The 138403-nt window shown below is 36.3% G+C and overlaps 2 protein-coding genes across 6 annotated transcripts; one reads left to right on the forward strand and one right to left on the reverse strand.

The window, feature by feature from the left end:
- Positions 1-21601: 21601 nt before the first annotated feature.
- TMEM68 (transmembrane protein 68) lies at positions 21602-69967 on the reverse strand. Of its 4 annotated transcripts, XM_045861317.1 has the most exons (8): positions 69806-69962; positions 63001-63050; positions 61966-62359; positions 48248-48412; positions 45676-45869; positions 38038-38098; positions 35804-35943; positions 21602-22985 (listed from the first exon to the last, which is right to left on the reverse strand). In XM_045861317.1, exons 3-8 carry the CDS (start codon positions 62288-62290, stop codon positions 22893-22895), a joined length of 978 nt encoding a protein of 325 aa, XP_045717273.1. In that variant the 5' UTR covers positions 62291-62359; positions 63001-63050; positions 69806-69962; the 3' UTR covers positions 21602-22892. The 4 variants fall into 4 exon arrangements, with proteins under 4 accessions (XP_045717273.1, XP_045717276.1, XP_045717274.1 ...); XM_045861320.1 differs by lacking the exons at positions 63001-63050; positions 69806-69962 and adding an exon at positions 60743-60872 and having other exon boundaries at positions 61966-62098; XM_045861318.1 differs by lacking the exons at positions 35804-35943; positions 38038-38098 and having other exon boundaries at positions 69806-69967.
- A 55-nt stretch (positions 69968-70022) lies between these two features.
- TGS1 (trimethylguanosine synthase 1) lies at positions 70023-117245 on the forward strand. 2 transcript variants are annotated; one of them, XM_045861316.1, is made up of 13 exons: positions 70023-70295; positions 78805-78869; positions 81221-81393; positions 81745-82558; positions 84638-84755; positions 86210-86296; positions 88805-88979; positions 90689-90995; positions 95256-95402; positions 104393-104536; positions 106276-106547; positions 107388-107451; positions 116827-116961. In XM_045861316.1, the coding sequence occupies exons 1-12, from the start codon at positions 70192-70194 to the stop codon at positions 107406-107408; spliced, it is 2427 nt and encodes an 808-aa protein (XP_045717272.1). In that variant the 5' UTR covers positions 70023-70191; the 3' UTR covers positions 107409-107451; positions 116827-116961. The 2 variants fall into 2 exon arrangements, with proteins under 2 accessions (XP_045717272.1, XP_045717271.1); XM_045861315.1 differs by having other exon boundaries at positions 70024-70295; positions 106276-106492; positions 107373-107451; positions 116827-117245.
- The last annotated feature ends 21158 nt before the right edge of the window (positions 117246-138403 follow it).

Raw genomic sequence — 138403 nt, forward strand, 5'->3', positions numbered from 1 at the left:
AAACGATGTTCAATATCGCTAGCTATCAGAGAGATGCAAATTAAAACCAAAATGAGATACCACTTCACACCGGACAGAATGGCCATCATAAACAAAGCAACAAACAACAAGTGTTGGAGAGGTTGTGGAGAAAAGAGGACCCTAGTGCACTGCTGGTGGGACTGCAGACTGGTACAACCACTATGGAAAGCAGTATGGAACTTCCTCAGAAAACTAAAAATGGATCTGCCTTTTGACCCTGCAATTCCACTGCTGGGACTCTATCCTAAGAATACTAAAACACCAATTCAAAAGAACCTATGCATCCCAAGGTTCATAGCAGCACAATTTACAATAGTTAGATGCTGGAAGCAACCAAGATGCCCATCAGTAAATGAATGGATCAAAAAACTATAGTACATTTACACAGTGGAATTCTATGCAGCAGAAAGAAAGAAGGAGCTCCTACCCTTTGCAACAGCGTGGATGGAGCTGGAAAACATTATGCTTAGCGAAACAAACAAGGCAGTGAAAGACAAATACCATATGATCTCACCTTTAACAGGAACCTAAATAACAAAACAAAGAAACAAGCAAAATATAACCAAAGACACTGAAATAGAGGATAAGCTGACAGTGACCGGAGGAGAGAGAAGAGGGAATTTAAGGGGACAGTGGGAAGGGTTCACAGGAACAAACTTAAAGGACACATGGTCATAAACTAAGGGGAGGGTGGTAATGGGAGGGAAGTGGGGAGGGTGGGAGGGGGGACTGGATTGGGAGTAAAAAGGAGAAAACTGTATTTGAACAATGATTAAAATAAAAAAAAAGGAGGGTTTTGTTTTTGTTTGGATAAAATGGGCAGATAATGGCCAGAAGTGGCAGCAGGCATGTCATTGTGAGGTGCATAATTTTGTAACCAATCTTTTTCATAAAAACTAACATCTTCAATTTTAGTGAGTAGGAGAGGGAGATGAGAGATTGCATGCTCAAATAATGTGACTCTGATGAATGAAGTCAAATAAAGTTTTTCCAGGAGAAAATGGATGAAATATGTCTTTTATGTGATATTAACTTTTTTTTTTTAGCACTCTCTGAGGTTCACAGCATCCCTGCTGAGCCATTTACCGTGCTTTGTCACCATGAGGCTCAAGAAACTTAATCGATACCATGCTTGCCTAAATTTAAGGCCAATTATTCTTTTTCAGTCTTAAACATACATGAAATACAATTGTTCATTTCCAAATGTTATTCTGCATAGATTTCAAAAAATCTATTTAATTGTATCCTGGAACACTTAAAAGATACCTTTTTATAGCATTTCATAATGGCAGTGCTAATCAATAGAAATAAGCAATTCCTAGATTCAACTTGCAGAAAACTCAATAAATTTGATAGAGAAAATCTCTTTTGTTATGTCTACATTCAAGGCTCAGTGTAGTCCTGAGCATTAATCTTTAGGGGAATCAGGTTCTTTTGATTTATATATAAAGAAAAACATTTTGGAACTGATGCTAATTTTCTAGCTAGTAGAATGTGTTGCTTGTTATTTAACTATTTTAGCACATTTTTAAGCAGAAGTCTTCTTGGGCTCCTTAGTTGTTGGTGTCCACATTGGACTGTCTGTCCCTATTCTAGCCAATTAACAGTCATTTATATTATTCTTGGTCTAGTTAACATTACTAAATCCTCTCTTTCTCCTTCATCTGGCCTCTGTACCAGAAGTAGGCTGTATCAGAAGTATGGCTTTATATACCATTGCTGCCCAGATTTATAAATTTATAGCATTAAAACTACATGCTGTGGAAGATAAGATTTGTTTTGAATGTCTGTTAGAATAGAGACAAACTCCCCCACCTCTTCCTTGGATTTGTAGGATGGGATGGATACTGAAATAGCCCCTACACGAATCACATTTAGTAGTTGTGGAGAGAGTAAGTGCACAAGACTTGTTGGCTTAAAATCTATGCCTTTCTTTTAGCCTAGATCCTCTAGAAAGTAGAACCTGAGGGAAGGATTAAGATGCTAGTACTTTATTTGGGAAAAGCAAGCCCTGGGCAGTGAAGGTGAAGTACAAAGAGAAGTGAAACAAGCAGAGTTGTGATGCAATGTAAAGATATGTGTTTGCATTACTGCTTGAGCTACTGTTTTTCACTCAGTGACAACATAAAACAGCAGGTGGCTCAGCAGTATGTTTACTCATCACACATATTTCTCCAGTAGGGTTGTGAAGAACTGCATCTCAGAGGAGCCCAGATCAGAGCAAGAGGAGGGGAATGCAGGTGCCCAGCTTCCACTTAACTCTCAGTTCCCCGTTGTCAGGATTCACTTCAAGGGGGGCTAACTCTCTCACTTACCCAGGTAGCATCATCCAGCCCAAAGGCAAGTAGCACATTTTTCCATGTATACTTTTAACAACGTCCAAAAATAGGAGACCAACATGATGCAGACAGCATGCCAACCATGGGAGAAAGAAGGAGAAGGCTTTGAGGGAGTCTCAGGAAGAGGACAATGTTTCTATCCTATTATAGAGTCACATGCTAACTTATATGGTAAACTATCTGTACCATTGGTATATTTTTAATTGCTTTTAAAAATTATGAAGTAATTTTTCTTTTTTAATATATTTTATTGCTATTTAAATAAAATAAATAAAATATTTTATTTTATGCTATTACAGTTGTCCCTTTCCCCTCCTTCACTCCCCTCCACCCTGCACACCCTCTCCCACCCACATTCCCCTCTTTAGTTCATGTCCATGTGTCATACGTTCTTTAGCTTCTACATTTCCCATACTATTCTCAGCCTCCCCCCATCTATTTTCTACCTACCATCCATGCTACTTATTCTCTGTACCTTTTCTCCCTCTCTCCTCCTCCCACTCCCCTGTTGTTAACCCTTCATGTGATTTCCATCTCCGTGGTTCTGTTCCTGTTCTAGTTGTTTGCTTAGTTTCTTTTTGTTTTAGGTGTGGTTATTAATGATTGTGAGTTTGCTGTCATTTTACTGTTCATATTTTTTATCTTCTTTTTCTTAGATAAGTCCCTTGAACATTTCATAAAATAAGGGCTTGGTGATGATGAATTCCTTTAACTTGATCTTATCTGAGAAGCACTTTCTCTGCCCTTCCATTCTAAATGAAAGCTTTACTGGGTAGAGCAATCTGGGATGTAGATCCTTGCCTTTCATGACTTGGAATACTTCTTGCCAGCCCCTTCTTGCCTGTAAGGTCTCTTTTGAGAAATCAGCTGACAGTCTGATGGGAACTCCTTTGTAGATACAGTAACTCTTTCCTTTCCTTTTGCTGCTTCTAGGATTCTCTCCTTCATTTTTACCTTGGCTAATGTAATTATGATGTGCCTTGGTGTGTTCCTCCTTGGGTCCAACTTCTTTGGGACTCTCTGAGCTTCCTGGACTTCCTGGAAGTCTATTTCCTTTGCCAGATTGGGAAGTTCTCCTTTATTATTTGTTCAAATAACTTTTCCACTTGTTGCTCTTCCTCTTCTCCTTCTGATATCCCTATAATTTGGATGTTGGAACATTTAAAGATGTCCTGGAAGTTCCTAAGCCTCTACTCATTTTTTTGAATTCTTGTTTCTTCGTTCTTTTCTGATTGGATGTTCTTTCTTCCTTCTGGTCCACTCCATTGATTTGAATCCCAGTTTCCTTCCCATCACTATAAGTTCCCTGTACATTTTCCTTTATTTCACTTAGTGTAGCCTTCACTTTTTTATCTAATTTGCAACCAAATTCAACCAATTCTGTGAGCATCCTGATTACCAGTGTTTTGAACTGTGCATCTGATAAGTTAGGTATCTCTTCATAGTTTAGTTGTATTATTTCTGGAGCTTTGATCTATTCTTTCATTGGGGCCATTTTTTTTTTGTCTTGTCACGCCTGTTACGTGTGAGAGGTGCAGCCTTAGGTGTTCACCAGGAAGGGCAACCCAGTCACTGGGTTGTGACGCTGTATGTGGGGGTGTGGTCCAAGAGGGAACTTGCTCTGCTCTCTCCTAGATTTCAGTCACTTCCCCCTTTCCCCCTAATAAATTGGGCCCTTCTGGTGCTGATTCCCATGTGGGTGGGTTTGTGTGTGTCCTGGGACCCGGTGGGTCTCTCCAATGAATTTCCCTGTGAGGCTGGGAGTTTCTCTTGGCACCTCAACCCTCACAAGTGCTTTCAATCAGTGTTTTGAGGCTTATTTCTGCATGCTGGGACCCTGGGTTGGATGATCTGTCTTGCTCCCCAGTTTCACCTGGTTTACCTGCACGCAAATGTGGGACCAGACACGCTGCACCCCTCTACAATCCTCCGCCTTGCTGGGTCTGCCTGCTGCTGCTTTGCACATCAGGGGTCCGCCAGTTGCCCTGCTGCAAGCCCTCTCCCTCTTGGCTCCCAACTCTGTCCCTCCTACCGGTCTGGATGAATGTGTCTACTTTAACTCCTTAGTTGTCGGACTTTCATACAGTTCAATTTTCTGTCTGTACTGGTTGTTTTTTTGTTTTTAAATTGTTGTTGTCCTTTTGTTTGTGCGAGGAGACATAGTGTGTCTACCTATGCCTCCATCTTGGAGGTCCTGAAGTCCTGAAGTAATTTTTCTGATGACATTTTTGATAGAGTAAATGGGGTTTTCCAAGTGACAGACATTAGCTAACAAATCTGCACAGTGCAAGAAGTTCTATTCAAGGACATGTTATAAGAAAAACATCAGCTTTTGGTCAAGATGGGGGCATTGGTAAATGTGGTGCTCCCATCTTCCCACAAACACATCAAAATTACAGCTACACTACAGAACAACCATCATTCAGAACTGTCTGACGTCTAGCTGAACAGAAGTCTATAATTAAGGATATACAGAAGAAGCCACATTGAAACTGGCAGGAGGTGTAGAGACACTGGTCCCATACCCATGTGTGGTGGTTAAGAATCAGAAGGTATATTCCAGCTGCAGAGGTTACCCCTAAGGATCCAGGAGTCCCAGCCCCACACCAGAACCTCTAGCCTAAAATTCCAGGGCCTGGAGGAGAAACCACTATATTTTCTGGCTGTGAAAACCAGCGGATATTGTGGCTGAGTGAGATGGAGGGCTTCTAGAGTCCCAGGCATTTCCCTTAAAGGGCCCACGCATGGACATACTCATGAGGATCTCAATCACTCTGAGCTCCAGGGATGGAGAAGCAGATTATAAGGTCTCAGGAACATACAAGGAGTAATAGTTGTCTGGCTCAGGGTAAGAGCTGAAGGAGAAGCTTTCTTCAGGCTGAAGTGCTGACAGAAGCCATTGTTTCTTTGTTGTGCCCTCCCCCACCCAGCCTACAGACTCAGACAGGCGTCATCTTTGAGTTTCCATCAACCTGCCTAACAGTGTTAGCTCTACCCTGGTGATTCCTCGAGATCTTGCCCCACCCAACATGTTGGCCCACTAAAGCCACTTCCAGTTGCTTTTTTATTCGAACTGCCTATCTCAGTTTGTGCTGCAGACTTTCCTAAATTTTTTTCAAAGGTTCACAAACCCCAGACAAGCAGCACCTGGCCTCAGTGTGCCCCATATCTCCTACAAAGCAGCCTCATGCCCAACACTAATGGCAGCTGACCCCATCTTGCAACTTGGAGGTGCTTGTCCCAGGCACCTCCAAACCCAGCACGAGGAGCAATCAACTGCAGATCATTTTGTAGTTAATATGAAGTGGCCCCAGGTTAGACACAGACAGCAACTGATCTTGGCCTGCACAAAAGCCCTTCCCAAAAGCTAACACACTCAGTGGGTAGCTTCAGACCACACCAGAGCACCACCCAACCACCTCCACAAAGGACACACACAAAGGGCAGACTCAGCAAGCACCAGAACCCTGCAAAAGCAAATTCTGCTCTATGAGGTCAGTGCCTGAACAATAGCCCCTCTATTGTAGTCACAGCTAATCCTCATAACCAATCAGCCTGAGGGTCAATCCCTACCACTGACATGCCAACAGCAACCAAATCTCAACTACAAGAGGAAGGTACATACAATGCAAAAAGTGACAAACCTGAAGCACTCAGCTCAGGTGACCACTGAGCCCCACAGGGCACCTACTGCATAAGGCCACACTACAAAAACCAGGAGACACTGCAGCTCAACCTAGTACACAGAAACAAATACACAGAAGCAAACAATGCAGAGACAAAAAAAGGATGTCCTAAATGAAAGAACAGGACAAAACTCTAGGAAAAGAACTAACCAAAATGGAGATAAGCAATCTACTGGATTGCTTACTGGAATTCAACTAGAATTAAAACCACTGGTTATAAGGATTCTCAATGATCTCAGTGAGAACTTCACTGAGAGACAGGAAAGAGATAGAAAACATAAAAAAGAACCAGTCAGAAATGAAGAACACAATAACTGAAATGAAGAACACATTAAGGGGAATCAACAGTAGATTAGATGAAGCAGAGGACTGAATCAATGGTTTGGAAACCAAGGTAGCTGAAAACATCCAAACAGAAAAGCAAAATGAAAAAAAAAATCTAAAAAATAAGGATAGTTTAAGAGACCTTTATTTTGAGACAACATTAAGTATAACATTTGCATCATAGTGGTGCTAGAAGGGGAAAAGGGAGAGGAAGACATTGAAAAGCTCTTTGAAGAACTAATGAGGGAAAACTCCCCTAACCTGGTGAAGGAAATAGACATCCAAGCCCAGGAAGAGCAGAGGGTCCAAAAACAAGATGAATCCAAAGAGGCCCACACCAAGACAAATCATTATTAAAATACCAAAGGTTAAAGAGAGAATCTTAAAAGCAGTGAGAGAAAAGGGGACAGTTACCTACAAAGGAGTTGCCATCAGACTATCAGCCAATTTCTCAAAAGAAATCTTACAGGAAAGAAGGGACTGGAAAGAAGTATTCCAACTCATGAAAGGTGAGCACCTGCATCCAAGATTACTCTATCCAGCAAAGCTATCATTTAGAATGGAAGGGCAGATAAAGTGTTTCCCAGATAAGGCAAAGTTAAAGGAGTTCATCATCACCAAGCCCTTATTATATGAAGTGTTAAAAGGACTTATCTAAGAAAAAGAAGATCAAAACTATGAACAATAAAATGACAACAAACTCACAACTATCAACAACTGAACCTAAAAAAAAAGAAAGCAAACTAAGCAAACAGCTAGAACAGAAACAGAATCACAGAAATGGAGATCACATGGAGCATTATTAGTGGGGAAGAGGGGGAGGGTAGTGGGGGAAAAGGTGTAGGGAATAAGTAGCATAAATGGTAGGTAGAAAATAGACAGGAGAGGTTAAGAATGATATAGGAAATGGAGAAGCCAAAGAACTTATATGTACGACCCATGGACATGAACTAAGGTAGGGGAATGCTGGTGGGAGGGGATGTGCTGGACAGAGGGGAGTGAAGGGGGGAAATTGGACTACTGTAATAGCATAATCAATCAAATATACTTTTTAAAAATGTAGGGTGGCTAAATGGATAAGAAAACAAGACCCTTACATTTGCTGCCTATGAGGGACTCACTTCAGATCATAAGACACATGCAGACTTAAAGTGAATGGATGAAAATAGTTATTTTGTGAAAATTAAAACAAAAAAAATGCTGGGGTAGCAATACTTATATCAGACAAAATAGACTTTAAAACAGAGGCTATAACAAGAGACAAAGAAGGATCCAGCAATTCCACTTCTGGGTATTTATCAAAAAAGACCCTAAAACTAATACAAAAAGTCATGCATCCATATGTTCATTGCAGCACTGTTTACAACAGCCAAGAGAGGTTAGCAACCTAAGTGTTCATTAATAGATGAACGAGTAAAGAAAAAGCAGTCTGTATATACAATGGAATTAATATTGGCATAAAAAAGGATAAAATCTTGACATCTGCAACAACATAGACCTAGAGGGAATTATGCTAAGTGAAATAAGTCAGACAGAGTAAGGCAAATACCATATGATTTTACTTACATGTGGAATCTAAAAAACAAAAATAAATGAAAAAACATAACAGAAACAAACTCATAGATACAGAGGACATTTTGATGATTTCCAGATGGGCGGGCATTTGGATGGAAAAGAGGAAGTGGTTAAAAAGTACAAATTGGTCATTTTAAAATAGCCATGGGGGTGTAAAATATAGCATAGGAAATATAGTCAATAATATTCTAATAACTATGCATGTTCTCAGGCAGATACTAGATCTATTTGGGTGATAACTTCATAAGTTATATAAATGTCTAATAACTATGTTGTATACCTGAAACTAATATAATATTGTAGCTCACTGTAACTGAAAAATTAAAAAATATATTTTTAAAAAGATAATGCTGTGAAATCAAGTTTTATGTTTCCTCCTCAGCTGCAAACCAAGCAGTGATAGAGGTTACAATATTAAGATGAATTCATCCTCTATAAGACTAGACATAAAAGAGTAACACTTAATCATACCTATTGAAAATAACCAAGGAAACTATGCAGTGTATGTAGCAAACATTTGTGGTTTGGGTGTTGTTTTGGCTGCCTGGAAGCTAAGAACACTTTCTATTTTGGAGAAAACCAAAGTCCTAGAAATAAGACACTCCCAGTAGAGCTGCTAATATGAAGTAACAGTTATTATTTCTTTCCAACTCCCTCAAAAATAAAGCATGACCACAGGTCCTGACTATCCAAAAAGACGTTTCCACCTAGGACTTTAGAACTTGAGAGATAACATAAAAGAGATGAGGCAGAGATTATTACTGATAAGGATGGTAGAGCCAAGAATCCTGAAACACACAGAAGAAGCCCAGGGACAATAGTGTCATAAGTAGGTTTTCTTGGTTATTGTGCATTTTTGAAGCCCAGGAATGTGGACTTTCCATTCACCATACAAGCTACCCAATATCCTTACAAAAAAGTCTTCTGTTTAAATTAAAAGGATTAGTGTCTGTTGGCAACCAAGAACACTGACTTGAGAAAAAGAAAATGAACTCAGTGAAGGAAGTAACAGGATTCAAGAAACAGTCATAAAGAAAATAACATTTCCTGGAGTGACACCTGGCTTCACACACATGCTCAGCTCTATCAATAAGCATCGAAGGGAGCTGTGTGCAAACTAAATGTGTTTCTTTGCCACCTGGAGTCCAAAGTGGAGCCCCCAGGCTAGCATATGATCAAGCAGAGGAGACAGAAGAGAAAAAATGCACATAGGTAGAGACTGAAAGGATGTGGCCACGAGCCAAGGAAGCTGGCAACCACCAGGTAGAAGGGGCAAGGAACAGATTCTTCCCTTGTGTGGCCTTGCTGACACTTCAATTTTGGACTTCCCATTCTATATAACTGTAAGATAATAAGTATCTACTACTTTAAGCTGCCAGGTTTGTGGTAATTTGTTATAGCACCCTCAGGAAACTAGCAGATCCAGAAATCCCTAGGTATTTACCCAAGAAAAATGAAAACCTATGTTCACCTAAAACTTTGACAAAAATATTTCCAGTAGCCTTATTCATAATAGCCAGAAACTGGAAAAATCCCAGATGTCCCTCTACTGAGGAGTGCTTAAACACACTGTAGGACAGCCAAACAATGGAAAAATACTCAGCAAGTAAAAGGAATGAACTATCAACAAGGTAATGAATATGGATGAATCTCAAATGCATGTAAGTGAAAGAAGCCAGACCCAAAATGCTATATAGGGTAGGATGTCATTGAGAGGACATTCTGGAAAAGGCACACCTTTAGGAATGGAAAGCAGAATAACAGTTACTAGGGGGTGAAGTTGGAGAATGGCTGACTACAAAAGGGGCACATGAAGAATTTGGGGGGTAGATGACACAATAGTCCTGTACCTGACTCTGATGGTGAACACATAGTGATGCATTCAAATGTTATAAAAATGTACATTCAAGGAATGAATTGTATTGTATGTCAATTTAAAATAAAATAAAATTAATTTAAAAGTACTCTGAGAAACCATCGTCCTGGAACTGAGTACTGGGCACCAGGAATATCACTCAAACATTCAGCCAGGTGGACCTCATTTCGCCTCAGAAAGCTCACAGAGGATGAGGGAATATTATTTTCATTTTCACTTAATGTAATCACCAAAAATATTTATTGAAGAATAAAGTCTGTATGAGATATGCTAGCAGTGGACAACCAAAGTGAAAAGCAATGGTATCTTTAAACCTAAGCAAGGGAATTTTGAGCATAGGCACTCGAGTTTAAATAAAAATAGGCACAGTTCTGTATCTGGAGATTGTAACAAAGGAAGATGTCTTGAGAGGAATAAGGGATCCAAAATGTAAGTCCTCACAATGTCAACACAAAGTATAAAGATGCCCAGCTCTGGGCCTTTGGCAGCTGGGGAAAAAACACCTCTTTCTGGAAGGGGGGTGGGTGGTGTACACAGTACCAACTACACCTGGCCTGTTGCTGGGTCTCTACAACACCAAGGAAGATCACCCACACCCAGCCTGGAGCACAAACACAACTGAAATAGGAAACAGCAGTGGTAGATGTGGAAAAGTTAAGAACTTTTGCAGGCAGATCAGCTCTTCACTAGCACATTATAACTTCTTTGAGCCTCCAATGTCCTCTGTAGTTACAGAACACAGGGTGAAGATTAAAAGGCATAAAATATAAAGCACCTAGCACTAAGCCCTGGAAATAGTAAGTGCTTAATAAGTGTTAGTTTGCTTCTCTCTTGGACTTCAGGAAGGGTAGAATCTGCTAGGGAGAATCAGGTGATGTGGACAATAGAGAGAACTAGGATATGGGGGCTTGAAATGAGGTTGGGTCAGAATAACTTAGAGAAAAGTCCTAGTGGCAGGGGAAGGCTTAGTAACAACTTGGATTAAGTTCAAGAGGAAACTGGCATTTCAAATCTCAGGGTGAATCAAAGCTGTTAAATAAATTAATAAATATTTAAAAGAGAGAACTATCATTATATTGGGTGACAGAATCCAAGAGATCACTACAACGTGGAATGATGGGGTGACATAAAGAATATAAAATTTAACTGGGATACATGTGACATTTCCACTACAGGTCCAATAGTGAAATTGCACATACACCCCAGGAAAATCAAGAATAATATCAGACGTTACTGAATACCAAGTGCCTAATCATGAGGCAGGCCCTACACTTGGTGCCTTATATATTATCCACCTAGATGCCATAAAGTGCTAAATGGTTTAGAGGAATGACTTCCATTGATCCTCTCAACAAACCTGTGAGAAGGGAGTTTTTATTAGCCTTGCTTTTTTGTAGAAGTGAACTTTGGTTTAGGGGGTAAGTAATTCTGTCCAAGGTCACATAACTGGGAGTCAGTAGACCCAGGAAAGTATCTGAGACCCTTGAAATCCAAAGCTCTTATACATGAGCATCATACCACGCTACCCTCCAACATTTACATAGAAAGGAAACTAGCAAAAACAAAGTATAGGGTGTATCATTTGATCCCCACCTTAGTCCAAATATGTAAGTTGAAAGTTATAAAAAATTCAACTTAAATAGGTTTGAACCAGAGAGAAAGTATTCACTATGAGCCAAATGTATAAGATGGTTAATGTAATCTTGAGCTCATTAAAAAGAGTGCCCAGGTCAAAAGAAGGAATAGTTTTGTTGTATCCAGTACTAGTTTGGTCATACTGGAATTATTGCATCACTTTCAGGTGTTACATTCAACAGAGACCATAGAGGAAGTGTGAGTACAACACAGGCATAAGAGTGCGGACTCAGCAGGCTCAATCCCAATTCCTCTAGTTTCCTCCTGTCTGAACTTCAGCAATTTCTGTAAACTCTGAGCTTCAGTTTCTCATCCACAAAATGGGGCTATTGATAATACCTTATGTTGCAGAATTGCTGGAAAAATTAAGTAAAACCAAATTCTTCAAATTCCCAGAAGCATAATGTTTACTTGGTTATTATGCTCTCTCAATATAAACCCTGGATGTAAATCCTGGTCCCTTTCCCTGATTTCCATAGAAAAATAAACAACCCCTTCATCCTCAACCCCCAAATTCTCACTCACACCAGGCCCTTTACTAAAGTTTTAGAGATATAAACAGGATTTACTTCTTCTACAGAACCTTAAAATTAATGACTGAACATTCTTGCTTTCCTTTATTATTAAAAAATACATTACCAGTACAGAAGGACACAAAACGTAAAAGTTTCCCTCTCGCTATTCCCATTCCCCAAACATAACCATTGTTAGTAGGCTTTGTGTGTATATTTTTCCTGTAAATGTTGCATAACAAACAAGATTTCTTCCAGACTTAGGCTGAACATTTCAGCTCTTTTCACCCTCATTGACCAAATTCCATTTCAGTTCAGGACTCTCTCTGCAAATCCAAGATCTCCACTTAGAAATGGCAGCAAAGTCCACAGACACACTTCTCTGCCAAACACAATCCCTTCCCCAGATTTTGCTGGAGTGTGGGTGGGGCAGCAGTGTGCGGGACGTGGAGGAACTCAAGTTCTCACTTAGCGATGTGGGCCCGCTGGACAGTGGACAACAGGACTCCCACTAGGACTCAAGGAGCAGCCTCACGGTGCCAGTTCCTGGCAGGCAGTGGCAGGAAAGCCACCTGAAAAACTAGTGCTAGAAGCCTTGAGCCAGTTTGAAAGGACCTGTCTACACTCATCCGGAGTTGGCCCAAGCACTCATTGTGACCAGAGGTTAGTGGAAGGTAAACTATACTTATAACTTCTTCTGGAACCAAGACCCAGCTTGGCTCCATTCTTATGCCAGTGGGCAGGCAGGTGTGTGAGCCAGGCTGGTGTGAGACAGAAGTGAGCCATGGGACTTTTACAAGTCAGGCTCACCTAAAGCAACCAAAATTGATATTTGGAAATTAAAAAAAATTGAAAAACACACCCACAGGTTGATTTGTCCTGAAGCAGCAGCATGCACCCATAGCTCAGACTAACAAAGTCACCGTAGCCCAGCAGCAAGTGCTTAATAAGTATTTATTGAATGAGTGCCAGAAATGTCATCCAGATAGAATGGATTGTCTTCTTCACTCATCCTTAACCTCTCAGCTGCCCTCTAGGGACTGTTACCACTGGGCTGGCTTGAAAAGGATACCTAAAAGTGATGGTCCTGTCTTAAAGGAGTCAGGACTAAGAAGAGTCAGCAGTTTTGTTCCACTTTCTGCTAGCAAATTCTGTCCTGCGCTGTTGACTCCACTGCCTTCTGAATCCCACCCTATGCCTCCTGTGTTCATTTCTAACCTTTCTCTGCCCTGACCTGCACCCTTGAAGCACCCTCTCTGCCGCATTTGGAGCATGTGCAAGAGGCAACCGGTGGATGTTCTCCCACACATCAATGTTTCTCTCCCTCTTTTTCTCCCTCCCTTCTCCTCTAAAAATAAAATAAAATCTTTTTAAAAATACAAGGATTTATGTCTAAAGGCTAATAAATTCTTTTATTTATGCTTATATCAAAGTTTTCCATATTAGAAACCTTTATTTTTCGTTTCCATAATTAAACAAGTAATTTATTTTAAAATGTCTTACAGAATGAAACATAATGCCTTTGCCCCTTTATTTGACAAATGCTATTATGTATTTTGTCAAAATTTTTGTCTGGAATAAGTCCCATAAATTTTACATAGTTTATTTCCTTTTTTCCTACTTTGTACCTCCTAGTTGTTTTAGATCACACCACACTCTCCCATTAACCTTTAAATATTCCTTTTTAATTATTGATTTGAGAGAGAGAGAGAAAGAAATTTGTTGTTCCACTTATTTATGCACTCATTGGTTGACTGTTTTAAGTGCCCTGACCATGGATCAAATCCACAACCTTGGGATATGAGGACGATGCTCTAACCAACTGAGTTACCCAGAAGGGCCTCTCCCATTAACCTTTTGAAAAACAAAACAAAACAAAACAAAATCCCTACCCAGAAAGGAATTTGGATTGGGAAATGTGAAGGCCCTCATCAGAATTCAAAATTTGGTGATTTTAATTCTGTAACTCCAGCAACTGTTTAAGATTTATGTGTGATGATAAGTGACAATATATTTATCTAAAAGTCTCACATATTAATTCTGCTTTTGCTCCCTCAAAGCACAGGGATCTAGAAAGCATTCTCTTTCTGTTCCCACCATGGTATCTCTTCCATTCTAGAACAGAATGTTTTTCTTCACCTTGAGTTCCTCTGAATCTGCTCCCTTACTTTTTCCTATTTGTCCATGTGTCATTCTCTTCAACAGTTGCCTTGACTTTTTATCCACTTGTACCTTCCCTTTACCAAGTTTACTTTCAGTCCTCTGGAAAAATCAAAACATTTTTTTTTGTTACATTCTAAAACATCTTTTCTGGTCAAGCCATTTGTAAAAGTAGAAGGGCAGGAAAATAGTGTGGTAGTTGCCCCAAAAATTAAACACAGAACTACCATGTGACCCAGCAATCCCACTTCTGAGCATATGCTCCAAAGAATTGGAGGCAGGGTCTTGAAGAAATATTTGTATATCCATGATCATAATGGCATTATTCACAATCACCAACATGAGAGAGCAACCCCACAACCATCAACAGATGAATGATATACAACCTGTGGTATATACATGCAATGGAATATTAGCCTTAAAAAGGAAGAAAATTCTAACACATGCTAAAATGTGGATGAATGCTGAAGACATTATGCTAGGTAAAATAAGCAGTCACTAAAGAACAAATACCATATGATTCCACTTATGTGAAGTATTTATAGTAGTCAAATTCAGAGACAGAAAGTAGAATGGTGGTTGACAAGGGTTGGGGAGGGGAGGGAAGAATGGCTACAGAGCTGCAGTTTGGAACGAATTCTGGAGATGGGTTGTACAAGAATGTGACCATCCTTAACAATACGGAACCATACACTTAAAAATGATTAAATGGTAATTTTTATGTTAAGTCTATTTTACCACAATCTTTTTAATGAAAAAATGTCCTGACTAGTGTGGCTCAGTTGGTTGGGCATCATCCTGCAAAGCGAAAGGTCACCAGTTTGGTTCCCAGTCAAGGCACATGACTGGATTGCGTGTTCTGTCCTTGATTAGGCATGTACCCTAGAGGCAATTGATCAGTGTTTCTCTCCCTCTTTTTCTCCTTTCCTTCCATTCTCTCTAGAAATAAGCACATAAAATCTTCAAAAAGGAAAAAAGTAGAAGAGTGGAGAGGGTTCCAGTGAATGCAGGGACCAGGTAAAAGTGTGAGGATTAATTACTAAAAGGTTACACTTAAGTAGGCTTTGAGCCATGGCAGAAATATCCTAGTTACGCTCCTAATTTCCTTTCCCTCTGCCACTTCCTCATGAAAGAAGACAGGATCTCATGTGTGCCTGCATCATGGTGTGGGGTCACCTTCAGTGATCTGCCACACACTCTCATGTGGCTTCTCTCCTGCTCTGTCTCCTTTGTGGGACTGCTTTTCAATTTTGCTCCTAAACTATTGGTACTTGCGCTTTTCCTCTCCTACATTCTCATAAAAACCCCTGGTTGTCACTACTTGTAATATGCTGTCCCCAAACTTAAATCTCCAGCTGAAAAAGAGGATTTAACCACCTGTAAACATCTCCTCTTAGAAACTCACATGTATCTAAAACTAAACACATGTATGTGGATTCATATCCCCCCACTCCCACCTCCATTTTAGACATAACTTTTTATTTGCTGTGCTCTGATGCTTAGGCATCTTACAACCCTGCTGACTCTGAAGGATTGGCCCTGCAAGAGCTAGCCAGCTTTTAGAAATAACAATTAGCCTGGAGCTCACATTTTAAATGCATCCTTGTTAGAGCCTGCACCCTCAACTACCTCCTCTATTTACCTCACACGCAGGGCCACCATCCAGCTGCCTTAATTACCAGACCCAGGTCCTAGACATTGTGGATATTTCCTATTACCCAAAGACCACTGAAGCTATTCAAATCTGCTTACCTGCCTTTTCTATTCCTTCCTGCAAACAGTGGCGGGGTGGGGGTGGGGGGTGGAATCCTCTCACCCAAAGATTCCAACCCTCTACTCTTGACTGATCCTGGTGCTTCTTCCTCTTGTGTCCCTGTATAGTGTGGTGTCCCCTTCCATTTGAAATCCGAAGTCACAGCCTATCTTTTCAATGGCAATTGTCTTCTGATCTTTAATGGCTGGCCTCATCATACTTGAATAACAATAAAATTACAAACTAACAGAGTTGATCTAATTGACATATATATAACACTTCATCAAGATTGAGTTAAAATTCTTTGTGAGTGCCCATGGAACATTTAGCCAATATCCACCATATGCTGGACCATAAATAATTGAGACTACACTGACTACAGTATGTTCACTGACTACAGTAAAATTAAGCTAGAAATCAACTAAAAACAGTGAAAAAGAAGTCCTTAAATGTTTGCAAATTAAGCAATATATTTTTAAGTTTCTGAGCAATATACTTCTAAGTTACTTCTAGGATCCTTTTTCTAGTATATTTCTAGTATTAAAGAAGGAAATTTAAAAAACAAAGAAGAAAGCATATAAAATTAGATGTCTTTAATTGAATGATGAAAGAATGACATCAAAATATGTGAGATGCAAGTAAAGTAGTGCTTAGAAAGAAATTTATAACTTTTAAAAAAATTGAGGCATAATTGGCAAGTGACATTATATTGTTCCAGGTGTACAACATAATGATTTATTATTTGCATACAATACAAAATAATCACCACAAAAAGTCTTGTTACTTTTATTTATAATTATATCAATATAAGTAAGAATAGGATAAGTAAATAGCTACAGTTGGGTAAATTAAATGAGATGACCCAGATAGAAAAATGTTCCACAGATATTGATTTATGATATAAAATACTACCATAAAGCCATCCAGAATGCCAAATAACTCTAACACCACAAACCATCCTGATATGTAGAAATGAACATGTACAACATGGAAGAGATGAAAATTCACATCTATTCTTTTGGGTACATCTCTGAACAATGCACACTTTCCACATCTATTCAATATAGTGTCAGAAGATCTACCCAGAGCAATTAGGCAAGAAATAGAAGATATTCAAATTGGAATGGAGGGAGTAAAAACTATCTCTCTTTGCAAATGCAAATGACATGATGTTATATACAGAAAACTCTTAAGATTTCACCAGAAAACTTATTAGAGCTAATATATGAATTCAGCAAAGACAACCCATTGAACAGTAGAAAATACCTATAAATCATATATCTGGCAAGGAATTAATACCCATAACTCAAAAAAAAATCCTCAACGACAATAAAAACCTAAGTCAAAAATGGGCAAAGGACTTGAATAAAAATTTCTCCAAGGAATATATGCAAAGGACAAGCACAAATAAAAGACTTTATCATCAGTCATTAGGAAAATGCAAATCAAAATTAACACAGAAAATCAATTGTTTCTATGTAACAATGAACAATTGAAAATATAATTAAAGAAACAATTCCACTTAAAAAAGAATAAAATACTTAAGATTGAATTTAACCAAAGATGCAAAAAACTTATACTCAAAAACAGAAAACATTGCTCAGAGAAATCTAAGACAACATTAATAAATGAATGAGATACTTAATCTTGTTAATGGATTGGAGACTTAATATTAAGATGATGATACTTCACAAGCACTCTACAGATTCAGTGCAATCTCTATCAAAATTCCTGCGGGTTTTTTTTTTCAGAAATATGAAAACCCATCCTAAGATTCATATAGAATCTCAAAGGACACCAAATAGCTAATAAAATAAAATCTTTAAAATGAAGACCTAAGCTGGAGAACTCAAATTCCAATATTTCAAAACATACAACAAAGTTACAGTAATCAAAACAATGTGGTACTGGCATACTGACAGACATGTAGACCAATGGAACAAAGGAGGCCAGAAGTAAACTTTTACAATTTACCGTCAGTTGATTTTTGACAAAAGTGCCAAAACCACAAAATGGAAGGGCAGCCTTGTCAGCAAATGCTTCTTGGAAAACTGGACATTCACATACAAAAGAATGAAGTTGAACCCTTACTTTAAACCATACATATACACAAAATAACTCAATCTGGATCAAAGACTTAAACTTAAAAACTAAAGTTTCAAAACTTTTAAAAGAGAACATAGAGGAAAATCTTCATGATATTGGATTTAGCAATGATTTTTTTTTTGCTACCAAAAGTACAAGCAACAAAAGATAAATTGCAACAAACTGATAAATTATATCAAAATTAAAAACTTTTGTGCATCAAAGGACACTATGAAGAGAGTAAAAAGACAACTCATTGAGCAGGAGGAAATATTTGCACATTATGTATCTAGTGAGGAATTAATATCCAGAATATGTAAGGAACTAAAAAAAAATACCCCACAAAACCCTCAACAACAATAAAAACCTAATTCAAAAATAGGTGAGGGACTTGAATAAACATTTCTCCAAGGAAGATATGCAAATGACTAATAAGCACATGGAAGGATTATCATCAGTCATTAGGGAAATACAAATCAAAATCACAATGAAATGCCACTTCACATCCATTATGATTTTTATTGTCAAAAATATTGAAAATAACGTGTTGCTAAAGATACTGAGAAATTGGAACCCTGGCGAATTTCAAGTGGGAATGTAAAATGGTGCCTTCTTTGTGGAAAACAGTTTGGTAATTCCACTGCTGGGTATACCCAAAACAATTAAAAGCAGGGACTCAAACAAATACTTGTACACCAGTGTTCACATTACTCACAATAGCCATGATGGGTAGAAACAACCCAGATGTTCATAATACATGAGTACACGAAAGGAAATGTAACATATACATACAATGGAATATTTTTCAGCCTTCAAAAGGAATGAAATTCATTGATGAACCTTGAAGATATTATTATGGTAGATTATATATACAGGAGTGGGCAAAACTAGGTTTACAGTAGTTCATATAGAAAAAGACATGCAGGTTATGATTATTACAATAGTTTTATTAGCTCAGAAGAATGTTACAACTGTAAACCTACATTTGCCCACCCCCATATGTATTTAGTCTTTGTTCCCAGTTCCTGGTACTGAGTTCGCAAAACGTTAGATTTTCCTGAGTGCCTCCTGTATGCTAATGAGATGACTCATTGGGGTATAGAGTGATAGAGGTTGAGCTCGATTCATCCACAGCCACAAGTAGGTTTGGAGGAGCTTCTCAGGTGAACACATCGGTGTGCAGGAAAGGTAGTGCATCCACAGAGGACATGGAAGCTCTGTGCAACCCACCTCCATACCTCACCTTCTTCCATTTCTCTATCCCTGAGTTGTATTCTTTATAATGAAACTGTAAGTATTGTACTTTGCTGAGTTTTATAAGTTGTTCTACTCAATTTTCCCAGTGGGAGTAGGGTGAGAATGTCATGGGAACCTTCAAATTTGTACCAGGCCAGAGAGAACTGGCATCTGAATGGGACAATCTTGTGGGAATTGATTCATTCCCCTTACCCTGTAGCATCTGTGCTACTTCCAGTAGTTAGTGTCAGGGCCAAATGGAATTGTAGGACACCCACTTGGTGTCAGAGAATCGGAGAAATGGCATTGGAGCTATGTCATTTGGTGTCAGAAAGGCATTAAATAATCATGCTAACTAAAATAAGGTAGACACAAAAGGACAAATATTGTATGATACTCTTTATAACAGGTGAATTCATAAAGACAGAAAGTAGAATGGTGGTTGCCAGGAGCCAGTGGGTGGGAAATGGATACAAAGTTGAATAAACAGAGTTTCTGTTTGGAATGAAAAAGTTCTGGACATGGATAGTGGTGATGTTTCCACAATATTATGGATGTAGTTAATGCCAGTACACTGTATACTTAAAAAGAACTAATATGGTCAATTTTGTTATGTACATTTTATCACAATAAAAGTTACAAAAATATATTTTTTAAATAGTAATCATATACACAAATACAGAAACTCATCCCACTTACCCCTGTAAACATCTATTATTTCAATGGTTCATAAATGAAGTTATTAACTTCAGAGGGTTTTTATCTATAAATTACTTAAGAGTATATTCATAATCCTTTGAACAAAATGTGAATTTTAGAGTCCATACTAATAGTAAATAAGTGAGGGAGGATTGGAAAGTTGTTATGGTAGAATGCCAACTAACAAATGTAGAAAAGTTAGAAAGTCACACGTTTGAAAACCTCATAGTAATAATTTATTCAGGCAATAGTCAATTCTAAAGCACAGGGTTTGTTTAGAAACAAATATTTACATGGTCTCAAAGTATCTCTCCATATATTCATCCATTACAAACAACAAAAAATAACAGGGCAGAAACCAGGCGGGCGTCATTTTAACCAAGTGATTAAAGTTACTACCATTACTAACAACACAAACCAATGTTATCGGCTGCCTGATGCAACACACTAGGAAGAACATAGCATCATTTGTGTAGTACTTCTGAAATAATGCATAATGTGAATTAAACCATGGTGGAATATCAAGGAAAACTGAAGGATTATTTATAAAACAAATAATCTGTCTACTCCAAAAATCTCATTATCATTAAAGAAAAGAAAGTCTCAGAAATCGTTCCAGATTAAAGGTGACTAAAGAGATAGAAAAACTAAATGCAATGGATGTTCCTGCTATGAACCATGGATCAAAAAGAGAAATCAATATACAGGCTATTATTGAAACACACGAAATTTGAATCATCTTTAGATCAGATGATACTATAAATGGATTATAAATTTCTTAATTTTGATCATTGTTCTGTTAATGGATGGTCTTATAGTTTAGGATAAAGGTAAGAGGCATGTCATCTGCAATTTTCTAATACAAGGTTCAGGAGAAAAAGATTACAGATATGTATGTGCAGAGAGATAGGACAACAAGTGTGTGAAGAGAATAAACCAAATGTGCCATAACAATTGGTGAAACTCAGTGCAGAGTATATGGGAGTACTATGCAGTTATTGCAAATTTTCTGTAAATCTGAAACAGTTTCAAAATGCAAGATTTTTAAAAAAGAATCTGAAAGATTTCCCACACAAGTGTGCCACGTTCATGTTTATGGAGAGAGTCCTAGTTTCATCAGATTCTAACTTGTGAACACTCACTTCAAAAGGTCAAGAACATCTTTTTTCCATTATTACTTATGTTTCAATATTCAGTCATATTCCCTCATTCTTCTAACTAGGGTTTAAATTCAAATAGCCAATGACAAAGATCTTATATTAAGCAGGACAGGAAACCTTTCTATTACTTTCAGTATCAGGGAAAAAAAAGTTTTAAATAAAGCTGTAAAATCTAAATACTGTTTTTTAAAAAACTTGCTGCAATGAATGCTATTCAATGAATGCTATTCTTTCTGCAGTTTTTAAAACCAAATAGTTACCCCAAAACATCACCTCATTCATTCTATGTTCATTTATTCATTCATTCTGGGAATATGTATCAATTTTAAACAAATACTGTGTATTACTAGAAGGAAAAAAAAGCTTCAAAAATCATTAATTGACTCTTTTCATTGAAATTAAAGTATATTTATTAGATTAAAAAGTAAGTTTTCATTCTGGTTGAGATAAATGAATATGACTGTGGGTGAGAAATAAATTCATTTAAAATAAGAAAATGTCACATATTCAATTTCATAAGAAAATGAATTACAATTCAGCTTTTTATTTTTATGTAGCTTGTTTATTTATATTGCACATATCATATATACACACATATATACATACTTGTTATACAAAAATATATTTTAAAAAATCCAACTGGAGAGGAAGATACTGCATTTGATTACTGGTACTATTCTGTTCAATACTTTTAAAATTCAGATTTGAAGGAAACAACAAATCAAAAGCCATTAATTTTTCAGAAAGCTTTACATTCACAAAAATTCATCACTCAATTATATTTTTATTGAAACAATAAGCCATTTGACTTGTTGCAAAGTCAAAATGAATAAGCCATGATATGAAGCAAAGGCAGAGTTTTCTTTAACTCTGCTTTCATCAGCCTAGAATCAACTTCTGACATGAAAGGAAGAGCATGACAGTGACTTTTAACCTTACAGTGATTTTTAACTTCATGCTATTAATGCCATATTATAGGACTGACAATTCACAACACACATTATATTGTTTGTTTACAGTCTCATTAAAAATCATAATTGTAAAATTTAGTTTTCTTAATTTCTTTTTTATTCAATTTGAATAATAGTATATCTTTGTCATTGGGCTTGGCAACTTCACATCATACCTGAAGGAATAATTCAAATTATTCCTTATGTACATATTTTGTCCATAGGATGGACATAAACTTTCATAAACTTTCATAAACATAATCTTTCATAAACTTATGAAAGATCTTGGTATTGTTTAATTAATTCAATCATAATTTCAAATCTACTATAACAATCACAGCAAATACAAAGAATTTAAGATAATATTCCTCACCACAGTCTTAACATGTTTTTCAAAAGTGAATTTTCGAGGCACAAAAACATTATGTGATTTTCCCAAGGTCATGAAAGGAATGAAAGGCAAACAAAAAAGCATTTTTTTACTAACTTAAGCATCTGTTCTAACCCTAGGTTATGGCATCTTTCAAAATTAGCTCAGCACAATAACTACAGAAACTAGACATATTATTTAGGAGTGCTTGTTTAACTGAAATTGCTATTATTAATAAACTTAATTCTAGTAATCTATACATTTATCATACATTATTGGGAATTTATAAAAGGAAACATGATAATTTTCAGAATTAATAGGCATGTAATGAATTAAATTTGACATAACTAAATAAAACAAAATTTACAATTTAAACGAGTTCAGCAAAGGATGCTTATTAACACAAGTTTTACAATAATACATGATTATAAAACTTACAAAATTTAGAAGACAATACTATAGACACAAACATATTAATATAAATGTATTGAATCACCTTCTAGTGGATCTTTTAACTTTTATGAAAACGTTCTAACAAAGCACTCATAATGTTTCCCGGTATTCTTTGATGCTTATCAATCAAAGCTTGAACAGCATTCTTTGTCTATTAAGAAAATAAAAGTAAAGCCATTATTCTTTTAGTTCTCAATAGAGATCATTTATTTTATAAAGATTTTAATGTACTATTACTTTTAAGAAATCCTCCCTAATTTAGCACCCATCTCTCTTCAGAATTACTGGTTTCCTTCTCAGAACACCCATAGTATATTTCTTATACTTATTTTATTATGCTTGAATTACAGTATTGTCCACTTGGATATTTTCTACACCAGAGATATATCCTAACATCTCTACAGCACTGAGTACAGCAATGCCTCACATACAGTAAATTGTTGTATATTAAGAACTGTTGTATACTTTTCTTTCATCACCTTAGACACCAAAAAACTGTATCAGGCAATGAAAAAGGAAAAAGTGAGGAAAACTATAAATGAATGAGCCTATATACTTTAGTTCATTACCTAAATTTCTAGACAGTTTAACAAGACTTTAAATTAAATCCTAACAATAGAAAAGTCAATTAGGATATTTCAAGAAATCGAAACTATTTGTTTCCCATTCAATTCATGACAAATGTTAACACTTTTTACTTTGAAATCAGTTGTGGCTGTCCAAAAAAAAAAGTTTACACATGTATATCATGCATGCATGTACATGCTTCCTTTCAGATGCTAACCTTTCAATGAGCCTTCTTTTAAAATCTTGGGAATCCCTCTATTTAAATATAAGTAATAAACCCTAGCCCAAAGATGAATTTTAAAAATATGCCTCTCTAAACTACAAATTTTCATATCTGTGAAATGGAACTATTTCATACAGTTATTATAAGGATTAAAAGAAACTGAAACTATGTCTTCAGGTGAGTAACATATAGATTGTATTCTATGAAGTATATATTCTGAATTTTATCCACTTACTCAAAAAATATTAGGTGCTTTAGAAGCTATAACATCAGCGAAAAAAAAGCTCAAATCTCAAGGTGCTCATAATAAGCATAATCAAGTACAAAGTATTTAAAACGTAAGATCATTTGTGACATGTATCATCTGAGATGTGAAAAGAAAGTATTTGGAAGTTCAGACTTGTGAGCCCATCTGGTGGGCAACAACCAGGGAAGAACACATCAACGAGGTTTAGTTTGGGTCTCCAAAGACCAATAACATTTCAGTAACAGTGAATGAAAAAAGCATGAGAAAAGAGACCACAGGAAAACAACTGTAAGAAGGAATGGCAAGGTAGTGAGTTTGGCTAGAGTTTCAGGTATGTGCTCATAAGCTGGGTGGCATAGGCTTTAAAATTAGTATTCTATTAAATCATAAAGGGAGTTAAACACCAAGTGGAAAAGTATAAATTTTGTTTAGTATGAACTAAGGGATCAAGAAAGGATTTGGGGATGAAGAAATATAAGGACTATGTATTAAGAAAATACAACTGTTGCAAAGATCACCAATGATCCCCTCGTGTCACTAAATCCAATAAACATTCTTTTAATCTTATTTGACCTGTCAATCACCCTTGATCTTACTTCTGTAACTACTGATATATGTATGGGAGGAAAAGTTAGTTTCATCTGGCTTTTAGGTTATATCCTAAAGGAGAATGCATTTGTTAGAGGACAGCAAAGAAATGTGCTATATTAACAATAAAGAACAATCTCATTTTGTAGATTTATATCCCCCAAATCAGGCACAGATTTATTCTTCAAAGGTTCAGTAATCTTACTCATTTCCACAGCTTTAATTACCATCCATTTGCTGATGACTCCAAATCTGTATCTCCAGGCCACTCAATTTCAAATAGAAATGTTCAATATAATTTCCCTTGACTGTTTTAAAGGCATCTCAAACTCAACCTGCTTAAGACTAAATTAACATTCTTTCCCCCTCACACTTTGTCCTTTCCTGAGTTCACTCCCTATTATAGCCAATGACACTCACATAAATATAGCCAGGTAAGCTGAAGCCCCAGAGTCATCCTCAAAACTGCCTCTCACTCACAACAGCCATTCCATCAGTAGCAACCATTAGTATCACCTCCCCAATCCTACTCAGATCGGTTCACTTCTCTCCATCTTCTTTCTACCTTACTAATACATGTACATATAACATACATACATGTAAGTGAATCTGTACTTAGATGCATATGTGGATATGAGTATGAGAATGTAGAGTGAGAGGCATAGAGACAGAAACAAACATTGTAAACACGGAAACAAAACAATGGAGAAATTAAGACTGAGAGAACTTTAAGGAAATATCCCAAATGTCTTCTTCAGTATTAGTGCAATAGATTTTAATTTAGATGTAGTGTTTAAAAAATGGTTCTCAACAATCAAATGCCTGAATAGTCTATTACCCATTTTTAAAATGAGGTTCATTTCCACATTAGTTTGGATGCTAGTCATTTTGAATTTGTAATAATCCAGGGATCATTATGTTCTAGTTTGTAATTATATTAACAACAATGAAGATTAGAAAATCATAACAATGCATTTACAAAAGGAAAATTTCAAGTATTCTTTATTTTAGGTACACTTTAGTTCAATAATGACAACTTAACAGTAAAAAATATGGATGGAGCAACAAGATATTTAAGTAAATTCCCTCAAGAAATTCTACTAAACTATGCTTTAGTCAACTACTTCTGCTAACTTAAGTACTGATAATAAAGTACATGAAGTAACTGGAGACAATAACTAAGGTATTTCAATGGTCCAGAAAGACATTTCCTTTCTTGCTAAGTTTGAATTGGTGAAGCCTACACACACACACACACACACACACACACACACACACGGTGAAGCTTATATATGTGTGTGTGAAACTTATGTATATATATGTATATATGTAACACACACACATATATATATATGGAGAGAGAGAGAATTTTTTTTCATATGAAAAAATCAAGTCACTGGAATTCAACTATCAGTAATACATCTTCCTTAACTGAGAAAAGAAAAGGAATAGAATTCATTTAATTTCAAACCTGAAACAAGCCTTTGAAATAAGGTCAGGCTTTTCTTTCCCTCTCTCTCCATCAGCTTCTATTTTCACCATAAAAAAAAAAAAAAAGACAACATCTATAAAGTGTTCCTAACTAGCTCTGACCCACTTAAATCCTAATAGATAGGCAGGAAAAAAACTGAAAAAGAACAAAACAGAATTCGGTTATATCCTAAAGGAGAATGCATTTGTTAGAGGACAGCAAAGAAATGTGCTATGTTAACAATAAAGAAGCGATGTCACAGGGTGAGGTCTCAGCCTGGTGTAGGACTCCTGCAGCTATCTCAGGAAGGCATCGCTTCAGGATGAGAGAGGAGCCATGCTTTGCAGAGAGCATGTCCTAATCCTAAAACTCAGTGTCATAAAGTTTTACTTTCAAAATAAAAAAGAGCAATAAACTGTAAGTGTACTTAATGAACCATTAGAATAATTGGAGGTAAGTCTTCTAAGAATAGACAAGTTCATAGACAAGGCCCATTATCGTTACCTTCGTGATACTTCCTATATATCAGCTATTTGATTTGAATAGTATCATCTAATATAATATAGTTGGTTCGGCTACTCATCCTTTACTAAGTGTCTAACTTTGCTGAGTCAGACTATAACACATTCATTCATTCCTACCTACCACCTATTCTGGGCCTTATCTGTAGAAGGAGCCCAGGTCCTATTCCACTAGAATCCAGTGTGGCCGTGTGACTGCTTTGGCCAGTAACATGTCAGTGAGAGTGAGTGAGTCACTTCCAAACAGAAGCTTTGAGTGCCATCTCATGGTTCCATTCCTGACGTTTTCCATTTGCCATGAAATGGCAACCCCCAACACAGGGTTCTTTCAGCCTGAACGCTGGATAAAGAAGACATGGACCTCAGGGGAAACATAACATGAATAAAAAGTAAGCTTTACTGTCCTAACCCTCTCAGATTCTATGGCTGTTTGTTATTGCAGCATAACCCAGCAAAGCTGACTAAATCATACAGTGTTCCCATGTGTAAAACAGTGATAACAAGGAAAACCCTAGAAAATTAAAGTGAGGATTAAATCAGACTATACATGGAAAAGAAGAAGACAGAAACACAGATTATCTTTGTTCACAGATGATATGATTTTATGAGTAGAAAATCCAAAAGATTTCACAAAGAACTGTTAGAACTAATAAATGAATTCAGCAAAGTTGCAGGATATAAAATCAACACACAAAAATCAGTTGTGTTTCTATACCTTAGTTATGAACAATCTGAAAAAGAAAATGAAAAAACAATCCCATCAAAAATAATAAAATACTTAGGAGTAAACTAAGGAAGAGAAAATCTTATACATTGCAAACTATAAAGAAAAATTGCTGAAAGAAATTAATTAAGACATAAATAAATGGAAAGATATCCTGTATTCATGGATTTGGAAGGCTTAATATTGTTAAGATGACCATACTATCCAAAGAAATCTACACATTCAACACAATCCCTATCAAAATTCCAACAGCATTTTTGTCCAAATAGACATCTTAAAATTTGTAAGAAATGTCCAAAGACACTGAATAGCCAAAATGATCTTGAACTGAAAAAATAAAAACAATGTTGCAGGCCTCACACTTCCTGATTTCAAAACATATTACAAAACTACACTAATCAAAACTGGCATGAAGACAGACACACAGACCGATGGAACAAAATAGCCCAGAAATAAACCTTTGCATGTATGATAAATGTTCTTTTGACACGAGTGACAAGACCACATAATGAGAAAACGACAGTCTCTTCATCAGGTAGTAGGAAAACTGGGTATCCACATGTAAAAAAAAGAAGTTGGACCTTATATTACATACAAAAGTTAAGCCCAAATGTATTAAAAAGCTAAACATAAGACCTAAAGCCAAAAGACCTGTACTGGGAAAACTACAGAAAACTGAGGAAGATACAAATAAATGGAAGCATACACTGAGTTCATGGACTGGAAGAATTAACATCATTAAAATGTCCATATTACCCAAACCAATTTATAGATTCAATGAAATTCCTATTAAAATACCAATGGATATTTCACAGATCTGGAACAAATATTCCAAAAAGGTATATGGAACCAAAAAAGACCCCGGATAGCCTCAGCAATACTGAGAAAGAAGAACAAAGTTGGAGAGATCACAACACCTGATATCAAACTATACTACAAGCCCACTATAATCAGGACAGTCTGGCAGTGGCATAAGAACAGACACATAGATCAATGGAACAGAACAGAGGGCCCAGAAATAAACCCATGTCTCAATGGTCAATTAATATTTGACAGAGGGGGCATCAGCATACAATGGAGTAAAAACAGTCCCTTCAGTAAATGGTGTTGGGAGAACTGGACTGGTATGTGCAAAAAAATGAAACTAGACCACCAACTTACACCATACACCAGAATAAATGACTTAAATATAAGTTGTGATGCCATAAAAGTCCTAGCAGAAAACATAGGCAGTAATTTTCATATATCCCACATGGCAATATTATTGCCAATACATCTCCTAGGGCAAGGCAAATGAAGGAAAAAAATAAACAAATGGGACTACCTCAAATTAAAAAGTTTCTGCACGGCTAAAGAGACCATAATTAAAAAGGAAAAGGGAACAGACTGTTTGGGAGAACATATTTGCCAGTGATACATTGGACAAGGGCTTAATCTCCAAAATAGATAAAGAACTCATAAAACTCAACACTATGAAGACAACCCAATTAAAAAACTGGCAAAGGACCTTAACAGACACTTCTCCAAGTAGGACATACACATGGCCCACAGACATATGTAAAAATGCTCAACATCACTAGCCATCAGAGAGATGAAAATTAAAACCACAATGAGATATCACCTTACATCTGTCAAAATGATTATCATCAATAAATCAACAAGCAACAAGTGCTGGCAAGGATATAGAGAAAAGGGAACCCTAGTGCACTGTTGGTGGGATTACAGCCTGATGCAGCCACTGTGGAAAACAGTATGGAATTTCCTCAAAAAATTTAAAATGGAACTGCCTTTTGACCCGGCAATTCCACTGCTGGGAATAGACCATAAGAATCCTGAAACACCAATTCAAAAGAACTTATGCACCCCTATGTTCATAGCAGTGCTATTTACAATAGCCAAGTGCTGTAAACATCCCAAGTGCCCATCAGTAGATGAGTAGATTAAAAAACTGTGGTACATTTACACAATGGAATACTATGCAGCAAAAAGGAAGAAGGAAGTTCTACCTTTTGCATCAGCATGGGTGGAATTGACAACTATTATGCTAAGTGAAATAAGCCAAATACTTTATGGTGAAAGACAAATACCATATGATCTCTCTTAAAACTGAATCTAATGAACAAAATAAACTAATGAGAAACACAGAACCAGAGACATGGGAACATGGAACAGACTGTATCTGTAGGAAGACAGAAGGGAAAAGGAAAATGGTGGAAGGAAGGGAAAAGGATTAGTTAAAGAACATGTATGAATGACCAACGGACATGGACAAAAGCGAAGATTGACTGTGGGAGAGAAGGGTGAGCTGGGTGGAGGTGGGGGAAGGGAAAGAAATTGGGGCAACTGTAGTACAATCAACAATAAAAAATAGCCCTGGGTGGCGTAGCTCAGTGGATTGAGCGTGGGCTGAGAACCAAAGTGTCGCAGGTTCGATTCCCGACTGGGAATCCATGGCCTGGGTTCCATGGCCAGGGTTGCAGGCCATGACCCCCAGCAACCACACACTGATGTTTCTCTCTTTCTATCTCCCTCCCTTCCTTCTCTAAAAAATAAATAAATAAAATCATTAAAAAAAAACAATAAAAAAATAAAGTAGAAAAAAAAGGACCTGAAACTATACAACTCATAGAAGAAAATAGGAGAAAAGCATCATGGCATTAAATTTAGCAATGATTTCTTGACTATGACACTGAAAGCACAGATGTAAAAAGGAAAAATAGACAAATGGGACTACATCAAAGTAGAAAACTTCTGCACATCAAAAGAAACAACCAACAGGGTTATAAGGAACCTATGGAATGAGAGAAGATATCTGCAAATCATATATCTAATAAGGCACAGGTGGCAAACACAAGGTCCGAGACCCAAACCTTGTTTTATCTGCCCCGGCACCTTGTTTCTCTCCTGAGGCAGTGCATAGCTCTCAGTTAACCTTTAAGGATTAGTTACATTTATACAGTTCTAAAATTACATTGAGTCCTTTGAAGGCAACTGCAAGGCTGATGTGAAAATGAGTTTGACACCCCGGAAATTAATATCCAGAATATAAAGAGTTTCTGTAGTGTACTGGTTATCACATTTGCCTCACAGAATATACAAGGAAGTCCACAATTCAACAACAAAAAGACCCCAAATTATACAATTAGAAAATGGGTGAATGATTTGAACAGACATTTCCCCAAAGAAGATATACAAGTGGCTAAGCATATGAAAAAATGTTTAACACCACTAATCACTAGAGAAATCCAAATTATAATTACAACAAGATACCATCTCAAATTCATTAAAATGGCTACTATAAAAAAAAATAACAAGTTTTGGCAAGGATGTGAGAAAATTGGAACCCTTATGCACTATAGATGGGAATGTAAAATGGCATAGCCACTATGGAAAACAGTATGGAGGAGGTTCCTCAAAAAATTAAAAATAAAGCCCTGGCTCATGTGGCTTAGTGGACTGTGGACTGAGTACCAGACTGAGAACCAAAGAGTTGCAGGTTCAATTCCCAATCGGGGCACATGCCTGGGTTGCAGGCTAGGTCCCCAGTTGGGGGCATGCATGAAACAACCACACATCAATGTTTCTCTCCCTCTCTTCCTCTCTTCCTTCCCCTCTCTCTAAAAAGAAATAAAATCTTTTTAAAAGTTTTATTAAATTAAAAATAGAATTATCATATTGTGAGATATAGAAAATATATCCTGATCTCTGTCTGTGGTTTCTGGCACAGAGCTCCTAAAACCCTTGTAATTTTCTGGGTGATAGAAGTGTCTTTTGTTTTATTGAGGCAACTGTGGGTGGGCTCCTGGAAGAGGGCTGGTCACCACAAAGACCAAGTCATGGTTAGAAGGTTGGAATTTTCAGCTCCATTCCTCATTTTCCAGAGAAGGGAGAGGGGATGGAAATGGAGGTTATAATCGATCATGCCTATGTAAGGAAGCCTCCAAAAAATCCCAATAATACAGAGTTCAGGAAGCTTACAGGTGTGTGAACACATCTACACCAGAAGGGTGATGCACCCACCTCCATGGGACCAGAAGCTCCTGTAGTTGTGACAATCCCAGACTTAGCCCTGTGTATCTCTTCATCTGGCTGTTTACCTGTATCCTTTATTACAACCTTTAGTAAACTGGTAAATGTAAGTGTCTCCCTGAGTTCTGGGAGCCACTCCAGCAAATTAATTAAACCTGAGAAGGGAGTCATGGGAACTTCCAATTTGTAGCCAAACGGAACAGAAGTTGTAGGTGACCTAGGGACCTACTACTTTCCATTGGCATCTCCAGGTAAATTGTGTCAGAATTGAGTTAAATTATAAGACATCCAGCTGGCGTCAGAGAATTGCTTCATGTCGGGGAGAACCTCCAAACATTTAGTGACGAGTGTCAGAAGTGTTCTGTGCAAGAGTACACACAGGTGAAAGAAAGACAGGAAAGAGAAATGTTTTTCATGCCTGTGCTTTTGGTGTCATAGTCTTTCCCTACACAGGAGGGAAAACTAGAGTTTCTCCTTTACACATATGATGCAGCAATCTCATTTTGGGTAGAGGGGATATCCAAAGGAATTCAAAGCAGGATCTTGAAAACGTATTTGCACACCCATGTTCACTGTAGCATTATTCACAAGAACCAACCCAAATTGTCCATCAGTGAATGAATGGATAAACAGATAAACAAAATGTGGCATATACATACAATGGAACATTAACCAGCTTTTTAAAAAACAGAAATCCTGTCACATGCTACAATATGAATCAACTTTGAGGAGTGAAATAAACTAGTCATGAAAAGGCAAATAATGTATGATTCCACTTACATGAAGTTTCAAAGTAGTCAAAATAGTAACAGAAGGTATTTAGAATGGTGGTTGCCAGGGACTTGGGGGAGGATAAATGGGGAGCTGGTATATGATCTCACTTATATGTGGAATCTATAAATGCTGAACTTATGGAAACAAAGGATAGAATGGTGGTTGCCAGAGGCTGGGTTGTGGGGAAATGGGAGGTGTTAGTCAAGGATACAAACTTCAGCTATAAGATAAATTAAGTTCTGAGGACCTAATGTATAGCATGGTGACTATAATTGACAATACTGTATTACATATTTGAGAGATGCTAAGAGAATAGATCATAAATACTCCCACTACACACAAAGAAAAGGTAATTATGGAGGCGATGGATGTGTTAACCTTTGTATGATAATCATTTAGCAATATATACATGTATCAAATCTTCACAATGTACACTGTAAACTTACACAATGTTATGTTTTGATTACATCTCAATATAGCTTGGGGGAAAAATATTGTGTAGTCCATTACCATGAACCAGAATAAAGTGTTGATGGATATATATGATAAGAAAGAAGAGAAAAGAAAGGGAAAGGGAAAGGGAAGGGAAGGGAAGGGAAGGGAAGGGAAGGAGGAAAGAAAAAAAGATGGTGTTCAGTGGGTATAGAAATTCAATTTTGCAGGATAAAAAGGTTCTAGAGATCATTTGCACTATGTTGAGTATATTTAACTCTATTAAACCATACACTTAAATTAAAAACGGTTAAGCTGATAAATTTACATCATATGTTTTTACCACAATTTAAAAAAAAAATTTAAAGAAATCAAGCTATCTATATAAAAAAGCATAACATGTAACATATGTTAAGCAGAAGCATAACATACTCATCTTATTTTCTAGGAGCTTCAATAATATAACATTTATTTTTTTTATGTAGCTTCATACTCTCAGAAAAGTATAATTACAAGCTGAGGGTCTTATCTCATGTTTCTTTATCTCTTTGCAGGAACAAATAGTACTGACAATTCCCACGTTTGAAAAAACCTCACTTGCTGACTTCTCTCACATAATTTTACTTGTTCTCCTACCTCTCTGCTACTTCCCTTTTAGCCAGATTGGGTTGTTTTCCATCACCTGTTCCTTAAATGTTGTATCTTCTACAATCTGTCCTTAGTCCTCTTCCCTCTCCAACCCACCCTGGATAGCTCATGGCTTCAGTTATTATGTCAGGGCAAATGACTTACAAATCATCACTAGTTCCGACTTCTTTCCCAAATTTGAATAAAATATTTCCAAAAACCTACGTATATATGAGGTCTGTCCAGAAAAAGTCAAAGCATTGTTAATATAACAAGAATGATTTGCACAACACTGCTGTAACCTGGTAGCCAAGAAGAGTGGACTGGAACGCACATGTGTGAACAATGGTGACTTTACTGTACTAGTCAGTGTGGACAATAGATGTTGTTGAGTGAGCATGTGCACTGTGAGGCTATCCCATTCAAAATGACTGAGCAAGTAGAGCAACAAATCTGCATCGAATTTTGCATTAAATTTGAACATTGTTCCACAGAAACTATTCCCATGATTCAGAAAGCCGCAGCTGTGGACAACTGGTAATTGCCAGCTTTATCATGACAACACACCCACTCATGCATCACATCTCATGCAGAGTTTTGTGGCAAAACATCAAATCACCCAGGTGATTCAGACCCTCTATCACTCAGATTTGGCACCCTGCAACTTCTGCCTTTTCCCAATATTAAAACTACCTTTGAAAGGGAAGTTTTCAGACCATGATGAAATTCAGTAAAATATGACAGGGCAGCTGATGATGCTTGGGAGAACTGTGTGAGGTCCCAAGGTGCCTACTTTGAAGGGGACAGAGGTATTATTGTCCTATGTGCAATGTTTCTTGTATCTTGTATCCTCTCCAATAAATGTTTTTATTTTTCTTATTACATGGCTGGAAACTTTCTGGACAGACCTTGTAAATGTATACATAGCTATTATACAGGTAACTATATAGAATTAGTTTTCAAGTCTGGTGCATTCTATCTCTGTACAATCTCTCAAATCTGTACCTTGCTCTGCCTTTCAAGTAGATAAGATCATTATCTAGTTCATTCATTCATCCAACACTTATTCAGATCTAATTACCTAATACTGTACTAGCAACCAGAAATATAAAATTTCATAGCATAACCTCTGCTCTGAAAAAGGGCATTTTAATTTACATGTCCTAAGTTATCACAGTTGCTAGCATCATCACAAACCACTGCAGAGGAAGAGATTATACATCTGCTTGCTCTGGCCAAAAAAATCTGAGTGCACCTGATATGAGCCATTTCCAAATAGAGGTTTATCCTAATTTAAATATATTTAATAGACAAATTCCCTGGTATGATTACTTAAGGGCCTAAAAATGTAGCTCCTACTTACTTTTTCAATTTCATCAACCAAACATACCCACTAAGCTAGTGAACCCAAATTTATTCCACAGCTGTTGTTAAGTGCTATTCAAGGAAAAACAGGTTTTGGTCAAATGAGATTGGAAAATGCTCTTTGAAACAAAGTTAAACAGACCACTTTACTGCAGGGTTTCTTAAAATCTTTAATATGTTAATGTGCTTTGCAAAATTTCTAGAGGAGAATTTATTACACAGTCTTTCCCAACCTCCCTGTTCTAATCACATCCCCTCAAAACTGTTGGTATATGTAGTCAGTTTAGTTCCTACCACTGCTTCTTTGTTCATACTCCACCTTCCACCTCAAGTCCACACATCTAAGACATGCCCACCTTTCAAATGCCCTCATTCTAAAAAGTTTTCTAGTTTTTCAACTTATAAAGCAGTCACTATCCTTTTGAGTTTTACTAGTCTCACTCAAATTCAGCCTTCATATTGCTTCTAGTAATCTTTCTAAATGCAAACCTAATATGGGTTGGCCAAAAAGTTCATTTGTTTTTTTTCCATGAGATGGCTCTAGTACCACTTAGTTCTCTTTAACTTCATTTGAAACAATTTTGTTAGATTGCATTATGACATCTGCCACAACAGCTTGCATTTTTAAAAAAGGCAGAAAACAATTAAATTAAAATTAAAAAACATTGAAATTAACGAATTTTTGTGAAGCCATTTTAATATTGAAGATAGAGGAAGATAAGCAACATTTTTGGTATATTATACTTTATTATTTCAAGAGAAGTAAAAACACAACTAAAACGCATCTTGCTGGACGATGATCCACAGGGTCAGGCAGACCAATTTAAGTTGATAGTGATCAAATTGAGACACTAATTAAGAATGCTCCATGTTATTCCATGAAGGAGATAGCCAACATACTAAAAATATCCAAATCAATAAAGTTGTTAGTGAAAATGAAAAATGTGTCATTTACAGAATAAAGTAAATGAACTTTTTGGCCAACCCAATAATTTACATACCTTTCCTTTGTGCTTCCATAATACTCTAGCATAGCAGTTCTCAACCAGGGTTGATTTTGTGCCCCAGGTGACATATGACAATGTCTACAGACTTGTTTTTAATTGTCACATTTTAGAATAGACCGTTCTTTGTTGTGGGGAGCTGTCCGGTACATTGTAGGATGTTTATGACCATCTGCGGCCTCTACTCACTAGATGCCAGTAGCACCACCACCACTTCCCAAGTCCTGCCCACTGTGACAATAAAAAATGTCTCCAGATTGGCAAATGTTCCCTAGGAAGGAAATCACCACTGATCTAGAGCATGCTTGTAAAATAAATTAATAAATTAATGAATTTTTATTATAATATTAAAACTAAAAAAGTCTATCAAAGGACTAAGAAAGAAAGAATAATTTACCTTTTCAGCTAATTCTTCTGCTGTTATCTTTGGGTCATATGGAATAGGATCACCTAAATAGGTGCGTAACTTCACTGGAAAACCTCCATACATTGGAGCAAATGGATAGCGGAATTTTTCATAAAGCCACCTAAATAACCCTGTTTTAAGGTAAACAAAATCATTTAATTGGTTACATATTCTGAGCATGTAACTACAAACTCTCAAATTAATTATGTAAGGTTTAGAGGAAGGTGACAAACAATATCACCTCTTGGTAATTTTTTTTTTAATTGAGCTTTTCCTCAGTTGTAATAAATGTGCAAGAAATTAACAGAAGAAACTGGAGAGTAATAAGGGAGCTTATGGGTACTCTGTACTTTCTGTTCAATTTTTCTGTAAACCTAAAAATTTTTTTAAAAAAGGCCTATTGATTTTCTTAAATTAGCTTTTAAAAGTATGAGAATTTTAAAGGCAAAGTACTAAATTGCAAAACAAAGTATAAAAGCCTGAAACCAAAAACTAGAAGCTAAAAAGTCTAGAGACTCAAAAATACATAATTTAGCGCTGGCTAGGTGGCTCAGTTAATTAGAAGTTGGTTGGAACGTCGCCCCATACACCAAAAGGTTGCAGGTTCAATTCCTCATCAGGGCACACTGGTTGTAGGTTCAGTTCCCAGGTGGGGTATAAACAGGAGGCAATCAATCTATCTTTCTCTCACATAAACATTTTTTTTCTCTCTCTCTCCCTCCCCTTTCCGCTCTCTCTAAAATTAATAAACATATCCTCAGGTGAGGATTTAAAAAAATCTATTTTTAGAAAAAACTAAGCATGATTTTAAAAAATATATATGATTTACATGAATAAAAGAAGAAAAAATGAAGCATAAAATAAATTCACAAACATGAGACCAAAATGCATCAATAAACTACATAAAAACTAAAATATTACTGTCAATTAGGGCAAACATGACAAAGCAAAAAATTACTAATGCGAATGATAATGTATATACAATTTAGCAACATTAAAAGTAGTAATAATACAAAATAAACCGATAGACTTTAAGACTAAGTTAAAAAAATAAATCTAAAAAAGGCAAGCAACATGGAATACATAATCATTAAGTGTACTGGAAATTTAAATCACTGTTTACACATGGAAACACCGTAAGACCCAAAGTGAAACTAAAAAAAAAGTCACTAGGCACTACTTTTTGATATTCAACTACCAAAGCAAAAAAAAAAAAATTAAAGCAGTATAAAAGGATTTTGAGATCACTTTGCAATTAAAGAAGCAAAATTAGGAATAATTTCTGGTATGCAACTTAAATTCTGAAGAATGATCTGTGAGAAATTAAAATTAATAATAAATAACTTTTGTTAAACAACAAAAGTTAAATGTTTCATCAACCTGCCTTTCCAATTTAAATTTGAAAAGAAAAAAGAAAAAAAATAAGACCTATAAAACATAACAGAATATCAACAATAAAGCAATGTTGGACATAAAAGAAATAACAGAAGTTTAAAGTTCTTCAGGAAGGGATTTGTATAAGGATATAAACACTAATAATATAATGTTAGGGATATAAAATACAGTCAACCAAATGTCATGTATAAAGCTTACAGTAGAAAAATAATAGTATGAAAATTTCAAAAGAGAAACAAAACAGACATATTGCAAAGGAAAAGCACTCCTATAACTAGATTCAGAGCTTATTTTGTTACCACTCAATTAAAGGTAGGCAAAAAGAAGCAAGTGTATCATGGTTCAAAATATTTTAAAACAAACAAATAAAAAAGTAACAAATCAAGAAGTAAAACCAAGGCAAATTATATTTCCTTAGGTTATTCACCTTAATTCAGTATCATATTATCATCCATTGTTAAAGCTGCAACTTCTTCAGGGGTGAGTTAGGAAGACGGTCTATTATATGTAAATCTGTCCTAACCTTCAACAACATGTTTTAATACAAGTAAATTATATAATGCTCTGTAATTTTAAAAAGTCCATGAAAAACAAGCTTCAGTATGTTTAAGAGACAAAAACCCAACATCTAAGGACTGATATTTCTTACAACCAGTTATTTAGCCTTTAAATAGGAAAACATCTACAATTTGAACACTTCATGGGTTCAAAAGCCCAAATATTTAAAATATTACATATGAAAACTTAAAAAAGAAACCAAAAGATAAAATAAAATATTATATTATAAATATTACATTATCATTAAAAAAACCATATGAACTAGAACTTACTTGTTCCTCCAAGTGATCTAAATCCTTCTCGTATATTTTGTGTAAACATAGGAATAATGGGCTAAAGAGAAAATTTGAATTAAAAAGTAAATATATTAATCCATTCAATGTCTCTATTGAGTCACTAATGTAAACTTTTGAGGGACTGTTTAAGATTATGAAAATAAAGTACTTATAAAATAAAGGCATACTTTTATCACTAGGTTGCTTAGACTAAACTTGGTCATTTGTAGAAATAAATTAATAAAATAAATGTGGAAAGTTAAATTGGTTTTAGTGGGTTTCTGAATGCTATGCTCACTGAAGAAAAAGAAGACAAAGAGTCTCGCTACTAGGAAATTTATATAAATTTAAATGACAAGTTTTGGCCACATGCTGTCACAAAATTAGTAAAAATCATTTATTTTTGTGAGCTTATTAAATCTAAAAATGTTCAACATCAATGAAAAGTAAGGATAAGACTCATCACACAAAAAGGAAAACCATATATATAAAAAATTCTTCACATCATTAATTTTGGAGGACTTCTTCTTACAAGTTTATGGTTCTCATTTTTCTATGAATGTCAATAATTAAGTATAATTTTAAAAATGAAGACCTTAACCAAATGCCATAAAACAATGGGTGAAGGAGCAAAGGATCATGTGAGGAGGTTATGCCACAGTAAAACTGACACAGATGAAAAACTGAACACTTTAAAGCATACACAAAATATACCAAGTAAAATGGTTTTAGAATAGAAAAAACTGTGGAGACAGCAAGTGTCACTTGACTTACAATCCATATTTGCTTAATACAGAAATACTTGCCTTGGTGAGCAGGGTTTGAGATAATGTAAATCAGCTGACATTTAAAAAGCCATTCCTATTCAGCTTTGGAAAAGAGTAAAATATGGTGGACTGAAGGAAAGAGACTACAGGTATAGCTTTTTTCATAAAATTATTATCTCACATATAACTAACTGACCTTTTATTTATTGTATCTTTCCCCTCCCCAAGAAGGACTCTGAATAGCACAGACATTGTTCACTGCTGTATCCCATCATCTAGAACACAGGTGGCAAACACAAGGCCCACAGGCGGAAGCCGGTCCTCCACCTTATTTTATGGGCCCAGGACCTTGTTTCTACCTGGAACAGAGTGGGTGCTAAAAGGAAGTGTGATGGATGAATTAAGGAAGGAATAGATAAACAGAACAGAGAGACAATGCTTTCAACATATTAGTCCATTCTCTGAATACAAAAGGTCAGATATAGGCAGCAGTAAATTGAACACCAGTTAGGAAAAAGAAGTCATGTAAAGAAAAGTCAGTATGTGCATAACAGGGTGCAGCCAAGGGGGAGGGCCCCAAAAAGGGATTTGTAATGAGGTCCAAAACTCAAAGTATCCAGAAAATATTAGAAAAATATATATAGGATGTCCTCACCCCCACCAGGCCGAGCTGGGGGATGGGACACAGGGAGCAGCACCATTCAGAGCTGTTTTCAACAGCTTTGCAGCTAACCTCTGGCATGGTCACTTAACATATCTATAACCTTTAACTGGTTTCATAGACATGTTAAATAGCTGTGGCTGTGCTTTGAGCCAGGGGAATGGAAGTGACTTCCACCCAAGATGTAATTGGGAGTATCCTAAAGGACTTTAATATTTTAATGAAGACAGTAAGTCACCACTCTAAGTCTGTATAGCTTTAAATAAATATTTCCTTTCCTTTCCACAAATCCCTGGCATTGAAAGAAATCTTTCCTCTGGTGGCAGGCATAAAGAACCCAGTGGGGGGTCCTTTTGGTAATAGTATATCTTACACCCCCCCCTTGGGTCTGTTCTGTAACATGTGAAGGGGAACTCTTTTGCACTGTTGGTGGGAATGCAGACTGGTGTAGCCACTATGGAAAGAAGTATAGAGATACCTCAAAAAATTAAAAATGGATCTGCCTTTTGACCCAGCTATCTCACTTCTGGCAATATATGCAAAGGAACCCAAAACACTAATTCGAAAGAACATAAGCAACCCTATGTTCATTGCAGCATTATTTACAGTCACCAAGATATCAAAACAGCCCACGTGCCGATCATTAGATGAGTGGATAAAACAACTACGGGCCATTTGCACAACAGAATACTAGTCAACTGTCGGAAAGAAGAAAATTTTATCCTTTGCAACAGTATGGATAGACCCAGAGAACGTTATGCTAAGTGAAATAAGCCAGTCAGAGAAAGACAATACCATATGATTTCACTCATATGTGGAATCTAATGAACAAACTGAACTAACAAGGAAAATGGGGACAGACTCATAGATAGAGAGCAGGATGACAGCTAAGGGTGGTGGGAGATTAGGGGATGAAGGGACTAAGCAAAAAGTAAAAAGGACTCATGGACAAAAATGTGGTGAATGCTAGGGGGAGAGGAGTATAAGGAAACAAAAATGGAAAAAAATGTAATGAAGATTAAATTAAATAAAAGAAAAGAAGTCAGATGAAGGATTTAAAATTCAATGGAGTTAATTCACAAAGCAAGCATACGAGACACAGTACACTGATGCTGTTGTAAAATATGCACATTTTGATCTAGAAAACCACCAATAGTTTCATAAAATAAAATGATAGCTGAAATCTTAATGTCTTAAGTAGTTATGATGTTAGAATTAAGAACTTAAAATGCCTAAGGAACAGCAACCTTTCAGCTCATACATATGCCATTTTGCCTTTTCTAACCAGTTCTGCTAGATTTATGTCTCCTGACTGACATGAACCCCAAAGTTTGTACTGAGGTATGCACTGTTTAAACACTCTTCAAGTAACATATCATCCTTTAAATAGCTAACTTTCCAGAAGCTGGACATTTCTAGAACCTACTGAACAGGAGAAAGTTTACTCTGGCAGGCTCAGTATTCCAGGCTACATTTTGGGCACATTTTCCCTAAATTTGCATTGAAGCTACAGCCTTAAAACTACAAATGTTACCTTGTTACAACTTGATCTTATAGTACAATTATTCATTTCTTTCCTTGTGCATACTTTGTATACAAGGTAGTTGCATAAGTAACCTAGCACCACATTCTGATTACACATATACATGTGTCTCTTTATGGATGCATATGTGTAACAGGGTGCAGCCAAGAGGGGGACCCCAAATAGGGATTTGGAATGGGGTCCAGAACTCAGAGTGTCCAGGAAATATTAGGATGTCCTCACTGCACACCCCCTCCAGGTGTGGGCTGGGGGAAGGGACAAATGGAGCAGGGCCATTGAGAGCTGTTTTGCATAGCAACAGCTTTGCAGCTAACCTCTGGCATGGTCATTTAACATATCTATAACCTTTAACTGGTTACATAGATATGTTAAATAGCTGCGGCCATGCTCTGAGTCAGGGAAATGGAAGTAACCTCCCCAACAAGACATAACTGGGGGGCAGGTCCTCGAGTTACAGCACCTGCATGGGAGCTTAGAGAAGACTGGCTCCATGACATGGGATCACACCTGCCCAGACTCACAGTGGCAGCCCAGTAAAGCTGGAAGGATATGAGAGGGCTAGCAAGTGTAGCTGATGGTGGGAGGAGTCGCAAATGGGGCTGCAGAGGAAGACTGGCACAGAGATTTAAACCCAGATACGGCAGCCATTAAGGAGAGAACCACTCGGTCTTTATTAGAATGGGAACTCCCACAGCCCTGCAAGAGAGAATCACCATGCAGCTTTAGCAGAGAACCACCACTCAGCTTTGGCATAGTGGTGACCTCCCCTCCTTAGAGCCATTGAGGAGGGAGAACTACACAGTTTTGGCTGAGTGGAGACTCCTGCAGCCATAGTGCAGAGAGGACCACATGGCTGTGACAATAGAAAGGAGAGCCACTCCGCTTTGCCAGAGTGGGCCCCCGCCCCCGCAGCTTTAGAAGGGGGAACCACCACCCGGCTTTAGCAGAGATCCCAGCAACACAGCCGATGATGCCGGGAACCGATGGAGGCCTACCAGCCGAGATGGATTACTGGGAAGAATGGGGGGCTGCCCGAGCCACAGGCTTCTATTTCTTTCCCTGAGATACAGTACCCCAGCCTGGGCAGAGGGGGGGAAGGAAGGACTGTGTGTGTTTGTGGGTGTTTTAAGGGACTTTAGGATTCTGATGAAGACATTAGGTATTACTTTAAGTCTATATAGCATTAAATAAACATTTCCTTTCCTTTTCACGAATCTCTGGCATTAAGAGATGTCTTTCCTTTGGCAGCGGACATAATGAACCCGGGGGGATTCCTTTCAGGTATTAGTACATTGCCTTGGTCCCCCCTCTCCTCCTGCTCGGTAACATGCATACAAGTACAAAAGAGAACGTGTATTTTGTTAAAATTGTTCTTGGAGAACCAGTCTCATGGTCTTGGAGTCTTAACTTTTCCACTAAAAAAAATGGGAACCACTGGACAAGTTACTTACCATGTCTAACTCTCAGTTTCTTCATGTTAATATGGGGCTACTAATTACCATATCTCAAAGGGTTTTTTTAATAGGTTGAAATAATACACATATAAAAATTTTACTCAGTTTATTTCCTTTTATATCTGTTATTCGTTTTCCAACTAAACAGGCTAATATTTTTCCAACTTATTTGAATATGAAATTACCTAAAAATTCTTATTCAAGTCATAATTCTGAGGACTTCACAAAGTAAGAGTGATTTATACTATTAGTTGTAACTTTCAAATGAACCTTAAGTATTTTCTAAATAATGTTTTGTGAGCTTACATTGACGTTCTAAGCTTTTTCGCTTTAATTTCTGTCATTAAGTCACAATTTAAATATAGTTAATACTGCAATAATAGTCTTAAATTTTTGGCCAAAGTTTATGATAATTCTGTGAGGCCTATGGAGGGGTTTTCCAGGCAGGATACTTATGACACTGACAACTATACCCATGTATAACTGAAAGTTCTCTTTCCCTCAAGTATGGGGAAGGCCCCTCTAATCTCAAGGTCAGCAGACTCACTGTGAAATGCAGTCAGTGATGGCAACAGCACTGGTTGCCTGCAGTCCTGAGCTGCGTGTTCTGCTCTGCTTCTGCCTTGCTGTGTGACCTGATCCCTCCATCCCTTCATCTCTCTGTGCCTGTGTTTCCTCATCTGCAACATTGGAATAATTACATGTCACCTACTTACTATACAGGAGTACCAACATAAAGCCTTTAAAAGCACTACAAAAGGTTGGGGTGGTACAAGACTTAACAAACTTACAATGCTCTTTTGTAAATCAGCAGTGTTAAAGATTTTTGTTTATAAACTTGTAAAGGGCTGTTTCTTAAATTTTCTCAAGGTTCATACAAAAACTTTAAATTATCTATATTATCTTAATTATCTAGAAATGCTTTCGAGGATTGGAATGAGAGTTTCTTTCTCTACATAATTTCTTTCTTTCAGGCCTTCTTCCAGGCAATGTTCTTTCAAACTGTTAACAATGAGAAATTAGAATCTCATGATCAATTTATGTAATTCCAAACCTATTGACATTTTTCTCTTAAACCTTAGAAGAAATAATTCTTGCAAAATATAAACATGAAAATTGAACTATTTATGAATAGAGTTTAGCTTTTATCATTGCTCAATTTCATATTATATATCCTTCATTTTTGTATAGCTGTGTATATATCCTTCTGTATTCTATATTACTTATATAGCCTAAGGTTTTGTTTTCTACATTAGTACTTATGAATTTTTGGAAAATAAAATGTGCTATTAATTAATTTTCTATATCACTGATACTATTAATATAAAATTGAATTCAGAAGGCTCCTTTCTAGAAAGCTGTACTTAAACAACAATAAAAAAAATGTTAAAAAAAGGTTCCTTTCTGGTATTGTTTAACATTGTATTAAAAAATCAATTTAATTTAACAAATACAAATAGCCTACTCGGTGCCAGTCATTATACTAGGGACTTAGAATATAAAAAGATGGCCTGTCGTCAGAAAGTTTATAATCTACTACAGGACAGTAGTACTTAAGTTTTTATGTTTTGTATTATTAAACACTTGGGCAAGTCCATTAACTCTTATACTAGGACCACGTTATTAAAGTACTATACAGCAATAACTTACTTCTAGGAGCTACATATACATGTGTACAGGAGAAAATAGAGCTGAATATATTTGAATTTACTGCAATTCTGCAATTAAAAATGTAGAGGAAACTTTCACTCTTCTTCAAATATTGATCTTGGGTTAGAATAAATTATCCATTATGTTTTACTTTTTTAATCAACAATCTGTATTTGCAAGATGAATGGGCAAGCTAAGAGTGCGGACTGATCTCTTCATGTGGCAGCAGTGGGTACAAAAAACTGAAATGTGAATGTACTGGCAGCTGTCTCTAACTAACTGACTAGCCTAGAAAAAGAACACACCTTGTCAAAGGTACTATGATTTCTTTTTCTAATAGGCAATCTAAAATTAAAATAGCCTGGCTGGCGTAGCTCAGTGGATTGAGCACAGGCTGAGAACCAAAGTGTTGCAGGTTCGATTCCCAGTCAGGGCACATGCCTGGGTTGCAGGCCATGACCCCCAGCAACCACACATTGATGTTTCTCTCTCTCTGTCTCTCTCTCTACCTCCCTTCCCTCTCTAAAAATAAATAAATAAATTTTAAAAAATAATAATAAAAAATTAAATTAAAATAAACAGAAAACAAAGAAGAAACATTTCATAAGTAATAAATGTTTCCTACAATAAAGTACAACATGGAGACCAAAAAGCTGAGAAATACTTTCCAAAGCAAAGGAAATGGATAAAATGGCATTCACATTTTTCAGTCTACCAAGTAGAATAATTACAGTGAATCCCAGAGGAACATTTAATTTTACTGACAAATTCATTTGTAAAGTCTTTTTTAAAAATCTAAATTACACTAGTACCTATTTCTCAGTTTTATTCATACTATTAGATAGTTTTATGACATTTTTATCACATTTCCTGACACAAAATGATGAGTCGCATATTATATGACTCAAAATGATGAATCACATATTATTTGAGTCTTATTGTTATATGAATTAGTCACAGAAAAAAGAAATGCAATGAGACCAACCAATAACCATCACTGAAATATGCCAACTCAATCACACAAAAGGTTTAAAATACATAGAAGTGGACTGCTTATTATTTATGAAAATAATTATATCTAAAGGAGTCCAAAGAATTTTACAAATCTGATTAAGACACTGCATTTTGAAATGTAAGATAAAATTTTGCTGGATATTTGCCATCCACAGGAACATTTCCCTACAGTTAACTCTCTTTTTAAGAGTTGTCACCCTGGCTGGCATAGCTCAGTGGATTGAGCTCGGGCTGCAAACCAAAGCATTGCAGGATCGATTCCCAGTCAGGGCACATGACTGGGTTGCAGGCCATGGCCCCCAGCAACCACACATTGATGTTTCTCTCTCTCTCTTTCTCCCTCCCTTCCTTCTCTAAAAATAAATAAATAAATAAATAAATAAATAAATAAATAAATAAAATCTTTTAAAAAAAAGTTGTCTACACTGATTTTTAAAGTACTTCAATGACATTATATAATTTCTTACATATTTTGGCTTGCTAATTTAAGCATTTAATATAAATTCCACCTAGCTTTACTTTAGTAATTAGTTTTATACAACTCACCACTTTTGCATCAATTGCAACCTGAGCGAAGCCTTTACGATTACCCCATATGATGTTGTAGGTTTCATCACTAAGTAGGGCTTCTCGAACTCCACCTGGTGAAATAGCTAACAAGTGACCACTCCTCAGAATTTCAACACATTTTTCTCTTGGTCCATGTAGAGCACAAAATACATCAAGCAATAAACTAAACCCTGTAAGAAACATTAGCATGAATATACATCGTTAGTACTTCTTGTCCAATTCTTCAAGAACAAACATCTCCACAACCTACAAAATTTACTGTGTATACTTAAATCAGTAAATTCTTTTTTACTTTTTAAAAAGCAACAAGAACTCTCAGGTTAAAATAAGATTAAAACTGCTGGTAAATTAATAGCTATGTCTTATTGATCACCAACTATTGATCACCTTCTTAGTGATCATCTACTACTCTGGCCAATTCACATATTCAATTCTTAATTAAAACTCACAAAAATCTTGGAAAACAAGGATTCTTATCCTAATTTTACAGATGAGGAAAAGTCGGCTCAGAGAGTAAGTAGCTTGCTTAAAGTCATACACCAAGCAAATGGCAAGGCAGAGATTCTGGTCCAGATGTCAGCTAACTCAAAGTTCCCCCTGCTGCATCTCATGGCTAAACACTGTCTATAGTATTTATTAGAGCAATCAGAAATGATATCTCATCAGTAATTACAAATCCAATCTTCATTAACCCTATAAGAAAGAAAACCACTTAAGAGAGTGTGAATTTGACTATGCTTAGCCCTACCAAAATTGCCAAGCCATAATCAAAACTACTGAAATTGTTAGATGGTAATTCCACAATTACATTTTTATGCCAATAATAATAGCAAAATCATTAAGAGTTTCCAATAAACTGAATGTTTGACTCAGGAATAGCTAATTCCACATATTAATATTATGAAAATTTTTAAATTACAACTATTTATGGATTAAAAAAAATAATCCTGTCAAGCGATTAAGTATTTTAAGCAAATCCTAAACTGGAACTTTAGATGACTGATGGTAGTATACATTATTCCTCAAGACTGTGAAAGGGAAATGGGTAGTGAAAGCTGTGCAGACTGGCCAAACTTCTCCTAAGTTTAAGGACCTGAAGCAAGATTATAAATATTATTAAAATTGAAATAATCTTTACCCTATATTAAATGAAAAGTCCACTGACTTAATAAGAGGCATTTCCATAATAAATGAATGAACAGGGGAGGTTTCCTGAATAAAAGGTAAAAAATTTTTAAAAGCCAAAGGCTAAATAAAAAAATTCATAATCTATTATGTATAAAAAGAAAAAAATGGAAGCACCCTAATGTTCCATAAGATAAAACTAGATAAGTAAATATTTTAGTCACCCATGAAAACTATTGTTTTTAAAAAAAATTTTTTTAAATATTCTTCGTAAAACATGGTAAAATGGTAATGCTAACGTTAATTTTTTTTAAAAAGAAGAAAATAGTTTGCATAATATGTGCATATGTGACTACAAATAAAATAAAGTAAATCAAAAGGCTAATTGGTTATGTTAGGATGGCAAGATTATACTGATGTTCTTTTATTCTCTGATTTTAAAATTTTATTATACAGTGATCATTATTACTTTCTAAAGAAAAACCTTTTATAGCCTATTTAGTTTATATACAAAGTACAAATGACTTTTTAGTGACATAAGGACACCCAAAACATTAACCATATCTATAAAAGGCACTGAGTAGACTGTTATTTAATTCACCATTTGGTGTTTGTCTGTGTGGTTTATTTTCCGGAGAACATACTATAAACTTTTTAACTGGTTTCTGGTGATTTAGTGACAGAAGAAAATAAGATTAAATCTCAATGAATCTATGTTATAAAGATTTAAAAAATACTGTGTTTGAAACTATTCAGCTAATTAATCTTTTTAAAAAGGTACAAAGTCGTTATGAACAGATTAAAAAGAATGTGGTCCTCAATCATAAGAGTTATATAAGTCTACCAGGCAAGTCAAGAAGAATGATAAAAAGCTCTGGCTGATGTAGCTCAGTGGATTGAGTGCTGGCCTGCAAACCAACCAGTCGTTGGTCTGATTCCCAGTCAGAACACATGCCTGGGTTGCAGGCTAGGTCCCCAGTAGAGGGTATGCGAGAGGCAACCACACATTGATGTTTCTCTCCCTCTCATTCTCCTTCCTTTCCCCTCTCTCTAAAAATAAATAAATAAAACCTTTAAAAAAAAGAAGTATGATAAAACAACATAATAGACTCTACCAAAATACAAATTATTTGGCAAACATTATAACTTATTTTTTTAAAGTAAAAATTCAGGATTTAACGTTGGAAAATAATGACTAAAATACCTGTTAATAAAGAATGAGATCAGATAACCTTTGGCCATAATGTTTTTGTATTTAAATATAGTATCTAAACAGGATAATTACATGCTCCTAAATTGGAGTTCCAAGTGTGTTACCTAAAAGGCAAAAAGGTTTTCCAGCTGATACTAGAGAGGTGAAAAATACAGATTATTACAGAATTTGATTGTATTAATTAACATTGTATCTCCAGTGAAAGTTTACCTGGAATTTTAAAGACAAAGTGATCAGCTACTACTCGGCAGGTTCTGCCTTTATGGATAAAAATTTTAGCCATGAAGTAGTAAAAATCTATGGGAATAGCTCCATGATAAAAAATTATAAGTGCTGGTCCTTCTGGTATTTTTTCCATCCCATGAACTTCATAGCCTGTTAGGAAGACAAAATACAAACACTTAAAATATATTTATTAATTATTTAAACTAAAGGATGGTTACCAACTCAGAAACTCAGTCTTTTCTCACAAAAGGACATGAGACTTCTGCTTTCCCTTCCTTCCCTTCTTGAACAAATCCATCCTACAGGCATTAAGTGGGCCAGGGTGAAGCAAGTCCCTGTGTGTAGGGGAGACCTAGAGTGAGTGTTGGAGTCCAGACAGGGTGAGGACAACATCCACACAGGGTGGCCCAGAGTGAGGAGTCAAAGTCCAAGTACAGTTGTGAGAGCACCCACACAGGCAAAGAGCCCGAACAGGCTTCTGGTGCCTGAGTGGGAGAAGGAGAGGAGCCAAGAGTGGGCAAACATGGGGGTCAGATCCCGAGTGAAGTTAGAATGGCATCCAGACTCACAAGTGGCCTGGTTCAGGGTGTGACGGTCTGAGGGGAAAAGATGGTGTCCATGAGTGGTAGAGGATGGTGGCAGTAATGGGAGATTGGTTACATACAAGGGAAATTGACCAAATATGTCCACATGTTAAGGAAAATGTGAGCCAGGATTCTCACTGTTGGAGAAAGTGGTTGCAAATACAGGATTAAATATGAATAAATTCAGTAGTAAGAAAACTTCACCTGCACCCTAAGAATGAGAAAAGGCAGCATGTCAGAAAACTGAGGTCACTTTCTTAATCAGGTGAACTGAGCTCCAAATGGTGACAAGCCCATTTAACGAGATTTAAAACAAAAATAAAAACAAAAACAAACTGAGTATGGGAAGAAGTGGCAGAAGTGGGTATGACAAATACAACTGGAATATTAACAAATACTTAAAGGCCAGCTGTGGGCGAGCATTAAGTGTACATTCCCTGGGCACACAAGATATAAACAAGGGCCCACACTCAGTGGCATTCCTCCACAGGCCTCAATGGGTCCTCTCAAAAAAGGTTAGGGCTGGCCCTGGCTGGCCGTAGCTCAGTGGATTGAGCGCGGGCTGTGAGCCAAAGTGTCACAGGTTCGATTCCCAGTCAGGGAATACATGCCTGGGTTGCAGGCCATGACCCCCAGCAACCGCACATTGATGTTTCTCTCTCTTTCTCCCTCCCTTCCCTCTCTAAAAAATAAATAAAATCTTAAAAAGATCTTCATTTCCCTCCTCCTTTCTCCTGCCTCACCCCACCATCCTAGTCTCAGGCAAAAATTCACTATGACTAGGGGAGGGTAGAAGCCAAAGCATCTGCCACTGGGAGGTATAGAGTAGGCCCAGAGTCCTGAAATGACATAAAGCAGAGAAGTGCTACCACTGGAATGAGGGGCAGGAAAACTTGCTACCAACCTCAAACCCCTACCTACAAAAGACAAGGTTTACTTGCCACAGAAGAGCGAAAGGAACACTGAGAAAGCATCACACTTGACACCCAGACATACAAGGCCTGTGGAAGATTTTGGCTACAACAGAAATATCAAGGAGTGCCCCCACCATGCCCATCCCCACCACACACCTCACATGGAGTTCTAAACAAAGGCAACCTTTTCCTGAGGAAGAAGCTGGAACATGAAGAGAGAGCCCTTCTGTGTAGAAGAGGCATATAGGATTGAGGGGCAGCAGGAGCATCAAGAAAAACCCTCTGGCACTTTAGGCTCCATATATGCACAAGGTAGCAACAGCAGGAGTTTGAAGTCTGTGCTGAACTGAAGGAAACTATACTTACAACAAAACCCAACCCCAGTTTAACTACTGAGTAGATGTAACACCCAACCCCACTCATTAATGGCCTAACAGAAGAAAGGATAATTTTCAGTGATAAATATTTATTATTATCTCATTCACAACTGTTATTTGTTTATCTATTTATTTTTACAAACAATGCCCAGAATTCATTTAAAAAATTGCAGAACATGGCCCTGGCCAGTGTGGCTCAGTTGGTTGGAGTATTGTCCCGGTCAGCAAAAGGTTGCAGGTTCAACCCCCAGTCAGGACACATACCTAGGTTGTGGGTTCAATCCCCAGTTAGGGTATATGCCAACCAATCAATGTTTCTGTCTCACATCAATGTTCCTCCCTCCCTGTTTCTGTCTCTGTCTCTCTCTCCCTCCATCCCTTCTTCTCTAAAATCAATAAATATATCCTCAGGGGAAAAGTAAAAAAAAATTGTGGTACATAGAAAATAATAAGAAAAAAATCCATTGTCAGGAGATTGTTTAATCAAGAGAACCAAGCTCAAATGTTTAAATTATCAGACAGTAACTTTAAAATGATTATGGTTAATTTCTTAAGGGATCCAGTGGAAAAAGAGGACATGTAACTGGATTCGAAATTTCAGCATATAGAAGGAAAATATATAAAAACAATGAGTCAAATAAAAAGGCTACATACTTAAATGAGATCTAAAGATTAGATGGTAGTAATATATCAATGTTAATTTTCTGATTTTAATGGTTTTATTGGTATTAAATAGATATCTTTATTTATAGAAAACATACGCTAAAAGTGTTAAAGAGAGGGCAGTGTAGGCACTTAATAGTCAAATAATTAAAGAAAATAAGTTTTTGTACAATACTTGTGATATTAATCTTTTTAAAGTGTATGAATAAAAAATTACCTTTTATGGAAAAAATCATGTAAGATTAGAGAATCATAGAAGCTATAAGGTAAAAAGAACTTTCAGATTCCAAAGTAACAAACAATCATCAGAATTTAAGACTATTTTTGGTTGAATCAAAGTTATCCAAGGAATCAAACATCTCTGAAGCATCAAGCCCACTTTATTGAATCTGCTAGCTTCTAAAAAACAATCTGGACCTTCCTGTGTACGTCTGATATACAGTAGTTGCAAAGGAGTACAGGATTCTACTCATTACAAGCAGGTTGTGAAAGGTATAAAGAAATGAGGAGGTAAAGGGGAGTGGGTGACAAGAGCCAGGGTAAGAAACATCAAATAAATTAAAACTTCCCTATGAGATAACACAACTAGAGTAAAATTTAAGAGTCATAAAATAATTCATTGATGAAAGTAGGAACACTTTTAAGAGTGACCCAATGCAAAATAAAACACCATTAAAATATTATATACATGTGAATAACTTAATAATGCTGTAAATTTTTTACATGTTTATTTCATTCACGAATTACTCTTTAGAAATCCCCCACTATTTTATTCTTGAAAAACAAAAATTAGGTTATTGAATCTAACTACTACATTAGCAGGGGAAAACTGTGATCAAAGATTTGAACTGGATGTGTAGAAAACATCTCTCTAGTAATACAGATAAAATTAGAGGCCCATGCCATTCTTTTCTTCCTGCTACACTGTAAACCCTATTCCAAGTCACTATTAACAGGAACAAGGGTTTCATCAAGGGAAGCAAATGACAGAATAAAAAGGATGGTGGGTAGGAAGAGGGGAATTAGGCTTTCTTTTAACTTAACCTCAGTTCAAGGTTGGCTTCCTACGCAGTACCTTTTTTACTCCTCTGCCAGCTGAAGAGATTAATCTGCCTACTGTCCTCCATACTGCTACCAAACACCAACACATTTTTTATAGCAATCCTGTGCTGTTGGTGGACTGTGGGGAATAGAAAAGATTTAAGGGAGCTCCACCTGTGTTTCAGAGGAAACTACTCTTGAGAATTTTATCACAGGAGTTGGGAACGGAAATTCCAAGGAGCAGGTGTACTGTGATCATGGCTCTAGTCATAAAAACTGCTTTTCCTCCCCATCTCACCAGTCAGGCACAGCCTTAGCTGGTCCTGGCAAAATAACAAAAACAAAACAAACAAACAAACAAACACAAAAACAAACACTGAACAACCAATGAGTCAATAAGGAAATCGAAAGAGAAATAAAAAGAAATACTTTGAGACAAATGAAAATGGAAATGCAACACACTAAAACGTAACAGGATGCAGCAAAAGCAGTTCTAAGAAGGAAGTTCATAGCAATAAATGCCTACCTCAAAAAAACAAGAAAAATTTCAAAAAAACAGCCTAACTTTATACCTCAAGGAACTATAGACTGATTACTAGTAAGGAGACAGAACCTATAATAAATACCTTCCAACAAACAAAAGTCCAGGACCAGATGGCTTCACTGATGAATTCTACCAAACATTCAAAGAATTAATACCAATTCTTTCTAAACATTTCCAAGAAAGAAGAGGAGGAAACACTTCAAAATTTGTTTTCTGAGGCAGACTTTACCCTGATACCAAAATCAAGAAAGAACACCATAAGAAAATTACAAGCCAATATCCTGAGAAACAAATGAAAAAAATCCTCAACAAAATATTAGCAAACCAAATTCAACAATAAACACCATAATCAAGTGGGATTTATTCCAGATAAGCAAGGATGGTTCAATATTCACAGATCAATCAACGTGTTAAATTACATTACCAAAATGAAGAATATAGTCATATGATCATCTCAAGAGATGCTGAAAAAGATTTGACAAACTGTAACATCCACTTATGACAAAAACTCTCAAGAAAGGGGGGATGGACGGAATGTACCTCAACATAATGAAGACCATGCATGACAAGTCCATAGCTAACACACTCAATGGTAAAACACTGAAAGCTCTTCCTCTAAGATCAGAAACAAAACAAGAATGCCCATTCTCACCACTTTTATTCAATATAATTTTGGAAGTCCTAGCCAGAGCAACAAAAGGTAAGGAAAAGAAATAAAAGATGTCCAAATTGTAAAGAAAGGAGTAAAACTGTCACTATTTGCAGATTACATGGATATTATATATAAAAACCCTAAAAGACTTCACCAAAAACAAAACAAAACAAAAAAAAAAACACCCCACAACAAAACCTGTTGAAACTAATCAATTTGGTAAAGCTGAAGGCTAAAAAAATCAATATATTATATAAATATCTCTTGTATTTCTATATATTAGTAACAAACTAACAGAAAAAGAAATTAAGGAAAAATCCCACTTACAATTGCATCAAAAAGAATAAAATACCTAGGAATAAATTTAACCAAGGAGATGAAAGACGTGCACAGTGAAAACTATGACAATGATCAAAGAAACAAGACACAAATAAAAGGAAAAATATTCTAAGTTCATGGGTGGGAATACTTAGTATTTAAATGTCCATACTATCCAAAATAATCTAGAGATGCAATGCAATTCAGTTGCATTTTTCACATAAATAAAACAAACAATCCTAAAATATGTATAAAACCACAAAAGACCCAGAATAGGCAACACAATCCTGAGAAAGAACAAACCTTGGAAGCATCATGCTCCCTGATTTTTTAAAATTACAAAGCTATAGTAATCAAACAGTATGACATTGATATTTTTAAAAAAAAACACACACACAAAAAAACAGATCAATGGAAGAGAATAGAGAACCCAGAAATAAACTCACATTTTTATGGTCAATTAATTTACAACAATGGATTCAAGAGTATAAAATAGGGAAAGGACAGCCTCTTCAATAAATGGTGTTAGGAAAACTAGACAGAAACATGGAAAAAAAGGAAACTGGACTATTGGCCTACACCATATGCAAAAATTGACTAAAAATGGATTAAAGACTTGAATGTAAGACCAGAAATCATAAAACTCCTAGAAGAATATATAGGCAGTAAGCTTCTTGACATAAGTTTTGGCAATGATTTTTCGGCTCTGACTCCAAAAGCAAAAGCAACAAAAGCAAAAATAAACAAAGAGGGATGACAAAAACTAAAAAACTTCTGCACAGCAAAGGAAATCAACAAAATGAGAAAACAAGCTACTGAATGGAAGAATATATTTCCAAACCATATATCTGATAAAGGGCTAATATCCAAAATATATTTAGAAAGCCATACAACTCAACAGGGAAAAATCTGATTAAAAAATAAGCAGAGGACCCAAACAGAGAGACATTTTTCCAAAAATATCTAAATGGCCAACTGTTACATGAAAAGATGTTCAACATCGCCAGGGCCAGATGGTTCATTCGGTTAGAGAATCATCCCATACACTGAGGTTGCAAGTTTTATTCCTGGTCAGAGCACGACCCTAGGTTTCAAGTACCCAGTTGGGGCATATATGGGAGGCAGCCTGCTCTCTGTCTCTCTCAATAAACATAACCCGAGGTGAGGATTAAAAAAAATGTTCAACATCACTAATCATCAGGGAAATGCTAATCAAACCAAATCAAACTAAAAAACAGTATGGAGGTTCCTCAACAAATTAGAAATTGAACTACCACATGGCCCAGCAATTCCACTTTTAGGCATTTATTCAAAGAAAACAAAAACACTAATTCCAAAAAACATACCCCCCCATGTTCACTGCTAAATTATTTACAATAGCCAAAATATGGAAAAAACCTAAGTGTCCACACATGAATGAATGAAGAATATATGATATATATACACATACACAATTGGATATTATTCAGCCATAAAAAATTAAATCTTGCCATTTGCAACCACATGGATAAACCAAAAGGGTATTATGCTAGGTGAAATAATTCAGACAGAGAAAGGCAAATACCATATGATCTCACTTATATCTGGAATTTAAAAAACAAAAAATAAACAAAATCAAGTTCATAGATGCAGGGAAGAGAATCATGGTTGCCAGAGGTGGAAGGGTGGGGTGGGGTGTGAAATGGATAAAGGGGATACTATGTAGAAACTTCAGTTGCAAAATAAATGTCATGTGGGATGTAATGTACTGCATGATGACTACAATTAATAATTCTGTATTACATATTTGAAAGCTGCTAAGTGAGTAACTCTTAAAAGTCCTTATACAAGAAAAAATAGTAATGATGTATGATAGCTGGACTTATTGTAGTGATCATTTCTTATATATACAAATATCAAATCATTAAGCTGCACACCTGAAATTCATGTTATATGTCCATTAGGTCTCAATAAAAAATTATAAATACATAACTTAAGATGTTTCTGTTATTATTACTTTTTCACGTCACAAAAGGAATACTATTTTGGTTTATACTCCAATCAATTACATAAAATTATTTTGGAAGTCTTTCTCCAAAGAAAGGGAAAGAGAAGGGTATGGGCAGAGGCAGCACAGGGTGGGGTGCAACAAGGCAAGGCAAGAATCCAGAGACCAAGAGCATAATTAAGCTCAAAGAAAAAGGGTAAAAAAGGCTATAGCAGAAAAAGAAAGCAAGTTCAGCATAAATTTTAGTACAGAAAATTCACTTTTAAAGTAGTTTATAAGGTCTTTACCAAACAGAGTAAATTAAGTGTGGTAACTGTAATTCTAGTATTGAAAGCATGAACTATTTGGTAATATTTCAAATGGAATCAAGAGAATGATTTTTAATAATTCTTATTTTTATGTTTTGCCTTTCTTATCCTTTTTATTGAATTTGTTGAGGTGGCACTAGTTAACAAAATACAGATTTCAAGTGCACAATTCTACAAAAGAATTTTTTCATTTTTAAAAATACAGTTGATATTTCATATTATATTAGTTTCAGGACTAGAGAATTAACATTTTTAAAAATTAAACTTAATGGTATTTCAAGATTTCATGTTTCTATACTTTTAACATTTCTTTCCAATTACCTAATTCTAATTCAAGTAATTCGATTTACTTTAAGCTCAGCAGAACAATCACTGAGGTTATCTGAAGTTACCAAAAGGATCAGCTGTCCCATTTTCTGAGAAATAAAGATTACTTTAAGGAGTCTATACAAAATATTCTTGAAGTTTTCTCTTGCTTTCCAGAATATTTTTTAAATAATTAAGAAAAAATCAAACTACTTAGATAATACCAAATCACCTAGTTGACAGCACAAAAATTCAATTAATCTATTTAATTACTTACAGAAACTATAGTTCACCACAGTGCCACTAAACATTACATGCAAATACTATTTAACTGTGTCACTGTTAAAGTACAGATGTGGTCATACCACTCCTGGCTCATAAAGCATCAATGGATTATCACTGTAGTCCAACACTGTCAAGGCCTTTTAGATCCCAACTGTCGATCAAGTGATATTATTCAGATTCTTTCATGAATCATAGGGACTAGTGGTGGCTCCCTAAATATGTTTTCCCGCCTTTGTGCTTCTGCTCATTTAAATGGAACACTTGCTGCCCAATGTTTCCCTGTCTAGCAGCAGTAGAAACCTTAGGGCACTTCAACTCCCCCTCTCTCAGACTCTACATTCACCTGGTCACCAACTTCTATGCATTTTACCTCTGAAATCTCTCGTATCACACCTTCTTCCCAACATTAGTTTCAAAGTGCAAGCCCATCATCTCCTGTCTATGCTCCACCAATCCTAAGGGGATCTGATGAACAACAAAAGTGCAGAGAAACCAATCACAAATTTCATTGTTCATTCCAACCACTGTCCAGTGAGAAAAAACTTCAATATGCATATTTAGAGTAGTTTGGGCTCCATTAATAAAAACATCCCTATTCTGTGATAAATATGGCTCTTATTTAATAAATAAAATAAGATTTGTTAAATAGATTAAAATTTTTATTAAATAAAAATTTATTTACCTTCCCTACTCTAACCCCATGCTCACTAAATACTCTCCTGATTTTTTGGCTTTCCATGTAGCTTAGCCTACAGAGAGAGGATTTGATGGTTATACTGGAGTTCAAGTAGTCTCATTTCCACAGCAGTATTTATTATGGTAAATGAGTTAACTGCCTACTGGCTGCAGACATCAGCAGCATTAATTCAGATAATGGATTAATATTCATTAGATCCCTTCTAAATTTGTCATCAAAAATCCTACACACTATGGTAAATTAACAGTGCATCCTTTGGGGTCCTCCTCAGGAAAGCAAACTACCTACAAAATAGAGTATAGCACTCAAGATCCTTCAAAGCTAACTTTAGTTTACCTTTCCAGGTTCATCATTCAACATACTTCTCACCCGTGAATATTCATCTCCTGGTCCTGAATACACCCTACATTTCACTTAGTACTGCTGTATACATGCATATATGTGTGTGTTTTAACATAAATGATATTCTACTATGACTGCAGTTATGAATCTTACTTTTTCTGTTCAAAAACAAACGTCCTTGAAGATCTTCCCTTGTTAGGCACAAGTAGTGATCATATTCTTAATGGCTATAAAGCATTCCATAATAAGTCCCTATCACAGTTAATTTAGCTATTTCCCTATCCAGAGATCACTGATGTATGTATCACCATGTATACCATGGTGATCCCATACTCCCATACATAATGAAGCTGAAAAATTCCTATTGCCTAGTGATGCTGTAGCTATTATAATGTCATAGTATAATGCATTATTCACATTTGTGGTGGGTGATGTAAACAAACCTACTGTGCTACTGGTTATAAAAGTATAGCGCATAAAATGATATATAGTACATAATACTTAATACCAATAATAAACAACTATGTTACTAGCTTATGTATTTACTATAATTTTATCATTATTTTAGAGTATACCCTACTTATTAAAAAAAAACTTTTCTATAAAACAATATGCCATACTACACTGGCAGCAACCTCATATACCTCATCTTCACTGCATCTCTTGATTGCATCATTTTCTCTTGTGCTTAAGTTAACCTCGTGCTGTTTGGTACAGTAACATGCTGTACAAGTGTGTAGTCCAGAAGCAGGCTTTACCATATAGATATATTCCAGGGTTATAGTGGGCTATACAATGTAGGTTTGTGTAAGTATACTCTATGATGTTTGCACAAAGACAAAATTGCCTAATGCTGCATTTCTCAGAATGTATCCCCATCATTACGCAGCACATGATTATTATGAACAATTAGTATGTAATAGAAATTATGCTAAATACTTTACATGAAATTTCACTAAATCCTTACAACAACTCATTTTACAGAAGAGGAAAATAAGATTCAGAAAAATTAAGTATCCCATTTGAGATGGGTTACTTACACTTACATAGTTTTAAAGTAGCTCCTAGATATTTATTGATTATGAAGTAAAAAACAGCAACTTTATGGTGGAGAAACCTGGCAGACACCTACTTAACCACATGACCAAAGTAAATGTCACCAGTAATAAAACATACCCACATCATGAATTTCTGATATAATGTACTGAGAACACATCATCAATTTTGTGGTATTCTTGTCAAAAATGTGTAACTTCAATTTAATTATGAAAAACATTAGATCTAAATTGAGAGACAGTCTACAAAATAACTCAGCAATACTCTTTAAAACTGTGACAATCATGGAACACAAAAAAGAAAAAACTAACTAACCATCATAGATTGGACAAGACAGGACAGCTAAAGGCAGTATCCAGATCCCAATAAAAGGATAATAGTGGGAAAACTGGTAATATTTGAGTAAAATCTGCAGTTTAGCTAATAGTATTGTATCATTGTTAATTTGATAATTATACAAGTGGTTATATAAGATGTTACCATTAGGGAAAGCTGGGTGAAAAAATATACAGACCTTCTCAACAGTATTTTTGCAAATTTTCTGTGATTCTAAGTTTTTTTCCAAAATCAAGTTTTAAAAAACCATAATTGTTGCAAAAAGAAGGGAGGAGGGGGCAGAAAGAGGAGGGTAAGGAGGGAAAAAAAGAGAAAAGAGTAAAGGGGGAAGAGAGAAAAAAATGTTGGATAACTTGCCAAGGTAACCCAGCCAGAAATTGAGGAGAGCTTGGTTCTGAACTCAGGCAGTCTGATTGAGTAGTCCTTCTGTACATGAAAGGCAGAAGAGATAAAAAGGAACTCTTATCCAACAGAAATAGAGAAGTACTACTTAAACAAACTGTTGCATTTTTCCAAAATTTTGTATTGAAAATGAATCAAACCAGGTATGTCGGTGTTAGGTAAGCATAAGACAATGTAGTAAATGCTTTTATAAAACAAAAACCACCTCAATACATACACACACAAGACAAAACAAACAACTAAAAGTCCCAAAATAAAATATTCCTTACTTCCCTAAACTGACAGTTATGTTCCTTATTACCTTCACAGTTATCCTAAAATATAGTTTTTAATTTTCTCAAAAAACATCTCGAGGGTTCTTCCTCATCAAATTAATTGTCAGGAGAAATCATTAACTATTAAGAGTCCAGCTCTTTAAAATATCATTCACATTTTAAGGAATTTTAAAAAAAAAAGTCATGATTTTAGAGTTTAAAGACTATATAAGCAACTTGAGTGTAAGAAAGTCACTGACCCATCATCACCAAGCAAACTACCTATAAATGTAGGTATTTAAAGAAACATTAAATTGATGTTTCTTGATAGTATAGGCATTATTTGGAACACCACATAAGAATCAGAGAATTTTTTGAAAAATGACAGTACACTTACATTATATATAGTTGAGGATACAATTTAACTTCATGACAAAACATTCGATAGATTCTTATATAAACAATTTATAAATAAGTGATAATTCAATAGGTAACTAACTAAATTATAGAATTACAGAGTCCCATATAGTCATTAGAAGTCACTAAAAGAGCTTTGTGACATTGAAAATACTAGTCTACCCACACACATAAAAAATGATTAACACACTACAATTTCAAAAGACTCAAATATACGATAAATATTAGGCAATTATTATTCTCTTCTTTATTTTTCTTATTTGGTACATTTTTTACAATGAATATTTATATTAGTTAAAAAATTCCTCTGAAGATTCTTTAAAGGCATGATTAAAACTAATCTGATACCAATACAAAATCCAAACATGCACAGAAATGCCTTTTATATATGTCACTAAATGAACAAGGTAAAGAAAATCATTTTTAAAGTATCAGTTATCTAATAAAATATGTTATCATATGTTAAAACAGAGTAAAAATATATATATACACATATATATATCCTCTTTTGAGTCATAAGGGCATATTTAAAAATACTTCAACAAATAGGATACCTCAAAATTACATATTCTGCTACAAAGTTCAGGATTTGAATTTATCCAAATTAAATCATGTCACCTGAAATACAAATAAATTATAATTCCTTACAATGTATGTTATTTTGAAATATGGAGAGAGATGTGGAAGATAAGTATTCCCAATGAGTATTGTAAATGATGCCACTGAATTTTTGCATAACTGTTTTCAAGACAACAAACAACAGCAGTCCACATAGATGCAGTCTCTGCAGACACACACATGTGGAACACTGAAGTATTGCCTTGGCTCATCATGTTAAACCACCATCAGAGAGTAGAAGAGTTGTACTGACTGGCAAGAACATTAGCATAAATGAGTAAGTATTAAGAATTCAGTCCATCAAAGATATATAGTTCCTGTTTGCAAAACTGCTGAATACCACTTTTGACCCTGAACTCCCAACCTGGAACAAACTTACCACACAGCACAGATCACAAAAGCATACATCTTAGAGCCTGATATCTGAGGCTGGATTCTGGCTCTTCTTCCTAGCTTCCTAGTGTGTCTTGGGCAAATAACATCTCTGGTCCTGTTTCCTCATGGGAAAACTGTAAAATGGAGGTAACAGAACCTATCTATTTTGTTATGAGGTTTAAAAGAACTAATGCTTGTTAAGCATTTTACAGTATATTGCATAGTTAAGTGCTCAAAAAAGACTTACAGGAATGTATGTAGTATTAAAATGACAACACATTAACCTAATAAGCATGTTACTGGTGATCTTTGGTAAGAGCAGCCTTATATATCCTTAAGGGTCTATTTTTTTGAAGTATAGCTGACATACAATATTATACTAGTTTCAAGTGTACAACATAGTGATTTGACATTTATATTACTCAAGTGTCTATTTCAAAATTTGTGCTACCTTTCATTTCTTTCCGTGAAACCACTTCAAAGCTCAACAACATGATACAGAAGGCACATCTTTATTACAAGCCTACTCAATCTTCTGTATTTTTTAATAGTCTAAAACAAAAGAAACCAACAAGTAAGGTAAAAATATTGGTAAACACCAAGTTCTTGAAAATAGGCTACTAGAGAGCAATTTTCATGAAAGCCAAATGAAGAACCACCAATCATTACATGCACAAAAATCACATTTTCTGAAATAACAAAGAAAAAGATGAACATCCTGAAGAGAAACTTATTGCTCTCTCATTTATTGAGAAAGGTATAATGACCTATAAAGTGAATAATATCAAAAAAAGATAAATTTTGGTTTACAAATTACATATAATATTCATTTTTTAAAAATCCCTATACTGGGAAAGTCAAACTTATCTTAAGTAAAATGTAAGTAAATGATAAATAATTAAAGTATTTTCAAAACAGTTTTCTATATTGTTTTAAATAGTCTCTTACCCTTTTAGATGTCTTAAATATAAATTGTTATATTTAACTTATAGTAATAGTAATAGTCTAATGGCTGTGTAGTTCTTGTTTTAGTGGACACTAGTATGTTTGGAAACAATCATTTTAAGAAAGACATATATTCACAATGCATGCAAATACATAACAAGAAATAGTTAATATCTCTTCCATTATTTTTCATTATCTTCTCAATCAATAAAATGGAATGATACAGTTTCTGTGCCACAAATACAATTAGCAACACAGAGAGATCAAAGTAATCTTGCTTACCATGCCAAACTGCTGCATGTCCATCCCACAGAGTTGCTACCGTCTTCCTTGCACCATCCCATAAATTATGAGAATAGGCTTTTTTTAATACATTCTTCCTCTTATAAATGTGTAAAAAAATAATAGTAAGGTAGAGGAGAAAAATAGTAAAGTAAGGAAGTATTAAAAGTATTAGTGGTGTAAAAACCCATAATAGATAGTTTGCAAAATTCAAATAGTCCTCCAATTGCTCCACTCCAAACCATTCTTCAAATATGTGAATCAGACAACTCATATAGGGCATAGAATCCTGTCCTGTAGCACAGGTTTGATTTTTGTCTATCATTTTTCTTTAGGTGAAAATGACAAATTCAGTCTCTTTCTTCATTGTCATGACAAGTCTTTAATTTTGCCACTAGAAGGGAAAAATAATCCATTGTTATTCTTTTAACAGCTAAGAAGTTAAATGTTTTAGTTTACATAAGTATTATCTAGAATCACTAATACCAAAAATGAGTAAATTGTTAATGGTTAACTTTGTTGCAGATTTAGATGTAAAAATTATAAGGTTTCATTTGTCCACTTATGAAGTGTATTGGGTTTAGCTTTGAAAATAACTCACAACTTATAATTGGGAGAGGAAAATAAGCTTGAAGAGTAAAATTTCAGATTGATTTTAATAATTTGACTTTTATCTTAAGCAGATCATACTTAATGCTAGTATTTTATACCACATTATGTTGAGATAACTCTGTTATCTCAAAAGAGATAACAAAAGATAACATCGATATCTAATTCAATAAAGGTATCCCAAATCTTTAGGAAATGAGGACATACATTTTTGGATATTATCTTTTACAAGCAGGTCTACAGAAAAGTTCTTTTAAAAGCAGGTTTACAGAAAAGTTCTTTATTATTTTGTCATATGTAATAATAAAAATTTATCAGTATCATTTTTATCTTATAGTCACTAAAACTTCTCTTAAATATTAAGTGACTTAAAATACAGACATACAATTATTTTATGTAACTCTCTAATACAGTCACTTAACTTACCAGAAATTATGGTAGATAAATATCTTGTCCCAAGCATCTACATATGTAATCTAAAAAACACAGTATACAAATAAAAGAAAAATATTTTTAAAAAGATAATCATTAATACCTAGAGTTAGAATTTCCATAAAATAGCAAGAGGCATGCACAAATGTGTGACAAATATGAATATAGCCTATATTAGTGTATCACAATTAAAAATTATACTTTACCAATGTTTAGTGAGGACACATCTATACATTGTTCTACTATTTAAAGTCCCAGCTGAGGCTTTTTTTTTTTTTTAATTCAGAGCTATGAAAAACTTTGCTTCTTTGGACAAAAAGTATGAAGTTCAGATGTGTAAGTGACTATGTCTCTTTTTAGTAACTTTGTCAGATAATAAGCTGATCATCAAACATGATATTTGATGATACATTTATACTGGCCCTTACCATCATGATCTCCTATATAAGACTGCCTTCTATTCTTAGAGATATTTTATCATTATTCCATATAATATAATCATAATGAAAATGATCTCAAATCCTTTGCAGATGAACAGGAAATAAATAAAAGAAAGAGATGGAGGAGACAGAAAGAAATATAAAAGCAATTATATGTTGTCTTTATGCCAAGATTATCTTGCTAATTGTCTTATTAGCAGGGCATGCACTTTGACTTATTCTTCCCAAGATGAAAAACTTAGTCTAATTTCCTTGTAAGCATTTATTTGTGAGAAAATCTGGGCCTATTATGGTAATAGAAGTAAACACAGCATATGTTAAGACTGGCCTTTATTTACATCACATTTTAATCAAACCATCTAAAGAGTCAAATCACTATAATTTACCAGTGTTTGATCATTTAGAATCCAACATAGAAAAACTTAATATTTTTTAAACTTAAAGCTTTCCCTACTAGGATGGCTATAATAAAAAAAAATGGAGAATAACAAGTGTTGATGATGATGTGAAGAAATTAGAAGCTTTACGCATTGCTGGTGGGAATGTAAAATGGTACAGCTACTGTGGAAATCTGTTTGGCACCTCCTCAAAAATTTGAGTTATCATAGAGTTACCATATGACCCAGCAATTCTATTACTTGGTTTATATCCAAGAAGACTGAAAACACACTCACACAAAAATCTGTACACAAATGTTGACAGGAACATTATTCATAACAGCTAAAAAGTAGAAACAAAGCAAGTGTCCACCAACTGATGAATGAATAAACAAAATGTGCTACACCACATAACAGAGTATTATTCAGCCATAAAAAGGAATGAAGTACTGGTTCGTGCTACAGTATACATGAACCTTTGTAATATCACACTAAGTAAAAAAAAAGAAAAGTCAAATACTAAAGGCCACATTTTATATATTTCTATTCATATGAAATACCCAGAATAGGTTAATCCACAGAGACAAAAAGATTAGTAGTTGCCAGGCACTGGGTAAGGGAGCAATGAGAAGTGACTGCTAATAGAAACAGAGGTGTCTTTTGGGAGATAATGACAATGTTCCAAATCAGATAGTAGTGATGGTCTTACTACCTTGTGAATATGAAACCACTGAGCTGTACATTTTTAACGTTATGGTAAATTACACCTAAACAGAAAAAGAACTTTTAATTATTGTTAATATATCAAAATTTATGATAGCCTCTCAAATATGTTAAAAGGAGATTTTCCTAGACTTAAAAACCAATTGTTTTGATGATGTGACCCTTACTGCTTAACATAATTGTCCCCAACAATCTAGTTTCACGTACGATTTTTAATAGGATTGTAAAATCTTGTGACTTTAAAAACTCCCCAGCCCAAATTGGTAATAGAATTACACCTCTTATCCTCAATCACATTCTGATTTATTATACATACTTAATACACATAGTAAAGGAGAGAGGGACAGTACACAGACAGATTCCCATTGAGAGTTTACAGGGAAACTTGCATGAGATCTAGCAGTCCCTTAAGAGTGCCCCAGGGCAGCACGCATGAACCTCCTCCACGAATGGTCATCCTTGATTTTGATTTAAACCCTTTCAGTATAGAAAACTTAAAAGATGTTCCATTCCAACTTCAAAACCATCCATCATAGTACTAAAAAATCTTCCTTACACTTTCCTGGAATAACTTTTCCATACTAGACCTAGTTCTGTACTGTAGGATCTCTTCCACTAGACAACCTCTCATTTTTCAGAACAGCTATCATGAGCTGTGAAATCCTTTTCTAGTCAGAATCCTAATCCTTTCAACCATATCTCAGATAACCTTTCACCACTCAGGTCATTTCCTGTGATTGATGCATTAACTGATATTGAGAAGAACATGGACAGTAACCCACCCATCCAGAGAGAAAAATAACACAGCAGGGTAAGAAGACGACAGAGATGTACAGTAGGCAAGGAGGTACAATGAGGGGAGGGAGTTATAGAGGGTAGTCTGGGAAGGCCTATCTAAGTACATTTAAGCAGAGACCTCAGGAAGTGAGGAAGCAAACCCCATGGGTATTTGAAAGAGAATTCCTGACTAAACAAACAGTAAGTACAAAAAGGTGTGGTCTGACAAGCAGCAAGATAGGCTAAGGAAGATAGGGAGGGTAGTCAGAAATCGGCAGAGAGAGGTAGCCTCGTAGGCTAGCTTTTATCTGAGGGAGATAAAGAAGGCATCAGAAGAGTGAGATTGCCTGATGAATTTTAAATGACTGACTGCTGAATATACCGTACAAAGAACAAATGGCAAGTTTACAAAAATCGAGACAAGTGGTAAAAGTGGCTAAGACAGTGTGGCAGAGTGAAGGCCATAAAATAAATCAGTTTCTGGATATATTTTTATTTTATCTGGATAAGATCAGTACCTAGCTAACAAGACTGTTGTGAGATTATATGTAAAAAAAGCTTAGAAGAGTCCCTTCCACTATATAAGCACTAAGTAATATTCTTATCAACAGCAGCAGCTTGCTTGTGAAAAGATGAGTTCCAGAAAGAACAGGTTTCCTTCTGGGGGTTGGGATGAAGATCAGGAATTCAGTTTTGAACATGTTAAGATTCTATTGAATATCCAAGTGAAGACATTAAACAGGCAGTGGATATAAGCAGAGTGAAGCAGGAAGATCAGGACTAGAGAAATGTATCTAGGAATTGGCAACATGTAGACAGTATTGAAAAGCATTAAACTAAGCATCCCTATAGGGATGTAAAATAGAAGAAAATTTTCAGGACTGAACCATGGGGCACTCAATATTTTAGTAGCTGGGAAGACAATGAGGAACCAGGATTCCTCCTTCCAGGAGTGGCACCCTAGATGTCAAAGTAAGAAAGTGTTTCAAGAAGAAAGGAGTATTCAGGTGTTTCAAATGATGCTGAAAAGTCCAGAAATAATTGATTTTTACAACAAAGAGGTACTGGAAAGCCTTGATAAAAAATGTTTTGATACCATGGGGATAAAAATGAGGTGGATTAAGATCAAGGAAAAATGGAAGTAAATTAATTGGGAACATAGCAAATATGGACTCTTCAGAGGAACAATGTTGCAGGAAGGGTATACAGATAAACAGGTGGGTATCTTAGAGGGTAATGTAGATCAAGTTTGTTGTTTTAAGCTAAAAAGAAAATACAGCAATTTTTAGTACCAATGATAATGCATCAATGAGAGAGTGAAAAGTGGATGATGCAGAAAAGAATATAATTGTTGCATCCAATGCTTGACTAAGCCAGAGGGGACAGAATACAGTGCACAAGAAAGGGGATGGCCCAGAAAAGAATTACATAATTGGGTTATTACTTCACTTACTCAATAAATATTTATCAAGGAAGTATTTTGTGCTTGATACTATTCTAAACACTGGGATCTACCAATAAACAAAATAGATGGTCATATGAGAAAACATATCACCTAGTTTATGAGAAAAATAAATCACTGAGAATAGTATGACTCACACATAGTTGTCACCACCTACAAAATGCCTGTTACCTATGGAAAGATCTAAACTGTGTTTATCCAAATCTGTAACAAAAATGTGGACCAACACAGAGTCCTAAAACTTGCCCCTGCAGAGCTATCAGAGGAGTTCAAATAACAACTTTCTGAGTTGATAAAATACTTTGTTCTTGATAATATGACAAAATGGCCAAGTTGACTTGCCCAAAGTTACTAAATTAATTCAGTGTAGGACCAAAAGCTAGAATTAAAACCCAGTTCTTCTACTTCCCACTCTGGCTTTCATTACACTTTCTTTAGTCAATCTATCTCTAACTCTATCTCTATCTCTATCTCTATCTCTCCCCCGCTGTCAGATATGCTGAAAATATTTAGACCGCAATGTCTGTCTACTTCTGCTGTACATGACTCTTTACCACTTTATTTTAATCGAATAAAAACTATAATTGTTAAAAGATGTTTTGGGGGAGATATAATGTTTTAGTTGCAGAAATTCCAGGTTGTTTCCTATCCGGAAAAAAAAAAATCTACAATAAAATACAGTCCTATGCACCACATATAAAGTACCTTAATTTTCCCATCTGGAATTAATGTAACTTGTAAGAAAAAGTTAACAAGCTGAAATATCACCAATGACCAACGTTGATACTGATGAGGAACATTGACTATAATTGACTTTATTTCAAAAACTAATAAATCAAAACAGAGAGGTTTTCATTTGTTTTCTACAAAAACTTAAGGAAATATGTTTATTTTTAAACACTACCAGGGCTTTTACCACCATGAATGGTAGCAGGTCCATTTCTTACTTTTAGTATATGAGCTACATTGAAGATATGCTAAAAATGCCAACGATAAGGAACACTCACTGAAATATAATTTAACTTTCCCTTTTCCTTTTTGCATATTTAACAATGGTTTAACAGTTCAGTACTCAGTTTTAGTACTTAAGGATTGTATTTTAAATAATCAATAAAGCTGAAGTTTACCTAATATTTCAGTTAAGACTCCCAGCAAACCCAATCATTTTATCTTTAAAACAATACCTTTTAGATTTCAATCTTCAAACTTGAATTACCTTTCAAGGTTGTTGTTTTTATTTTTAATTCTAGAGTATCTTCAACTTCTAGCTAAGATCTTCCACTCTGTTTGATAATTACATTTCTACCCTTATTTTCTTAAATATATCCTTACCTCAAAAATATTGCACATCTACGCTGATGTATCTGTATCTGTGCCTTACCCCCCTAAGTCACCAAAATAATAAGCATATCTCTGACATGAAAGTAAGGCACTAGTAAGGATATGGGAATAAACATTTCATGTGAAAATTAGTCTTCTCTTTCCACTCACGAATAAATGCAACCAAAATATTAGTGATGTTCTAAATGTCTGGATTTTACCTCAGTTCCTATATTCTAAAGCAGTAATTTTCAACCTTTTTCATCTCATGACACACATAAACTAATTACTAAAATTCTGTGGCACACCAAAAAATATACTATAGTTTTTGTTGATCTGACAAAAAAAAAATAGGTATAATTTTGACTCATTCACACCAGATGGCTATTGTTATGTTGGTTGTTGTATTTTTTTTATTTGATAATCTAAGGGAAAAGAGGTCAGTGCTCCTGACAAAAGTTGCTTTTAATAACTGCATGTTTTAAAAATTCTTGAGGCACACCGGTTGAAAATCATTGTTCTGAAGAAACACCAATGTCATCTCAGCATTAATAACACAGACCAAGTCCTAAGGGTGCCAACAACCTTCAAGTCCTGACCTGCTTCCTTGAGGGAGCTGCCTGGGCAGTCTCAACCAAGCACCCCACACCAAACACTGACTGCTTTTTACAAACCTGGCAACAGTGTTCCAGTTTTTGACATCCTGATTATGCACACATGCATTTTTTTAAATTAATCAGCACCATGAGAACAGAGACTTTGTTTTACAAGCTGTAAACCCAAGGGACTGAAACAGTGCCCTGCACCCCGTACAAAGTATATACCACTCAAACTACTAATAGCACATATGACAGATCTGGTTTAGTATTTCATTGATGATTTAATTTCAGCAGTCCTTTCAGGAGCCCTAGAAAGCAGGCACTATTTTTAATTATTATTTTGTTGTATTTTTTCCATTACCATTTAGTCCCCTTACACAACCTCCCCCGCTCCCCCGCAATCACCACACTGTTGCCATGTCCATGAGTTCTTTTTTCTTTTTGCACAATCCTTCAATCTCCTACCCTCCCCGCCTCCTTGGCTGTCATCCTGTTCTCTATGAGCCTGTCTCTATTTGGAAGCAGGTACTATTACTCATCCCTCATTTTACAGATAATCACAATGAGGCTCAAAAGGTTAAGTTGCTTGCCCGTGTCACACATTTAGTAAAAGGAGCGTAAACCAGGATTCCAAGTCTGACTTGTCTGAAAGCGAGCACTATTACCATTACCCATGCGGCTCTCAACTACATTCTCCAGACCACCACATAGTTGTATTTAGCTTTTACACACACTAGGGTCGATTCAGATCCCAGAATCAGAGAAGTCACTGGGCAAGCGCAGATGCCTCAAATGACGTTGGAGACACCCCGCCCCACCACTAAGAAATGAAACACGCCGAATTGGGGGTTTTGAGATGCGGGCCGAGGTGAATGGCTTCGTTGTCACCCAAGCAGAACCTCCCCTCCCTGCCATTCCATCCAGAGCCCAAGGCCAAGTCTGGCGGAAAGCCCAACCCGCCCGCGCGCCCCACCCGGGAACTCGAGGCGGCCCGGGGGACCAGACGCGAGGCCTTGGCAGCTCGCCGCCTGGCGGGACTGACGCGCCCCGGGCACCGGGGCAGGGAGAAGCACCGGGACACCACGACTGGGACCGACGTACCTCGGCGAAGGAGGGGAATGGAGGCTCGCCCTCACCCTCCAGCAGTAGAAGCAGTTCTTCTGTGGCTTAGCAGCCAAGGGAAGCAGAGAAATTGAGCGGCCGATTTCCCACTCGCAACCCTGAGAGGAAAAAGCTAGAAAGTGTCTGCAGCCGGGGCGATGTTGAGTGTGACACCGCCCGCCACCTGGTCCCTTCCTGTGGCCTTCCGGAACCACTTCCGGTGGCGGCTTCCTTGCTTTCTTCGAGTCTCCACAGCTGGCCCCATCCTGAGGTGGCCCCGGACTTGTACTTAATTCATCATTCGAAGTGCACGCCGGCAAGGCCTCCTTTCGGTCTCCAGTAGTCCGGTCCGTTTAGCTCCGGGCTGCCTCCTCTGCGGTGGGAAAATGTGCTGCGAGAAGTGGAGCCGCGTGGCCGAAATGTTTCTCTTCATTGAAGACCTGGAGGAGGATAATAAGATCCTTTGCCTGTGCTCCAGGGCGTTTGTGGAGTAAGTAAAAACTTTGCTCATCCTCTCTAGCAGGATCATTTTCCAGAAACGTAGGTGGTGCAGACTACTTGTAATGGATGCATGGAACTACGGCCATAGTGTTTGACCCTTTGGCAAGGTGATGTTTAAGAAAAAGGGAGAAAAATGACCTCAGACTTTACGGAGTGGTGGCCTTTAGCCATTAAGTGAAGGAATAAATCTACTTTGCAGGCTGTTATGAAAAGTGAGAGCTGATATGTTTTTGTATATTTATAAATTGAGGGGACACAAGAATTGGGGGGAGTGCAATATAAAATGAAACCTCGTTAATGGTTGTGACATCACAAGGTGAAATTTTGAAGATGAGTAACTTGTTTTGGTTAATATCTTTTTTAAAACCTTAAAATTTATTAAAGCACAAATGCACATAAATAGAACTTGTGAGGTAGAAGGTTTAACTACTATTACATTCGTTTTTGAGCTGTCTTTTATTTTTGGAAAATATCCGTTTTGGGTAAAAATTGCTGTACCAGTAAGCTACCTAGTGGATGGGGGAAAAAACTGCCTAAAGAATTCGATTTTAGGGATGGCCTTCTTTATATTACATGTGAGAGTTCATGTCTAAAACTGGTATATTTACCATAATCAGCTCACAGGCTTATTGCTAGATTAACTCGTGGAAGTAAATTTTATGTAAGAGACTTTTAATATAGTAGAGTTTTAGTTTAAAGAAATTCTTACTAGTCATCATGTGTTTTTGTGGAGTAATCTGAAAATTAATCTGAAAAGAAATGAAAAATTATGTTAAGTTTAATGTGAAAAGTATTATTTTTGTATTCATATATCACATATTTATTCAAGGAATGCTTTTTGTGCCCCTTTGTATTAAGTACTAGTTGGCACTGGGGTGTAAAACACAGCCCTCCTCTACATGTTTTGAGTATACTTACTGGCAAAGGAGATCAGTATCAAGATAACTATTATACAATTATTTGGTTAAATAAAGTTGTAAGTACTATGGGAGAGAAGTACAGGATGCTATGATAGCAAAAACCTAACCTTTCTCCACAGATCAGAGATTTTTTTTTTTCAGGAAGGAGAATATGAAAAGAGGTCTAAAGGGTGACTGGAAATAAACTGGGTATATTTGAGTGGGAGGAAGCATTCTTGCAAGCAGAACTCTGTGTTAAAGCCTTCAGGGAGCAAGTTCATGAAACTGAAGCAAAATGGCAAAGACAGGAGATAGAGTTGGTGAGGTAGGCAGGATAAAAACATGGGAGTTTATGGAAGACAGGATCAGATTTTCTTTCTTTTTATAAATTTTATTGATTTTGAAACCAGTAAAGTCAGTGCTCATACTGCCTGTCACTACCAGAACCAATAAGTACAGAAAAGGATTGAGTCTTAAAGGGCTCTTCATTCAGATGGCCAGTGATCTGAGAAAACGGTGGGTTATGTACCTTGGAAAACCATCTTAACAGCTCATTTCCAGCTGACCTTTTTAAAAGGAGAAGAAAGGGTAGGTAAGGGATTGGAAAAAAGGTTAATTGGGTAGGAGTTGCAGTCCAGTGGTGATTTTCCTAGTACTTCTGTATCTGTTGATCAGCAATTCTTTAGCTGCATCACTGAAACTATTCCCTCCCTGGAACACAGTGGCTAAGATACCATCTCTATCACTTGCCTTCCTGGGGCACAAAGGTAGAATTCTCAACCTCCTAGTGTCATGGCCATGCATTCCAGTTCCTGGAGCAGCAGCTTTCCGTGTGTATTAATCACTTAAGCCTGTCAGCCAAGGCTAAAATCTTTAACTCTCAAGTTTCCCTATCAATTTTAGAGAGGGAGAGGAAGAGGTGGGGGGAGAGAGACAATGACCTGCCATTCTACCCCATTGATGCATTCATTGGTTGATTCCGTACCCTGCCCGGGGATCGAGGATCGGGGATCGAGGATCGGGGATCGAGGATCGAGGATCGAACCTGCACCTTTGGCATATAAGGACAATGTTCCAACCAACCGAGCTACAGCAGCAACCTGGGGGATAATTGAGAGGAGGAGACCCACTTAACCATTTTCCAGGCAACAGATTCTGGTGGTAGCAGTGGAAAAGGAGAAAGGAGGAAATATAGGGGAGAAACTGTTGAGTTTAAGGAATTAGGTTGGATGTGAGGGAATGAAGGAAAGATAAAGGATGGTTAAGAGGAGAATAATTCAAAGGTAACTCAGAGGAGAATAATTCAAGGGTAACTCCCTGGTTTCTGGCTTATATTTTTTTAAGATTTTTTTAAAGATTTTATTTATTTATTTTCAAAGAGGGAAGGGAGGGAGAAAGAGAGAGAGAGAAACATCAATATGTGGTTGCTGGGGGCCATGGCCTGCAACCCAGGCATGTGCCCTGACTGGAAATCGAACCTGCGATGCTTTGGTTTGCAGCCCGAGCTCAATCCACTGAGCTATGCCAGCCAGGGCTTGGTTTCTGGCTTATATTGATGCCTTTCACTGTGATAGGGATCACTGGAGAGACATGAGTTTTTATTTTGGGACAGCAATGAGAAGATAATCAATTTTGTAGTTTTGATTTTCAAGTACTTATGAGATAGGCAAGGGCAGATATTGTAGGTTGTTAGATACATTGGTTTGAAGCTCTGCTGATGCCTAGGCTCATCTTAAAAACTTGAGCCATTCTAGTATAGATAATTGAAGCCATTGATTTAGTACTGGGCTGCAGGAGAGTTGAAACCAGAAAAATTGACATTCGTGTTGCCTCTAACTACCAGAACCTATAAGTAGAGACAAGGATTGAATCTTTATGGGCACTTTAATCAGATAGCTAGTGATCTGAAAAGACAGCAGGTTATCCACCCTCAAAAATCATCTTAACATCTCATTTCAAGCCGACCTTATAAGGAGAAGAAGAAAGGGTAGGTAAGGGATTTGGAAAAAGGTTAATAGGTAAGACCTGTAGTCCAGTGGTGATTTTCCTAGTACTTCTTTTTCTGTTGATCAACAATTCTTTAATTGTGGGCCTCCCTGGAACAGAATGGCTCAGAAAGCATCTTGATTGCTTGTGGACCTCCTGGGGGCCTGTAGGTCACATGTTCCACTTCCTAGAACAACAGCCTTCCACATGCAATAATCACACAAGCCTGTCAACTATAATAACTAAAGCTAAAATCTTTAATTCTTGAGTTCCCCTATCAGAGTGGGGTCTATTCTTGAGGAATTCCAATCTCTTTTTTTTTTTTAAGATTAAGAGATGTATTAAGTGAAAAAGATGTAGAAGACAAACTCAAGTATACTGTCACCAAACCTTTGAAGGAAGGAGTACATTGGAAAGCTGCTACAACATCAAGCAAAACGAGGCCTGAAATATATCCACTAGAAATGACAATATTTTTTTAAACCTACCAAATTGATTACTTATTGTTTTTTACACTTCACACTTTTCCCCCTACTTAAGCATTCCAGCAACCTCTCTGAGGTAAAGTTATCCTTACTTTATTAAATAGAAAAATGAGTTTCAGTAATGGCCTAAAGAAAATAATTACATAGCCAGGTAAGTGGAGGTTTGTGTGACTTAACACCCTTGCTACTATCCCAGTAATTAGTCTAAAACACATGATTTTATTGAATCTTTCTGACTGAGGTATTTAAGTGGTCTAAAGTCACTAGAACACTGGTGACTTGTTAAAATACTTTAACATAATGCATTTTAGTTGAGATAGAGAACTATTCTGAAAACTGAAGAGCCTGTATTTACCTCCAATCATGTCAATGTCATACTCTCTGATGGTCTGTGTTTTCTTATGTACAGAACAACAAAATCATTTGATATGCTTAGGACTTATTTTTCCCTTTTTGACTTGAAACTAACCCACAGTCACTTTGCAGTAGAGAAGTTGCTACTTGTACTTCAGAAATTTCCAAGAATCATTTACTCAGCATGCGTTTTAGCTACCTGTGTGTCAGGTACTCTGGTAAAAGGATGACTTAGGCATGGTAGTGATGATTGTTGTAGTCAAAGGTGTAATAATGCTTAATCAGGACTATTAAGGGAGCAGTATTAGTGGGGTCACTACAATGCAGGTCTGCTCTCCAATTTTATTAGTCAATGGTTAAGATTTCTTTAGTTTTTACAGTGTGCCAGGTCCAGATACTCACTGAGAATCATTTTGCTCTGTGGCATGTGTTACACTGATGAAACTTAAAAACTACTTTATAGAGAACACTTAGGAAGTATGACAGGAAATTCTTCAAATACCAAGCCTCAGAAATACATCTTTCCCAGGGATGAATGCTCTTGGATATTATTGAAAGTTGCCCTAAGTTGGAAACAGTTTTCATAAAAATTTAAGAGTTAACATCTCCTCTATTGATGCTAGTCTTTTTTTTAATTTGTTTTTAGAGTGAGAGAAAGAAAAAAATCTATTTATTGGTCCATTTATTTATGCATTCATTGGATAATTCTTGTATATTCCCTAACTGGGAATTGAACCTGCAACCTTGATGTATAGGGATGATGCTTTAGCCAGCTGAGCTACCTGGGCAGGGTCTTGTTGCTAATATTTATGCCTCAGATTATCAGTACACTTAGGATATACTAGTAATAACTTTGGACACCTTTTTCACCTCTGACCCATGAAGATGTGTTTTTTGGCCTCTTCCTCTGGACCTGGCCTGACCTGATAGGCTTGCCCATTCTCCAGAAAGTGTGCAATCTGGCACTGTGGGCAGGGCCAAGGAGTTCACCAGAAAAGACTACCTGGCTGTGGGATGTACAGGCCAAAAAAGAAGAGTCAGCTTGCATATGGTACCAATTTTTTAGCCTATAGCCTTTTGGAGTCTTGATGCTCTCTTCATGAAGCCTCCTTTTCAAAAAGAAAAACAAAGGGATGAATATAAAGTTATAAAATATAAAAAGTTTAGAAAAATTCTCATGCTGTACCTGTAGAAACTTTTGACTGTATCTCAATTAAAGCAATGTTAAAACACAGTTATTTATTATATAAATCACCAATTACATTGAATTTAGTATTTTTGAACTAAAACATGCATTCTTTTCATTACAGTTAATTTCATACATCTTAAAACCTTAAAAGTAAAACTGTACTTCACTTTTAGAAACTACATTTTAAATTCAAAATAAGAGAAAAGAATGGCTTTTTTCATTTAGATCATTTTATGCTCAGATTAATTATCATTGTTTAGAACAAAAAGAACTTGGAGATAAGATCTTGAATTGTTTGCCAGTAGTCATTGAGAAGTACTTGGGAGTGGGAGACATGCTGGAAGTTCAAACTTGTAAGTGTAACCTTGACTCTTAAGGTAGGGAAAAGATCTGTTTTAAAATCTAAAAACACAGATTTGGTTGTTGACAAAATCCTAAAATATATTATTAAACTGAAAGATCAGTACCATGTAGCAGAACTAAATAAGATATTTTGTAGGTCTCCCCTCAAAGACAGGAAATAGAATTAACTCTTGTTTTCTGAGGACACTATATTAACATACTGTCTTATATACTTTATTATTGAAGTAATCATTCTGTTTCATCTACATATTCAATTTCTATACATTGTTTATATGAAAAAGACATCATTAGTGTTATCGGGCTCTAAAAATAATCATTACAGTGACTGTAATAACATGAAAAAAATCCTTGTTAACATATTAAATAATACAAAAAACCTACCCTGGTAGGGTTTTGTGGGGTTTCTTTTGGGGGGGGCGGTTGTTTTGTTGTTTTTGTTTTTGTTTTTGTTTTTTGTTTTTTTGTTTTTTTGTTTTTTCAAAAAACTCCCACATCCCTCTCACCCAGATTCACCAACTGTTCAGTTCATTTGCTCCATCTCTCCTTCTCCATATCAAATATACACATGCACACACACCATCATTAGGGCTGACAAGCTGCAGACATGATTCTTCATTAGTACTAAACACTTTATTGTGTGTTTCCCCCAAACAAGTATATTCTCCTGCATAACTGCTGTAGTTGATTGAAATTCGAATTTCCCAACTTTTCTATCTGTTTCTCTTTCCTTTGCGATCCAGGGTTCTACATAGGGACCTGTTATATTTACTTATGTCTTGTCATTCTCCTCCAATCTGGAAAAATTCCTCACTTGTTTTCCTCCCCATCATGTCTTCGTCAGTTTAAACAGTTCAGGCCTTGCCTTCTGTAGAATGACCTTACTCTACCTGGGTCTGTCTGACATGTCAACAGGAACAGAGCCAGGCCAATGCTTTCTTGTCAAGAATGCCCTAGAAATTATCGCGTGCTGTGCTCAGCTTCACTTCATGAGGCACTTTCTGTGGACCCATCCCGCCACTGGTGATGTTGACCTTCATTTTGTCATCATGTTGTTGTCTCCCAGGTTTTTCCACTGAGAGTCACAATGATGGCTCTCTCTCTATGAATTAGGATCAATATTTTGTAAGAAGGTATTCCGGTGTTATATCAGTGCCCTATTTCCTACCTGAATCCACTGCCTCTAAATGTTGCCAAAGAGTGATTCTTTGTCTCTATCATTCCTTCTACGTTTATTAGTTAGCATTCTATATGGAGCACTTTCCCCCTCTCCTCATGTATTTGTTTACTCTTTTATTTATATTAACATGCACTCTGGTTTATTAGTGTTATAGGTTATATTCTGTTACTATTATTATTGTCTCAGATTTGGCTGGTGGGGGCCCCTTGAGATGGTTCCTATATTCTTTGATGTATCCCTGGAATTATTTGAGCTCCTCCTAACCTTCTGGCACAATAAGATGACCGAGGTATATCCTTTACAGTCCATGCTCCGGTTTAGGATTGCCATTTTCCAAGGTACCCAGGTTCCTTTTAGTGGAGAATAGTATTTAGAAACCAACACCCAGTTGCTCATTGTGCTCGTTAATCCTGGGTTTTTGTTGCTTACAAGCCCTCTCAGCAGACAGTTAGTCAGTACATATAGTAAGTCCTCACTTAACGTTGATAGGTTCAACATAAGCAAATGAAGTATAGTGAAACCAATTTTCCCTTAGGTTAATTAATATAAACAAAATTTAAGTTCCTGTGGCATTGCATCAACATTATAATAAAATGAATGAAATGACTTTGAATGTTATTGGAAGACCTAATGTATATATACATACATCACAAATGTGTGTGTAGGAGAATCTTGGCTATCATTATCTTCAACATGTTACTTATTCCTCAGTGTAACCAGTCTTGCAACCATCTTGGCCCTTTCCTCCACTGGACACCTTGGTGCACCCTGTCGTTGGGTGCTGGCAAGAGCACCATTAATGTCCACTTTGTGGCTAAAGCTCCACCCACCCCATCAGTGTCCATGTTCTTGGGGACTGGCCAATGGGCATGCAGCATGCTACCCAAGCACATTTGCACCTCGTTCCCTCCCCTCTTTTTTTTTTTTTAAGATTTCATTTATTTATTTTTAGAGAGGGGAAGGGAGGAAGATAGGGAGAGGAACATCAGTGTGTGGTTGCCTCTTAACTGTGCCCCACTGGGGACCTGCCCCACAGTGCAGGCATTTGCCCTGACTTGGAATCATTTGGTGACCCTTTGGTTCGCAGGCCAATGCCCAATCCACTGAGCCACACCAGCCAGGACTCCCTCCCCTCTTTTCATTCTCCCACTATGAGTCACTGCCTGTTTCATGTTTTATAAAGTTATTAAAAAATAAACAGGGTATGAAATGTATGAAGTACACACAAATTTCATTTTGTTGAATTTACTGTAGCTCCATTGAAAAGTAGTATCAGCCTTGCAGATGGCCTTATTATATGGCAGGTATGATGGACTTTATTACAGCAGAATTTACTGCTAAAATGATAATAGCAGAATTCCTCCTCTTCCGCTTTTTAAAGTATTCTGTTAGGTTTATTTTGTTTACAGAATTTCCAGTCTTAGTAGATAAAGAAAAAATTAGAAGTAGGTATCTAAAGAAAAGTTTAACCATTCATTGTTTCAAAAGTCAATGAGACTGGATTGTTTTCTTCAGACTTATGTTTCAGTTTGACAAAATATATAAATAAGAACTTCATTTTATATTAGTCTCCAAAACAATGTTTACTTGTACCATGAATATCTTGTCTGCTATGAAGTCAATAATTTGGCCTATTTTCATATGGCCTACGGTTTGCATGTGGATTTCATATATGTGTCAGATAAATTTTTCCACTTTTGTGCTTCCCTTGTACAGCAAATTTGGAGAGCATTTTATTGTTTTAGTGTAGCATAAGGGGGACTGGATTCTTCCCCCAATGTCCAGAATACCACTTAATTTTAATAATTAGTAGTTATAATTACCCATGCTTGCCATGAGGTGTATACTAAATGTTTTACTGTCAATCCTTAAAGCAACCCCTGAGATATGTGTTACTACTCTTGTGTTACAAATGAGGAAAAATGTATTAACAGGTTGCTTTTCTGTTCCTTAACCTTATTATTAATTTATGCTGCCTTGAACTCTTCTCCTCTAAATTTATCATTTAATTTTTTCTAATATTGACTGTTTAATTTGCTTCACAGGGATCGAAAATTATGCAATTTGGGATTAAAAGGTTACTATGTTAAAGGCAATGGCAACAATGCAGGTAATACAGTATAAAGCTATATAACCCCCTTTTTTTTTTTGCTAAAATTAACCATAATATTGTATTATAACTTGTTATATTACTCTGTTAACTTTTAGCATAATATATAGTGGCAAAAAAAATTCTGTAATAATAGACAGTCCTTCTTATCTATTATAACATGGTTCTAGAATTCTTATCAAAGCAGAACTTTTTTTTCCTATAGCAAGTTCCTATGTGGACTTGAAGTAGTAGCCTCCCTTATCTTGTATAGCATTCCTTCCTGAGTGGTCACCATTAGATAAAAGCAACCTGAAAATTGAGGCTTTGAAAAAGTAGAGAATGTATAGTTTCTTCTGCAAAATTTTATCGGGCATTAAAAGGTATCCAGAGCCACATTAAAATAATTTCAAGAGTTTATTTGAGCATACAATGATTCAGATTGGGCGGTACCAAGCCAAAGATGGTTAGGATCACTCTACAGACAGGAGCTGGAAAGGGTATTTTTGTAGAGAAGCTTTAGAAGCAAAACAAACAAATTATTTGATTGGCCATATATTAAGCTGTAGTCTTAATTGGGAAAGCTTAGTTGGCTGTGATTGGTTGTTCTTACATTTCATTTTCTTACATTCAAGTGCATTGACTCTGGCTTAGGTTTTGATTTTTGGGGGTTGGCTTCTAAGGCATTAGAGCCATCTCATCTAAGGGCCCCCTTGTTTAATTACTTTAACAACTGTATAAATAAATGATTAAGGGTAAATTCCAAGTGAACATCATAGTCTTCTTGCCTGAAGTAAAAGGACCACAATCTGGGTTAACTTTCCCAAATAACAAATAGTATTTTTTCAGTACTTTGACCTTTGCCCAGCTACCTGAAAACTATCTTGGTCTCTCTCACACTTCCCTGTCCTTTCCACACGAGTCCTGCACGTTTCTTTGCACACAGGGAAAACTGCAGCATAAGCTCTGGGCTCAAACCAGCACAAGTAGCATGTCATACTACCCTTGAAAATCCTTTAACTTTCATAATGGTTAAACAAATCACTGTTTCTTTAGTTGCATACTGGATTAAATGGTTTGTTTCTCAGTGTTATTTAGTACAAATAAAATTTATTTCAGTACTAGACTACAACAAACTCCAAAGTATGTATACCATGTAAGGAACATAAAACTTAATTGTTTCATTTTTCCTATCTTGCTCTCTCCTGAGCTTTCATAAGTTCATTGAATGAAGTGGTGAATGGAATCCCCTTCATTATTTAGATAGATATCTTTGTTCCTTTTTTCTTACAGTAGAATTGGCACATATAAGATTTCTCTTTCTTTGTTCAGTGTCAGTTTTTCTTCTGTGTTAAGACTCACTGTTCTGTTGCCTAAAATCATTTATCTGGAGGGCAGCCCAGTCCTAAGTGAGTATGCTGATACATAAAGTGATTTTTATCTCTCATTTAAACAGTTAATAGAGCATTTGAATGACATCTGTCCAATTAGTGGTCTGATCCACTTAGATAAACATATTAGGATAAAGTAAAACTTGTTTTGTTATAATAAAACAGATTTTCTATAAGAACTAGAATTCGGGCACTTGAAAGGATCTTCCAATTTAGTGGATTTCAGACATTTAATAGCAGAGCCCTTTTATTAAACCAACTCTCCCTTAGAGTTCCAGGGGATAACTCTAGTTGTCATTGAAATACCTGGGAGGGGCTAGAAGTCATGCTCTCACCTCTCTCTCTCTTTTTTTTAAGATTTATTTATTTCTTTTTAGAGAGGGAAGGGAGGGAGGGAGAGAGAGAGATCAATGTGCGGTTGCTGGGGGCCATGGCCTGCAACCCAGGCATGTGCCCTGGCTGGGAATCCAACCTGCGATGCTTTGGTTCATAGCCCGAGCTCAATCCACTGAGCTACACCAGCTAGGGCTCACCTCTCTTATTAACTGCTTCTAAAATAACTCCACAAGTCATGTAAAATTCACCGATCTAGAAATATTGCAGATAAGGAATGTTAAAATGTAAACATTTGCCTTATGGTTACTGTATTCTGTTCCTTCTTACATGCTCCGTACTTTTTGCACAATGCACAGCACAGAGGAGATAGTCAGTCTGTGTAAGTCGAATTGGCAGCTGGATGGGTAATGGCAGGTAGAGCCAGACTACAAATTGTCTCTTGATTCTTAGTTAGCCATTTTTTTACTAATCCAGATTACCATAAATTCCCTTTTTCTTCCATCCTTAAAAACTGTAACATTTGTTCACCTTTACTTGGGCCAAGTCATGTAATAACTCTGGGTCTCAAGTTTTTCTTCATTAAAATGATGATAAAACCTGCATCTAATTTTTTTCTCAAACTAAGCTAACAAATGCTATCTGTAGGAGACCAAGCTACAGAAGAGGAAGAAGGTGATAATTCCCACAGTACTAAAGAATCATGTGATAGCAAAAGAATAGGCCTAGATGAAAGTGAACTTGATTCTGAGGCTGAACTCATGAGAAGTATGGGACTGCCACTTCAATTTGGTGGGATGTCTGCACATAAGAATTTTGAAGTAAGTATTAACTTTTATTATTTCTATTTATTAGTTTTCTTTGTAAAATTACATGGGATTTTTTAACCCCAAATCTAATGCATTTATGAATTAGAGCGCTCCAGCTCTTTTCTGATGTACACTTTACTAAATCAACCAAAACTGTAAGTTGTGTTGTGTTCCACATGTGATTTTTTTCTGCTCTTGGAAAATTAGGTAACAAGATTCACTTGTTTGTATAACTGAAAGCCCAGGGTGGTGGAGGAGGATTGAGGGTATTTTGTTTAATTTAATGTCAAAGTACACTTGGGTTCTACTTTCTCTTTTAGTTTATGAAGTGGATTTTATATTCAAGTTATTTATCTTATGTAGGTGTCTATGAATTCTAGGAATAAAGTTAAAAGGAAAAAGAAAAAGCATCAAAAGAAGTACTTAGATGAGATTATTAAAGACTCTTTGGGACAAGACTGTGAAGAAGATGACATTTTGGCTTCAGATGATCCATCCTCAGTTGAACAGTATGAGAACACCAGAACATGTAAACTTCGATCCAAAAAAGATATTGAAACTGAAAATCTTTCTGTTGAAAATACATTGTCTCCAAAACTAGAAATTACAGAGAAATGGAAAAAGTACTGGAATGAATATGGTGGAGGACTATTGTGGCAAAGCTGGCAAGAAAAACATTCAGATCAAACACTATGTTCTGAACCTTGGAACATTCCTGATACTAAGGCAGAATGGGAACAGCACTATAGTCAACTTTATTGGTATTATTTAGAACAATTTCAGTATTGGGAAGCTCAGGGTTGGACTTTTGATGACTCACAAAGTTGTGATACAAATATGTGTGGGTCTAAAACAGAAGTTGACAGTGGGAAAGATGAAAATTGTGTGAAAGCAGACTTACAATTATTTCCATCTTCATCAGTTGGTAATGAAAGCACCAGTTCTAGTGATAAAGATCATAATGAAGTACTTGATGGAATTAGGAACATAAGGCTGAAGTCAGGGAAAGTAGAAGAGAGCCAGTTAGATTCAATTGTAAGTTCTGATGGACATCAGTGGCTAAGTGAAGTTAACAGCAGAAGAGAATGCCCTGCTTCTGGCCAAAGTGAACCTCATGGTACAGGAACCAAGAAAGGCAACTTGTCTGGGAATAGGAGCACAAACCAATCGGCTAAGGGTAAGATTGACCAAGATTTATTCTACTGAGGAACAGTTAACTAAATGAATCTATTTAGCAAGATAACTAACACTAATCCTTTATCGTAAAGTTAAATAATGCCTACTACATTTTGTAGTATAATGAAATTATTTAATCAATCTTATTTTTATATCACAAGTTGTTTATTACCCTTTTATATAAATAAAAAAGAATATTTGCACAGAGTTCTCCAAAGTATCATTCCTCCTCTTGTACTTTGGTGGCAAATAAATTAAAACTTAGAAATTCCTAATTAAATCAGAAATCTAATTGAGAGTGATTTTGGAATGTCCAAGATTCTCTGGAACAAATTAGTTTACAGGAGGCATGTAAGAAAGGTATTGAGAGCACCTTTGACATTAGGCAAATCTGAATGAGAGCCATAGCTGGAATTCAGTTGAAACAAGTGAAGTTTTGCTATAAAGAGAATCTAAACAGGAAATTGTATTCATTTATAACTGGAAGAGTTGATTTCTGTATTCTCATAAAATACCCAAGATAAGAACTTGGTTAACTCCTGCCTAAGTGATTTAAGAAAAATTCATTGTCATGCAGACTGGTGCCACTGCCAAGACTAAAGAAAGCCAGTAAGAAGTGTGTTAAGAAAAGGAAAAGTAGGCCAGATAAGAAGAATGCTCTTGCTTGGGAAAAGGGTACTACCAACTGATGGCACAGGAAAATGAGTGAGGAGGAACTTTTTAGAACTTTCAGGTTTTTCCTGAAGCCCACTAACATGTACGTTATCTTGGCATTCTTGATGTTTGGTACTGGAAAAGTCTGGCTCATAGGGACTTTCTTCCCATCCTTATTCATATATGAAGTGAAAGGTGTTGGCCTTTTACACACATTTAACAATTAGGTTTTCTTTACTCATCTTAGGTTGCTGGACTTCATCTAGTTGAGAGTTTCCCTTAGAGAGTTACCAAAGAGCTCTATCTACTTTTTATTTCTTTTCTCTGTACTCTTACAATAGAGCTTAATTCACTACAATATTCTCAGTCATTTCTCTGTTGTTATTATCAAATTTTTATGTGATTATTTTATGTAAGTCTTTGATATTCTTCAAGTACTTTTCTAATTACTCCCTGTAGCTTATTTTGACAATAAAACCTGAACTATGTATATTGGTCAATGTGTTGGCCCCTATGTTACCGCTTTGTGTTACTCCCTTTTACTATCCTTCCTTCCTACTTTTTCCCTTTGTCAAACCTATTAAACTCACAATTTCTGCCTTCTCTTACCTATTTCCTAAGCTGTGTGTATAGATTGACCGTGTCTATTGCCTGTTCCCTTATGTATGTAATTGCTCATTTCTGTAATTAGCTGTAGTGGGACTGCCATCAGGATCAATTTAAGAATTCTAGATTTTGATTTGTTTTAGATACACCCTTGACATCAAAACACAAGGTATATATTGCATTTGTCTATAAGTATGTTTTTAACTGTTTGTGGTTGGGTGTTCTTCTGCAGTAGTCTGTCCCCACACATTCAAAGCTTCCCACTGTCTACATTGCAGACACCTCTCCACTTTTAGTCTCACCCACCTACTTTGTTCCAGTCTGAAGAAATAGAGAACAAGGACAGGCATGTACCTCAGTTGGAGCTAAAAGTTAAAAATGCTCTTTTTTAAATGGTGGTATTTCTTTTTGTTACTTCCATTATTACTTTAAAAGCAATATTATAGACCATCAAATATATTAGCTTCTTAATAAAGATAACTTTTTAATCAATGTGATCATGCCAACTTTAGAGTCACTTAGGTTAAAATATCATCAAAATGTATGGAGTTAGACAGTTATCAGGAAAGAGTAGTTTTAGTTCATTTTTTAAGTAAATCATAGAAACTTTTAAACATTAATAGACATAGCTCCAATTTTTTTGTGTTCCGGTTCTGCCTGTAGATCTACACAGAACAGATAAATGTGGTCTGGCAGTTTGTCTTGTGTACACATACTGTTCATTGCAGGAAAGGCACTGAAATACTTTGATTGACTTTGCAAATGGCAGAAGAGTTGTCAAACCAGAGATGAAAATCCACAGTAGTAACTGCCTCTTTAGATTCCCAGGAGTCTTCAGAAGCAAACACAATCAGAGAAAGACCACGTCCCAACAGTATGGATGGAGATGACAGTGAAGAAGATCCACCAGAACATAAGCCAAGCAAACTCAAGAGGAGGCAAGTTGTACATTACCTTTCTCTTTAGAATGTGTTAGCATAAGCACTCTGACCATGAGTGAGGAGTTATAAAGTGCCTGTTACATTATAGCAGTGCTAATCCCGTGAGGAAAAGAAACAAGACCCTGGGTTTTGGCAATGGTCAAATCCCAACTCTTCCTCTTTGATTCTAGCACAATTTCTTATCTATAAAATGGAACTGATGCCTTTTTATGAGATCATTGGGAAGACTGGTACTAGCATATAATATATCTGACACTTAGCAGCTATCAACTAGTACTATATAAGTAGGTATGGTCTATCTTTATCAAAGAAGTTCTAATTTTTTTTTCAGAAGTCTGGGAATAATCACAGGATTTTAATACATGTCAGATACATCAACTCTAATGCTTTCATTGTATTGATAGGAGTACTCAAACAAAACAAAGATGAATTCCTTGCTCAGAGTTATGTAGCAATAATGGCAGCTTTAAAGCTAGAGCCCAGTCCAACTCTTTCAGAGACAGTAGTACTCTTTCTAGTGTGTCATTGATACATGTAATTGAACAAGTAGGGAATAATGTAAGGTAAGATATGGTCAAATGCAAATGCTGTAAATTATAAGAAAAAATGAACATTACAGAAATTGGATGTGAGCTGGACACATTTCATTTCCATGACAGGACAGACAGTGCTTTATTTAACACTTCTTTGTTCCATATAGCTTAAAGAAAAATAGTAAGCAAGCTTCAGAGGCTCAGTATCTTAGCATATAAAATCATGACTCTCCAGTGTTCCTTCTACGTGGTAGACATTGCATGTTAAATCCTCCATTAGTTCTTGTTAGTACCTGAAGGCACACTGTCTGCTTACTTATATTTTACCTAATAGGCCCACCATAAGTGTTTAGTGAGAACAATTTCATTTGCAAGAATAATCTCTTGCCATTTCCATTTACTTGTTACTTTTCCCCAGATAATAGGGAATATTAGAATTATCCCCAATAGATGGAGGATCCTGGGTTACTTAATATCATTTGTATCATAACCTTATTCTTCTTAACAGTATGTATTTTCTTTTGTAATTTGGGGTGTTAAGTTGCTATTTCTCAAGTGTTTCCTTGTTTATTTTTTCAGAAAAACCTCTAGAAGTATCATTCTAGGAGATTGGTTTGAGGCTGGAGCTTTTAACGGGTGTTTTTTCAAAGGAGATTGGGTAGATCCATATTTCTACAATGTTCAGGAATAAAGATAATTACTTAATAGGATTTAAGATTTGGGTGCTTATTACTGTGTTCTAAACACTGCTTGGTACTTTATCTCATTTGGAAAATCCTGTTCTTCCTGGGTTTGTGGACTATGGCTGATTATTGTGATGGAAAAGCTTGTATAAGTTGACTATATATACTTTTGATATTTACCTGAACATGTGGGTTCTGGAGATAATGTCTTATCACCATTTGTTTATTTGTTTAGCCATGAACTGGACCTCGATGAAGACCCAGATTCAGACTTTGATGACAGTGGTTCCCTTCTAGGATTCAAGCATGGCTCAGGACAAAAGTAATTATACGTAAATGCTGTTATCCTTAAATCTTAACCATTTCAGTTGCCTTAAAGCTCTCTGATATTCAGCCCTGGCTGGTGTGGCTCAGTGGATTGAGCACCAGCCTGTGAACCAAAGGGTCACTGGTTCGATTCCGAGTCAAGGCACATGCCTGGGTTGCAGGCCAGGTCCCCAGTCAGGGGCCTGTGAGAGGCAACTACATATTGATGTTTCTCTCCCTCTCTTTCTCTCTCCCATTCCCTCTGTCTAAAAATAAATAAATAAAGTCTTTTTTAAAAATGCTGTCTGATATTCAGATAGCTAATAATGAGTATGAATTTTATAGCCTTTGAGATATTTTAGTTAAGACATTAACATGTCTGATTAGTAAGAATTATAGAGATAATCACCATACATTTGATATATTCACATATATTTACTCAGTTGTACTTAATAGCAATCCAATGTTGTTATTTCAATTTATAATAAAGCAGCTGCAGCTTACAGGTTTTGACTTAGTCACAATCACATTATTTCCTGGAGAGAATGAGTTCAAGGCCAGCCTTTGAGATTCTAAGCATGGTTCTCTCTTTACCTAGCATCTCATATAACTCTTTGTATTTCTGAAGTGTTTAGTGGACATGCCATGAAAAGTTCAAATCTCCAGTAACCGTTTTTCTATTTTTACTGTAAAAGTCGTGAAACTAAAAACAAAACAGAAGTAACAAGTAAAGAATGTGTATCTTAACTCATTCCCCAGATCCTTCCTAATTTTTCATGTGTGTTTTTATGAGTATGTACATATACACACCTTATTCCCTTTTTATGAAACATAAAAATGGAATCACTATACCTAGTCTATAGCTTGCTTCTTTGCTTCAGCAGTGTACCTTCAACAACCTGCCTTATCAATACATTTACCTAATTCTTTCAATAGGGCCCTGTGCTTAATTGTTTATCCTGTATATACAACTAGGTTGTTTCCTAAGATCTAAGCTTATGTGTTTGAGGTACCCCCAGGACATATATATTGCATATACTATTGTTTCATTTCTTCTTATTTCTGATTAGTACACCATTGTATGAATGGACCATAGTTTGTTCAACCATTATCTATAGAAGGACATTTGGATTATGTGAGGTATTTTGCTATTACAAATAAAGCTGCTATGAACTTTTATGTACAGAAAGTATTGGCATTCTTGGATTAAATGCCCAAGCATTAAATAAGGAAACTGAATAGTTTTTTATCTATGACATGAGTAGTTAAGTTATACTAAAGACGTACCATTTGTGTCAATTTGCATCAGTGATTTAAACCAAGATGTTTGGTCTTTGAGGTTTCTAATGGTTGAAACATATTTTGTTAGTTGTGAAATTTTAATGGGTTCCTACACATTATGAAGTCAGTGAGGAAAGGACATACATAGGTTGATGTAAATTGAATCCAAATTAGTTCAGAAATACATGCCCATAATTATAATACTGTGAATAACTAATAACTAATGAGTATTATATGGTTATTATGTATAGTTATATAGTTATATATGACTAGTATATTATACATTATAATATGTAACTAACAATAATATAACATATATATAACTACTAGTTATATATAAAAACTAATGGTTATCTCTCATATATGGTATTTCAAAGCAGATGTAGTTCATATAATAATTTCAGACTGAAGATCATAAAGATTAGTAACATAAAGAGTTTTCCTGGTATTGCCATGTTTAAATTCCTGGCAGAATTTCTTTTTAACCACATGTAGTTTGATTGAGAAACCATTTGGGTAGCTCTTGCTGATATACACTCACAGAGATTTATTCTCTTGCCTTGGATTTAATTATTTCTCTTCTATTTAGAGCACCAAATTCTACCTAAAAGGGAAGGATAAGATGTACTTTTTACAAAGAAGTTTTGAATATAGCTAGAAGATAACACCTGGCATTTAAAAACCAAATTGTTGAGGAATATATAAGTGCTAAATTATATATTACACTTTGTCTAATAGTCTGATAGTAGGTGTATGCATTTTAGGACTGGAAAATGTAGATGGTTAGATCAAAAGATATTCTTTAATTATGTTAACAGGGGTTTGCTTCTTTGGTGAGTTCACATTGATTTGGGTTAGGAATTTAGTGGCCACTTTTAAGAAAATTCGAACATATCCAGGTATGTGTTAAAGAGCTTTGGCATCACCTCACCAACTGCAATGGTGTTATATTTTTTGCTATTTCTTTATTACATGTATACTATGTAACTTCTACTTTCCGCTCTATATATGTTGATATTCCCAACTTCAGTGTTTCACATCTACTTTAGAATTTATATTCAAGCTAGACTTTAAACAGCATTTTGCACTGTATTTCATAATTTCCTAATTTAGAAAAATGAAATTAAAATAGTGGCTGCTAATTAAAAAATTGTCAAAATCATTAGGTTTATTTTCTTTTCATATGAAGAAACAAACTCCTAGAACTTAAGATTTGAGTAAACTTCATTTAATTTGGTCACAGATACGGTGGAATTTCAAATTTCAGTCGTAGGCGGGTCAGGTATCTACAGAAGAATGTGAAGTATAAGTCAAAGTTCTTGGACATGAGAAGACAAATAAATATGAAAAACAAACATATTTTCTTTGCTGAAGACACAGAAAAAACATGTTTCAAAAAAAGTAAAGCTTTGAGTAAGGTATGTATTTGTTTTATTTTTACAGGTAGAATTTCATCTTGTGAGCTTCGCTCCTTAAAGGTCTTATTTTCAAAAGAGAACCCTGTTTCTACCAGGCATAAGGGCACCTAAGATTCCTTTCCACTTGCTTCCTAAAGGCATATACTTTGTGAACTACATTTGAAAAAGATTAAGTCGAGGATAATATGAAAAGAGGGTATTTTGAAAGCTATTCAAAGTATTAGAGTCTAGTTAGATAAATGAGTAAAATTGCCTTATGTATGTGGTAACACCAATGGAAATGGCTCATCTGTTTTAGGCTAAGTAGGATCCTGGAAATCCAATGTCTGATATTACTTTTATTGTAATCCTTAATTTTGAGGTCATCTAAAGGTAATTGATTAAATTTTGCCCTAACAAGTTCATCCTAATGACATGAGACTCAAGACGAATTTGGTGATTCACATTGTTAATTATTCTTAGACTTTGCTGTACTTGTCGTCCAACTACCTGGAAAACAAAAGTAATTAAAATTGCTTTTGATTGGTTGTAATGAATGATTCTTATCCAGTGTAGAAAAAGAAAAGGACCTTCCAATGAGCAGAACCTTTGTGGCAGCCACATTTCCAGCAGCTCTTTTCAGTCAACAGAACAAAATTGCGGACCCCATGAGGACTTTGTCTTTCCCCTAGTGGACATTACTCTTCTCAACTTCAGTATTCTTCCAAAACATACTACAAATGTATAGCTAGTCTCATTTTTACCATAGTTCTGATTGTATGGTTGCTAGTGATAATTTGAATATTTTATTGACCCTAGTTATATCTGGAACAGATTTCCAGTATCAGTTAAATTAGTCCTATAGAGTTTTTTTATAGTGCTTTAGATATGAGAGTCCTCATATACCCATCTGTAGATGAAGAACAAAAACATAAATGCTAAGTATTACTGAGGGAAAAAAATGTGGCTGTGTCCTTATATATCTGATTGATGTAGGCATAGTCTCCCCAGAGGAAGATTCTGGGTGGTTGTCCTTGCCCATCTTCTACCTACCACTCTTGTTCTAGTTTCCTAACTCTTAGGATCATCAAGAAGATCTGGTACGAAAATAGCAAGGAAATATATATCTTCAGACTTTGAGCCTTGTAAACATTTAATAGAAGAAACCTAGTTTTTAGGACTCATTTTACTGACTCCACTGCTTCATTGAAAGGCAGCTCACATTCTTTCCAAGATAGCAGTGCTTTTATTCCTATAGACAGATTGGCACAAAATCTTTTTAGAGTTCCTCTTTGGTGCTGAGTATTATTTAATGTAGATAATAGCTGGGCCTTGCAGAAATCTCTGTATAATTTGAAAAATTAAAATTAATGACTCAACAATAGGTAGGTACATTTGTTAATGGTAATAGCACAAAGTACAGTTATATTGTTAGAAGCCATTATGAGCTACTGGAAGAGTTTAGCTTTATCCTCTGTCAGGAAGGTCATAATCTTGTGTATAATCTGATATTTTCTTCCTTCTAAGGAAGTCTTTAATAAGGTCATGGTGTGTCCAGACAAGAAATTGCAATTAGCTTGGATTTACTCACATTAGTTTGTATGATATAGTGTACTTATCAGAGTTAATAATTATGATGTAGCTTGTCAGTCAAGTCACAAATGTAAAGCAGGTAGGAATATTCTGTGTAATTGGAATTGGTTAATACTTATAACATCTTAAAATTTCAGGTTGAAAAGTTTCTAAAATGGGTTAATGAACCAGTAGATGCAGAGGCATCACAGGAGTCAATTTCTCGTGACAATGGGCAAGACGCTTGCACAAGCAGTGATTCGGAAGAACAGGAAATGTCTGTTACCAAAGGGGATAAGCCACTGGAGTTGAGCAACCCAGAACCTGAGCCGTGTCGTGCCATATCTTTAGCTGGTGAACTTGAAACAGAAAAAAATGAAGGGGACAGCACAGTAGCAGCCATTACAGATAAGGAGGGTTGTGTTGCTCAGGAGATACCAGACAGTCTCCAGGTAGAAACTGAAGGTAAAACTAAATATGCTCCAACTTTTTTTTATATATTTTATTGATTATGCTATTACAGTTGTCCCATTTTCCCCCCTTCACTCCCCTCCACCCTGTATACCCTCTCCCACCCATATCCCCCCCTTAGTCATGTCTATGTGTCATACTTATAAGTTCTTTAGCTTCTACATTTCCCATAATATTCTTACCCTCCCCCTATCTATTTTCAACCTACATTCTATGCTACTTATTCTCTGTACCTTTTCCTCCCACTCCCCTGTTGCTAACTCTCCATGTGATCTCCATTTCTGTGGTTCTGTTCCTGTTCTAGTTGTTTGCTTAGTTTCTTTTGGTTTTGCTTTAGGTGTGGTTGTTAATAATTGTGAGTTTGCTGTCCTTTTACTATACATGTTTTTTTCTTTATCTTCTTTTTCTTAGATAAGTCCCTTTAACATTTCATAAAATAAGGGCTTGGTGATGATGAACTCCTTTAACTTGACCTTATCTGAGAAGCACTTTATCTGCCCTTCCATTCTAAATGAGAGCTTTGCTGGATAGAGCAATCTGGGATGTAGGTCCTTGTCTTTCATGACTTGGAATATTTCTTTCCAGCCCCTTCTTGCCTGTAAGGTCTCTTTTGAGAAATCAGCTGACAGTCTGATGGGAACTCCTTTGTAGGTTACTGTCCCCTAGTCTCGTGCTGCTTCTAGGATTCTCTCCTTCATTTTTACCTTGGGTAATGTAATTATGATGTGCCTTGGTGTGTTTCTTCTTGGGTCCAACTTCTTGGTGCTCTCTGAGCTTCTTGGATTTCCTGGAAGTGTATTTCCTTTGCCAGAATGGGGAAGTTCTCCTTTATTATTTGTTCAAATACATGTTCAATCTGTTGCTTTTCCTCTTCCCCTTCTGGTACCCCTATAATTCGGATGTTGGAACGTTTAAAGATGTCCTGGAAGTTCCTAAGCTTCTCCTCGTTTTTTTGAATTCTTATTTCTCCATTCTTTCCTGTTTGATTTTTTTTTTCTTCCTTCTGGTCCACTCTATTGTTTTGAATCCCAGTTTCCTTCCCATCACTATTGGTTCTCCGTGCATCTTCCTTCATCTCTTTTATGGTAACCTGCATTTTTTTCATGTAATTTGCGCCCAAAATCAACCAATTCTGTGAGTTTCCTGATCACCAGTGTTTTGAACTGTGCATCTGATAGATTGGCTATCTCTTGGTCGCTCAAAAGGATGAGCCCTGGGGCATTGATCTGTTTTTCTGTTTGAGACTGTCCCTCTCTCTCTCTCTCTCTCTCTCTCTCTCTCTCTCTCTCTCTCGCTTTTTGGGGGGAGGGTCTGGTCGCTCCTGTTATGGTGAGGGGCGGAGCCTTAGGTGTTCACCGGGGCTGAGCACCCCAGTCGCTAGATTGTGACGTTGTTTGTGGGGGGCGGGGGCAGGAGGGAACAATGGCGGTAGTTCCAGTCTCCTGGGACCACAGTCCCTTCCCTGGGATCCTGGGCTGCACGCTCTGCCCTGGTCCACAATTGCCACCTCACTGGGTCCGCCAGCTGCTGCTTGCGTACTCAGGGTCCAGCCGCTGCGATCCTGCATGCCCCGGATGCCTTATGCGCTCCCGGTTGCCCTGTGCGCCCACTGCTCTCAGCTCTCCGCACCGTGACCCTTGCTGCAACCCTCACATGGCTGCTTGTCTCCACCCCTCCTACTGGACTGGATGAAGGGGTCTACTTCAACTTCTTGGCTGTCCGACTTTCATTCAGATAAATTCTCTATCAGTTCTGGGTGTTATCCTGCCTCTAAATTGTTGTTGTTCCAATCTTGGTTGTGCGTGGAAGTACGGTGCGTCCACCTATGCCTCCATCTTGCCGGAAGCCCTAAATATGCTCCAACTTGACTGTGGATTTAGATTAAAATACATTTTTAAAATGGTTTTCCCTAGTTTTCACTTACATGTCATCTATACCTAAGAAGTCACTGCTACTCATTTTTAAGTTGAGAGAAGGCATATTAAGTAATAGCTAATGGCTATGATTGGGCAGCCAGAATGCACTTCCCTCTTGGCTGAACAAGCATGATAAAAATCAAAGGTAAAGCATATGGCTAAACTGTCTGAATACCTCTCTCTGTGCCATTAAGATCAGTTTTTGCCACTACACTCTGTCTCCTGAGCTAAACGTAGCCAGACCGTTTTATCCCTATTGAAGTTTAGTATTGTCCTGGTTTTCATATTTTGATCATCTTTCTTGTTTGTTTGTTTGTTTGTTTGTTATAGTAGTTGTGGGTAGTGATCGTTTGTTTTTGGATGGTACATTGACATAAAGTATTTACAAGAAATGTCTGTTGCCAAAGGGGATAAGCCACTGGAGTTGAGCAACCCAGAACCTGAGCCTTGGTTAGCTATAATGAGTGGAGAACAGAGTAGCATTTTCACTTCATGCTCTTTTGTACTATTTGAATTTATTTTTAGCAAATGTTCTTTTATAGTTTAAAAATAATTATATTCAAGCGGAACATTGAAACTTTTTAAAGAAATTTTACTTGAAATAATGTTCAGTTTTAAAGATTAGTTATTTCAGATTTGGCTAATGAAATAATTATTTATTGTGATGATCTCTTTCTTAGGAGTGAATGAGATCTTTTTCTATTGAATGGAGCTAGTGACCCCTGTTTCGGTTTTCCTTAATTTCATATTAAGGAAAATACCTCATTTGAATCTTTATGTTTTTTTTCTTTGTGTGTGTGTGCATGTTATAGACCTATGATATCTATATTATATACTTCCTTGATTTTCTAAAGAGCATACTTAAGGTAGTTAAATTTTTTAATTAAGCAAGTATTTGTTATTGTACCATTTTTTGTATACACAACTTTTTGTGTTCCTGGGGCACTTGCAGATTTCTGTAATGCTCTTACATGCCTTATTCTCGTTTAATCTGAACAGTAGCCCAGTGAGGTAGGGGGAATTAGCTCCATTCTATAAATATGGAGAGTAAAAATAAAGCTCAGAGAAATTAAGAAATTTGCCTAAGGTCACACAGTCAGTAAGTGGCATAGCTAGAAGTCAGTACCAAGTTGTCTGATTCCTAAATCCCATATTCCCACCCCTCCCCTATTTCCCTTATTACCACTTGTCACATTGTTGGTAATTCTCACCTGGGATGATACCACCATCTCGTGCATTTGGTAGGTGTTGGTTGTTAGAATGACCTAGGGAATTTTGACGTTTAGTACTTTGGGTTACTTAACACTAAATTGTGTACAGGATGGTCTTGCAAAATAAGGATTGTTCACTCAAAATGTTAGTGTTGTGTCTCTTGAGAAACTTGCTGCATTTTGCTGTTGAGGACCCCTTTAGCTATTTGTAATGATCACCTGATCATATTAAGACATGGTCCCATTTTTGAAGACCATTTAAATGTGATAGAGCTTTATTTGTCAACATCATTTTTTTGTTATTATATTTAGCTATGATAACACTGTCATCTTCTAATCTCCTCAGCAATGAAGCCAAATAACCAAACTAATAAAAATTGTTTAAGAAAAAGTCTCTGAATGAATGAGATATTTTTATATTGAATGGAGCTAGGGACCTCTATTTCAGTTTCTCAGAGCACTATGAGTTCTAGGTCATGGCTGGGTTCAGAGGATGAATATACCGTATTTTGCCATGTATAATACACAGGCATGTTTTGGTGAGCATTATACACGACATTATTATACTCATGGTGTGGAGTCATTATACCCATGTATAATGGGCATACTTATTTTTCCCTCAAAAATGTGGGCATTATAAAAGGTGCTGATTATACACGACAAAAATATGGGTATCTGAGAGAGCTTAATTAGTCCTTAGGAAATTTTGTTTTAAAGAAAGGAAGGGAAATGTTTGGATTTCTGCAATTTAGTAATGAAAGCACTGTCTTACCTAACAGAAGTGCTAACCTTTATACCTGTAATAGTACATGTCTTCTAAAAGTAAATAGGTAAAATACTACTCAGCCATTTATTGCTTTTGAGAAATTAAATATTGGAGCTCAGAGAGCCTAGATTACTTTTCCAAGTTTGGGGAGCCAGTAAATAGCAAACTAAAGTCTGTAATCTAAAGTCAGCACTGTTTCTGTTATGCCTTCCTGCTTCTCCAAGTGTGTCATTGCACACATATTCTGGAGTTCAATCCCAAATTATAATTATTTGATGTACCTACACTTTTATATAAATTCACCAGTGATTTCCTTTTTTTCAAAGTACATATCTGTATTCTTTATATTCTTTTATTGTAGCTGAAATTAAAAAGAGGAAGAAAAAACAGAACAAAAAGGTAATTGGTCTGCCTCCTGAGATAGCTGCAGTTCCTAAGCTGGCAAAATACTGGGCCCAGAGGTACAGACTCTTCTCCCGTTTTGATGATGGGATTAAACTGGACACAGGTAAAGTATATACAAGTAATTTTTAACTTTGTTTTGAAATAATTTCAAATGTAGAATAATTTTCATATCCTCTTTGCCCATATTCAGCTGTTTCTTAACATTTTGCCATATGTGCTTTATCATTCTATGTATGTATGTGTGTTCCTGCTCCAGTTGCCCCTACCTTTTACTTAAAACTTTACTGTGTATTTTCTAGGAAAAAGGATATTTTTATGGAAGAGTGGTAAAATTGTAAATTTAACAGTATTGCAATATTATAATCTGTAGTACACACTCTAGCTCTGTCAATTATCCTAATCATATCCTTTATAGCATTTTTTTCCTTCTAATATACAATCATGTATTACATTTAGTTTCATGTTTCTTTATTTTTTTTTTAAATGTAGAATAGTTCTCAGCCTTTTTTATCTTTCAGAACTTTGACATTTTCCAGAGAATAATAAGTAGTAAATATCTGTAATGTCCTCGATTTGGGTATATATGTGTTCTTAAAACTGCAGATTTGTGTTTAATCTATATATTTGTAGCTTCTTGGAATAGATAGCAAAAGGAATTGATAGATTATTGAAACAAGATATTAAAAAGAACATTAGATGAAGATATATCTAGTGCAGAAATAATGTAATTTAATGAATTTTTTTATTTTTTAATTTTTTTATTTTTTACATTTTTTATTGTTGTTCAAGTACAGTTTTCTGTTTTTTTTCCCCACCACCCCAGTCCTCTCCACCTCCCTTCTTTGTTTCCACCCTGCCCCCTTGTTATTGTCCATATATCCTTTATAATTCTTCTTGTAAACCCTTCATCCTTTTCCCCCATTATCCTCTCTCCTCTCCCCTCTGGTCACTGTCAGCCTGTTCTCATTTTCAGTATCTTTGGATATACTTTGCTTGCTTGTTTGTTTTGTTAATTAGGTTCCACTTAAAAAGGTAAGATCATATGGTATTTGTCTTTCACCACCTGGCTTATTTTACTTAGCATAATGCTCTCCAGTTCCATCCATGCTGTTGCAAAGGGTAGGAGCTCCTTTCTTTTACTGCTGCATAGAATTCCATTCTGTAAATGTACCAGAGTTTGTTGTTCCATTCATTTACTGATGGGTACTTAGGTTGCTTCCAACACTTGGCCATTGTAAATTGTGCTGCTATGAACGTTGGGGTGTATTGGTCCTTTTGGATTGATGTTTCAGGGTTCTTAGAATATAATCCTAGCACTGGAATTGCCAGGTCAAAAGGCAGATCCATTTTTAGTTTTCTGAGGCAATTTCATACTGTTTTCCATAGTGCTGCACCAGTCTGCAATCCTACCAACAGTGCACTAGGGTCCCTTTTCTCCACAACCTCTCCAACACTTGTTGTTTGTTGTTTTGTTTATGATGGCCAATCTGACCCGTGTGAGGTAGTATCTCATTGTGGTTTTAAGTTGCATGTCTCTGATGGCTAGTGATACTGAGCATCTTTTCATATATCTCTGGACCCTCTGTATGTCCTCCTTGGAAAAGTGTGTTCAAGTTCTTTGCCCATTTTTTTAATTGGGTTGCTTGTCTTCTTAAGAGTGGAGTCATGTGAGTTCTTTGTACATTTTGGAGATCAAACCCTTGTCTGAGGTATCATTGGCAAATAATTTTCCCATATGGTTGGTTCTCTTTTCATTTTAATGTTGTTTGCTTTAGCCATGCAGAAGCTTTTTAGTTTGATGAGATCCCATTTGTTTATTCTTTCCTTTATGTCCCTTGCTCTAGGGGACATATCAGTGAACATATTGCTGCATGGGATATCTGAGATTTTCCTGCCTATGTTCTCCTCTAGGACTTTAATGGTATCACGACATATTTAAATCTTTTATCTACCTTGAATTTATTTTTATGTATGGTGTAAGTTGGTGCTTAAGTTTCATTTTTTTGCATGTAGCTGTCCAGCTCTCCCAACACCGTTTGTTGAAGAAGCTATTTTTGCTCCATATTATGCTACTGCTCCATTTGTCGAACATTAATTGACCATAGAGACTTGGGTTTATTTCTGGATTCTGTGTTTTGTTCCATTGGTCCATGTGTCTGTTCTTATGCCAGTTGCAGGCTGTTTTACAGTTTGCAGGCTGTAATACAGTTTGTTGTCAGGTATTGTAATCCCTCCTACTTTGGTCTTCTTTCTCAAAATTGCAGCAGCTATTTGGGGTCATTTATGGTTCCATATAAATTCTTGAAGTGTTCTGTATCTGTGAAATATGCCATTGGTACTTTAATAGGAATTGCATTGAATGTGTAAATTGCTTTGGGTAGTATGGACATTTTGATGATGTTAATTCTTCCAATCCAGGAACACAGTATATGTTTCCATTTGTTTGTGTATTCATTGATTTCTTTCTTCAGTGTTGTATAGTTTTCTCAGTATAGGTCTTTTACCTCCTTAGTTAGGTTTATTCCTAGGTATTTTATTTTTCTTGTTGCTATATCAAATGGGATTTTTTTTCCTGATTTCTGTTTCTGATGTTTCATTGTTGGTATACAAAAATGCCTTTGATTTCTGGATATTGACTTTGTATCCGCTGTTTTGCCAAATTCATTTATTAAGTCAAGCAGTTTTTTGGCGGAGTCTATAGGATTTTCTATGTACATTATCATGTCATCTGCAAACAATGACAGTTTTGTTTCCTCTTCTGCAATTTGGATGCCTTTTATTTGTTTTTCTGCTTTGATTGCTGTGGCTAGGACTTCCAATACTATTTTGAGTAGAAGTGGTGAAAGTAGACAACCTTGTCTTGTTACTGATCTTAGTGGGAAGGTTTTTAGTTTCTGTCCATTGAGTATGATGTTGGCTGTAGGTCTCTCATATGTGGCTTTTATTAGGTTGAGGAATGCTCCCTCTATTCCCACTTTGCTGAGTGTTTTTATCATAAATGGGAGCTGCACCTTATCAAATGCTTTTTCCGCATCTGTTGATATGATCATGTGATTTTTGTCTTTGCTTTTGTTTATCTGATATATTACGTTTATTGATTTGTGAGTATTGTACCATCCTTGCATCCCTGGGATGAATCCCACCTGGTCATGGTGTATGGTCTTTTTAATGTATTGCTGGATACGGTTTGCCAATATTTTGTTGAGTATTTTAGCAACTATGTTCATTAGCAATATTGGCCTGAAGTTTTCTTTCTTTGTTGTATCTTTATCTGGTTTTGGGATTAGGATGTTGCTGGCTTCAGAAAGAGTTTGGGGGCCTTCAGTCTTCTTGGATTTTTTGGCATAGTCTGTGAAGGATAGGGGTTAGCTCTTCCTTAAATGCTTTGTAGAAATCTCCTGTGAAACCATCCAGTCCAGGGCTTTTGTGTGTCGGAAGCTTTTTGATTACTGGTTGGTTCAATTTCATCTGCTGTTATAGGTGTGTTCAGGCTTTCTGCTTCTACTTCATTGAATTTTGGAAGATTACATTTTCCTAGAAATTTGTCCATTTCACCTAGGTTTTCAAATTTCTTGGCATATAGTTCTTCATAGTAAGTTCTTATAATCCTTTGTATTTCTGTGGTATCAGTTGTAATCTCTCCTCTTTCATTTCTAAATTGTGTTCATTTGTTGTCCTCTCTCGTTTTTCTTGATGAACCTTCTTAAAGGCTTGTCAGTTTTATCTTTTCAAAGACCAGCTCCTGGATTTATTGATCCTTAGAATTGTGCTTTTGAGTCTTTATGTCATTGAATTCTGCTTTGATCCTGTTTATTTCCTTCCTTCTACTTGTATTGTGCTGTCTTTGTTGTTGTTCTTCAAGTTCTTATAGGTGTAGGGTGAGGTTGTTTATTTGAAATGTTTCTATATTTTTTTAGATAGGCCTGTATTGCTATGAACTTCCCTCTCAGAACTGCCTTTGCTGTGTCCCATAAGTTTTGGGTTGTTGTGAGTTCATTTTCATTTGTTTCCAGAAACTTTTTGATTTCCTCCTTGATCTCATTCTTGACCCATTCATTGTTTAATAGCATGCTATTCAATCTCCATGAGTTTGTTTTTGAGTTTTTTCCTTGAGGTTGGTTTCTAGTTTCAGTCCCTTGTGGTCAGAGAAAATGCTTGATATGATTTCAGTTTTCTTGCACTTTTTTTTTGAGGCTTGTTTTGTGTCCTTACATGTGATCTATCTTTGAAATGTTCCATATGCATTTGAAAAAAATGTGTATTTTGCTTCTTTGGGACGAAAGGCTCTATATATATCAGTCAAGTTCATTTGATCTAGGGCATTGTTCAATGCCGCAATATCTTTGTTGATATTTTGTTTGGAAGATCTATCTACTTCTGTCAGTGGGGTGTTGAAATCCCCTACTATAATTGTGTTGCTGTCAATATCTTTCTTGAAGTCCTCCAAGATTTTCTTTGTGTATTTGGGTGCTCCTATGTTGGGTGTATATACATATTCACAATGTTTATGTCTTCTTGATAGATTCTTCCCTTGAGTATTATGAACTGACCTCCTGGGTGTCTTTCTATGGCCCTTTTTTGGAAATCTATTTTGTCTGATATGAGTATTGCTACCCCAGCTTTTTTCCCCTGTCTGTTTGCTTGGAATATTTGTTTCCAGCCCTTTACTTTCAATCTTTGTAAGTCTTTTGTTCTGAGGTGGGTCTCTTGTAGGCAGCATATGTGTGGGTCATGCTTTCTTATCCATCGGCTACTCTCTCTCTTTTGATTGGAACATTTAAGTCACTTACATTTAAGGTTACTATTGATAGGTACTTATTCATTGCCATTTTTTCATGCCTGTGTTCCTCTCTCTCGCTCTTTTCCTTCCTTTTCTTAAAGCAGTGCCTTTAGCGTCTCTTGCAGGGCTGGTTTGGTGGAGATGTATTCTTTTAGACTTCTTTTGTCTGGGAAGCTCCTTATTTGGCCTTCCACTTTAATTGAGAGCCTTGCTGGGTAGAGTAATCTTGGTTGCAGGCCTCTGACTTTCATCACTTGGAATATTTCTTGCCATTCTGTTTTGGCTTGGAGCATTTCCATTAAGAAGTCAGCTGCTACCTTATCAGGGTGTCCTTGTATGTTACTTCCTGTTTCTGCCTTGCTGCCTTTAAGATTTCTCTCTTTGTCTTGGAATTTTGCCATTTTAATTATGATATGCCTTGAAGTGGGCCTCTTTGGGTTCCTCTTGATTGGGACTCTCTGTAATTCCTGGACTTGTGTGACTTTTTCTCATTAAATTAGGGAAGTTTTGCATCATTGCTTTTTTAAACAGGTTTTCTATCCCTTGCTCTTCTTCTCCTTCTGGTATCGCTATTATACGGATATCGTTATGTTTTATGTTGTCTTGCAGCTCCCTTACCACCTGTTCGTTCTTTCTAAGTCTCTTCCTTTTCTTGCTCTATCTAGGTGTTTTTTTCTACCTTGTCCTCCAACTCGTGGATTCAATCCTCTGCTTCATCCAGGCTGCTTGTAATTCCTCCTAATGTGTTTTTTATTTGTGAGATTGTATTGTTCATTTCTTTCTGGTTTTTGTTTATAGTTTCTATTTCCTTTTTCATGCTGATGTAGTTTTCACTCAGTTCCTTGTAGTTGTCTGTGAGTTCCTTCAGCATCTTTATTACCATTATTTTGAATTCTGTATCTGATAGTTTGCTTACCTCCATTTCCTTTAGCTCTTTTAGTGGGGAGTCTTCCATTCCTTTTGACTGAAGGTTCTTTTTTTGTCTCCTCATTTTAGATGACTCTTCTTGCTTGTTTCTGTGCTTCCTGATGTTTCGCTTTGCTAGCTGTCTTTGTAGGGTGAACTTCTATGGTAGGAATTCAATAAGGGTCAGCGGTGTGGTCTCTGATCTCTTTGTCAGGACGCTCTAGGTTTGCCCTTTTTTCTGTTTGTGTGGGCTTTCTTGTTGTACTTGGGTTTTTACCTTTTTGTGGTTCCTTTGTTGGTGGTTTTTCTCCTCCAGCAGGTATACTGATGTTCACAGCTCCCACCTATTCTTGTATGTGATCGGTGGCAGGAGGTAGGCAAAATGGATTAAGACAGCAGGAGAGGGTTTTATGGGATTTAAAGTGCCAGCAAGTAGAGAAGAGATAGGAGATTCTTTGGATAAATATATCATTAACTAGGAAATTTCACCCAACTAGCCACTTTTTATAAAAGGTGAAAGGGAGGTAAGGCTCTTGTTAGAGGGGAGGAGGATTGTGAGCTGAATCCAGAAAACAGAGTGCTTGTGCAAGGTTAGATGATTAGATATAGTGAGAGGAAAGTATAGAATGTAGGCGTAGTGTGAGAGAGAATAGAGTTGACCACTACAATACTAATGCTCAGGAGTAAAGTGAAGTGGGCTAAGATCATGGAAGGTTGCTGTGTAGTGTGTACAATTGTATGGAACCACAGTTATTTACAATAGTACTGGAACAACAATATCATGACAAGAAATATGATTTGGATAACCAGAATAGAAAGTACCTGATCAAGAATTGTGTGTTATTGGAACATGATTGAAGTGAAAGAAGGAAAATTAAAATACAGCAAAGAGAAAATGAGGAAGACCAGTCAAACAATGCAGTTAAGCAGGGAAATAGAACGAGGAAAACTAAACATAAGGAAGAGAAATAAAAAATACTAACAAAATAAAAGTGGTAAAAATAATGACAAGATAATATAATACACATACAAAGTAAAAAGCCAGCTCTATGGGGTAGCAAAGCGACATTGGTCTCAGTTTCTCAGTTTTGGGGGTTAACCTTGTGCTCCGCCATTTGGATCTGTCTCTAGACCCTTTGTAACTCCACATCTTATTGTCTCACTTGGGGGAAGAAGAAGAAAAAAAGGGAAAAAAAGAGAGAGGATCCAAAAGAAAAATAAATTAAAAAGATAATAATAAACCTTCTGCTGACTTTAAAGCTGTTCAGCAAGTTCTGCTGGTCTTCCTAGATGTCACAGGAAGAGGGGTGCTGGACTTTGCTTTTCTCCCTTCCTTTGGTTCTGAGAGGATGGGGACCAGGTCTGGAGGGCAATATTCACAGTTTCCTGGCCTCTGGCCCAGGTCTTCCATGAGCTGCCAGGCTCAAATCAGCCACTCAGCTGCTCACAGTGTGAGTCAATCTCCAACGTGGAGCCTGAGACAAGCGGGGAGCACGGTTCTGCCCAGCCCTTCACTCTGGGCACACAGTGCCAGACAAGCGGGGTGCATGGTTCTGCTCAGCCACTCAGTCTGGGCACACGCAGATGAAATCACCCTCTGGACACACCGCCTGCTACTCAAGGGTTCCTTACAGAGCATTGCCTGCAATTCCCAACTAGCACACAGCTTTTCACACAGCCCTACTTTCCAACTAGTCTGGAGATTATCCAAGTCAGGGTCCAACACAGCCCAACTCCTCCCAACTCCTCCCTTCTCCACATGTCTCCTGGCACCCCAATTTCTCTGGTACCAGTGCCCACAGTCCCAGAGGATGTGTACCACCTCTGTGTGTTTCCCACTTCGTCTCTGTTCCCCCCAGCGACTTCCAGTATCCAGGTCCCTCGTAGTGCCAGGCTGCCCTCCCTGCTCTGGCAGGGGAGGGAGCTGGTGCTCTAATTCTCCTCCTTATATCCTGCAGCAGGCACTGGGCAGGGGGTCCACAGCAGCCTTGGTCCCTATACAGATCCCAGGGATCTTACCATCCCAGTGTAATCTCCTCACTGTCTGTTTTTCAATCTCCTCTACAATTTTTTGCCTCCAAACTTCATATAAGCTGGGATTCCGTTGGCTGTTCACTCTGTTCCTCTGAAGATCGGCTACGTGTTCCAGCTTGGCGCAGGGAGAAGTGGGCTCCGCTTCCACCTACCTCGCTGCCATCTTCTCATAGTTTAATAAATTAACACTGGGAATGTTGAATTTTTTTTTTCAAGTTTTCTTATTCTAACCTTGAACAGCTAACTTAACTTAATTCTGCAAATTGATGCTTATTTTCATATTGGAATACTTAAATTAGGTGTGTATTAACTATGAAAATCAGGAAATCTTGATCACTGGTAGAATTTCGGAGGTCTGTGATCCTCTTATAATTATTTACAAAATATTATGTATTGAAAAAAAGTGCAAAGGAGTTTGTTAGAACAAATAAGAGTAGATGAAAGCTTTTCATTCCGGCCCTGGCCAGGTGACTCAGTTGGAGTGGCACCTTGTACACTAAAAAAGCTTGTGGGTTGATTCCCAGTCAGGGCACATACCTAGATTGCAGGTTCTATCCCCAGTTGGAGCACATATGGGAGGCAGTGAATCAATATTTCTCTCTCACATCAGTCTTTCTCTCTCTCTAAAAAATGAGTAAACATAATGAAAAAACTTGTAATTCTGTAAAAGGAGGTACTGTTTTTTTTCCTTCTAGCAATGAGGAACCATTTAACGTTTTGGTAAGAAAAAAGAAGCAGGAGAATTGGTGCATCAGAGAAATACCTTTCTTAAAAGCATTAATTTCTTCTATTGCAAAAGAAGCACGGCAGTATCCTCTTTCCTCTGGGGCAGTCATGGGACATGGGACCTCATTTCTGAAAATGATGTTGGTTCTGCTACTCCTACAGCTTTGTAGGTTTTGCTATAATTCCTTGCTTTTCCTGGCCCTTTATAAATGTTTGAATTTTCCAAAGTATCCAATACAAATCTGGTTCCTTGCTTACTCATTAAGAATGAATTAATTGGGAAACTCAGTGGAGTTTGGGGAGTTGGCCAATTAGAATGTCTTTTTATTTTCTATAGTAGTCAGGAGTTAATACTTCAAACATAAAAATCAGAATTGCAGTCAGTTATTGGAAATATATCGCAAAAGAATCAAGCCAGAAATAAGGTGGTTGCTTTCCATGGAAAATGAGAATGGAAATGGTACTTCTTTTTTATAACAAGCTTTGTAGAACTTTTCTTTAAAACTAGATTATTTATAGTCTTGAAAAGAGAACAAAGGTTTTTTGTATTTTTTTTATTATGTATTACATGGTAATATTTGCTATGTTTATTTTTGCCTTGGCTTCTTGAAATTGAACATCTTAACAGAAATATTATTCCTTCACAGAGGGCTGGTTTTCCGTTACACCTGAAAAGATTGCTGAACACATTGCTGGCCGGGTCAGTCAGTCCTTCAAGTGCGACATTATAGTGGATGCATTTTGTGGAGTTGGAGGAAATACCATTCAGTTTGCCTTAACTGGAAAGAGAGGTAATTAGCCAAACCGTCAAAGGAAGAAAAGTAAATTATATAATTTATTCAGTAAATGTTTCATTTTGCTTCACCTTGTTTTTACTGACATTTAATATGCACTTAATAATTAATGCCAAATATTTAAAATAGTAATAGCTAGCATATATGAAGTATACACTTTCTATCATACTAGTGTATCTGCTTAATATTTATTAATTTATTTAGTCAACAATCTTGTGAAGAATATCTTTTACTATGTACATTTCACAGATAACTGAGAAATAAAGAGATGAAGTAATTACACAGTTCCAGTTTGGTGGAGCCAAGATTAAAACATAACAGAAAAATAAGATATTAAAATAGTGAGACTGTGCTCTAGAAGAAAAGAATAGGCAGGGAATCCCAATTTTACCACTCACTATTATGACTTAGGACATCATTTAACTTTTTTTTTTAAGATTTTGTTTGTTTATTTTTAGAGAGGGGGAAGGGAGGGAGAATGACAGGGAGAGAGATACATCAGTGTGTGGTTGCCTCTCGAGCACCCCCTTCTGGGAAGCTGGTCTACAACCCAGGCATGTGCCCTGACTGGGAATCGAACCAGCAACCCTTTGGTTCACAGGCCAGCCCTCAACCCAGAGGCATGAAATGTGGCCATGTGACTAAGAAGCTAAGTTTGTAACATTATTTAATTTTAATAGTTTAAAGGTAATAGCCACATGTGGCTAGTGGCTCCCATTAGGTGTTATCCGACATTTGTCAGCATCTGAGTTATATTTGAGAACACTGAGTGCTTGCATTCTGTCAGGCCAGAAAACAAAGTCAGCTTCCAATGGAAGTCATAAAAATGAGGATTAACTGAATATATTTGATGTTGAAATTCATTTTTTCATTGAATTTTTGGTAGTATCAGCATCTTTCCCTCTGTCTGTACTATCAATGTAGCAGATTGCACAGCTGGAAAGAACATATTTATCTTTTCTCTTATAAATATGAATTTTAGTTTATTTAGAACACAAAAATAGCATTGTAAATGCATGATTTTGCAACATGCAATTGGTGCTTATGTTTATTGTTAAAGTTTATTTTGTGCATTATTTCTCAAAAGTGTTAACAAATTTGAAACCACCATGTCTGGAAAACAGCTCTGCTTCCTTGGCAACTGTGGTGTATGCATCAGGGTTCCACTTAGCCCTTCCAAATATAAAATATTGCCAATAACACACTGCTGCATATACAGATGCACTTACTGCAAGACATGAATGAGCTGTAAATTAAATGAAAGCCCATTTGGTGAAAACATAAGGTTGTCTGTTCCTTCTACCTAAAATGTCTCATTAAATGTCATCAGCAGACTTTTACATTTCTTCTTCATAAGTTGGCTAAAGAGGTTTGTTAAAATTTGTTTTATTTTGCCTTTCTGTGGAAGCTGTCAAATTTGTCTTCTTTGGTATTTGCCTGATTGTGAGGAGATTGGTCTTTTTTGAAATCTTAACATTTATAGGCTTTACATAAAGTCAGGGGCCTTTCTATGTGTTTGATGCTCCACCTGTACCCTGCACAAAGCACAGTGCTGACCACCTGTTTGTCTCTCAGTAGATACTTAATGGCAGCTCTCTGGTGTGTGAGACCAAATCTCCCTTTGTCTTTAAAAAATGATTCTTGTAATTAAATAAACACACTGATCAGAAGGTGAGCTATTCCATGTAACTACTAATCAGTATCATTTGACTTATCTTTCGTGTTTCCATTTTTAGTGATTGCCATTGATATTGATCCTGTTAAGATTGATCTTGCTCGGAATAATGCAGAAGTTTATGGGATCGCAGACAAGATTGAGTTCATCTGTGGAGATTTCCTGCTGCTGGCTTCTCATTTAAAAGCCGATGTTGTGTTCCTCAGCCCCCCTTGGGGAGGGCCAGACTATGCCACTGCAGAGACCTTTGACATTAGGACAATGATGTCTCCTGATGGATATCCTTTGGAAGTTGGAAGAGTTTTCTCAAACAGTGGTTGTGGAGAAGAAGGGGTGTGTATGTGTGTGTGTGTTTGAAAGAGAGAAATTAGTAAGGAAGAAAGGAGCTAATAGCATTTGATAGAGCCTAGTTTCTTTTACATAAAAAGCACATACGAAAAAGTTAACTGGTGATGGATCTCCAAAAGTTACAGCAAATGTGAGAGATATTTCCCTAGGTTACTATCTATTTTTACAATTACAAAACAAGAACGAGAAAGCAGTAATTGTTTGAAATTGTTGTCTGGAAATGGGGAATTTCGTGGAGACCTGTTCCTAAAATATGGATGACTGTTTGACTGTTCTTCCACTCACACTTGTGCTAGTTCTCTGTTTATCTTGAAACTTTTCTAGTTACTCTTCCAAGGCACCGAAGCAAGCACTTGTTTCATAAAGAATAGCATTTATATTATTTGCCCCTTTTTCTCTGCTCTCCAGAGGAGTGTTCTCTTTGACTCTTACATAAAATATGTTTCTAAATTCCTAGTTAAAATTTAGAATGTAGACTATAATGAACAGTTATTTATCTTTATTTCTTACTGGAAAGAGGTGGTATTGCACTTTCCTGTTCTGTTTATACAAAAACTAGGAAATAGCAGGAGGAGAAAGAATGTATATTTTCTGAATGTCAGTAGTCTACCACTAAGATAAATGAAAAATAGCTTTAATTTCTAACCTCTGACCAGTCAGGGATAGTGTGCTGCTGAGTTACAAAATCAGCTACTTAGTTTAAACGTGTGCTTTATTATTAATCAAAATATATTTGAGTTATGATACAAGAAAATAACTTGATCAGAAATTAACTGTTGTTTTTGTCACTTTTCCTTAACTGTTGTCCACTTTTGAAATTTTCAGGCTTTCCCAGAAGATCACTAATAATATTGTTTATTTTCTTCCAAGAAATGCTGATATTGACCAGGTAAGCCATTACTGAAAAACTTCTATGATCCTTTGGTATAACTGTTACAAAGAGTGGGTTTTAAAAAAAAAAAAAAAGGATACAGAATATTGCTTTAATTGAGAATGTGTTTATGAGCAGTCCCTGACTTTCTGACTATTACTAGAAAACTAGAAGTGTTTGCCAGTTAAATCTTTACTTACTTCATTCTCTTCATCTCCACCATTCCTGGCATGCATAAATGTAAACAGCATGCTGGGCCTATAACGTGTGCTGAAAGAGTGATTCAGTGTGTTGTGTTCATACACACACACCTGAATTAGCCAAGATCTGTCTTTACTGAAACCTACCTTGAGAATAGATACTTCAGGTATACCTGAAAGTAGTTACCTAAGTAGAAATACAGAGACAGATAAAACTTCATTTGGCCAGGATCTATTTCAACTATAGGTAGGTTGTCTTGGGGTATAGGACACTTGACTAATATTATAATGTCCTCATTTGGTTCTTACCATAATCATTTATTTTAATTATGTTCTTTTTTCCCCAATAGAATTGGATTCAGTGTAATAACTGCCTCATAAAGATCTGATGATGTCTTTATTTCATGCTTTTGTTGAATTTTTAATAAGCACTTACTACCTACTGCCTAGTGCTATGCACCTGTCAAATCTTTTGTCTTTCATATTCTACATGTTACAAGTGTTGCTAGGTGTGGGTTTTTCCTTTCTCTCCTGTCTGATACTCTGAGAACCAACCCTGTCATTCTGAGCTTTTTCATTTTATTCTAGAGAAATATCTTTATTATTTGTTCAACTATATTCTCCTTACTATCTTTTTTTCCTTTTTCTGGAACATCTCTTCTGTGAGTGTTAGTCTTCCTCAACTGTATTTCCTGGTGTTCTGTCTCCTTTTTCCTTCTGAGAGATTACCTCAATCTTGTCATTCCTCGAGTATATGTCATTCCCTTGGGTATATGACAATTCCTCAGGAATTGTCATTCTATTATCTACCTCATCTATTGTGTTTTTTAGTTCAATCATTATATTTTTTTAATATTTTTTCATTGTTGTTCAAGTACAGTTTTCTCCCTTTCTCCCCCACCCCAACTTTATTGTCTATGTGTCCTCTATAATTGTTCTTGCAATCCCCTCACCTTTTTCCCCTGAAATTCCCTCCCCTCTCCCCTCTGGTCACTGTGTTACCCGTTTATGAGCCACTGTGTCTGAATGTTAGACGTCTCCAACACTATCTGTTGTACCAGTTACAAGAAAAAGCACTGTCCCTTGCTTCATACACCTTTATAACAAATTTGATATTAAACCTAATATCTGCTACTCACATCTGTGACTCAGAAATGCATTTTAGAATCCCAGGTAAGGATGAACCCATTGATTCCATAATTCTTACTTTTCTCATATGTAAGTATTATGCTCTGTAACTAGTCTCATAAGAAGCTATATTACCTTGATATTAAATATTAGGCGGGATGATTTGAGTACTTCAGTAACATTGGGAAACTATTATAAAAGTTACAGTAAGTAATTTTTTTTCTAAATGAACTCTAGCCCAAGGAGAAAGTTAACTTTTTTTTTGACAGGTGTTTTTTATTTACTTCAAAAGCCTACCGAATTACTGTTGGTAGTTCATTCACATTTCCTACCTCTAGAGGGAGTAATGACACTAGAAAATACTGCAGTAAGAGTGAAAAAGTAACCTTGAGATTTCAAGTATATTATATTGAATTTGGATCAAGTTACAGTAGGAAATAACTTCCTTTAAATTAAGAATATAAGTAGTATTTTTTAAATGTGGGAGAGAGCAGTTAGAGAGAAGTCAACTTTTTGTTACAGGATATTTAGAATTTCACAACAACCTAAACTTAAACATGGCACTCATGTTTGGGAACTCATGTTCCCAAAATTTATGAGTCTACAGTTTAAAATTTAGGCTACATTTCTCCCATAGAAATGTATGAAAAGAACATTAGTTTCCACTCCAGGAAGATTTGTACTCTGAATAATATTTATATTTAGGGAGGTTATACTGACTATGGATGCTGTAAATATAACTTGTCTATCCATCTTTCCATGTAGGAGATGAGCCTAATTGTTTTCTGTATCTAGTAAAATATTTTTCTAGGTTCACTCTTACCTTGATGTCTTATTCCCTTTTTCTCTCTGAGGACATGTATCGCTCTTATTATCTAAACTTTTCATATCAAACTCACATGTTGAATGATTTAGAAATCTTTTTGTAATAGGCTCTTTGGATGGAAGTTATATCTCCCTGTACTCACTGTGGAAAGTTGGGAACTGATTAAATTCAATTCAGAGAGCCCAGGGTAAATGTATTTTTTTCTACTCGATGCCTGAATCTTAACATCTTTCTTCATTTTTTCTTTTCACAGCCATAAAATTACAGCCAATATTAACTTCCAATCTATCATGCTTTCCAACCATGAAAGCTTCTCTTTTGAGTAATAAACACATACGACATGGATAGAGGTCTCTGAGCAAAGTAGAATGATTTAGTCTCCCCAGGGAAGCTACACAGCAGTGGTAACCAGACACCATATTTGAATGAAGTCCCTGTGAGTGGAATCTCTGACAGGAGGTGTCTATCTCCTAGGCAGACATGGGAATGGCGAGAGGAGTGACTCCTGATTGATTTGATACAGTACCTCCTTTTCCTTTTTTGATCTCATAACTATAATGTCTAGCCCCAGGAGAGCAATAATACTTGTACTTTTCAGGTCAAATTAATTCAAATTGCCTGTTTAAAAATAATTTATTCACACCAATACAAAGAGCAGAGCAACACTGAGCATCATCTCTAAGAACTGTGTTGAAAAATTAACTAGGAGGCCCTGCAGCGTGTAATTACTGGCACTCATCTGGTAGACATTCCCCACCCTTCCATGACCACCTTCAGATAGGCGTCATGGTAGCAAATAGGCAAAATACTACCTATTTTATTTCCTGATAAAGTGGGGATATATTTAAAAATTGACCCAATATCGTAGGTAAAACTTATCCTGTGATTAAATTGTATCTTTAAGTATAGAAATTGATGTTAGATTTAATCAAGAGATACCTCCTTTCTAGTTGGTAGAGTTCTTGAGGCTCCCATTAGAGCCAATGTGGAATGACTAGGGAGGGAAAAGTTCCCAACTGTAGTTAATCACACTTCTAATATTATTAAGGAAGCAGGGAGAAAGAGGGGACTTATTTTATAGGTAAAATTTCTTAAACTTACTATATAAAAGAATACTGTTATTATGTAAAAGAATGCATTCAATGCATTTGAATAATGAAAACTAAATATAGGGACTATTAGGTAATAGTATTTGGAAGAATCATTTTAAATACAACTAAATTCAGTTCATTAGCATTTTTAGTGTTTGGTTTGGGCTGAATACAATAAAAATTTACCACTAATTTCCTTGCCTGTATTTGTTCTAACTTATAATACTATTTATTTAATCAGTATTTTTTTAAAATCAGGGCCTTATTGGTTTCTAAATATTAGGTTTGATTAAAACTTGTGTCAAATTTTTCCAAATGAAATTTCCATGGTCAAATTCTGCTCTAATGGCAAAACTCTATCCATGTGCTCAGTAATAAAGTCATCCCAACAAGTGGGGGGCCCTTACTCCAGATGTAGACACCAGAAGCAGGAGAGAGTAAAAAGGAGGCTAACGACTGGATTGGGCTTTCAGTACATGAAAGAACAGTAAATTCTACAACTGTTTAAGCTGAAAAATACCCAGCATTTAAAACTCAGCAAACTCAAAAGTAAATTCATCCTGGAAAAGACTAGTATGCTACATTTATATACAAGGTCAGAGCCTAATAAATGTTTGTCTTAATGATATCCTTAGAGTTTGTAGGGTATCCCTTCACATTCTCATTGATCATCATAACAACTTGGGAGTAAGCAAGTCAGGTTATGAGCCTGATTTTATTGAGTAAAACTAGGAAGTTTACTGATTTGCCTAGTCATTTTGACTAACAGTGGCATAATTAGAGTGCCTTGCTGCCACCCACTGACAAGGTATTCATTACTGTGGGGAGTGGAGAGGTGAGGAACAGATTCATGTCTTATCACAGAGTGCCCACCATAAGGTTTGGAGTAATGAATAGAAATTGTGACAAGAGAAGCAAAGAGAATTGTATAGAATTTCAGTTGTATCCATTTGTTTTATATTCCTGATTGATAAGGAAGACAACAAAGGGCTAAAAATTCAACACAAAATGAAAGACATCTGCCGCTGAGCTTTATCTTCTAATAACTGGTACCTAGGTTTTTAGATCATCTATCTTAGTAAATCCACTGTGTAATGATACATTGCAATTAGGGATATAGTTGATCAGCTTGGGGCTATAAAACTGGCCTTGTAAGTCCAATTGGAAAGGCACAAATGCTTCTGAATGCAAGCTTATGTTTTCTTCACACCTTTGCGTAAACTCTTTCAGTAGATGGTGTAGATAAAAAATAGAAGGATGCCACACACAGTGCTACATACAAGACTTTTGCTATTAACCAAGGACTTCCTGACTCTGGTCTGTTGTGTTTTATGTCATTTGTCCATGTTTCTAGTATCTGGCTCTGAAAACAGGTAAAGGACAAGACTTCTTGACCTTGTTATTGGTAGCTTTCTCCTAAGAGAGCGATGTAACCAGTGTTTTGAACTCTACATCTGATAGATTGCTCATCTCCATTTGGTTTAGTTCTTTTTCTGGAGTTTTGATCTGTTCTTTCATTTGGGCCATATTTCTTTGTCTCCTCATTTTTGGCAGCCTGTTTGTTTATATTTATTAGGTAGAGCTACTTTGACTCTGTGTCTTGATAGTATGGCCTAATGTAATAGGTGTCCTGTTGGGTCCTCTGGCACAACATCACCTATCACCCAAGCTGGGTACTCGAGGTATGCCTTTTGTGAGGGCTGAGTACACCCTCTTATAGTTGAACCTTGATTGCTATTGATAGGTCAACGGGAGGGGTTTACCCAGGCCATTCAGCTGCAAGGACTGGCTATAACCACTGACCACCAACCACTGCCCTCCTTGGAAGAACAGCTGTGTGTGGGAAGGGTGGTGATGCTACACTGTGGTCTGTAGCTGTCCATTGGATGTACCTGCCCTGGGGTTTTCTGGGTGGTGCTGGCCAAAGTCAGCCCCCACCTTTGTTTTGCCTGGGGCCACCCTGCCTGAGCTGTAAAGTAATCTGAGGTGGCTTCTGCTTGTGCTGGGTTTAGAAATTCCCAGACAAAGCCAAGCTGTGAATCAAGGCTCCCTGCTGCTAGTGTCAGTCCTGGGCCACTTAGGAAGAGATACAGGGGCTGAAGGCTCACTGAGGCTGGCTGTTGCTTGTTTGAGAGAATTTACATAGTTGTGAAGCCTGGTCCAAGACCAGCCATTCATATGTAACAGCAGCATGGGTGGGCCCATAAGTTGGGTGAATGGAATCTCTGGAGATCTCCAGGGTGGGACAAACAGTGTTAGCCAGGTTGATGGAGTCTCAGATATGGCCCCACCCTGCCGGCTCTGTGGCTCTGTAGCTCTGCAGGGGAGGGCTCAGAAAAGGGATAGTGGCCTCTGCTCGCCTTGATGCCAGACACTTCAGTTTCTCCCTGTGTGCCACTGGTGCTTTTCAAGTTGCTACCTTGGTGCTGGAGCTCACAGAGATTGAGTCCGAGTAAGTCCATGTGTGGGTTCTTTAAAAGGAACTGCTGGAGACTCCAGAAGTTTCTTCCACCAACTCAATTTCCTCTGGTTTTTGCAGCCAGAAGTTGTGGGGAATCATCTTGGCACTGGAATCCTGGGTTGGGGACCTGGTATGGGGCTGAGACTCCTCATTCTCGAGATATTCCTCTTGAATTTTTATCTATCTCATGTGGATGTGGGACCAGCCCATTCTGTGTCACCGCCCCTCCTACCAGTCTGGTTGGATATGGTTGTTTTTTTTTAATTCGGTAGTGGTCAGACTTCCATTCAACTCAATTTTTGACGGTTCGAGTGATGGTTGTTCTATAGTTTAGTTGTAATTTTGATGTGGTTATGCAAGGAGGCGAGCCCAGTTTACCTATGCTGCCATCTTCACTGGAAGCTGGCATTAGGTTTCTAATCACAGCCAATATTTCAGATGGTTGCTGCTCTTGTCACGGTAATTAACAGCTCTGTGGGCCCCATAAAAAAATACTCTTCATTTTCACCTGGTGTAATTTCCTTGTAGTGAAAGGACATTTTTCCATTGCTCTGATATACTGTCAATGTATTACGAAGTGTTCCTGTCCTTTGTATATATTATATATTTTGCCTTTAAGATCCAGTTTTGAAGTTATTTTCTCTCATTTATTCAGTTACCATACAGTTTTACTTTAAATCTGTTTGCTTTTGAAGAACAATGCAGTTTTAAATGTTTGGCTCTTAAATCTGCTATGCCTTACCTGTTTCTAAAGTTACCACCTTCATTGTGATCTTGACCCATTTCTTGTTACCCTCTCCCCAAGCAACTTTACTGCCTGATAGAAAAATGGACTCGATGTCCTTTTAGTTTTTAGTGCTACTTCTAGTGCAAACTAATTGAGATTTCTTTTAATAAATCTAATAAATTTGTGTGTATGTGTATCTCCAAAAACATAGCATGTAATCCAGAACTGCTAATCTTTGTCTGTTTACCTACCTATCCTTTTCCCTCACACCTTCCATCTCTCCATTTCTCTTTCTGTCTTAATTTATTAAGCTTTAACTAAGAAAGGGGAAGGAACCAGATAACATTTTGTCAGTTAAACCTGCTTGTGAAAAGTAAAGACAGCTGGAAATTGATGGCATTAAGTTTGCATAAAGATTTATAGTCTTTGCAACTCCAACATTCTAACTTCAAATACACGTAGTTGTGAAAATGTGAAAAAGTACCAAAAAAGGCTAAAGTTAAAAATTATTTTTAATTAGAACACTTGAAAGTAACATTAAATACATTTTTTGTAAATTTATTTTTAAGCACAAATAGATATATCTTCTCATTATATTTTGACATAGATTCACCTTTTTCTCCAGTTTCAGGAATAATACTTGTTTTATTTGTCCATTATCTGACTCTCCCAGCTAGAGTGTAAGATTCGTGAATAAAATAACTTATTAAATGTTTAACTCTCATGTAAGCATGTCATTATTCCTTTTTTTATCCAAGTACCTAAGTTCAAATAACCCTCTAAATAATGGGGGTGGGGGGAAGGAGAGAGGGAGGAGGGAGGGATAAAAAAAGAAACTACCTTTTGCAAGATGTGTTTTAATGTAATTTTATATTTATGGCTTACAAAATGCTTTTTTTAGGGAGATAGGTAGTACTCCCATTTTTTAGATTTAGAAAGCTGGAGCCTATCTTAATGGCTTTCTAACATAATACAGCAAATCACTGGTGGAACTGGCATAAAAATTTCCCTCTGACTTTTCTTTTTCCTGCTAGACCCATCGTAGCATATGTTTTACTGTTGATTCAGCTCTACTTTGGTCCTCTTTACCCTTCCTATTCTTTCCTTTCTCTTCCCCTCTCTTTCCCCAACCCCTGCTACTACCTCTCCAGAAAACTTAAGTTTGCTAATCTCACCTTCTCTAAGTAAATCACTGTTAAAGGAATGGGAGAGTGCTGTACTTAGTGTACACCTAAAGACATAGAAAAATTTTGTGAAACAGTTATATTTTAGATATACTAGTCAAAATGCCATTTATTCTAAACAAAATTATTTTTGCCCTTGTGAAAAATCAGACTGACATAATATGCCAGAACAGAAAATAATTATTCCTAATAATTGCCACTCTGAGATGAGTTGAATATTTTTAATTTCTACTTTTACTTTAATTATTATATTTTTATTAGCAAATAGTACAATGTACATGTGCTTTTTATCATTATTAATAGATACTGTGTTTGACTTTTGTTGTCATCTGTTTCTATTGATAAAAACAGCCATCTCTTGTTTCCCTGTGCAGGCCAGGGTTAATGTTGGCATTGTTACTGTCTTGGTGGGACAACTTGTTTTCCCTTTAAGAATGTACCATAGATTGACCTGTTGTTTCTTCCCTATTTCTGTATCTGTGGCTTCTTTTCTAAGAAGTCAAAATGCTTTAAAAATTACATGCTCATTGGGAATGCACAATAAATCTTTCCAGGCCCAGGACCTACGCCACTGACAGTAGATCTTTTCAGCCTCCAAACCAACTAGACCAACAGCACATCTCTGCAAAAATACACTACAGTTTTGCCAATTTCAGTTACAGGATTAATTACAGAAAAGCAGGTCTCCTATTATTTGTACCTGTCCCTGATAGTACTTTGTGATTTCCTTTCTCCACCACTCAGGGTTTTCTATTCAGTGACTCCCAGAGCCCTTCCCACTGCATTCTCCTTTCCTTTATTCCTCACTGCTGCCTCCATAAACTGATCTTCAGTGATGTAATGGTGGGTTAGAAGGCAATATATTTGATAGTTAAAAGACCCAAGAAGTTGGATGAATAAATGTTGGACTAAAAACTTTATAAGAACTTAGGGTAAAACATTGCTAGTTTGAAGCATCCTTTTGATGTTAACTCTGTAGAGGTGGAGAGGGTGTTTTTAGCATCCCAATGAAGGGGTTGTTGACTATACTCTACTAGACCTCAAAAAGAGCGTTATATTTTACCCCAATAAAAAGAGAGAGGCAGCCAATCTGTGTTTCTCTCACACATCGATGTTTCTCTCTCTCCCTTCCTGCCCTTCTCTCTAAAAATAAATAAATAAAGTATTTTTTTAAATGGGAAGGAGGTAAAAATACACAAAAGGACAAAAGGTGGAGGGGGTGGTCCAGGTTGGGAGAGACCAGTTAGCAAAGGAAAGAGTAGGTAGTAGAGACTAGAACTTACGAAGGTGGGATCGTACCTGTCTTACTCTCTGAGGTATTATTCCTAGTATTATGTCGTGGGCATTCAGTAAATATTGTTGAATGAATGAGAGGGTAAGACGCCAAAGCTAAGGTAAACAGGGCAAAAATATTCAGGAAAGTGAGTTATTCTTTAAATTTCTATCTTAATAAACCTGATGTTTGGGGAGGATGTGTTCATTTTCTCTTCCTCTGAGTTCTTTAGCTTCCGTCATCGGAGAGATTGGGTCATATACAATAACATAGCACTGTGGTCTTTCCTGTAATATCAGAAGTGTCTGAAACAACAGGTATTTCTGCCAGCACATGGTGCTTTAATATCCGGAAAGTAAGAGTGAACATTTGAGATGCCTCACTTATTGGATAGACTTGAATAAAAAGATGAGCTGTCTTATTGTTTGATGAAACAGGAATGAAAAATTTATTTTGAAATCATAATTGTGAATGTGTGACTTTTCTTCTATTCATTTTTTTAGGTGGCATCCTTAGCTGGGCCTGGAGGGCAAGTGGAAATAGAACAAAACTTTCTTAATAATAAATTGAAGACAATCACTGCTTATTTTGGGAACCTGATCCGGAAACCAGTCTCTGAGTCATAACTGTGAGGTGGTACAAGGACAAAAAGATCATGAGTGGTCAGAACCTTATTCAGATGAGAGACTTGAAATTTCTTTGTGTATGCACTGATATACATTGTACCCATAGTCTTAAATCACCATGTAAAACAGAAACTTACAGAAGGTTGATGAATATTAATGAACTACTTAGATACCTTTGGGTGACATTAACTATGTATTTATTGGGTTGACCAAAAAATTTGGGTTTTTCCTTTTTTTTTTTTTTTTTAATTCACCCATTTTAAGTATAGAGACTGATGAATTTTTTTTATTTTTTTTTAGATTTTATTTATTTTTAGAGAGGGGAGGGAGGGAGGGAGAGACAGACAGACAGACAGACAGACAGACATCAGTGTGCGGTTGCTGGGGGCCGTGGCCTGCAACCCAGGTATGTGCCCTGACTGGGAATCGAACCTGCAATGCTTTGGTCAGCAGCCCATGCTGAATCAACTGAGCTACACCAGGGTTTTTTTCCATAAAGTGACTATAGTAGCACTTAGTTGTCTTTAACTTCATTTGAAACAATTTTGTTAAGATTGTATTGTGACAGCTGTCATATCAGTGTGCATTAAAAAAAACTTAGTGAATTTTTGTGTAGCCATTTTAATATTGAAGATTGAAGAAAATATACAGTTTTGTCATAGTATGCTTTATTATTTCAAGAAAGGTAAAAACAACTGAAATGCAAAAAAAAAAAGATTTGTGCAGTGTATGGAAGGAGTGCTGTGACTGATCAAATGCGTTAAAAGTGGTTTGCGAAGTTTCATGCTGAAATTTTCTCTCTGGATGATGCTCCATGGTTAGGTAGACCAGTTCAAGTTGATAGTGATCAAATCAAGACATTAATTAAGAACAGTCAACGTTATGCTAGATAGGAGATAGGTGACATATTCCAAAAATTCAATAAAGTTATTGGTGAAAATGAAAAAAAAAGTTTTATTTTACAGAAAAAAAAAAAAACAAGTCTTTTTGGCCAACCCAATATGTTATACATTAGGATAGTTAGTATCTGAAATGGGAAAGGTAGGCTTTCCCCTGTGTTTACTGTCAGTCTGAAGCTCTGTGTGTGTATGTGCCTCTGCCTTTATTTTTTTTTAATTTTGTATGTTTTGATTTAACATCTTTGTGTGTGACTGTGTAAAAAACAGTTGTGTGGTTTTCTTTAAATACAGAAAGATACAAAGAAAACCCAGTTAACCCCTTTGAAATAAGTAATGTTACACTTTTAAGGGTAGAAACAGAAATAGAATGGTACAAAATGAAAAGTAAGTCTTCCTCCCTCTACCCCTACCCTTCATTCACCTATCTAGAGATAACAGTATTTTAAATTCCTTTGGAAAACAGAAAGGAATTGCAGGAGACTCTAATACACTCCCCCCCCCCCCCCCGTGATGACACACTGTTCATTACTCCCCTGCCCTCTTTTTTCACTTACTATATTTTTTACTAGTATATCCTAGAGACCTTTTCCTATCAGTGCATACATACAGGTCTGCCTTGTTCCTTTTAGTGGCTATCTTGTATTTCATCTCCCGCATATGCTGTAATTTAACCAGTTTCCTATTTTAGGCTGTTTTGCAATCATTGACTGTTCTGTGCTGTGATTAGAGTACGTGTTTTCCTCCATGTCCCCAGCTCTAGGCATCATCAAGCATTTTATTCTTTGCCATCTTCTGTGTGAGAAAAATGGTACCTGGGGGAGGCCCCTCATAGTCAAGGAGGGGCCTCCTTGACTATGAATGAGATTTGACAATATTTTCATATATTTTGGTATTTTTAAAATAGATTTCCCCTTTTAAATTGACAACTTCTACCTTTTACCAGTTTTTCTTTTGGATTGTTCTTTTCCTTATTCATATGTATGAATTCTTTGTAAATTAAAGAGCCTCTTGTTTTTAGTAGGTATTATAAATATGTGTTTCCAGTTATTGCCTTTTAGACTTATTTTGTGATTTTTTTTGCCATATATAAGTTTTGAATCTTAACACACTCAGACTTAGCAGTCTTCCCCCCATCCCCTGTATTTGGGTTTATGCCATTTGGAAAGATCCTTTTCATTCCCAAAATATAAATACATTTATGCAACCTTTTTTCTAGGACTTTCTTGTTTTCATGTCTTTGCTGTACTTGGAATTTGCTTTTATGTTATAAAGTTAGTGTTTTTAAAATGTCCATTACAAAAGAATGTGAACTATATTTTGTAACATGGTTTGTATTTTTTCTATTAAAATAGCCATGAAAGGAGGAAGAATATGTGTTGCTTCATTATTCATCTAAAATTGTGTTCAGTCATTTTTACAAGTAGGTAGAAGAGACAAGAATTTCTAGCTATTAGAGATCTAGACCTTTTGTCTTTTAATAGTGTGAGCATATTGAACATTAAACAAAAATGGTTTGAGCTGGGATGGAGCTGGGAAAATTGGAATAAATTGGGGGAATTTCCAGTAAATACCAGAAAAATAACTACACCTTTAGTTATTTTTAGTTAGTGCATCCACCTTTGTTGGAGAATAGAAAAGCAATGCTAATATTAGTCTCTTGAAATTTTACAGTGTAGGCCTGATTGCTCTGCAATACAGTAGCAGTTGCACTAACCATTAAGGATTAAATTAATTTTTTATTTGCAACATTAAAGTCAGTATTCTCAGTTTTTATACATTTTTATCATGTAACATTAGTGTATGTATCATAAAATTGTCACCATTTTTAAAATAATGGCAGCATTGATCAGAAACAGTTCTATCTGTGACCCCTAGAAGTAGAATATGACATGACTTAACCACTTGGGGTTGAAAGTGAAGGGTAAATGCAGATTTCCAAAGTCGGTTATTTTTTTAGTTTTTGTTACTTAAACTTTGCATATACTTTTTTCACAATACATTTTCTTACTTGCATATTGTTAATACTAAAATCAATTTGTCTTCCTGAACACACGTAACTATACAAGTAGAACAGGAAGCCTGACCAAGGTTTAAATATTCCTACACACAAATCACACACAGATATAACTGATTTGAAGCCTGTTATAGGTTATTAGTGCTCAAAAAAAACTATTATACAACCCTGTGTTTAAATACAATCTTATTGAGAAGTCAAATATGCAAAATTGATAAAAAGTAAAGCCCATTGATCTGCTCATGATAAAACAAGTGAAGAAGCTGACAGTCCTTGTTTTAGTCCAACTCTTTGTTGTTAAATTGCAAAATGTTTTAAAGCCATTTTAATAAAATGAATATGTATTTTAACAATTTAAGTCCAAAGCGAAGAACTCAAAGAATGAACAACCTCACCCTCACCCTCCTTGCTCTCCACCCCGTCTCCCATGTTTCCATTTCCCTTCCCAAAGGCAACCACAGGTAACAGTGCAGTGTGTGTCGTTTAAGACACTTCCGTGTGCAATGAAACTTTGTGAGCACACGGTGCAATGAGACATGATTATATTATTTTGACATTTGATTTTTTAATTGAATATCTTACAAACTTGTCCACATTAGTACATATACATCTGCACTATCATTTTTAACAGTCACATAAGTACAAGTGTATGATAATGTTCTAAACACTACCCAACTATAAACATTTAAATTGTTACTAGATTTTGCAGTTACAGATAGTACTACTGAGTATATTTCTAAGTAGAATGGGCTCCTAGAATTGAATTTTTTGTCAAGGGTCATACTTATTTTTTTATTTGGTATATCATGTCAAGTTGCCCTCCAAAAACATTCTCACCAGCTATTCATTGAAGGGCCAATTTTCCCCAAATTTTCAAAAACATTGCATATTGTCACTTAGTGTTACCAATCTCATTAGCAATAGTTATTTTAATTTGCATGTTCTGATTACTAGTGAGGTATGAGCATTTTTTCATGTATTAATTATCCAAATGCATGTGTTAGTCCTCTAATTTTTATCTAATGAATTATTAATTCCTACATCATTTTCTATTAAACAAACTAACCTTTCTCCATGAATTTGAAATTGAACCTGTGTGTGTGTGTAATTGTTTCAGGAATGCTTTGTGTTCCACTGATCAGTCATCCATTCCTGTGTCTCATGGTTTTTATCACTGTAGTTTTTATTAGATGTGTGGGTATTTGTGAATCTCCCTGTCGTTAGTCTCTCAAAATTTTCTTGGTTCTTCCTGAGTAATTTTACTTTATTAAATGAGCTTAAATTTATCAAGCTCTATTTTTTTAAAAGATTTTATTTATTTATTTTTAGAGAGGGAAGGGAGGGAGATAGAGAGAGAGAGAGAGAAACATCAGTGTGCGGTTGCTGGGGGTCATGGCCTGCAACCCAGGGATGTACCCTGGCTGGGAATCAAACTTGCGACACTTTGGTTCTCAGCCTGCGCTCAATCCACTGAGCTACGCCAGCCAGGGCTTCAAGCTCTATTTTTAAAGTCCTTTTGGATTTAAAATTTTTAGTTTAAGAAGAGTGATATTGTCACAGCGTTGACTCTTCCTATCCAAAGACTTGATAATGTCCCTCCAGCTTTGTCAAGTTTCATCATTTAAGTTGCATAGCAGTCCTCCTTTATGCATGGCTTCAGTAGTTTGAAAATATTAAATGGAAAATTCCAGAAGTAAACAATGCATAAGTTTTAGTTGCTTTTATGAAATCTCAGGCTATGCCCTTTGTCCTACCTGGGATGTGAATCGTCCCTTTGTCCAGCGTCCACACTGTACACCCCCACCCATTAGTCACTTAGTAGCCACCTCGGTTATCAGATGGACTCTTGCAGTATCACAGTGCTTGTGTTTAAGCTAGCAATCCAGATGTGCCAAATAGAAGCCAAAAAGTGCTTTCTCTAAGTGAAAAGCTTAAAGTTCTTAATAAGGAAAGGGAAGGGCGGGGGGGGGGGAGGGGAAGAATTGTATGCTGAGGTATCTGAGACCTAAGATAGCAAATACTCTAGTCATGAAATTGTGAAGGAGGAAAAAGGAAGTCATGCTAGTTTTGCTGTTGCACCTCACAGTGCAAAAGTTAAGGCCACAGTACATGGTAAGGGCTTAGTTAAGGTGCAAAGGGCATTACATTTGTGGGTGGAAGATACCAACAGAAAACACAAATGTGTATATACATAGTATTCAGGATGAGCTAAGGTTTCAGGAATGCATGGGGGGTCTTGAACATACCCCCTGCAGATAAGAAGGGACCACTGAATAAATCTTGCATATTTTTTCTGAGCTTATTGATTGGTATTTCACATTTTTGTTTTATTTTTAATGGGATCCTTTTGTTACTACATTTTCTAACATAGGTATTGTTTGTAACAATGCTTTTAATTTCTTATATCCAGTCACCTTACTGAACTCTGTAATAGCTCTAGTAGTTTTTCAGTTGATTCACTTTGATTTCTCAATAGGCAGTGACATGCACATACGAGTTTTTCTTTTTGACAATAGTATGCCTCTTAATTCTTACTCTTCATATTGCATTGGTTAGGACCGACAGGAACAGTATCATGATAAAGGCACCTGTTCTTTGCTTTTTATTATTTTGCAATGAAAAGTTAGACGCACTTCTACTAAATGTTAATGTGGCTTGCATTAAAATTAAAGATATTCTTTTGTTTCCTAGAATTTTTGTTATTTAATAAAGAACTGACCTGGCTAGGGTAGCTCAATGGATTGAGCGCGGGCTGAGAACCAAAGTGTCGCAGGTTTGATTCCCAGCCAAGGGTATATGCGTGGGTTGCAGGCCATGGCCCCCAGCAACCGCACATTGTTGTTTCTCTCTCTCTCTCTCTCTCTCTCTCTCTCTCTCTCTCCCCCACTCCCTCTCCCCCCTCCCTCCCTTCCCTCTCTAAAAATAAATAAAATCTGTAAAAAAAAGAACTGAATAACTTTTAATATTTCACATTATTCAATCATATCTGCATTTTATCATTAAATCCTACTTTATTATAGTGTATCATTTTAGTTACTACTATATTTCACTTGATTAGTTTAATTTGTTTTGTTAGTTATGTCTGTTGTGTGTGCACTTTGCCCAGTATTGGTATCAGTTCAGCTGTTCCAGGAGAATGCTTTGGAAAGTATTCCATTTTTTTGTGTGTCCTAAATAACTCTAGTGGTATCTATTCATTGAACTCATGGTGGAACTCCAAGAAAATTAGGCCCGATGTCTTTTTAAGCAAGCCATTTTGATTAAAGCATTTCTAATTTATTTTTGTAATATTTTTTAAATTTTTCAGTTATAATTGAAATAAAATATTATATTTGTTTTGGGTATACCACATAGTAATTAGACATTTATATAATTATGAAGTAATCACCCAGATAATTCTAGTACCCATCTGACACCACACATAGTTATCACAATATTATTGACTATATTCTCCTTACTGTATTATACACCCCCAAGACTATTTTCAAATCTGGCAATTTGCACATCCTAAAACCTTCCTCTTTTTCACCCAATTCCCTTTCCAGCTGGCTATCATTAAAATGTTTTCTATCTATGTGTTTGTTATGGTTTTTAGACACCAAATATAAGTGAAATCACATATTTGTTTTTTCTCTGACTTATTTCACTTAGCGTAATACCCTCAAGGTCCATCGATGATGTCACAAATGGCAAGATTTCATTCATTTTCCTTATATTTTTATAAATTTTTAAAAAGATTTTATTTATTTATTTTTAAAGATAGGGGAATGGAGGGAGAAAGAGGGAGATAAACATCAGTCAGTTGCCTCTCGTAGGTACACCACCTGGGACCTGCCCCACAACCCAGGCATGTACCCTGACTGGGAATTAAAGTGGTGGCCCTTCACTTCACAGGACAACACTCAACCAAGTGAGCCACACTGGTCAGAGCAAGATTTCATTCTTTCTAATGTCTGAGTAGTATTCCAATGTATTTATGTACCACATCATCTTTATCCATTTGTCTATTGATGGACACTTAGGTTGCTTCTCTATCTTGACTATTGTAAATAATGCTACAATAAACATAGGGATGCATATGTCCTTTCAAATTAGTGTTTCGGGTTTCTTTGGATATATACCCAGTTTGCGGAATTGATGGGTCCTTCTTTGTCTTTTATTATAGCCTTTGTTTTTAAAGTCTATTTTGTCTCAGGTAAGTATTGCTACCCCAGCTTTTTGTTTCATTTCTATTTGCATGAAGTATGTTTATCCATCTCTTTACTTTGTCTGTGTGTCTCTTGTGATCTGAAATGGTTTTCTAGTAAGCAGTATATATATGGATGTTGTTTTCTTATTCAGCCATTTTATTATTTATACTTGAACACATTTTATAATACTGGTTTAGTAGTGATAAACTTCTTTAGCTTTTCCTTGTCTTAGAAGCTTTTTATTTGTCTGTTGATTCTAAATGATAGCTTTGCTGGGTAGAGTAATTTTGGTTGTAGGTCCTTACTTTTCACTACCTTGAATATTTCATGCTAGTTCCTTCTGGTCTGAAAAGTTTCTGTAGAGAAATCAGCTGACAGTCTTATGGGAGCTCACTTATAGGTAACTGACTGCTTCTCTCTTGCTGTTTTTAATATTCTCCCTTTGTCTTTAACCTTTCTCATTTTCATTACAGTGTGTCTTGGTGTGGGCCTCTTTGGATTCATCTTGTTTGGGACTCTCCACTCTTCCAGGACTTCTATGCCTCTTTCCTTCACCAGGTTAAGCAAGTTTTCAATTATTATTTATTCATATAGGTTTTTAATTTCTTGCTCTCTTCTTCTGGTACCCCTATGATACAAATGTTGGTATGCTTGATGTTGTCCTGGAGCTGAGGCCCCTTAAATTGTCCTGATTTGAGGGGATTCTTTTTTCTTTTTGCTGTTCTGATCAGTTGTATTTGGCTACTTTGACCCCCAAATCACTTACTTGATCTTTTGCTTCACCTAATCTACTATTGATCCCCATAATGCATTCTTCATTTCAATCATTATATTCTTCATTTCTGACTGGTTACTTTTTATGTTTTCTACCACCATTTTTATGTTTCCTATCTCATTGTTAAAGTTCTGAGTTCATCTACTCTTCCCCTAAGTTCACTGAGCATCCTTATAAGCAGGGTTGTGAACTCCTCATCTGCTAGATTGCTTGTTCCCACTTTGTTTAGTTCTTTTTCTGGCATCTGTCAGCAGTAAATCCATGTGCAAGCCCTTTAAGAGGAACCCCTAGAAACCCAGAAGCCCTCTGTCTCACTCAGTCACAACCTCTGTTGGTTTTCACAGCCAGAAGTTATAGAGACTTCTATTCCTGCCACTGGAATCCTAGGCTGAGGGGACTGGTACAGGGCTGGGACCTTTGGCTTCTCAGGGGGGACCTCCACAGCCAAGATGACTCTCCCTTTTCTTAACTGCCACACATGGGTGTGGGACCAGTCCACTCCTTATTTCTGCTCCTCCTGCCAGTCTTGATGTGGATTCTTCTGTATATTATTAGCTATAGGACTTCTGTTCAGCTTCTCTTCAGGCAGTTCTCAGTGATGGTTGTTCTGTAGTTTAGTTGTAATTTTGGTGTGGTCCTGGGAGGAGGCAAGAATAACATTTACCCACTCCACCATCTTGACTGGGAGCTCTATTAGCATTTTTTAAAATCATCTTTCTATATGAGTTTTTAATGCCTTCTTAAGGTTTTTAAAATAATTTATAATTCCCTGGAAAATATCTATTCACTTAAATTTTGGCTTATTGGTATAACTGTAGTACATAATCTGTGATATTTGCTTTCATTCTTTAACTTTTCATTTTTAATAATTTGTCACAAAAGGGTTGAAAAACTAGTACAAAAAATGTTGATATACAGTTTCCTCATCTTCCCAAATGTTAATATCTATCTCCGGCTAATCAGAAGTGGAGTCAAACAAAATCTGGAGGAATATGGCTCCTACTTATCTCCCAGCCACACTGTTGACCCTCCAGTCCTCTCATCCTACCATCCAGACCTAATGCTACTGCTCCCAGTTCTTCCCTGCTTTTTCCCAGGCTGTTCCCTCAGCTGGAATATTCCCCCAACACACGGCACTTCACTTGACTTTATTCAGACATTGCTTCTGCAGGAGGTCTTCCAGTCCTTTCTTCCTATTCTCCATGAATCGGTCCCTCTTTCCTGCAAACCCCTGTGACTTTCTGCACTACTTACCCACAGACCCTTCACACTGTCCTGTGACAGTTTGTAAACCACTTTGAGTTGAAGCATTGAGCAGAAAACCTCTGCTAAAATGCAAAAACCCTTTATTAACCACAGCCTTATATATCTTTAGCTAGAATAGTTATGTTGTCATTATCCTTTGTACTTTCAAACTGGGAAAATGACAAAAAATTCTTCTCACAAGTTCATTCAATACATGGTATTTGTATTGTCTTCTAACTTTTCGTTTAGAGAAATTGACCCACAATCACATAATCAGTTTCAAAATCAGCACATCTAATTCTTGAATCTCTTCTGCATCTTTTTCTTGAAATTTGAGCCTTTTGCCCTTAGCATAAAGGCACTAAGTGTTCCTAAGTGAGCACTGTAGGAACACTTCCTCCTTCTACTCATGCACACTTATCCATTGATTTCCCCTTTCTGCCCGTGAGAAAAGCAACACTCACCCGACATTAGGACACATTTACATGTGCCACAGACACCCTTTCATCAGAAAGTCTACATGAACACTTTAAATGTATTGGAAAAATTCATATCCAATAGGACTCTTAAAGGTGAATTCACTTTTCCTATTCTATTGATGAAAACAGTGATAAAAAATTAGTGAGATTTGTATCATGTGATCAATATTAAAGTGCCAATTATGAGCTCACTTTCTAATCTTGCTCTGCCAGATTTTCATTATTCATAAGTGAAAGAATTCTAAAGATCAAATTTTCCTATTTACTACTTTTCAAATGATTATAAAATTTACATTAAAATTTTTTGAAGTTCACTTTTTTGTTTTTTAATTATGAAATCCTACAATGTGATAAATTTCAAAACTTGCTTCTCTCTCATTAATCCTAGAAGAAAGGAACTTATTTCAGTTGAATAAGGGAGCCATTTTCAAATTAAAAAAAATATGTAATCAAGACTAAATGGTTTGGCACTTAGAAAAAACAAAACCTGTAAAGCAGTCAGTGTGTTTCCAGAGAATGTTGGTAGCAGCAACTATGTGCTATAGCAATTAATCTTTGTGTGTGGTACTTTCATAGGTCAGCATGTACCTCCACATGGCTAACTATCTCAGCTGGTTAGCCAGTTTGGCAGTTCTGATCACCCCTTACACATGAGCAGAGACTGAGAGAGTTTCAATGAACCCTACCATCTGCAGGAGCCAAGGTGAGAGTACCAACAGAGGCCCACATACTGTGTGCCTTTCAGTGTATCAGTATTGATGAGTCAGTATATCAGTATTGGTGGTATATGGCACCCTCCAAAATATGGGACTCAGGGTCCAGCTCTGCAAGCAGATTTGTTATTAAGGCAAATTGGGATCCAACACTCAGTCACTGAAGCAGGGTTGCGTCATAGGAAGTAGATAAAAGCTCTCAAGTCAGCACTTGAATTAAAATACCCCAAGTGAATCGATGATGAGGATGAGTTGTTCTTGGAGTATTTTAAACTCAAACAACATTCTCTAGATTGCCATGTGAAGTACAATATACATGTTTTTGTGTTAATAACCCAAGTGCTATCATAGAGGATATTACTAGTGGTTGCCAATCTATCAGTCATTCCTAAAAGATCCTGAATCTCACTGCCATGTGATTTTTGAGTATATGGACCTAACTTCCATTCTAAGGGTGCACCCTGTGTAGCCAATGTCAATTGGTATAGTACTGTCTGCCACATCACAATGACTGGATTAGTAGTAGACCCACAACCTAAGTTACTACCATCAGCAGAAGATAGACTTACTGTGGGATAAATTAGAAGCTATAGCCCCTGGAGATAAGGCAGCCATCTTGTCACCATGAGTAAACCACAGTAACAAATCCCTGGGTTCATTTATACCTGAAACCAAACTTCTGATGAACTCTATATTAGCAATGAATTCCCTTTATTATCAAAGCCAATTGGGTCAGAATTTTTGTTTCTTATAACTGAAGGCATCCCAACTAAAACAAGTTAAATACAGAATGGCCATCAAGTCCCTATCCATAAGACTGCCTTTCAACAGTAAAGACCTAAAGACAGCTATCAATGGCTTTACTTACTTCCACTGAGATGGAAAGAGTCCAGAAAAACGTAGATAAAAAATAAAATGTGAGAAAATGGAGGGGCTTACCAAGGGATAAAGGATTTCTACCTTTCTTGCCATACTACTCTTTTTCTTACAGGGGTGATCTTTATGGCTTAATGACCCTCTTTTCCTCTCTTATGAGACTCACCCTTCTTTGCTATTATTTCCCTGCCCCAAAGTCTAGGTATCTCTTCTCCCACCCCAGATTTTGAGGGTCTGTTTTTCACATGAAAAAAAAACAAAGAAAGATGGTTTATTTTGTAAATGAAGAAGAGGAAGAACGGAAAAAGTAAAACATATGGATAACTTCTAACTCGTGTACATAATTCTTGGTGCTCAATCTATATATGTATAAATGTATGATTCCATTTATGTCAGGTACCTAGAATTTGTAGGTAAAGTTTTAGTAAAATTAGTTTAGTAAAATACAGAGACAGAAAGTAGAATAGTGGTTACCAGGGAGTGGGGGAAGGGAGGAATGGGGAATAATTGTTTAATTAGTAAAGCATTTATGTTGGGGATAATGAAAAAGTTCTGAAGATGGATAGTGCTGTTGATTGTACAAAATGTGAATGTACCTAGTGTCACTAAACTACATTTTAAAATGCTAAATTTTACATTTATTTTACCAACAGTAAAAATATAATGTATACAAAAATATGCATTGTACCCACCAACATGTAGTATTTATTACATAATTATACAACTAGAATTTTAGTGTGGCCTTACCTACATCACTTTCTCATTAAGCCACTCGCCAGCCCAGCCTTTGATCATTACAGGAAGCAGACCTGAGAAAATGGATGAATCAGCACAAGTTATCATCAGAGTTGGGAAACAGGTCAGTGGTGGCAAACCAACTGACTCCAACCATGGTAAAACGAGATAATGCAGTGCTCATGACAGACAAAGGCTGCTCTATATGCTTTGTCTATATTAACTCACTTAACATACATAAGAACTCCATGAAATAAATGGTATTTTGCTCATTTTTGCAAATCAAGAAACTGAATTACTGGAAGACTAAGTAATTTATCCCAAGTTCAAAGAGCTAGTAAGAAAGTTAGGTAGCTGGTATTGGAACCTAAGTGCTCTGTCTCCAGAATTACTGTGTTCTTCTGCCCAAATGAGGCTTAAGAAACTGGAGATCCTCTATGCCTTAGATCTATCAAGATAGAGATGAGCCTAGAAACAGAGACTCCCTCACTGTTCCTTGGTTTCTCCATCTGAAAAGTGGATACTAATAACACCTATTTCATAGGATGATCATGAGAATTATGAGAATTAATGTTTGTAAGTGTTCTGTGTGTCTGGCATGTGGTAAGATGTAGCTACTATTGGTTATTATGATTCCTAAGGGAAAATGAGGGGTCAAAAAAGTTTTCATGATATAAAACAAACGATATAAAAAGAATATGTCTCAAAATGATAAGGGCAGTATATAACAAACCCACAGCTAACATCATACTCAACAGTGAAAGCTACAATCTTTTCCTCTATGATCAGGAGCAAGACAAGAATGCCCACTCTCACCATTTTTATTCAACATAGTACTGAAAGTCCTAGCTAGAGCAATCTGGCAAGAAGACATAAAAGGCATTCAAGTCAGAAAGGAAGAAGTGAAACTATTTCTCTTTGCAGGTGTCATAATATTTATTATATATAGAAAATCCTAAAGACTCCACCAAAAAACTGTTAGAACTAATAAACCAATTCAGTAAAGTTTTAGGATGCAAAGTCAGTACACAAAAATCAGTTGCATTTCTTATACACTAATAAACTATCAGAAAGAAAACAATCCCATTTATAATTTCATCAAAAAGAATAAAATATTCACCACCTTGGGTGGGTGGCTAAGTTGGTTGAGCATCATCCCACACACCAAAAGGATGTAGGTTCGATTCCTGATCAGAGCACATACCTAAGTTGCAGGTTTGTTCCCCAGTCAGGGTTCATACAGAAATACAGAAGGCAACCAAAAACTGTTTCTCATCTCTCTCTCTCTCATTAAGCATATTTTTGTGTGAGGATTTTAAAAAATACCTGAGACTAAATTTAACCAAAGAGGTGAAAGATATGTATACTGAAAGCTAAAAGACATTGATTTAAAAAAAAATCAAAACACAAATAAATGGGAAGATATTTCATGCTCACGGATTTGAAGAATTAACCTTGTTAAAGTGTCCATGCTACACAGAGCAATATACTGATTTAATGCAATCCCTATCACAATTCCAATGGCCTTCTTCGGAGAAATAACACAAATAATTCTAAAATTTGTATGAACTACAAAAGGCTCCCAAATAGGCAATACAGTCTTGAGGGGAGAAAAGTTGAAGGCACCACTCCCTGATTTCACACTGTTAGAAGGCTATAATAATCAAAACATAGTACTGGCACAAAAACAGACACAAAAATGGAACATAGATAAACGGAACAGAATAAGAGCTCAGAAATAAAACCACACATATAGCCCTGGCTGGCGTAGCTCAGTGAATTGGGCGTGGGCTTCGAACCAAAGTGTCGCAGGTTCAATTCCCAGTCAAGGCACATGCCTGGGTTGCAGGCCGTGGCCCCCAGCAACCGCACATTGATGTTTTTCTCTCTCTCTCTCTCTTTCTCCCTCTCTTCCCTCTCTAGAAATAACTAAATAAAATCTTTAAAAAAACCACACATATATGGCCAATTAATTTATGGCAAAGAAGCCAACAATATATAATGGGAAAGGACCATTTCTTCAATAAATGCTGGTGGTAAAACTGGACCACTATCTTACCCCATACAAAAAATCAACTCAAAATGGATTAAAGATCTAGCTATAAGTCCTGCGATCATAAAACTCCTAGAAGAAAACATAGGAGACTAGCTCCTTGACTTTGGTCTTGGTGATGATTTTTAAGATTTTTACGCCAAAAGCAAAAATAAACAAGTGGGACTATAACAAACTAAAAAGCTTCTGCACAGCATAGGAAACCATCCACAAAAAGAAAAGGCAACCTACCAAATAGGAGAAAATATTTACAAATCACATATCTGATCAGAAGTTAATATCCAAAGTCTATAAAGAACTCATACAACTCAATCGAAAAAAAATTAATTAAAAACTGGGCAGAGCATCTCAATAGACATTTTTTCAAATTAGAAAATCCCAATGGTACATGAAAAGATGCTAAGCATCACTCATCATCAAGAAAATGCAAATCAAAATCATAATGAAAAATCATTTCACACCTGTAAGAATGGCTATTATCAAAAACACAAGAGATAACAAGTATAGGTAAGGATGTGGAGAAAAGGGAACACTTGTACACTGTTGGTGGGATTGTAAATTGGTACAGGTACTATGAAAAACACTATGACAGTTCCTCAAAAAAGGTAAAATTTAACTACCATGTGACCCAGCAATTTCACCTGTGGGTATTTATCTGAAGCAAATGAAATCACTATCTTGAAAAGATATCTGCACCTCTGTGTTTAATGCAGTGTTATTTACAATAGTCAAGGCATGGAAGCAACCTAAATGTCCACTGACAGATGAATGGATAAAGAAAATGTGAGATATACACACACACCCCTATACACACACTGGAATATTATTTGGCCATAAAAAAGGACAGAACGCTTGCCATTTGTGACACCATGGATGGACCTCCTTTAGGGCATTATACTAAGTGAAATAAGTCAGACAAAGAAAGACAAATACTCCATAACCTCACTTATATGGGAAATCTAAAAATATCTAACTCATAGGTACAGAGAATAGATTGATGATTTCCAGAGGTGAGGGACAGGGGTCTGGTGAAATGGCTGAAAATGATCAAAAGGTACAAACTTCCAATTTAGAAATAAGTCCTGGGGCTATAATATACAATGATAGTTAACAATACTATATTGCACATGTAAAAGTTGCTAGGGGAGTAGATCTTAAAAGTCCTCATCACACGAAAAATATTGTGACTATGGTGACAGATTAACTAGATTTATTGTGGTGATCATTTCACAATATATATATAGTTAACAAATCATGTTGTCATCTGAAAATGATATAATATTATAATTCAATTATATCTCAATTTTTTTTAATTAAAAGAAAAAGAAAGTTCTCATCACAAGAAAAAAGAATTTGTATCTATGTGGGGTGATGGAACTCACCGTGGTAATCATTTTGCAATATATACATATATACATATATCAAATCATTATGTTGTATACCTAAAACTAATACCATGGTATATGTCTATTGTATCTCAGTTTACAGAAAGATGGTTGTTACAGCATTAATGAGAAAGCTTTTTTATTTTTTTCTGTATATTCACTGTGTTTTGGGCACTATTCAATTTCTACATATATGTGTGTGTACATATACAATAACCTTATACAGTGTTATTACTATTGTCTACATTTTACAGATGAGTTAGCTGAGACATGCAATTCAAGTTAATTGCCCATCATCACATAGCTGATAAGGGGTGGGTTTTAAATACAGACAGCCTAGATTAGTTATCTATTGCTATATAGCATCAATCCCCAACATTTTTGGTACCAGGGACAGATTTCATGGAAGGCAATTTTTCTGTGGGTGGGGCTGGGGGCAGGAGGCAGAGCTCAGGTGGTAACTGAGAGTGAAGCTTTGCTCTCTCGCCCACTGCTTACTTCTTGCTGTGTGGCCCAACTCCTAATAGGCCACTGACCAGTACGGGTTCACTGCCCCAGGGGTTGGGATCCCCTGCTTTATAGAACCTTCCCCAAAATTTAGTTACTTAAAACAATGTTTATTATTTCATAGTTTATGTGGGTTAAAAATACGAGTGTGATTTATCTAGGTGTTCTGATTCGTGGTCTCTCACAGACTACATTCAAGATGTCAACAAGGGCTGGTCATATCAAAGGCCTAACGGGAAGGACCTACTTCCAACGTGTGCTTTTATTGAAAGGATTCAGTTCTTTGAGGACTGTTGGACTGAGGACCTCAGCTACTCTCTGACTGTTGGCCAGAGGCTGCCTGCAGTTCCTCACCACCTGGACCTCTCAACAGTGACACTTACAACTGGCAGCTAGTTCATTTTTGTTACATAAAAACTACCTTCTGAAGAATTTTGTGAATTTTCTTCTTTTTACAAATGAGTAAAGTTAGAGGCATGAATATTAGAGGTATTATATCTCCTTGTTCCTTACCTTAAAACCCTCACCTTCCTGTTGATCTTGTTTAATCATGAATTGTGACGACTGGGCCTGTGGTCGCAAGATGGTAATATGATCCAGTTTGGGCAAGTCATGCAGTATCTCTGACACTTTGTTCAGTGAAATGAAAATAATTCTGGCTTCACAAAATAATCGGGAGGATAACTTAATAGACAGTGTAGTGCAGTGGTTAAAGGTCTTAGAGTCACTCACACTTGTGTTTATAGCCCAGCATCTCTCTGAACCTCCTTTGCTTTTTAACTATTAAGTGAAGGTGAGTGGATCTCACAGGGTTGCTGTAGGGCTTAAAGTATTGGGTTGACCAGAAAGTTCCTTTAGTTTTTCTCCATGTGATAGCTTAGTAGTGCTTAGTTGTCTTTAACTCCATTTGAAAAATTTTGTTAGATTGTATTATGACTGCTGTTATATCAGTGTGCATTTTTTAAAAACTTATCAAATATGGTGAGTTTTTGTGCAGCCATTTCAATATTGAAGATGGAAGAAAATATGCAACATTTTTGGCATATTATGCTTTATTATTTTAAGATAGGTAAAAACACAACTGAAATGCAAAAAAAAAAAAAGATTTACACAGTGTATGGAGAAGGTGTTCTGACTGATTGAACGTGTCAAAAGTGGTTTGCGAAGATTCTTGGTACTACTGACATTTTGGCCAAATAATTCTTTTTGCTGTCTTATGCACTGGAAGATGTTTAACAGCACCTCTGGCTTCCACCCACTAGAAGCCAATAGCAGGAGAGAGACAACAAACTCAAAATATCCAAATCGATAAAGTTATTGGTGAAAATGAAAAATGTATCTTCTTTTTACAGAGAAAAACTAAACAGACTTTTTGGCCAAACCAACATCTAGCACTGTGCCAGACAGTACACTTACTCAAAGTGTAGGAGGGATCATGAGGACATTGATGATAACAATGCTGCAGGTACTGTGAAAGTCCTAAGAAAATACAAATTATTATTTTTGTTATTTCCTAAACAACTCTTAAAAATAAGACTTAAAATCCACTTAAACAACTAGGATTCAACATCAACAGGAGTTATGGTCTCATTCCATGAAACATTCATGAGACAACTCCCTGACTTGGGAAGTCAGCTGGTGTCCACTGCGCAGTAGCTCAGAGTAAGAGAGTTCCCAGGTGTGGTCACCATGTCGTGCTCTTGAGTATAAATGTGAAAAGATTCATCAGTACATGCTGCTGCTTTTTCAGTTTCACTACCGGAAAAGCCTGCTTGGATGGAAAGATTTCATTAGCTATGCTTTCTGCCTTTGAGGCTGGTTAACATGGTAAGCAGGTGGTTTTTCATTCAAAACATGTTGTGAGCCCTTGATGAAAGCCATCATGCAATGAGCACCCAGTGCAACTGGGAGTCGTGGGGGAACACAATCCTAAACCGATATAGCTGAAGCCAGTCTCTAGAAATCATTGCAGTAAGAACACTTTAGTCCTTGTGTGGTATACCTCATCTGACTTATGTGAACCAACTGTCCTTCATTTTCCTACACCTAACCAAAGGAGAGCGGTGAATATTTGAAATATCTCAGTTCTGCTAGGTCAGGAGTTGGCAAACTCTGGCCCATGAACCAAATCTGATCCATCACTTTTTTTGTAAGACCTGTCAGATGGGAATGGTTTTTACATTTAAGAAGAAGAAAAATATTTTATTTTATGACATATGGAAATAAAGTAAAATTCAAATTTCCATGTCTATAAAGTTTTATGGGAACAGCACATTCATTTACATATTGTCTCTGGCTGCTTTCAAACTACAAGGGCAGAGCTTCACTGTGACTTGGGAAGTTTCCATTTCAATCAGGTTAACAAAAATAAATAAAAAATAAATGTTTCCATTTTAATATAGCAAATTTTGATTTTTCAGTATTGCTATAAGTCAAGAATTAATTTCAGAACTTAATCTGTAAATATTTTGTATTAACCCAAATAAAGGAGGAGAAACATGACAAAGGTATTGTATTTATTCTGTCAACCAAGTATGCACTCCTATCTTATGATTGTCTGAAGTATTTATTCGTAAAGAAAAGAAATAATTGTTTTAGAATAGGAATTAAGCTGAAATCTAGAATATGAAATTACAGACTTCAGCTAAATTATTCAAGATTTTAACAGGAGGTGTGAAATAATTCTCTTAATTCTCTGTTTTACTTCGGTAGCAAGGCAATCTAGGTTACACTAACTAGATTAAATGTTGCCTAGAATTTCAAAGGCTTTTCTTTATAAGATTCTCAATGCTTACTGAACTCCAGGCTCCAGAGTTGCATCAGCCTTTGATTTTGCTACTCCTTCCTTCTGCTTGTGTCCCCTTCCAGCCGGAAACCAGTTGGGGTGTGTGTGTGTGTGTGTGTGTGTGTGTGTGTGTGTGTGGAGAAAGAATGTCTGTAATAGCCACACCAGCTCAGTAACCAAGTATCATCCCAATGACTAAGCACTAGAACCAAGCCATGAATGTTATTATAGGTCCAAAGAGCATATAATTTTGCTTGTACTAAAAAAAAAAGTCAGGCTACACGAAAGTAAAAATTCAAATGGAAAATTAAAACTCATATTGATGACGTTCATTGCAGTGTTCTTTTGAGTAAAGAGCTAAAAACAGCCTGGGTGTCCAAAACCAGTGAATTTTTAAATAGATTGTGGTACATATACATAGAGTGATATTACTTAAAAACTGTGCAGAACTATGTAAAATTACTATGTAAAACTCAACAGCGAAGTTCTGTGCAGCCAGTAGGACAATCTGGTAGAACTGGATTTATTGATATATTGATTTTGATATATTAAGATCCCCTTCCTCCATAAAGAGGCTCCATACCACCAAGTTTCCCACAATCACTCCTGCCCCATAGTTCAGCATCATTATCCACCTCTGTTGTTACCATGGCCCACTTATAATCACAAGTCACCACAGCCTGTACCCTCTCATTCTAAAGTAGTAAGAAGAAGAGACAGAGATCGAAATAAATAAATTGCAACAAAATTATTTACTGTTTTTCACAAGCATCATCATTTATTCAAATGATTATTTCAATTTTTTATTTCAGTTGTATATTTTATACAACACCCTGGAGACATAAAAATAACCAGGACTTATCTAACTAGAAGATAGATAAATAGCACTAATTTGCAAGCAGCCTATCACTGAAAGAACCAGAGAGTAATTTGCATGTTTGGATCTGTCTGAGCCTTTGGTAAGGAGCCCCTTTGTGGCTCATCAAGAACTCCCCTGGCAACATCTGGACCCCTAGTCTACACCATTCATTTGGTCTGAATTGTGTCCCCCAAAATTTGTGTGTTGAAGTCCTAGTCCCCAGGACCTGATAATGTGACCACATTTGGAGAGAGGGTCTTTAAAGAGGTAATTAAGTTAAAATGAGGTCATTGGGGTGAGCCCTGATCCAAAAGGACTTATAAGAAAAGAGTAGAACATAGATTCACACAAGCATGTGAAAATACAGGGATAGGAAGGCCATCTACTAGCCAAAGAAAGAAGACTCAGAAGAAAACTGCCAACACCTTGATTTTTGGACTTCCAGATCTGTGAGAAAATTAATTTCTGTCATTTAAAAGCCCCCTACACCAGCAAACTAATTGAGTAATTAATCATTCACTAAGTAGAGAGATCTCTTCCATTGTTGCTTTATAATTTAACATTAGAATCATTTCAAAATCTCTGTGTTTACATATTTTTGCCTGACTAGATAGTAAGGTTCTTGAGGCATTTCAAACCAAACCTATTTAGCTCAGTGTCCTTGTAGAGCTTTTGTTGACCTACTCAAATAACAAAATGTATAACTTCATTCTATGAAAAAGAAGAAGTGAGAAAAGAGAGGGGGAAAGTTAATTTGGGGTAGACATTGACATCTCTGAGATATTCTTTTAGGTAATAGTTAACCAAAGAATGAACTAGTACTTTAAGGCTTTTCAAAATGATTTTCTTGGACCTAATCACATTTACTCTTCACAATGGTCTGAGAGAGAAGTGCCACCATCGGTTACACTTTCCTCAGCTGAGGAAACTGAGCTCAGAGGCACTCTACAGCGTGGTGGGTCTCACAGAACCAGAGGACCCATCTACAAGCACAACAAATCTAGGTCTCAGGCTGAGAGAACTGAGGAACCCCAATGCTCTCCTCAGCTGGCCTGACCCCAATCACCAAACTAACCTACATCTTCCCTGAAAACTGAACTGAAGGGGACCTACAAAACCTCACCTTTCTCAACTGAGCCCTTTGTGAGATTCAGAACCTTGGACTAGCAAGGAAGAGGGGTCTCTGCCACTAAAAAGAAAAGTGTGTCTGTTTGCATGCCAGTAAAGAAATCAAGTGCTAGTACTGATACTGTGCCCTTACTGCAAGTTCTCAAAGGTTTCTCAGGGCAGTTTTTTCTTTTTCCATTTGTGGTTTTCCGGCCTCGGTCAGGGTGGCTGTGCACTTAGTTGCATTGCTGAATGTTCTCACTTCTCTATTCCCTGGGCTTCCTCCTGGGTGACCAGCTGGCTGACAGCTGGCCGGGTCTCTGTAGACCTGATAAAGCCCTCCAGCTGGGAAGTGTTGTTACAGGACTTCTGCTCTATCTGCTCTATCTACAGGAGACTCTGGCTCTTCTGGGTTGTCCAGCCTTTCCTTGAAGCTGCAAACCCTCTTTCCCCTCATCACGAACTCAGAAACAGGTTGGCAATTGTTACTCAACACACCGAGCAAGGAAGGATTTATATTCTGATGAAGTGGATATTTTTCTCCAATAAATTAGTTAACTAATTGGGACAATGAATTAAAATTAGATCTCTGCCATAGGTCCTGGACTAAGACCACAGGAGTCCCCCAAGTCACTGAGAGGACCTAATGCCACACCCCTCCCTGCTCATGGGTGATGCAAAATAAAAGCAACACTGAGTAGTACAGTCAGTGCAAGGACTGGGAATGCTCTGACTTTTGATGAGGATAACTTTGATGCTTTTAAAAATATCAAGTTCAATGCCCTTCTTCCAGTTTCATTTGGTTTTGTTAAGTTTCTAATTGGGATAAAGC

Source organism: Phyllostomus hastatus, unplaced genomic scaffold (assembly GCF_019186645.2).
Source record: "Phyllostomus hastatus isolate PE091 unplaced genomic scaffold, TTU_PhHast_1.1 phas_scaffold_21, whole genome shotgun sequence".
NCBI classification, from domain to species: Eukaryota; Metazoa; Chordata; class Mammalia; order Chiroptera; family Phyllostomidae; genus Phyllostomus; species Phyllostomus hastatus.

Excerpts from the sequence above, each read along its gene's own strand:
- TGS1 (XM_045861315.1), top strand. The coding sequence starts at position 70,192 with ATGTGCTGCGAGAAGTGGAGCCGCGTGGCCGAAATGTTTCTCTTCATT. Across the intron at positions 70,296-78,804 it reads TGCTCCAGGGCGTTTGTGGA|GGATCGAAAATTATGCAATT; the intron begins GTAAGTAAAAAC and ends TTTGCTTCACAG. Across the intron at positions 95,403-104,392 it reads TGGGATTAAACTGGACACAG|AGGGCTGGTTTTCCGTTACA; the intron begins GTAAAGTATATA and ends ATTCCTTCACAG.
- TMEM68 (XM_045861317.1), bottom strand. The coding sequence starts at position 62,290 with ATGATAGACAAAAATCAAACCTGTGCTACAGGACAGGATTCTATGCCC. Across the intron at positions 35,944-38,037 it reads TAGATCACTTGGAGGAACAA|GGTTATTTAGGTGGCTTTAT; the intron begins GTAAGTTCTAGT and ends ACCTTAAAACAG. Across the intron at positions 22,986-35,803 it reads CAGAAGAATTAGCTGAAAAG|ACAAAGAATGCTGTTCAAGC; the intron begins GTAAATTATTCT and ends TTTTCTTAATAG.